The following is a 144,179-nucleotide window of genomic DNA, read 5'->3' on the forward strand; positions in this document are numbered from 1 at the left end:
CTTGAGCCAAGTAATCCTTCTGCCTCAGCCTCCTGGGTAGCTGAGTTTATAGGTGCACACCATTGCACTAGCTCCATTTTTAACTTTAGGAGAAATAGAGCTTTAAACCAATTTTAAAAGTTTAATGTTCTGTAATCCCAGCACTTTGGGAAGCTGGGGTGGGCAGATCACCTGAGGTTACGAGTTTGAGACCAGCCTGGTCAACATGGTGAAACCCTGTCTCTACTAAAAAATTAGAAAAATTAGCCAGGTGTGGTGGCCCATGCCTGTAATCCTGCTACTTGGGAGGATGAGGCAGGAGAATTGCTTGCACTTGAGAGGTGGAGGTTGCAGCAAGCCAAGATTGTGCCACTGCACTCCAGGCTGGGCATCAGAGCGAGTCTCTGTCCCCTCCACACCCCCTGCCAAAAAAAACGTTTAATATTTTAGAAAGGTGCATTTGTCAAGCTAGGAAGATAGAGCATGTTTTCTCTGACAGTTTAATTCGATTTGCAACTTAAATACCTGGATGTAGCATATTTGGGCCTTCTTTTGTATTCTTAGTCTGGGCCCTGCAAGTGTTAGGGGAAGTCTGAACTACTCTAATGGTTTGATTTTATTTAAAAATTTTTTTGAAATGGAGTCTTACTCTGTCACCCAGAGTATAGTGCAGTGATGTGATCTCAGCTCACTGCAACCTCCGCCTCCCAGGTTCAAGTGGTTCCCCTGCCTCAGCCTCCTAAGTAGCTGGGATTACAGGTGTGCACCACTACCTCTGGCTAATTTTTGTATTTTTAGTTTCACCATGTTGGCCAGGCTGGTCTTGAACTTCTGGCATGAAGTGATCCTCCCTCCTCAGCCTCCCAAAGTGCTGGGATTATAGGCGTGAGCCACCGTGCCTAGCCATAGTTTGATTTTAAACACCAATAACCTTGATATTTTTGAAAGCCTACTTGTTTATTACTTTTCTCTCTGGGACATTGCAGCTATTTTTTTTTTTTTAAGAACAACTCAGCAAAATGAAATTCCTGTTTATTGTCGGACAACATTGTTTCACACATACATCAAACAGGCCTCCCCCCAAAAAAATAGCAACTTCATAGACAAAAAAAGGAAAAAAAAAGGTCAGGCACAGTGGCTCACGCCTGTAACCCCAGCACATTGGGAGGCCGAGGCGGGCAGATCATGAGGGCAGGAGTTCGAGACCAGCCTGGCCAACATGGTGAAACCCCGTCTCTACTAAAAATACAAAAATTAGCTGGGCGTGATGGCATGCGCCTGTAATCCCAGCTACTCGGGAGGCTGAGGCAGGAGAATCACTTGAACCTGGGAGGTGGAGGTTACAGTGAGCCAAGATGGTGCCACTGCACTCTAGCCTGGGTGACACAGCAAGACTCCATCTTAAAAAAATAAAAATAAAAGGAAAGAAAAGAAACCTTTTATCTTTGGCCTTTTTGTTTTTGAGATGGAATCTCACTCTGTTGCCCAGGCTGGAGTGCAGTGGCACGATCTCAGCTCACTGCAACCTCCACCTCCTGAGTAGCTGGGATTACAGGCACCCACCACTACACCCAGTTAATTTTTTGTATTTTTAGTAAAGACCAGGTTTTGCCATGTTGGCCAGGATGGTCTCAAACTCCTGACCTCGTGACCTGCCCGCCTCGGCGACCCCCAAAGAAAGGCCTGGGATTACAGGTGTGAGCCACTGCACCTGGCCTGTTTTTTTTTTTTTTTTTTTTCAAAATGGAGTTTCATTCTTGTTGCCCAGACTGCAGTGCAATGGCAGATCTTGGCTCACCACAACCTCTGCCTCCCGGGTTCAAGTTGTTCTCCTGCCTCAGCCTCTCAAGTAGCTGGGATTACAGGCATGCGCCACCATGCCCGGCTAATCTTTTGTATTTTTAGTAGAGACGGGGGTTTCTCCATATTGGCCAGGCTGGTCTTGAACTCCCAACCTCAGGTGATCTGCCCGCCTTGGCCTCCCAAAGTGCTGGGATTACAGGCGTGAGCCGCCATGCCAGCCGGCCTTTTTAACCATCTCATACAAACTACTTATAGTACAGCTAAGTACATACACAAAAAAGTTACTGGAATGGTGGGAATCAGATTGCTTTTCTGTTGTTGTTTTTGCTTTCTTTTGCAAGTTTTTTTTTTTTTTTTCTCCTTTGAGATTATAATGAACGTGGTCACAGTCACACCACAAGTAAAGTCAGAAGTAGGACAGAGAACGGTCCGAAGGCTGCTTTGGTCATCCGAGATCATTAAAAGTGGCTGACCCTAACAATATGTACAAAAATATAAAATGTAAATAAAAAACACAAACAAATTTCTTTTCTTAAAGTACTTTTAAGAAAAAAATCAGGGCCTTGGAAATTTTGGTTCTTTTTCCTCCCTTGTTGCAAATTCTTACGGTTTGGGTTGGGTGGTGGAGAGTGTGTGTCATCTGTGGGTGGCACTGCCCATGGCGGGCGGGCCTCAATACTGCAAGGTGACCACCTTTAGATTCTGAAGCAGGAAATGGAGGGTGAATAGGTCACGGTGGCCTTTTTTTTTTTTCAGTTTAACTTTTCCTTTTTTGCTGTCTAGTCATCCTTGTCGGTCTTCTGCTTGTTGGTATGGACATCATCATCCTCATCATCTTCAGCTGCCGGCTTGCCTGTAGCAGACTCAGCTTCCTCGTCTTCATCTCCATCCTCTTCCTCACCATCACCTTCTTTTTCCTCCTCCTCTTCCTCCCCACCTTCTTCCTCTTCCTCATCTACCTCATTGTCAGCCTCCTGCTCTCTATTTTCCTCATTAGCATTCCTGTTAGCAGGGCGTCTCTTCCATTTTCCGCCTCTTCCACAACTTCCTTCTTCTTTAAGTCCTTGGTGATGATTTCAGAGCTGGTGTCTAGGGCTGCATCTGACACGGTGGGGCACGTTGGTGATCTGATGCAGGGGATTAAAAAGAAAGCGAGAGCTGGGCACCGTGGCTCACGCCTGTAATCCCAGCACTTGGGGAGGCCGAGGCGGGTGGATCACGAGGTCAGCAGATCGAGACCATCCTGGCTAACACGATGAAACCCCGTCTCTACTAAAAATACAAAAAAAAAAAAAAAAAAAAAATAGCCGGGTGGTACAAAAAAATTAGGCAAGCGTCTGTAGTCCCAGCTACTCGGGAGGCTGAGGCAGGGGAATGGCGGGAACCCGGGAGGCGGAGCTTGCAGTGAGCTGAGATCGAGCCACTGCACTCCAGCCTGGGCGACAGAGTGAGACTCCTTCTCAAAAAAAAAAAAAAAAAAAAAAAAACAAACACACACACACACACACAAACAAAACAAAACAAAAAACAAAAAGGAAGGAAGGAAGGAATGCAAACACGCACAGTTCAGGGACTCTGGCGATAAAGCTGCCGGAGTCCGTGGCAAGCAAGGAGCCCGAGGAGGAACAATGCAAAGATGGCTTTTGAGAACAGCCGGTCGGGATCTTGAAACTATTAAAGCCTAAAATCATTAGCACTGTTTTCTCCCTCTAAGACATATGTGGCTTTTCACTTTATTTTCTTTTTTTTTTTTTTTTTGAGACGGAGTCTCGCTCTGTCGCCCAGGCTGGAGTGCAGTGGCCGGATCTCAGCTCACTGCAAGCTCCGCCTCCCGGGTTCCCGCCATTCTCCTGCCTCAGCCTCCCGAGTAGCTGGGACCACAGGCGCCGCCACCTCGCCCGGCTAATTTTTTGTGTTTTTGGTAGAGACGGGGTTTCGCCGTGTTAGCCAGGATGGTCTCGATCTCCTGACCTTGTGATCCGCCCGTCTCGGCCTCCCCAAGTGCTGGGATTACAGGCTTGAGCCACCGCGCCCAGCCCACTTTATTTTCAACTGAATGCTTTCACTGTTCTGGGTTTAGCAAGCTTTTGGTCTTAAAAATATCCAACAATGCAGGTAAGAGGCCAAATGACTTTATGCATGAAATATTGTTAAGATGAGGCATTTTCCCATAGAAAGGTGACCAGATTTGAGGAAATTATTTAGTCAGTATCAACATTTCTCTGGATTTATATACAGTACAGATTTTACTTTCAGGCTTTCCTAGTAAAGTTTCTAACAGACCTGGAAAGGAGAAGGAAGAGTAACATCTGTTGCAAAACCCCAGTTACATGTAGGACAAATAAGAATCTGGGAGAGAGGTGACTTACTCAAATGACACACTGATTTGGGATATATTAGGGAGAACCATTAATTCTTGTCCATAAGGCTTGATTTAGAATTGTTTTTTATTTTAATGGAAGTTCTGTAGAAAGAAAGGAATACTTGGAAAAACTGAGCCACTTGTAAATACTTGGAAGATGAGAAAAGAGAGTGGTTTAAAATCTTCTTACCGTATTCCTATTCTCCTCCTCTTCCTCCTTCTCATCATCATCAGAATCACAATCAGTCAGTCAAAGTTGGCACTTTATTAGTGTTGAACAAGGTCAGTATGAAAACACAAAGTATAGGGAAGTTGTGACACCCAATGTGTACAATTTCTAAGTCACACCTCTCTGTTTCACATTTATATAGTTACTTCTCAGTTTCACTTGAATATGGTTATAGAACCATCAGGTTTGATTGCCTGTTGCATGGTAACAAACCAATGCACCAAAACAGTGGGGATTGCAGCAGAGAAAGAGTTGAATAATTGTAGGGCAGCTGAACAAGAAGACAAGATGAGAGGACTCTTCAAATCTGCCTCCCTGAGAGGTTTGGGGATGGGGATTTTAAGGGGTCTGGACAGATGATGGTCTAAAGTATGGGGATTGCTGATTGGTTGAGAAGTTTGGGGGTGAGGTCACGGGACCAGGAGATGCTGAATCGGTTTCTTGGTAGGGGTCTTCAGAACGGTTGGCATCAGCCATTCAGCTGGAATTCAGGATCTGAAAAACACCTTAAGCAATTCTTAGGTAAAAAGGTCTCGTGTCAGATTCTATCTATGGGAGCAGTGGGGGAGCAGGTGGTCAGTGTGCTGCATGACCCTCGATTGGTTAGCAGCTGCAGGGAGATGAGTCAGAGCACACCAGTGCCTGGTTGATGCCTGACCACAATTCAGCCTAAAGCCTGGCTTGTAATTCTCATTAACCCTGCGAGGGTGGTTTTTTCCTTGGGCTTTTACCCCATTCTAAACAACACTTCTATGGATATTTTTGACTACATGTTTTTTGTAGTGCACGCTGGAAAATATTCTGTGTGCTCAGATTATTTTTTTCCAAGACTGTTTCTCATTTATTGAGTGCTTACTCCATGGTAGTTAGGCACTGGCCTGGGCACTGGAAAACAAAGGAATATAACATGGCCCCATCTTTCTCAGCATAAAACTTATCAGACTGTGTCCATTGTGTTTATTTAAGAATATATTTACAATACTAGTGGTTCTGTTTATAGCTATCCATCTTACCTCACCCCCTTCCCCCAAATAAAAAATAAGCAATGTTCAATTTTAAGACACTATCAAGGCCAGGCACAGTGGCTTCCACCTGTAATTCCAGCACTTTGGGAGGCCAAGGTGGGCGGATCACCGGAGGTCAGGAGTTCGAGACAAGCTTGGCCAACATGGTGAAACCCCATCTCTACTAAAAATACAAAAATTAGCCGGACGTGGTGGCAGGCTCCTGTAATCCCAGCTAGTCAGGAGACTGAGACAGGAGAATCACTTGAACCCAGGAGACAGAGGTTGCAGGGAGCTGAGATCACGCCATTGCACTCCAGCCTGGGCGACAGAGCGAGACTCCGTCTCAAAAAAAAAAAAAAGAAAAAAAAGGCCAGGCATGGTGGCTCATGCTTGTAATCCCAGCACTTTGGGAGGCCCAGGCGGGTGGATCACAAAGTCAGGAGATCGAGACCATCCTGGCTAACACAGTGAAACCCCGTCTCTACTAAAAATACAAAAAAATTAGCCAGGGTGGTAGCGGGCGCCTGTAGTTCCAGCTACTCAGGAGGCTGAGGCAGGAGAATGGTGTGAACCGGGGAGGCGGAGCTTGCAGTGAGCCGAGATGGCGCCACTGCACTCCAGCCTGGGTGACAGAGCAAGACTCTGTCTCAAAAAAAAAAAAAAAAAAAAAAAGACACTATCAAGCTACAGAAATCAAGGCAGTGTGATATTGGAGAAGACTTAGACATATAGAATGGAACCCACACATAGATCCTCACAAATATGGCCAATTGATTGTTTTAAATTGTGGTAAAATACATGTAACATAAATTTACCATCATAACCATTTTTAAGTATACAGTTCAGTATGGTTTAATACATTCATATTGTTGTACAACTACTTTCCAGAACTTTTTTGTCCTGCAAAACAAACTCTATTTCCGTTAAACAACAACTGCCCTTTTCTCCTTTCCCCAACTCCTGGCAACCCCCATTCTACTTTGTCTTTCTATAAGCTTGACTATTTTAGGTGCCTCATATAAGTAATCATATAGTATTTGTGACTGGCTTATTTTACTTAATGTAATGTCCTCAAGGTTCATCCATATTGTAGCATTTGTCAGAATTTCTTTCCTTTTTAACACTGAATAATATTCTCTCGTATATGTATACTACATCTTGTATATCCATTCATTCATGGATGGACACCTGGGTTCCTTCTACCTTTTGGCTATTGTGAATAATGCTGCTATGAACATGGGTATACAAATATCTGTTCAATTCCCTGTTTTCAATTCTTTTGGGTATTGTTATACTGTGAAATATATATTTGGTCTTTGTTCCAATTTCCTGGCATACAACTCCTAAGATCCTTGGAATCTCCAAAGTGATGTCTTTTTGTACGCTAATGAGTTGACAGATGGCTGGTAGCTTCAGGATGGGGGCTGGTCACCAGAAATGATTAGAAGGTGGGGACTTTTGGCCCTAGCCCCATCCTTTAGAGAGGAAAAAGGGGCTCAAGGTTAAGTTGATCACCAGTGGCCAATGGTTTAATCAATTATGCCTACCCAACAAAGCTTCTATAAAAAACTGCAAATGACAGGGTGTGGGAAGTTTCTGGATAGTTGAACTTGTGAAAGTTCCTGGAGGGTGGCATGCCTGGGAGGCTATAAAAGCTCCACGTCCGTTTTCATCTTTTACCCTAGGCATCTTTTCATCAGCATCCTTTGTAATAGTCTTTATAAGAAACTGGGAAATGTAAGTTAAGAGTTAAGTGTCTTCCTGAGTTCTGTGAGCCACTCTAGCAAATTAATCGGACCAGAGGTGGGGATCCCCCATTTCTAGCCAGTCAGTCAGAAGTGCAGGTAAAGCAACCTGGGGCTTGCAATTGGCATAGGAAGTGAGGGGCAGTCTTGGGGAGAACCCCACACACTTCTGGTGTCTGAAGTACTCTGTGTTGGGAGAGTACAGTAGGATAAATCAAGTTTGGTTATTAGTAGTAGTATATATTATTTAGTATATATTATTATTAATATATACCCAGAAGTAGAATTGCTGGATCATAGTGTAATTCTCTCTTTAATTTTTTGAGGAGCCACCATACTCTTTACCTTAGTGGCTACACCATGTTACATTATCATGACAACAGTGCTCAAGAGTTTCAGTTTCTCCATATTCTTGCCAGTGTTACCAAAAAGGGGTCCTGACCCAGACCCCAAGAGAGGGTTCTTGGACACAAGTTCATAGAGTAAAGTGAAAGCAGGTTTATTAAGAAAGTAAAGGAATAGGCCAGGCTCCGTGGCTCATGCCTGTCATCCCAGCACTCTGGGAGGCTGAGGCGGGTGGATCACAAGGTCAGGAGTTGGAGACCAGCCTGGCCAATATGGTGAAACCCCATCTCTAATAAAAATACAAAAATTAGCTGAGCATAGTGGTGTGTGCCTGTAGTCCCAGCTGCTCGGGAGGCTGAGGCAGGAGAGTTGCTTGAACCCAGGAGGCAGAGGTTGTAGTGAGCCAAGATCGCACCACTGCACTCCAGCACTCCAGCCTGGGTGACAGAGCAGGACTCGGTCTCAAAAAAAAAAAAAAAAAAAAAGTAAGGGAATAAAGAATAAACAGTGGCTACTCCATAGGCAGAGCAGTGGCATGGGCTGCTTGACTTAGAGTTATTTCTTGATGATATGCTAAACAAGGGGTGGATTATTCATGAGTTTTCTGGGAAAGGGGTGGGCAATCCCCAGAACTGAGGGTTCCTCCCCTTTTTAGACCATATAGGGCAACTTCCTGACATTGCCATGGCATTTGTAAAAGGTCATGGTGCTAGTGGGAGTATCTCTTAGCATGCTAATGCATTATAATTAGTGTATAATGAGCAGCGAGGACCACCAGAGGTCACTGTCATCACCATGTTGGTTTTGGTGGGTTTTGTCTGGCTTCTTTACTGCAACCTGTTTTATCAGCAAGGTCTTTGTGACCTGTATCTTGTACCGACCTCCTATTTCATCCTGTGACTTAGAATGCCTAGCCTCCTGGGAATGCAGCCCAGCAGGTCTCAGCCTTATTTTACCCAGCTCCTATTCAAGATGGAGTTGCTCTGGTGCAAACGCCTCTGACACCAACACTCATTATTTTCTGTTTTTCGTTTTGTTTTACAGTAGTCATTCTGATGGGTATGAGGTGATGGCCAATTGATTTTTGGCAATGGTGCAAAAGTAATTCAAAGGAGAAAGGACAGTCTTTCCAAAACCAGTGTTGGAATAATTAGTCATCCGGCAAAAAACTGAACCTTGACCTAAATTTCACCTTATACACAGACTAACTAAAAATTGATTATACATGTAAATGTGAAAATTCAAAGCATATTTAAAAAAGAAAACAGAAGAAAATATTCATGAACTGAAGTTAGACAAAAAGTTCTTAGATATGATGTCAAAAGCCTAATCCACTAAAAACATGACAAATTGGATTTCATAAAAGTTAAAACCCCTGCTCTGCAAAATACACTGTGAAGAGAATAAAAATACACACCACAGACTTGGAGAAAATGTCAGATAAGTGAGAAATCACTTATCTGACAGACTGGTATTCAGAGAATATAAAGACCTCTCAAAACTCAACAGAAGGAAAATAGAGTTTAAGTAAAAAATGGGTAAAAGACTTGAGCAGATACTTCATCAAAGAAGTTATATCAATGGAAAATAAGCACAAGAAAATATTTTCAACATCATTAGCCATCAGGAAGTGCAAATTAAAACCATAGTGAGGCTGGGGGCAGTGGCTCATGCGTGTAATGCCAGCATTTTGGGAAGCCAAGGAGGATTGCTTGAGCTCAGGAGTTCCAGACCAGCCTGGTCAACATAGTGAGACCCTGTCTCTACTAAAAATAAAAAATAGCTGGGAATGGTGGCACACCCCTGTAGTCCCAGCTACTTGGGAGGCTGAAGTGAGAGGATTACTTGAGCCCTGGAGATTGAAGTTACAGTGGGCTATGATAGCGCCACTGCACCCCTGCCTGGGCGACAGAATGAGACCTTGCCTCCATAAAAACAAAACAAAAAAACCATAGTGATACACCACACCATTAGCTAAAATAAAAAAACTGACCTGACCAAGTGATGTCAAGAATGTGGAGTAACTGGAACTTGCACACATTGCTGGTGGGAATGCAGAATGATGCAGTCACTCTGGAAGAACGCTTGTCAGCCTTTTATAAAGTTAAACATATGCTTACTATATGACCCACCAGTCCCACTCCTAGTTATTTACCTTAGCAAATGAAAAGTTATGGCCGGGTGCGGTGGCTCACACCTGTAATCCCAGCACTTTGGGAGGCTGAGGCGGGCAGATCACAAGGTCAGCAGATTGAGACCATCCTGGCTAACATGGTGAAACCCTGTCTCTACTAAAAATACAAAAAAATTAGCCGGGCGTGGTGGTGGGTACCTGTAGTCCCAGCTACTCGGAAGACTGAGGCTGGAGAATGGCGTGAACCCGGGAGGCGGAGCTTGCAGTGAGGAGAGATCGCGCCACTGCACTCCAGCCTGGGCGATAGAGCTAGACTCTGTCTCAAAAACGAACAAACAAACAAGCAAGCAAACAAACAAAGAAAAGTTATGGTCACATGAAAACTTGTATAGCAGTGTTTCATAAAGCTTTGTTTGTAATACCCCCAAACTGGAAACAACTGAAAACTTCTCCCGCTGGTAAATGGGTTAGTAATCTTTAGTACATCCATACAGTGAATGGAACACTACCCCGCAAAAAAAGGGACCCAGCAAGTTGGTTGGATCTCAAAGGTAACATTCTGAGTGAAAGAAGCCCGTCTCAAAGGTTTACATATTGTATTATTTCATTTATATGACAACCTCAAAAAGATGCAACTATAAATATTAGAGAACAAATCGGTGGTTGCTAGGAGTTAGTGGGAGAATGTGGCCTTAAGGGAGCGGCACGAGGGAGTTTCTTAGGGTGATAGAGCTCTTTTGTATCTGCATTGAAGCAGTGGCTATATGAATCTGTATTTTTTAAACCTTCTGGAAATAGCCAGTCACGGTGGCTTATGCCTGTAATTCCAGGACTTTGGGAGGCCAAGGCTCGGGGATCATTTGAGCCAAGGTGTTTAAGACCAGCCTGGGCAACGTGGCAAAACCCCATCTCTACAAAAAATACAAAAATTAGCCCAGTGTGATGGTGCATGCCTGTAGTCCCAGCTACTCGGGAGCCTGAGGTGAGAGGATCGCTGGAGCCCAGGAGGTGGAGGCTGCAGTGAGCTGTGATTGTGCCAGTGTACTTCAGCCTGGGTGACAGTGAGACCCTGTTTCAAAAAAAAAAAAAAAAAAAAAAAACAAACTGATAGAACTGTACATAAGAAAAGTCAATTTTACCGTAGGCTAACTTAAAAATGAAATATCTAAAATAATATTGACATGAATACAATAAAAATGTTAACATAAATAACATAGTTATGCAAAAGAGAACTTCACAAAAGAATATCCAAAAGAAAAATGTTATAGTGAGAAGCATGGCATTGTTTTACAATTTTGCAAAATTTTTTTTCTGCCTTAAAGAAGACATTGGATTCAATTGTATATATATAATACTATGTATCTTACAGACTCAGCAAAGCTCTATTGTACACTCATGAGACAATGAAAGTAAATTAGACAAGTCATTCCCAGTATTTTTTTTTTGTGAGATGGAGTTTCACTCTTGCCCAGGCTGGAGTGCACTGGCGTGATCTTGGCTCACTGCAACCTCTGCCTCCTGGGTTCAAGCAATTCTCCTGCTTCAGCCTCCCAAGTAGCTGGGATTACAGGCAAGTGCCACCATACCCAGCTAATTTTTGTATTTTTAGTAGCGACAGGGTTTCACCATGTTGGCCAGGCTGGTCTGGAACTCCTGACCTGCAGTGATCTACCCGCCTTGGCCTCCCAAAGTGCTGGGATTACAGGCATGAGCCACCATGCTTGGCCCCAGTATTGTTTTGAGAATACTTTTGACCTCATAGACCGTTCTCCTAAAAAAAGATTTGGGGATTCTCCAGGGTTCCCTATGCCACACTTTGAGAACCACTGGCCTATGTTATAACTTTGTGCTAAAGGAAGTACTTTTCTTCTTATGATTAGTTTTAGGGAAAATATTACTTTATCCTTCACAGAAAAAAAATCATTTAATATATTTATTGATTGAATTATGATATACAGTCATAATTTTAAAAGTCTAATTCAGATGTTTCTTTTTTTTTTTTTTGAGACAGAGTTTGCCCAGGCTGGAGTGCAATGGCACGATCTGGGTCACTGCAACCCCCACCTCCCGGGTTCAAGCCATTCTCTTGCCTCAGCCTCCCAAGTAGCTGGGATTACAGGTGCATGTGCCACCATGCACCATGCCTGGCTAATTTCTGTATTTTTAGTAAAGACAGTGTTTTACCATGTTGGCCAGGCTAGATATTCAGATGATTCTTATACTTAAATGGTCATTTTGTTTATGATTTCCAGTAATAAGCAGCCCTAGGAACCTTAAAAAAACCTTCCTTAAAGGGTTTTTTTTCAGGCTGGGCGTGGCAGCTCATGCCTATAATCCCAGTGCTTTGGGAGGCTGAGGTGGGAGGATCACCTTAGGTCAGGAGTTTGAGACCAACCTGGCCAATATGGTGAAACCTCGTCTCTACTAAAAATAAAAAAAGTTAGCTGAGCGTGGTGATGCGCGTCTGTAGTCCCAGTTACTTGGGAGGCTGAGGCAGGAGAATTGCTTGAAACTGGGAGGCAGAGGCTGTAGCGAGCCGAGATTGTGCCACTGCACTCCAGCTTGGGCGACAGAGTCAGACTCTGTCTCAAAAAAAAAAAAAAAAAGTTTTTTTTTCATTATAGGAGAGTAGATATTGTTTTCACCATATAAGAGGAATGACTTACAAATTATTTACTGTCAAAACTTTAACATAGCCTTTTCTTTTTTTTTTTCCACCCCGAGACAGAGTCTTGCTCTGTTGCCCAGGCTGGAGTGCTATGGCCTAATCTCGGCTCACTGCAACCTCTGCCTCCCCGGTTCAAGCAGTTCTCCTGCTTCAGCCTCCTGAGTAGCTGGGATTACAGGCACGCACCACCATGCCCAGCTAATTTTTGTATTTTTAGTAGAGATGAGGTTTTACCAGGTTGGCCAGGCTGGTCTTGAACTCCTGACCTCATGACTCCTGACCTCATGATCCGCCCGCCTCGGCCTCCCAAAGTGCTGGGATTATAAGCATGAGCCACTGCACCCGGCCGCCATTTCTTTTTTAAAGTGAATAATGGGATTCCTTGTAAGGAGTGGCCTATCATGGGTGAAAAGATGCTTGTATACCCCATTTCAGGTTATACTGCACTGTTCTTTTGTTTGTTTGTTTTGTTTTGTTCAGACAGAGTTTCGCTCTTATTGCCTAGATTGGAGTGCAATGGTGCGATCTTGGCCCACTGCAATCTCTGCCTCCTAGGTTCAAGTGATTCTCCTGCCTCAGCCTCCCAAGTAGCTGAGATGACAGGCATGCACCATCATGCCCGGCTAACTTTTTGTATTTTTAGTAGAGATGGGGTTTCTCCATGTTGATCAGGCTGGTCTCAAACTCCTGACCTCAGGTGATCTGCCTGCCTCGGCCTTCCAAGGTGCTGGGATTACAGGCATGAGCCACTGTACCTGGCTCATACTGCACTGTTATGTGAGCAGTACTATTCTTCTTGGAAGCCATTTGCTGTCTATACATCAGAAAGTTTCACTTCCTAAGAAACTTCATGAAATCTGTAAGCAGCTTCTTTGAAGATGGCCTTTTGTAATCTGCATATGACCCCAAATTCTGAAACTGACTAGGACTGATTGCAGCATCAGGAAGGAGGAACTTCCTGCCTCTGCAAGGTTTGGGCAATGTGGAGGTTGGGGCAGGTGCCACCACCCCGGGGCTTAGACTCACTGAGTTTGCCTGGGACCCAGCTCTGTGAGCTTAACCAATATCTTAGAGTAAAGGCTATTAAGTAGGACAATCTGATCTGGTCTAAACTAATTTTGGCCTGGTGCAGTGGCTAACGCCTGTAATCCCATCATTTTGGGAGGTCAAGGCCAGAGGATTGCTTGAGCCCGGGAGTTTGAGACCAGCCTGGGCAACGTGGCAAAACATTGTTATTACTAAAAAATAAAAAATTAGCAGGATGTGGTGGCACACACCTATAGTCCCAGCTACTTAGGAGGCTGAGGTAGGAGGATCACGTCAGTGAACCAAGGTTTAGGTTTAGACCTGTGGACCAAGATGGCACCACTGCACCCCAGCCTGGGAGACAGAGGAAGACCCTGTCTCAAACAAACAAACAACACAAGAAAATCCCATTATATTTGGAGTTGGCTGTGTTTCCCTCAGTAGGCAGGTTCATTATTGAGAGTTGGAGGCTTACCATCTAGCTGATATTTGTGGATGGTTAGACTGCTTTTCCCTGCCAGTCTCTTGGAAGCAGTCAAGGCAACCAGGCCTTTAGTGGAAAAAGGAGAAGAGACAGGAATACCAGAGGCAGTCCCTCAACCTTGGATTTCTCAGCCTCCATAACTGTAAGAAATAAATTCGTTTTATTTATAAAATACCTAGTTTCAGGAATTCTGATATAGGTAACTGAAAATGAACCAATATAGTACCTATGGTCCAAGATCTTTAAAGGGAGCTCCTAGGTCCAATATCTGGAAGAAATGTTACAACTAAATAACAGAAAGATTAAAACATGGGTAAAGGACTTAGACATTTCTCTAAAGATACACAAATAGTCAACAAGCACATGAAAAGATATTCAGCATCATTACTTATTAGGGAAATGCAAATCAAGACCACAATGAGGTACCACATCATGCCTACAAGGATAACTATATATATATATTTTGAGACGGAGTCTTACTCTGTCACCCAGGCTGGAGTGCAGTGGCGTGATCTCAACTCACTTTAAAAAGAAGGAAATTTTGACACACTGATGAACCTTGAAAACATTATAGTAAGTTAAATAACTCAGTCACAAAAGGAAAAGCACTGTATGATTTGACTTATAGGAGGTACCTAGAATACTCACAATTGGGCAGACAGAAAGTAGAATGGTGGTTGTCAGGGATTTGGGGGACAGGGAGTGGAAAGTCTATAATGGACTTGGAGTTTCAGTTTGGGAAGGTGAAAAAGTTCTGGAGATGGACAGTGGTGTAGGTTGTCCCAAAATGAGAATGTACTTAAATGTTACAGAACCGTGTACACTTGGAAGTGGTTAAAATGGGCCAGGCATGGTGGCTCACGCCTGTAATCGCAGCACTTTGGGAGGCCCAGGTGGGTGGAACACTTTGGGAGGCCCAGATGGGTGGATCACCTGAGGTCAGGAGTTCGAGACCAGCCTGGCCAACATGGTAAAACTCCATCTCTACTAAAAATACAAAAATTAGCCAGGCATGGTGCTGCACACCTGTAATCCCAGCTACTCGGGAGGCTGAGGCATGAGAATCACTTGAGCCCGGGAGGCAGAGGTTGCAGTGAGCCAAGATTATGCCCCTGAACTCCAGCCTGGGCAATAGAGGGAGACTCTGTCTCAAAGAAAAAAAAAAAGGAAATGGTTAAAATGATAAATTTTTGTTATGTATATTTTACCACGATTTTTAAAAATAAATGAGGCATTGATACTTCATTGACAATGTAGATGAACCCAGAAAACATTATGACAAGTGAAAGAAGGCAGAAATTGAAGGTCATATGTTGTGGTATGATTCCAATTATATGGAACATCCAAGATAGGTAAATTCATAGAAACACAAAGCAGATTGGTGGGTACCAGGGGCTAGGGGGAGGAGGGAACAGCGAGTGACTGCTTGGTGGGTACAGGGGTTGGTCTCCTTTGGTGTGAAGAAAATATTTTAGAACTAGAGGTGATGTTTCTTACAACCTTGTGAATATACTAAGTGCCTCTGAAATGTGTGTTTTAAATTGGCTAATTTTATATTATGTGAATTTCACCTCAATTTTTTGCAACAGAGACTCCTTCAGGGTGAGCAAAGGCCTGGAAACAGTATGCAGATAAAGAAAAGGAGAGAAAGAGATAATCAGTGCATGCAGTTGTCAGCTGGCTGGGACCTGAGGAGAGTCACTTCTGGAGGCACCTGGTCTTTATCCCGGTCATCAGGTACAAGGCAGGCATTAATCCTGTGATCCTTATCTGAAGCTCAGGTTTGATTCGTTGTTTTCTTAAGTACCTAGTGTTATCCCCAAGCTTGTAATAATAGTTTCTTAATTGTTACAGCCAGTATCTCACCTTCAGAAGTAAGATGCTTAGGAAACCAAGACAAGGAACTGTGTGTTGCAAACACCATCACCCTGGAGAAGAGGTGGCAGGAGGTGACCTACAGAAAATGGAGCAATAGCCTAGAGCAAGAAACACAGAACAAAAGAGAAATGAGGGGTTAGGCAACCTCCTGGAAGCACCAACGGGACAAGCACATATTCAGGGGCCTCCTAACAGACTCAACTTCCAGCATCCTCAGATGCAGATAGACATGTGACATAGACATTCAAGACTGGAGAACTCAGGGACTTCTGATTTATATCAAGAAATGCAAAGGCTGGGCGTGGTGGCTCACACCTGTAATCCCAGCACTTTGGGAGGTCGAGGCGGGCAGACCATGAGGTCAGGAGATTGAGACCATCCTGGCTAACACGGTGAAACCCCGTCTCTACTAAAAATACAAAACATTAGCCAGGCATGGTGGTGGGTGCCTGTAGTCCCAGCTACTTTGGGAGGTTGAGCCAGAAGAATGGCGTGAACCCAGGAGGTGGAGCTTGCAGTGAGCCAAGATCGCACCACTGCACTCCAGCCTGGGTGACAGAGTGAGACTCTGTTTCAAAAAAAAAGAAAAAAGAAATGCATACACAGCAGACATGTGCCTGTGGAGTGGAATTCTGGAAAAGCTCACAGCGCAGAACATAATGCAGACTCCCCCAGCCACAGCACCTTCCAATCCTGAGAAGAATGCTGATTCCCCATCTGAGCACCCATTCTCCTGCAACATAAGGGAGAGAATTTCACCTGAGGTTCAGACCAGCATCTCTAAACCCAGCTCCCCACCTCGGCCTGTTGGTGGCACTTGTAGGAGAAGGGGAGATAGTATGAAAAGAGCCACAACTGGAGTCACCTGGACAGGGTGGAGCTTGATGGAAACTGACATTTGTGCCCGTTGGAGGCAAATGTAGAGTTTGGTATCTTCCCTAGTGTCAGACACATGAAACTCTTCAGTGCCCATGACTTTTGACGGTGACTTCAGAGCACATCTGGAAGACCCATGTGGCCCAGGCTTCACACAGGCAGGAGCTCAGCTTCACTCACAGCAGGATTCCTAGTGCCAAGAACACCACAGGTGCATAGCAGGTGATCAAAATAATTGTATGTGGCTGAATCAGTGAGGGGTGAGAGAGAGGACTTGATCCTAGCTGCAAACTAAGAGACCTCATTAAAACCTAACGTGGCTGGGCGCGGTGGCTCACGCCTGTAATCCCAGCACTTTGGGAGGCCGAGGCGGGTGGATCACCTGAGGTCAGGAGTTCGAGACAAGCCTGGCCAACATGGCGAAACCCTGTGTCTACTAAAAATACAAAAAATACAAAAAATTAGCTTGGCATGGTGGTGGGTGCCTGTAATCCCAGCTACTTGGGAGGCTGAGGCAGGAGAATCGCTTGAACCCAGGAGGCGGAGGTTGCAGTGAGCTGAGATTGCACCACTACACTCCAGCCTGGCGATAGGAGCAAAACTCCAACTCAAAGCAAAAAACAAACAAAAAACACCTAACATGTGAGGTCCGGCACGGTGGCTCAGACCTGTAAGCCCAGGATTTTGGGAGGCTGAGGCTGGAAGATTGCTTGAGCCTAGGAATTCAAGACCAACTTGGGCAACATAGTGAGACCCTGTTTCTGGGAAAAAAAAAATTACCTGGGCATGGTTACAGTCCTAGCTACTTGGGAGGCTGAGGCAGGAGGATTCCTAGAGCCCAGGAGTTTGAGGTTATGATTGCGCCACTGCACTCCAGCCTGGGCAATGGAGCGACACCCTGTCCCTCTACAAAAACTATATATATATATAGTGTATGTGTGTGTATGTAAGTGTGTGATACCAGAAAAAAAAAAAAAAAAACACCTATTCATTGTGGGGGAAAAAAGAGCCTGACTTTGGAGGTGTATAAGCATGGAGTCCGGTTCAAATCAGTCTCTGATCTTTCTGGCTCTGTGATATGGGGCAGGGCATATTACCAAGCTCAGCCTCAGCGTCTCTACCTGTGAAATGGGCTTGATTCGGTACCTACCACACAGGGCTATTGTAGAACTATATGAATTAATGTTTGTGAAATATTTAGCATGGTACCCAACACATGGTACTCAGGAAGAAACAACTCTTGCTATTAAGTGCTTTGCACTTTGGTTTCCACAGAGCTAACAATTTTTACTGTCTAGCTTTGTGTCTTTGAAAGATTTTTGAGCTCTGAGAATAACCTCTTAAGACCCCAACACTTCTGGAAGAGGTCACACTTTGAGCTTCAGTAGCTGGCATATTTGTCAATTAGTTAACAGTGTGCTGCAAGCAAGTCCCTGTAGAGACTGTTCACGGGCATGAGCCACAGGGAATACTGTGCGAGGTCTGTGCAGGTGGCAGCTGAGGATGTCAACAGGGAAATCATAGAGTACTAAAGACAAAAGTTGCCCAGGACAGTTCTGTGTTAGCTACCTGGTGGCAGTCTGGACACCCAAAGATAGAGCTGAAGACACCTCTAATGCAAGAGGCGGATGCCCCGGAGACGTGGCTGATTCCTTGGCTGATTCCTCAGCCCCGCCATCGTGCAGCTTTGTGACTTCCTGGAGTGCCTACATGCAAGCAGAAAAGTCCCAGGATAAAGAAATGTGGATATTCCACATATTTTAAAAAGAACTGGAGGGATGAAGAGGACGAGCTGTCCCAGTAGGCCCGGGACTGCCCTGGTTTTAACACTGAATGTTCCACATCCTGATAACCCTTAGTCCCAGGCAAATCAGGCCAGTTGGTCATCTACTTGGAGGTTATCAAAGGAGGTTGGTTTTAGCATCCTCTTCCCTTTCCTGTTACATTGAGACCATAAGGTGCAATTGAATAAACTTGATTCGATTTCTTCAAAAAAGCCAGAAATTGATCTAATAGGTTTTGCTCGTATTTGGTAATTGAATTGGACTGTATACAGTCTGCATGTTTACCTTATTTTCTATTACATAATGGTACCAAATATCACAATGATTTTTAAAAATTAATGTCTTTAGTAGTGGATTACTAGGTGTTGAAATGCTTTATAATATACTTATGAAAACATTTGTACAAATAATTTTATCCTCTACATGACATTTAGAAAAGTTTAGTCTGGCTGGGCGCGGAGGCTCACTCCTCTAATCCCAGCACTTTGGGAGGCCAAGGTGGGTGGATCACCTTAGGTTAGGAGTTCCAGACCAGCCTGGCCAACATGGTGAAACCCCGTCTCTACTAAAAATACAAAAATTAGCCCGGTGTGGTGGCGTGCACATGTAGTCCTAGCTACTTGGGAGGCTGAGGCAGCAGAATCACTTGAATCTGGGAGTTGGAGGTTGCAGTGAGCCAAGATCACACCACTGCACTCCAGCCCAGGAGTCGGGGTGAGACTCTGTTTCAAAAAGAAAGAAAAGAGAAGAGAAAAGATGAAAAGAAAAGGAAAGGTTTAGTTTGAAATTCTGTTACTGAAAGTTCTTGGTGTTGGAGGAGGTGGGAGGCAGTATCTTTCTGTTGTTATATTTCTTTTCTTTTTTTTTTTTTTTTTTTTTTTGAGACGGAGTTTCGCTCTGTCACCCAGGCTGGAGTACAGTGGCGCGATCTCGGCTCACTGCAAGCTCCGCCTCCCGGGTTCGCGCCATTCTCCTGCCTCAGCCTCCCGAGTAGCTGGGACTACAGGCGCCGCCACCTCGCCCGGCTAATTTTTTTGTATTTTAAGTAGAGACGGGGTTTCACCGTGTTAGCCAGGATGGTCTCGATCTCCCGACCTCGTGATCCGCCCGTCTCAGCCTCCCAAAGTGGTGGGATTACAGGCTTGAGCCACCGCGCCCGGCCTTTTTTTTTTTTTTTTTGAGATGGAGTCTTGCTCTGTCGCCCAGGCTGGAGTGCAGTGGTGCGATCTCGGCTCACTGCAAGCTCCGCCTCCCGGGTTCACGCCATTCTCCTGCCTCAGCCTCCCCAATAGCTGGGACTACAGGCGCCCGCCACCACTCCCAGCTAATTTTTTGTATTTTTAGTAGAGACGGGGTTTCACCGTGTCAGCCAGGATGGTCTCGATCTCCTGACCTCGTGATCCGCCCGTCTCGGCCTTCCAAAGTGCGAGGATTACAGGCGTGAGCCACCGCGCCCGGCCTGCTGTTATATTTCTTATACTCCAGTGTCAGTGAAACTATATCATCCTTTGTAAAATCAATAAAATCCCTGTCAATTTATCTGGCCATTTGATACTTTATCATCTATAATTTTTCAAGACATCTATTTGGTTGAAGTGCCTTCATCAATTGATGGACTGCACCTCAGTCTGGTGTGGCAATTTATATTGTATTTTCATCTGAGTTTATCTTCTCTATTTCATGAGCTTCACTAGGGTCCGTGGTTCTCAAGTTGGATGACAAGAAACCCCAATCTTCCATACAGGGTACAATTTGGCCATTGGTTTTAACTCAGGTCATGGCATAGCAGTTGCATTTCTTTCTTTTTTTTTTTTTTTGTGAGGCGGAGTCTCGCTCCGTCGCCCAGGCTGGAGTGCAGTGGCGCGATCTCGGCTCACTGCAAGCTCCGCCTCCCGGGTTTACGCCATTCTCCTGCCTCAGCCTCCCGAGTAGCTGGGACTACAGGCGCCGCCACCTCGCCCGGCTAATTTTTTTTTTTTTTTGTATTTTTAGTAGAGATGGGGTTTCACTGTGTTAGCCAGGATGGTCTCGATCTCCTGACCTCGTGATCCGCCCGTCTCGGCCTCCCAAAGTGCTGGGATTACAGGCTTGAGCCACCGCGCCCGGCCAGCAGTTGCATTTCTATGGAAACAAAGCTAACCTTGGAAATGGACTCTAATCAAAGACTCACTAACATCAAACAAGTCATAGCCACATTAAGTAATGACTTAAAGGCAAAAATCAATAGTAATTCACTTTGAGCATTTAAAGAGTTAGGCTCTCAGTCACTGTCTTTGAGATTTTGAAAGGATAGTAGAAAACAGCTCATTCAACTGCCTTATTTAATAGATGAGCTCACAGAAATGAAGTAACTCAGTCAAAGTGACATTGGTTTTCATGGCTAAGTGCAGGAACTGGAAAATAATGGAAGTATTGTTAGAAATTACAATAATATTGAAATTTGACTTCAAGCTAATGGGTCAAGTATGAAGATATTAGCTTCACAAACTCAATAGCAAACATGTCCTAAGAGAAAAGACAATTTTATTTAGCACTATCTTTTTTTTTTTGCAAAAGATTTATAATAAGATAAAGAAAATAAAGTTTGTCTGCTAAGAGAACAATGCCTTACTTCCATAATTTCTTGAACAACTGTAATGAAGCCAGAGTATCCCAAGCTTCCCTAGCCTAAAACAGTCTACCACATGAACGTGAGGCTGTAGCCTCACACATCTGAGCACCTCCTCACTATCCACATCTGCTCATGCCGGGGTTTAGTCCCTACCCAAGTGTCACCCTAGTCTTGCCCATGAGGACATGCCCAGTGGACTCAAGTGCAAGTCCATCTGTATTTTTGGGCCTTTCTCTCATGATGGTGGCTTTCACTGTGATGCTCCCATGCCCTTCAAGCCCTGAGTGCAAGGCCAGGGTGCCCCACAGCCCCCTAGCTGCTGCTGAGTTCCCCACCCCACAGATGGGAGGTATGTTCCTCCCATTCTGGGTCTCAGTAGGTCACCTGGGCCCTGGTCCTCTGAAAGCCTATTGAATGCAAGTCAGCAACACAAGGCTGTTTTATTCATTACCCATACAATTCAAGAAATCCAATTTGCGGCCAGGCGCGGTGGCTCAAGCCTGTAATCCCAGCACTTTGGGAGGCTGAGACGGGCGGATCATGAGGTCAGGAGATCGAGACCATCCTGGCTAACATGGTGAAACCCCATCTCTACTAAAAATACAAAAAAAAAAAACTAGCCGGGCGAGGTGGCGGGCGCCTGTAGTCCCAGCTACTCGGGAGGCTGAGGCAGGAGAATGGCATAAACCTGGGAGGCGGAGCTTGCAGTGAGCTGAGATCCGGCCACTGCACTCCAGCCTGGGCGACAGAGTGAGACTCCATCTCAAAAAAAAAAAAAAAAAAAAGAAAAAAAGAAATCTAATTTGTGAGCCAGTATTGACTTGAGGCCAAAACCTCCAGGGTCATTCTGCCCCAACTTGAATCCTGGCACCACTTATTGCTATGTGATCTCAGATGCCATAACCAATCTCTCTAATTCTGTTTCCCTGCATTTAAAATGCAGACAATGCCCATGGTTTGCCCTAATGACTCAATGACTATGTATTAAAGGGCTTACTATTGGCCTGTCATGTCTCAATAAATGTGCTACCGTTCTTTCTTTGTGTTGACCCTGGATGTACAATTGCAAATAAAACAAATACTTGTCTTCAGGATGCTTGCAGTCTACTGGGCCAGTTGGATTTATTTCAGTTCAACTATTGGCTAACAGATGAACAATAAAAAGTATTGTCAAAAAGATGAACATCCAGAAAGAGTCTATTTGGTATACAGATAATTGTGATAAATACAACAAAAATATGTGCACAGGGTAAAAAGTAACAGGGAAAGTGACCAGGAGACTTTATAATTACAGTAATGTGATCCAGGCTACATTGACTGGCACTTCCCAAACACTCTCCACAGGGGAACCAGGATGGGATCAATCCTAAGACCTTCTCACTCATTCAACTAAGGCAGTGAGGAATGGGAACAGACAGAAAGGGGTGGTTTAAGCCAGCACTCAAAGTGTTAAAATCAAACCAGTGGAAAAGGATCAGCTGACCAGGCTGAAGGGAAAGGCAAACTAACCAAAGGAGGTGACACAATGCTCAGCGAGTCAACAGCAAGAAGACGAGGGTCTTGGCTGTGGCTTCCACTGGAGTTCGGAGGTACGGAATTTTCCTCCTACACAGTGGCCTTCAGTGTTGTGCTTGTTGATCCTTAAAAGAATGTTGGTCAGGTGCAGTGGCTTGTGCCTTTAACCCCAGCACTTGGGGAGGCCAAGGCAGGAGAATCTTTGAGGCCAGGAGTTTGAGACCAGACCGAGCAACAAAGTGAAACCAACCTTGGCTCTACAACAGCAACAACAACAAACTAGCTGGGCATGGTGGTGCATGCCAGTAGTCTCAGCTACTCTGGAGGCTGAGGTGGGAAGATTGCTTGAGCACAGGAATTTGAGGCTGCAGTGAGCTATGATCATGTCACTGTACTCCAGCCTAGGTGATAGTGTGAGACCCTGTCTCCTAAGGAAAAAAAAAAAATGTTAACAAACTGTTTAACACCCCCTGTACACTTTTAAGTTGACATTTAAGTTTACCATTAGTTTGTAGATAAAGAATGTATTTTCCAGGATATTGTAGACTGGCTTTCAGTATATTTTTGTCAGACTTTTGAGGCCAATTTGGCTCTTTTGCTTAATGGAAAATGGGAGTGTTTAGGTCTCAGGGTGTGCTCATGAGCAGGCTGGGATGGGTGGGAGGCTTTGGTGAGGTGGCAGAAGGGTGATTGGACTGGGAGGAAAACAGGAACTTGGAGAACAGAGACACTTCAGGGAGCAGGTTAGCTGTAAGAAAAAGTACACACCTAGGACGAGGGCCTGGAAATTGGTGATCTAAAAGCTATCCATGGCCACGTAACCCCTGAAAAGTCTTTCCATATTACAAGGGGTGTACATACCCTAGTTTGAACACCAATGCTTACGTTCTCTCAAGTTCACAGTGTGTGCCAGGATTGAGTGAATTAAAAAGTATAGCATCAGGGTAGACAATGATAGTAGTGCTAGGCAAAATTACTCAAAACTTGGAAACAAAGTAAAGAGATTCCACTTCCATCAATGTCATGCTATAAGACGACTGTCTGACAAACCCACCCAAGGGTCTTCTGACTCAAAGGGTTTTGACTATTTATTTTTGATATTATGACTGATTAGGCTCAGATATTTTACAACCCTGTAAAGTTAGAAATTGTCTCCTAAGAAACTGATGAGTTGGTTTTCTTTTCCATGGTGGAAAAATGAGAACCCCAACTGCTACAGTTTGATTGCCCAATAGGACATTAACCGGGGCTACATCTAATGTACCGACATTAATTCATCCTTCCATTTTGTTCACGCTGACTATTATAATCCTAGTTTTTCAAATTCTCTTTTGAACCCACTTTATGGGTTCCCTTATTACTGAGATAAATAAAATGTGGGCATGTGCTCACTATCTCTTGGGTAAGATTTTTTGTTTGTTTGTTTATTTGTTTCTGTTTTTTGAGACGGAGTCTCACTGTGTTGCCAGGCTGGAGTGCAGTGGCGCAATCTTGGCTCATGCAACCTCTGTCTCCCAGTTTCAAGCGATTCTCCTGCCTCAGCCTCCCGAGTAGCTGGGATTACAGGCACCCACCACCACACCTGGCTAATTTTTGTATTTTAGTAGAGATGAGATTTCTCCATGTTGGCCAGGCTGGTCTCAAACCCCTGACCTCAAGTGATCTGCCTGCCTTGGCCTCCCAAAGTGCTGGGATTACAGGCGTGAGCCACCGTGCCCAACAAGATTATGTACTTTTTTTTTTTTTTAACATTCAGAGAACTATATGTTGACAGAAATCTAAACAAAGTGTACAGAAGGTGCAAGGAAATGTTTTGCAATATGGAAAGGGAAACTTGGAGAAGACCTGGTGGAGATCATACCTGAGCTGAGTCTTAACAGGAATTAGAATTCCTATAAACAGGAATTAGACAAATGGCTGGAGGAGAAGGAGAAAGAGGCTATTTCAGACTGAGGGAGCCTCACAGGTGATGGGAGCCCAATGACATGGGTGTAGAAAAATGCCAGGAGATAAGGCTGACAGGTAGGCAGAGGGCAGAGCCTGAGGCATTCATGTCATGCTAACGCGCCAGAGGCTTTTCCTTCATGAAAATGGGATATCTTGAAGAATTTTTAGCAAGAAAGTGACGTAGTAAGATAGATTTGTATTTCAGAAAGACCATTTTTTTCCAAACTTTTAGGTTTAGGGGTACGTGTGCAGGTTTGTTATATAGGTAACCTAGTGTCATGGGGGTTTGTTGTACAGATTGTTTTGTCACCCAGGTACTAAGCCTAATACCCAATAGTTATTTTTTTTCAAATCTTCTCCCTCCTCCCACCCTCCACCCTCAAGTAGTCCCCACTGTCTCTTGTTCCCCTATTTGTGTCATTGAGTTCTTATCAATTAGCTCCCACCTATAAGTGAGAACATGTGGTATTTGGTTTTCTGTTTGTGTGCTAGTTTGCTAAGGATAATAGCCTTCAGCTCCATGAGTGGTCAAGCAAAAGATATGATCTCATTATTTCCTATGGCTGCATACTATTCCATGGCATGTATGTACCACATTTTCTTTATCCAATCTGTCATTGATGGCCGTTTAGGTTGATTCCATGTCTTTGCTATTGTGAATAGTGCCACCATAAACATACATGTGCATGTGTCTTTATGATAGAATGATTTATATTCCTCTGGGTAATATACCCAGTGATGGGACTGCTACGTTGAATGATAGTTCTGTTTTTAGCTCTTCAAGGAATGGTCACAGTGCTTTCCACAATGGTTTGAACTAATTTACACTCCCGCCAACAGTGTAAAAGCATTCCCTTCTCTCTGCAACCTTGTCAGAATCTGTTAGTTTTTGACTTTTTAATAATGGCTATCCTGACTGGTGTGAGATGGTATCTCATTGTGGTTTTGATTTGCATTTCTCTAATGATAAGTGATATTGAGCTTTTTTTCATATGTTCATTGACCGCATGTATGTTTTCTTTTGAAAATTGTCTGCTCATGTCCTTTGCCTACTTTTTAATGGGGTTGGGTTTTTTTCTTGTTGATTTGTTTGAGTTCCTTATATTAATAGAGGCTGGATATTAGACTTTTGTCAGATGCATAGTTTGCAAAAATTTTCTCCTATTCTGTAGGCTGTTTACTCTATTGATAGTTTCTTAACTATGTAGAAGCTCTTACATTTAATTAGATCGCATTTGTCAATTTTTGCTTTTGTCACAATTGCTTTTGGTGAGAAAGACTAATTCTGTGTGAAGAGTACATGCATAAGTGGAAGTGAACCCAAAGATAGACAGCAAACTACTGTGAAATTGGAAGGGTATGAACTAAGGCAGTAAGCAGGCATAGAACAATCTGACATATAAAATAAAGAGGGCATAACAGTTGCTTTGATGTATGAGTGGTGAAAGAGATAGGAGGTGAGAAAGGGCATAAGCAAGATTTGATCATTGACTATGCGAGGGTGACAAGGAAAAAGAGGAGTTGACCTACATCAGCAATTCCTGCTTCTGGCATGGAGACAGTTGTGAAGACTACAGGGACAGCAGGCAGCATGCTGCATACATTTCCAGCATGTGAAACAGAAGTAGGGCAAGGAAAAATGTCCTTACATTCCTACTTTTTACATGATTCACACACATTGTAGAATAAACCCTTTGCCTGGGTCACTCAAAATTCCACCTTATTATTATTACACTTTAAGTTCTAGGGTACAAGTGCACAATGTGCAGGTTTGATACATAGGTATACATGTGCCATGTTGGTTTGCTGCATCCATTAACTCATCATTTACATTAGGTATTTCTCCTAATGCTATCCCTCCCCCTGCCCCCACTCCACAACAGGCCCCCGTGTGTGATGTTTCCTGCCGTGTGTCAAGATTTTCTGTCCTCGTGATAGTTTGCTCAGAATGATGGTTTCCAGCTTCATCCATGTCCCTACAAAGGACATGAACTCATCCTTTTTTATGGCTGCATAGTATTCCATGGTGTATAGGTGCCACATTTTCTTTTTTTTTTTTTTTTTTTTTTTGAGACGGAGTCTCGCTCTGTCGCCCAGGCTGGAGTGCAGTGGCCGGATCTCAGCTCACTGCAAGCTCCGCCTGCCGGGTTCACGCCATTCTCCTGCCTCAGCCTCCCGAGTAGCTGGGACTACAGGCGTCCGCCACATCGCCCGGCTAGTTTTTTGTATTTTTTAGTAGAGACGGGGTTTCACCGTGTTAGCCAGGATGGTCTCGATCTCCTGACCTCGTGATCCACCCTTCTCGGCCTCCCAAAGTGCTGGGATTACAGGCTTGAGCCACCGCGCCCGGCCAGGTGCCACATTTTCTTAATCCAGTCTATCATTGATGGACATTTGGGTTGGTTCCACGTTTTTGCTATTGTGAATAGTGCCACAATAAACATACATGTGCAGGTGTCTTTATAGCAGCATGATTTATAATCCCGCGGGTATATACCCAGTAATGGGGTCACTGGGTCAAATGATATTTCTAGTTCTAGATCCTTGAGGAATCACCACACTGTCTTCTACAATGGTTGAACTAGTTTACACTCCCACCAACAGTGTAAAAGCATTGCTATTTCTCCACATCCTCTCCAGCATCTGTTGTTTCCTGACTTTTTAATGATCACCATTCTAACTAAAATCCCACCCTTTTTATAAAACGTTTGCCTGGTCCATCTGACTCTGAATCATCTTGGTATGTATAATTGCCAAATATACTTTTTTTTCAGATGGCAATTCACATCTGCCTTTTAGGCTAGTGCTGAAAGGAAGGCAAATAATTGAGGAGGTTCAGTAAGGATAGTTCTCCATGGAAAAAACAAAAAAAAAGCACCAACCAAACTGAATACTCTCAAATAGGACTGACTATGCAATGCAAATACTGGAAACAAGTTTTGATTAGAATTTTATCTTAAACTAAAATCTGTTGCCAGGCGCAGTGGCTTACCCTTGTAATCCCAGCACTTTGGGAGACCAAGGCGGGCAGATCACCTGAGATCAGGAGTTTGAGACCAGCCTGGCCAACATGGTGAAGCCCCATCTCTACTAAAAATACAAAAGTTATCTGGGCGTCATGGTGATCCCAGCTACTCAGGAGGCTGAGGCCAGAGAATTGTTTGAACTCAGGAGGTGGAGGTTGCAGTGAACTGATATTGGGCCACTATACTCTAGCCTAGGTGACAGAGCGAGACACCGTCTGAAAAAACAAAAAAATTATCTGGGTCTGGTAGTATGCGCCTGTGGTCCCAAGCTATTGGGAGGCTGAGACAGGAGAATCGCTTGGGCCTGGGAGGCAGAGGTTGCAGTGAGCCAAAATCGCACCACTGCACTCCAGTCTGGGAGACAGAGCAAGAGTCCATCTCAAAAAAAAAAAAAAAAAAAAAAAAAAAAAATTATCTGGGTGTGGTAGTATGCACCTGTAATCCCAGCTACTTGGGAAGCTGAGATAGGAGAATTGCTTGAGCCTGAGAGGCGGAGGTTGCAGTGAGCCGAAATTGCACCACTGCACCCCACACTCCAGCCTGGGTGAGAGAGCGATATTCCATCTCAAAATAAAAAAAAAAAAATCTGTGAAAATAAGTTTATCTTAACACATTAGGTTATAATTGCAATTACAAAGTAGTGCTTGGAACAAACAAAATTAAGTGAAGTGTGTTTTAAACATTTAGACAATTATCATAGGACAGTCTGATATCCTTTCACACAGGAAACAGCAGACAGGTGGAGAAAGAGCAACAAAGATACCACGTGGAGGTATTGCTTTATACACCTTGGCTGGGATCTGGGCCATGCAGGTGCCAGCTCTGGATTTCCTTCCCAGCAGACAACTGCCAGTACAAGGAGACTCACATACGTTATTGAACAACTCAATTGCATCATACTTTTAAAAAGATTCAAATTATATATAAAAGTGATGAATTCAATACCATTTACCCCTTTCTGTTGATTACAAAGTGACCACACAAGGGAATATTTAGGGTTGTGTGGTGGTAAATGCCTAACTCTACCTATTTCTCTTGAACTCCTGGTCTCAAGTGATCCTCCCACCTCAACCTCCCAAAGGCCTTACAGGCCTGAGCCACTGCACCTGGCCCATCCATTTGTCAAAATCCACATTAACTATACACTGCAGAGAGTTAACTTTATGCAAAGTAAAGTGGGATCTTAGGATAGAATGGCCAGTAGGACAAATGAACTTAATTATATTACAAAGGTATTTTATAACCTCACCAAAGTGAATGGGAAAAAAATAAATTGATTTGAGTAAATAAATAAATCAAATTTTGATTGATTAGTCAATCAAAAAAGAATTGATTTGTGTAAATAAAATAGAAATTGAATTGATTTGGAAAAGTGTTTTGACTGGCTATCAGGCTAAAGACAAAAAAAACTGTACATAAACACTATAGTTGGAAAACTTGCTTCCACAGAGTTAGAAATTCTGAAACTGCATGTATTGTTAACACACACACACACTCACATAAGTAGAGAGAGAGAGAGAGAGCGCACAGCCCCCAGATCCATATCATTGCTGGGAGAATTAAGTGCTGCCCATAGACTCAGAAAGGATAACTGGAAGCTTGTGCGTGGTCTCTCGTGGACTCTGCTGCCTCTTACCTTTGCTGATTTTCATCTGCATCCTTTCACTATAATAAACTGTAACTATGAGTAAAATGGCTTTTTGGGGTTCTTCTAGTGAATCATTAAACCAGAGAATAGTCTTGGGGATTAAAGACTCTCAGTTATTAGATACCCTATTTTAGCATTAAGTTTAACCCAATCTTAGAATCCAGCTTCAAGACCAGATAATTAATTTATTTAAAGCTAAAAATCTCAACAAAAGTATTAAATAGAAATCAGCAAGGCTAGGCACAATGGCTCACACCTATAATCCCAGTACTTTGGGAGGCTGAGGTAGGAAGATTGCTTGAGCCCAGGAGTTGGAGACCAGCCTGGGCAACATAGTGAGACACTGTCTCTACCAAAAATGAAAAAGGTCCAGGCATGGTTTTATGCACCTGTGGTCCCAACTACCCAGGAGGCTGAGGTGGGAGGATCACTTGAGCCCAGGAGGTCAAGGCTGCAGTGAGCTGTGATCGCGCCACTGAACTCCAGCCTAGGCGACAGAGCAAGATTCTGTATCAAAAAAAAAAAAAAAAAAAAAGCAAATTGTTTGAATTTCTCCTCTTAGGAAAAAGAACTGTATTAGCATATATTACTCTGACATAGTTGATATGGCAATATCAACCATCAAAGATATAATGGTATACTTATCTGGTATAATTTATAAATTTGCCTCAGTAGAATCACAGCCTATTCTATAGTTAAATATATACACTGCTAGTATTATAGCAAACTTCAGTGGCTTTTGTGATAAAGAAAATAAACTTCAAAAACTTCATTATTCCCTCTAGAATAACTTTATTGTGAGTCTATTTAAGAAGACAGTCCAGGCTGGGCACAGTGGCTCACGCCCCTAATCCCAGCACTTTGGAATGTTGAGACAGGCAGATCACTTGAGGTCAGGAGTTGGAGGCCAGTTCAGCCAACATGGTGAAACCCTGTCTCTACTAAAAATACAAAAGTTGGCTGGGTGTGGTTGCAGGTGCCTGTAGTCCCAGCTACTCGGGAGGCTGAGGCACCACAATCATTTGAACCCAGGAAGCGGAGGTTGCAGTGAGCTGAGATCATGCCCTGTACTCCGAACTGGGCAACAGAGTGAGACTGTCTCAAAACAAAACAAAAAAAGTCTACAAAATTTTCTGTTTCATGGATACAGGAATCAGAAAATGATACCCAAGCTCATAAGTGGCATAAACGTAATACTCAAACAGCATGATATAATGCATATATTCCCTTTGTGTTTTGAAAACTGTTATTTAAAACAATCATTCAGAAAAGTAGACAAATCTGGGTGTAGTGGCTCACACCTGTAATCCCAGCACTTTGGGAGGCTGAGGAGGGTGGATCACCTGAGATCAGGAATTCAAGAACAGCCTGGCCAACATGGTGAACTTGTCTCTACTAAAAATATAAAAGTTAGTCATATCGTGGCATGCACCTGTAATCCCAGCTACTTGAAAGGCTGAGGCAGGAGAATTGCTTGAGCCCAGGAGGCAGAGGTTGCAGTGAGCTGAGATCGAGCCACTGATCTAGGCTGGGCGACAAGAGCGAAATTTTGTGGCGGGGGGGGGGGGAAAAAAAAAAAGGCCAGGCCAGCATGGTGAGTCCGAGGGGGGCGGATCACTTGAGGTCAGAAATTCAAGACCAGCCCAGTCAACATGGTTAAACCCTGTCTCTACTAAAAATACAAAAATTAGCCGGGTGTGGTGACGTGCACGTGTAATCCCAGCTACTCCACAGGCTCAGGCAGGAGAGTCGCTTGAATGCGGGAGACAGACGTTGCAGTGAGCCTAGATCACGCCACTGATCTAGGCTGGGTAACTGTAGCCTGGGTAACAGAGCGAGACTCTGTCTCAAATAAAAAGTAACAGTCAAAGACTTCTGCAAAGTGTGTGTGTGTGTTTGGGGGTGGTGGGTGGGAAGAGAAAGAGAGGCTTTTTTTTTTTTTTTTAGACGAAGTCTCACTCTGTCACCCAGGCTGGAGTGCAGTGGCACATCTCGGCTCACTGCAACCTCCGCCTCCTGGGTTCAAGCGATTCTCTTGCCTCAACCTCCCAAGTAGCTGGGATTACAGGCGCCCACCACCACGCCTGGCTAATTTTTGTATTTTTAGTAGAGATGTGGTTTCACCATGTTGGCCAGGCTGGTCTGGAACTCTTGACCTCAGGCAATCCGCCCATCTCTGCCTGCCAAAGTGCTGGGATTACAGGTGTGAGCCACCCCGCCCGGCCTGAAAAAATTCTTAAATGAAATAACTTTAATTCAATTAAAATTATTAATCCTGTTAATAGAAATAATTTTATTCTTTTTTCTATTGATGTTTGTAAAAAGATCAAAATATATTATTGTTTTGTAGTCTTTTTCTTTTTCTTTTTTTGAGACAGAGCCTCACTCTGTCACCCAGGCTGGAGTGCAGTGACGCCATCTCGGCTCACTGCAACCTCCGGCTCCCAGGTTCAAACTATTCTCCTGCCTCAGCCTCCAGAGTAGCTGGGATTACAGGCGTGGGCCACGTGGCCAGGCTGGTCTCTTAACTCCTGACCTCAGGTGATCCAGCCCCCTCGGCCTCCCAAAGTGCTGGGATTACAGGCGTGAGCCACTGCACCAGGCCTCTAGGCTTTTCAAGAAAAAGTGTTGTGTTCAAGTACGTTTGGGAAACATTGTTATTATATTATTTTCTTCTTGGAGAATCATAGAAAAACTTGAGAGGTTGGTGGGTTGGCGCAAACCAAGACCAAAAACTGAACTGCAATCACTACCAAACCCCCCCGAGTTTGCTCCTCCCTACTTGCTAGGCTCAGTCCACACTCTCCGGAAAAAGAAATCAGACGCAGGGGGTTCTCGAGATGACGTATTTCCCGCGCGCCGCGAAGTCCTGACGTTAAGGCGCCAGTCGCGAGGTGAAGGCGGGGTCTGAAGTGGGCGTGGCGTCGCTGGAGGCTAGTCAGGCGCGGGACCCGTTCTCGAGGCGGGAGCTGAGGTGCGGGGCGGGGCCTCCTGCCTGGCGCCGGCCTGTGGGGAGGCGGGGTGGGGCACAGTTTCTTGACCGTCCAGCCCGCCCCTGACGCCGCCGGCAACTGCGGGAGTCGCGGTCGGAGCGGTTTGTCAAGCGGTTGATTCTTAGAGCTCCGGTCCTTTGCTAACCTGACCCGCAGCTTCAGCCTCCGCCGCCTCCTCAGCCCTCGGCGCCGCCGCTGGCGCCGCCGCCCGACCCGCAGGCCGCCGCGGGCCGCAGAGCCCATGAGGGCGCGGGCACCGCCGCCGCTTCCGCGGCGTCGCCGTCGTCCCGGAGCGCCTCGAGCTGGCGCGGGCATGGCCGCGGCATGAGCGTGGAGCCGCCGCCGGAGCCAGAGGAGAAGGCGGCGTCGGAGCCTGAGGCGGGAGCCATGCCGGAGAAGCGCGCGGGCGCGCAGGCCGCGGGGAGCAGCTGGGTGAGCGCGGGCGCGGGGCCCGGCGGCCTGAATCCCGGGAAGGCTGGGTGGGGTCGTACGCGGGGCCCGCGAGTCCGTCGCTCCGGGCGGGGGCTTCGGCTCTCGGAAAGCCGGTCTTTTTCCGTGGGGTGGGGGGAGGCGAATTCATCCCGAATACAAGTTTTTCCTAGTGACTGCAGACAGAACTTTACAGGATTTGGTTGTTGTTTCAAAAGGCGCTAGACATGGGACAGTGAATATAAGTAGTCATTCGGTTATTTCAGAGTTCTCCATCCCTGTAACAGTGGATAACAGTTTTCCTGGCGCATTTCTGCCCAAGTCTACATGGAAAACGGGTAGGGAGCATTTGAATCAGACCGTCGACCGGGAAGTTGGCGGCAGATGCTGGGCAGCGCCTCGCTGCTTCTTCCGTGTCCTCCCGGCGTCGGAGGGGCGGTCGCAGCGATGGGGAGCAGAGTTTCAGGGGCGTTGCTGGGGACCAGCTGAGGAGCAAGTTAGGCCGGCCTCTTTCTCCAGTTTTACTTTTACTTGAGGTCGAGATGGCTTCTGACAATAATACAGAAGCAATTGAGCCCTGACTTAATTGGCCTGGTTTCGGCAGAACAGGCCTTGTCTGTGTCAGTGGTTTCATATGGTGGAATGTCCGAGAGGGTTTGTCGTTTCTTTAAGGCCTGAGTTTAAAAAGGATTTTTTGTTTTTTGGTCTTAGTACCTGAAATATAGAGAATGTTATAGTGAATAGAAACTCTGACACAATGGGAAAGTTTTCCCAAAGAAAAGTAGAAATTTAAATATATGCTTTTTGGTTTTAGATTTTTAGCGTACATACCTGATTTTGTTTTTAGTTGAAGAATGCTAAGTGTTTACATGAACGTATTTGGGGGATGTAAATCCCTATTAGTAGTTTGGGAGGGCAGGTGAAGCAGGAGGAGCAGTAGGTAGAACGGAGCCGGCAGAGCTGGTTTTTCGTCCTGATTTTGCCTGAACAGTGCGCACTCTGGACAGGGTATTGAAACAGCCTTGCTCCTCAGTGCCTAATCTGTAAGATGAGTACTTAGTTGAAGTCCCCTCCCAGCCCAAGTGACTCCCTATTTGTGAAAAGCATTTCAAAGTTAAGATCTGTAATATGAGAAGCTTATCTTGTCGGGGGAGAGGAATTCTGTAGAATTGCTTTCTCTCATTTTGATTCGAGTTAGGTAGACTTGTCCTCTTCCGGCTTGCTACACAAAACTAAAGCACCAGTTCCTCCTTCTATCTGCCATGAATTGATGGACAGTAATAACTAACCGGTGGCCCAGCTAGTAACCTGCGAGGTAGCTTCCTTCACCCCTTCCCATGCTTACAACAACCAGAAAGTCCAGTTTATTAGATACAGATTTTAGGTTTTTATCCTCTCCTATGCATTCTTGTGCTCATTTCCTCAGCATTTTTGACCCAGACTTGGACTATCTCTTTCAAGACCCTTGCTCACCCCAGCGTCAGTCCACCTTGCACATGGCTGAGTAGTGTGTTGTAGCATGTGAAGATGATCATTACTGCTGTCCTTAATTTTTTTCATTGGCTCCTTATGACTTACAGAATAAAAAATAGATTGGCAGGTTGAAGCATTATTAGCGTAGTGATTAGACGAGCATGCTTGGAATCCCAGTTTCCACAGTTTGGTAAGTTAACGTAACTTCTGATTAATAATGGCATTTACCTCATAGGGTTGTGAGGGTTGCCGCAACTTGGCATCTAGTAAGCCCTTAATACATATTAATGTTATTATTTTTTAATAATCTTCACATGTATGATTGAACGATCACAATCTATAGGTGATCTTCTGACTGTGATAAAAGGAGTAGTTGTCTCCCATTTCCTAATGTTGACAGGAACTAGACCCCAACCTAAAAATTAAAGTTGCTAAATTTATGTGCCTAAAAGCAGAAATTCGTGAGGGATATTTACTCAAAAAAACCTAGACTCAGTTTATTCCCCAATTCTTTCTCCGTTGAATCCTGATGGTAACCTGATTTTGGGCACGGGTAGGTTCCTGCCTGGTCTTTCCTCCTCTCTGAGAACGCATGGAGTTGATGTTAATAGACTGATGAATACTGAGTTTTCTTGGTGTTTGCTGTAGATAGAAGACTAGCGTGAGCAGGTAGCAGTGTTTTTCTGAGTGTGTGGACGTTGGGAGAACAGTGAATGCTTTTGATGATATGTGTTCGTGTCATATGCTAGTACCCCTGAATTATGCATTTTTCCTGTTTGCAGTTTCTAATGTCACCTCCGGGTGCTGTGTCCTATAGCCCCTGTATGAATTGATTTCATTTTAATGTGTTGGAATTTCCTTACAGCTTGGTTTCAGTGACACTCATGATTTCAGGTTCTTAGATGCTACTGGTAATCACAGGGAAGATTGTCCAGCTGATAACTTTTTTGTTTTTTGTTTTTTGTTTTTTGAGATAGGGTCTTGCTCTGTCATCCAGGCTGGGATTCAGTGGCCAGTCATGGCTCACTGCAAAGTTGAATTCTTGGGCTCAAGCAGTCCTCTCACCTCAGCCTCCTGAGTAGCTGGGACAACAGATATGTGCCACCATGCCTGGCTTTTTTTTTTTTTTTAATTTACTTTTGTAGAGATGGAGTCTTGCTCTGTTTCCCAGGCTGGTCTCAAACTCCTGGGCTCAAATGATCCTCCTGTCTCAGCCTCCCAGTGTTGGGCTTACAGGTTAGAACCACTGTGCCTGGCCCTTCAACTTTTTTCTACCTTGTTTGGCAAAAAGGTATATTGACCAGAAAAAGATACTGGCAAAGAGATGTCATAATCTGAAAAATAAAAGATAATCAAGTATTTGCTCCAAGAGATCATTTCCTTCTAGAAAAGGGAGGTATGCAGCTAGGCGCGGTGGCTCACACCTGTAATCCCAGCACTTTGGGAGGCTGATGTGGGCGGATCACGAGGTCAAGAGATCAAGACCATCGTGGCCAACATATTGAAATCCTGTCTCTATAAAAATACAAAAGTTAGCTGGGCACGGTGGCGTGTGCCTGTAGTCCCAGCTACTCAGGAGGCTGAGGCAGGAGAATCGCTTGAACCTGGGAGGCGGAGGCTGAGACTGGGGAATTTATCAAGAAAAGAGGTTCTTTAGTCTGTACAAGAAGTGTAGCACCAGCATCTACTTCTGGTGAGGGCCTCAGAAAGCTTGCAATCATGGCAGAAGGCGAAGGGGAAGCCGCTTATCATGTGTGGGGGAGGGAGCAAGAGAGAGGGGAGGAGGTGCCAGGCTCCTTTTAGCAATGAGATCTTGGCCGTGTTCAGTGGATCACTTAAGGTCAGCAGTTCGAGACCAGCGTGGCCAACATAGTGAAACCCTGTCTCTACTAAATATACAAAAATTAGCCGGATGTGATGGTGCATGCCTGTATTCCTAGCTTCCTGGGTGGCTGAGACGGGAGAATCGTTTGAAACTGGGAGGCGCCACTGCACTCCACCCTGGGTGACAGAGTGAGACTCTGTCTCAAAAACACAAAATAAACAAAACCAATCAGATCTTGTGGTAACTAATGGAGCTAGAACTTACTCATTACCGTGAGAAGGACACCACACAACTGAGCAGAGATCAGCCACCATGACCCAAACACCTGCCGCTAAGCCCCACCTCCAACATTGGGGGTCACATTTCAACATGAGATTTGGGGGAGACAGATATCCAAATGGTATCTGCCTTAAAAACAAGTTGGATAGTTTGGTTTTCTATTCTCTAGAAGAGTTTGTCTAAGATTGGTAATACAGTTCTAGAACTTTATAGTTCTTGGCCTTTTGGAGGTTAATTCTAGAACAGTGTAGGTTTTCTGTTTGATTTTTAGTTCGGTCAGTTTCAGTAAGTTGTGTTTTGTTGGGAATTTGCCCATTTTCTCTAAAATGTCAAATTAATTGGCATAAAGTTGTGAATAATGACCTCTTAGGCTCTTTTCACCTTCTGTAGGGATTCTTGGTGTACATTTTTTTTTTTTTTTTTTTTTGAGACGGAGTCTCACTCTGCCGCCCAGGCTGGAGTGCAATGGCCGGATCTCGGCTCACTGCAAGCTCCGCCTCCCGGGTTCACGCCATTCTCCTGCCTCAGCCTCCCGAGTAGCTGGGACTACAGGCGCCCGCCACCGCACCCGGCTAGTTTTTTTTTTGTATTTTTTAGTAGAGACGGGGTTTCACCGTGTTAGCCAGGATGGTCTCGATCTCCTGACCTCGTGATCCGCCCGTCTCAGCCTCCCAAAGTGCTGGGATTACAGGCTTGAGCCACCGCGCCCGGCCTTTTTTTTTTTTTTGAGACAGAGTTTTGCTTTTGTTGCCCATGCTGGAGTGCAATGGTGTAATCTCGGCTCACTGCAGCCTCTGCCTCCCGGGTTCAAGTGATTCTCGTGCCTCAGCCTCCCAAGTAGCTGGGATTGCAGGCAGGTACCACCATGCCTGGCTAATTTTGTATTTTTAGTAGAGACGGGGTTTCTCCATGTTGGTCAGGCTGGTCTTGAACTCCTGACCTCAGGTGATCCACCGTTCTTGGCCTCCCAAAGTGCTGGAATTACAGGCGTGAGCCACAGTGCCTGGCCCCCCGGCTTTTTTTTTTTTTTTTCCTTTAAAGAAGTGGGGCCTCACTCTGTCATCCAGGCTGGAGTTCTGTGGCGCACAATCATAGCTTGCTGTAACCTTGAACTCCTGGGTTCAAATGATCCTCCTGCCTTGGCCTCCCTAGTAGCAAGGACTATAGGCACGTGGCACTATGCCTGGCTAGTTTTTAAATTTTTTTGTAGAGATTGGGTCTCCTCACTATGTTGTCCAGGCTTGTCTTGAACTCCTGGCCTCACGTAATCCTCTAGCCTAAGCCTCTCGAAAGTGCTGGGATTATAGGCATGAGCCACCGTGCCTGGCTGGTACTCTGCATTGGTAACTTGTGCTTTTTCTTTCAAAAAATATTTAATTTTCTAGCATCTTCTGGATAAATATTCACAAATATTGCATGTGGTGATAATTTTGTATGTTATTTTGATTTTAAATAAACTAGAATATCCAGGAAAGTATTCAATGGTAATGGTAAAAGTGCATACAACCTCCTCTGCATAACAGGAATACATTAATTTTTTCTTACTGTTAGGTATCCTGTTGGCTGTATACATGTAAACATACTTTTACCCTATGGAAGCATTTTTGAAATTTCTCAGTTTCAGCTGGGTGAGGTGGCTCATGCCTGTAATCCCAGCACTCTGGGAGGCTGAGGCAGGTGGATCACGAGGTCAGGAGATTGAGACTGTCCTGGCTAACACGGTGAAACCCCATCTCTACTAAAAATGCAAAAAATTAGCTGGGCGTGGTGGCAGGCGCCTGTAGTCCCAGCTACTTGGGAGGCTGAGGCAGGAGAATGATGTGAACCCGGGAGGCGGAGCTTGCAGTGAGCCGAGATCTGGCCACTGCATTCCAGCCTGGGCGAGAGAGCGAGACTCCGTCTCAAAAAAAAAAAAAAAAAGAAATTTCTCGGTTTCTTACATGTGTTCTGTCTTCCCCTTTCCCTCTTCCCTTCCTCCAGTTCAGCATGTCGTAGAACTTTCACAAGTGGTTATGAAATCGTCAGATATGCTATGGAGAAAGAGATTATGGCATAGCAAGAGCAAGAGCATTGTTCTGTGAGAATCGGAGAGAAATCTATTCTTAATGTGTATTAATTTATTTTTTTACTTTTGAGACAAGAGTCTTGCTCTTTCATCCAGGCTGGAGTGCAGTGGTGTGATTATGGCTCAGTGTAGCTGGGAACTCCTGGGCTCAAGTGATCTTCCTGCCTCACCTTCCTGGTAGCTGGGACTACACGTACGTCCCACCATGACTGGCAAATTTTTAAATTTTTATTTGTAGAGATGTGATCTTGTTTTGTTGTCCAAGCTGGTCTTGAACTCCTGGCTTCAAATAATCCTCCTGCCTTGGCCTCCCAAAGCATTGGGATTGCAGGTGTGAGCCACTGTGCCCAGCCTTAGTCTGACTTTTTTATAGTTAGCTTTGTATTTGCTTGTCCTTTTTAAACAACCTTATTCAGTTTAATTGACATAAAATGAACTGTATGTGTTTGGAGTGCACAGTTTTGTGTTGCAACGTGTCTATACACTTGTGAAACCATTATCATAATCAAGATAGTAAACATATTCATCACCCTCAAATGTTTGTTTTTACGTCCCTCTGCACCTCCATTTCCAGGCAATAATTTATCTATTCTGTCACTATATATTGTCTTGAATTTTCTTCCCTTTTTTGTTTTTTTTTTGTTTTTTTTTGTTTTTTAGAGATGGAGTTTCATTCTTGTTGCCCAGGCTGGAGTGCAGTGGCGCGATAATGGTTCACCGCAACCTCTGCCTCCGGGGTTCAAGTGATTCTCCTGCCTCAGCCTCCCCAGTAGCGCAGATTACAGGCATGCACCACCATGCCTGGCTAATTTTGTATTTTTAGTAGAGACGGGGTTTCTCCATGTTGGTCAGGCTGGTCTCAGACTCCTGACCTCAGGCGATCCGCCCGCCTCGGCCTTCCAAAGTGCTGGAATTACAGGCGTGAGCCACCACGCCTGGCTGGTTTGAATTTTCTAGCATTTTTTTTTTGTTATTTTATAAATACAGCGTATTCTCCTCTTTGGCTTTTAAAAAGTTCAGCCTAAATTATTTTGAGATTTATCAATGTTATGTAAATCCACAGTTCATTCTTTTTAATTACTGAGTAGTATTCCATTTTGTGGATAAACCACATTTGTACATTCCCTTGTTGATGGACTTTCGGCTTCTCACCAGTTTTTGGCTATTACAAATAAAGCTGCTGTGAACATCTGTGTGCCAATCTTTGTACATAATACACTTTTTTAAAAGTAAATAGGAGTGGAATGGCTGGGTCATATGGTAGATGTATTTAACTTTTTAAGAATCGGCTGGCCGGGCATGGTGGCTCACGCTTGTAATCCCAGCACTTTGGGAGGCCGAGGCAGGAGGATTGCCTGAGCCTGGGAGTTTGAGACCAGCCTGGGCAACATGGTGAGACCTCCGTCTTTAAAAAAATAATAAAATAAATTGCCAAACTAATTATTTTAAAAGTAATTGTACAGTATTACATTGCAGCTAGCAGTGTATGATAATTCTAGTTCATCCATATCCTTACCAACACCTGGCCAATTTTAGCCCTTCCAATTGGTCTTTAGTGATGTCTCATTGTTCTTTTAATTTGTGCTTCCCTATGGCTAGTGGTATTCAATATCTTTACATCATTTTTTTTTTTCGAGACGGAGTCTCACTGTCTCGCCCAGGCTGGAGTGCAGTGACTTGATCTTGGCTCAGTGCAAGCTCTGCCTCCCGGGTTCACGCCATTCTTCTGCCTCAGCCTCCTGAGTAGCTGGGACTACAGGTGCCTGCCAGCATGCCTGGCTAATTTTTTGTATTTTTAGTAGAGACGGGGTTTCACTGTGTTAGCCAGGATAGTCTGGGTCTCCTGACCTCGTGATCTGCCCATCTCGGCTTCGCAAACCAAAGTGCTGGGATTACAGGCGTGAGCCACTGTGCCCGGCCAAGGTTTTTTTTTTTTTTTTTTTTTTTTTTTTTTTGCCTCTGGCAGAGTCTCACTTTGGTTGCCCAGGCTGGGGTGCAGTGGCATGATCTTGGCTCACTGCAGCCTTGACCTCCTGGGCGCAGGTAATTCTCCCACCTAAACCTCTCGAGTAACTGGGACTACAGGCATGTGCCACCATACCCAGCTAATTTTTTAGTTTTTTGTAGAGATGGGGTCTTGCTATGTTGCCCAGGCTGGTCTTGAACTCCTGGATTCAAGTAGTCCGCCTGCCTCAGCCTCCCAAAGTGCTGGGATTACAGGTGTGAGCCATGTGCCCATCTTCCCTAAGCTTATATGTCATCTGTATATCCCTTTTGGCAAAATGTCTTTTCTTGTCTTTTGCCTATTTTTTTTTTTTGTTGTTGTTGTTGGTTGGTTGTCTTCTTATAATTGAGTTCTGAGAGTTCTTTATATATTTGGGATGCAAGTCCCTTGTCAAATGATTTGCAAATACATTCTAGTCTGTAGTTGATCTTTTCATTCTCTCAGCAGTATCTTGAAGAACAGGAATTTTAAATTTTGATGAAATTTATCAATTTTTTCTTTTATAGATCAGGGTTTTGGTTTCATATTTAAGAAATTGTTGCCTAATCCCAAATCATAGGAATTTCCTTCTATTTTTTCTTTTTGTTAGATGGAGTCTCATGCTCTGTTGCCCAGGCTGGAGTGCAGTGGCACAATTTCGGCTCACTGCAATCTGCATCTCGGGTTCCAGCGATTCTCCTGCCTCAGCCTCCCAAGTAGCTGGGACTATAGGCACAGGTGCGTGCCACCACGCCTGGCTAATTTTTTTTTTTGTATTATTATTATTATTTTTTTGAGACACAGTCTCACTCTGTCACCCAGGCTCAAGTGCAGTGGTGCAATCTCAGCTCACTGCAAGCTCCGCCTCCCGGGTTCATGCCACTCTCCTGCCTCAGCCTCCTGAGTAGCTGGAACTATAGGCATCTGCTACCACGCCCAGCTAATTTTTTGTATTTTTAGTAGAGACGGGGTTTCACCGTGTTAGCCAGGATGGTCTCCATCTCCTGACCTTGTGATCTACTCACCTCAGCCTCCCAAAGTGCTGGGATTTCAGGCGTGAGCTCAATCTACTGACCTTAATATCCACCCGCCTCGGCCTCCAAAAGTGCTGGGATTACAGGCGTGAATCATTGTGCTTGGCCTTCCTTCTATGTTTATGGAAGCTTTATAGTTTTAGATTTTACAATTGGGTTTATGTTTCATTTTGATTACATTTTTATATGGTGCAAGATAAAAATGGAAATTATTTATGAATAATCAGTTGTTCATTTGCTGAAAAGTACGTTTTTATTTATTGAATAGCTTTTGCATCTTTTTTTTTTTTTTTTTTTTGGGAATGGCGTCTTGTCTTGTCGCCCAGGCTAGAGTGCAGTGGCGCAATCTTGGCTCACTGTAACCTCCACTTCCCAGGTTCAAGTGATTCTCCTGACTCAGCCTCCTGAGTAGCTGGGATTACAAGCACATGCCACCATGCTTGGCTAATTTTTGTTTGTTTTTTTTTTTTTGAGACGGAGTCTGGCTGTCACCCAGGCTGGAGTGCAGTGGTGCAATCTTGGCTCACTGCAAGCTCCGCCTCCTGGGTTCCCGCCATTCTCCTGCCTCAGCCTCCGAGTGAGTAGCTGGGACTACAGGCGCCCGCCACCACGCCTGGCTTATTTTTTGTATTTTTAGTAGAGATGGAGTTTCACTGTGTTAGCCAGGATGGTCTCGGTCTGACCTCGTGATCCGCCCATCTCAGCCTCCCAAAGTGCTGGGATTACAGGTGTGAGCCACTGCGCCTGGCCTAGTTTTTGTATTTTTAATAGAGACAGGGTTTTACCATGTTGGTCAGGCTAGTCTTGAACTCCTGACCTCGTGATCCGCCCATCTCAGCCTCCCAAAGTGTTGGGATTACAGGCGTGAGCCACCGCACCCGGCTTGCTTTTGCATCTTTGTCAAAAATCAATTGTCTGTGTATCAGTCAGTCTCTGAACTCTTTATTCTGTTCCTTTGATCTATTTGTTTTTACATCAATACCATGCAGTCTTGATTACTGGAGGTTCATAAGACTTGAAAATTAGGTTAGTCCCCTGATCTTGTTATTTTTTAAAGTCGTTTTAGTGATTCTGTGTCTTTGCATTTTAGAATTAGCCTGGCAATTTCCACAAGAAAACGTTTTGGGATTGTCATTGGTATTCTTTTGCCCTGAAGATCTGTTTGGGAAGAATTGATCAAGTCTTCTGATGCATGAATGTAGTATCTCCATTTATTTTAGATCTGTAATTTCTTTCAGCTGAGTTTTGTAGTTTTCAGTTGATATGTCTTTCCCCTCTTTTGTCAAATTATTCCGTTTCGTATTTCTTGACGTTATTGTAAATAGTATCATTACATAAATGTAAATTTTTTAAATTTAAATTCGCAATTGTTTTTTGCCATTATATAGAAATACAGTTGATGTAAAAAAATTGTTTAATTGTGGTAAAATACACATAGCAAAGAAGTTACCATCTTAACCATTCTTAAGTGTAGACTTCAGTAGTGTAAGTATATTCACATTGTTCTGCAGCCAATTTCCAGAACTTTTTCTTCTTTCAAAACAAATTCTATACCCATGAAACAACAACTTTCCATTTTTTGCCACCCTCCCATTCCCTGACAATCACCATTTCCTTTCTGTTTCTATGTGTTTGACTTGCTTTAGATACCTCATATATATGGAATCATACGGTATTCATCCATACCTTTTTATGATTGACTTATTTCACCTCGCATAATGTTCTCAAGGTTTGTCTGTGTGTGCCACGTGTCAGAATTTTCCTCTTTTTTTTTTTTTTTTTTGGAGACATGTTCTCTCTCTCTTGCTCAGGGCTGGAGTGCAGTGGCATGATCCTGGCTCGGGAGCCTCGACCTCCCCAGGCTCAGGCGATCCTCCCACCTCAGCCTCCCGGGTAGCTGAGAGTACAGGCGCGCACCAGCATGCTCAGCTAATTTTTGTATTTTTTGTAGAGTTGCAGTTTTGTCATGTTACCCAGGGTAGTCTAAAACTCCTGTGCTCAAGTGATCCACCCACCTGGGCCTCCCAAAGTGCAGGGATTACAGGCATGAGCCACCATGCCTGGCCTCTTTGCCCATTTTTAAATTGGGTTATTTAAGTAAAAATAAGTGTATCTATTTTTACTTTGTTGCCTGGGTTTTTGTTGTCATATCCAAGAAGTCATTGCCAAATTCATACCATGAAGTTTTTGCCCTATGTTTTCTTCTAAGTTTTATAGTTTTAAGTCTAATGATAGGTCTTTGGTTCATTTTAAAAGTTTGTGGTTTAAGAAAGCCCAACTTCTTTCTCTCTCTCTTCTTGTATTTTTAGTGTCATATATAAGAATCTATTACCAAATCCAATATTTATCTGTTTTATGTTTTTAGCTCTTATGTGTAGGCCATTAATCCCTTTGAGTTGATTTTCATATATAATGTGAAGTAGGGGTCCAACTTTATTCTTTTACATGTGAAAAATTAGTTGCTCTAACAGCATTTGTTCAAGAGACCTTTCTTTTATGGCACCCTTAAAATCTGTTGGCATTCACGGCTTATTTCTGGAGTTTCCATTCTACTCCATTGGTGTATGTCTATCCTTATGCAAGTACCACGCTATTTTGATCTCTGAAGCTTTGTAGTTTTGAAATCAGGAAGTGTGCGTTTTCCAATTTTGTAATTTTTCAAGATTGTTTTGGCTGTTTGGTGTCCTTTGCAATTCCATATGAATTTGAGGTGACCCTTAATTCTTAATAATGACCTCCTTTTTATTCTTTACTTATTTTTTTGAGAGAAGGTCTTGCTGTGTAGGGATTGTATTGAATCTGTAAATCACATTGAATAGTATAGCTTAGTAATAGTAAGTCTTCCTTCCTGTGCACATGAATGTCTTTATTTAGGTGAAATTTGTTTTTGGTAACGATTTGCAGTTTTCAGTGTGTAAGTCTTTCACCTCCTTGGTTAAATTTATTTTTAGGTTTTTTTTTTTTCTTTTAGATGCTATTGTAAATGAAATTACTTTCTTAATTTCATGTATGTATAGAACATATCGTGTGTTTATATAGTTTTTCTGCATTGTCTAATCTGCAGTTATCTTATTAGGCACATTTGGAGCAGTACTACTCATTGTAGGACTAATTATTCTCCACTACCCAGGCAAGGTTTTCCTGATTTTGTACTCAGCACTATGTGAGTGAAATAAGTTTTTTAAGGTTAGTTGGTGGAAACATGCATAGGCTCAGAGTGACATCTGGCCAGATCTGTATACTGGTCAGATGTTTTTTCCCTGGTTTTTGGTAATTATGTCCCATGCATGTGCTTATCAGTATCCTGCTGAATTCTTGAAGTGCATCTTCCGCAGATCTCTGGGCTTCTATCTCTCTTCTCTCCATTACTCTGTTCTGCCTTGATCTCCATTAGCTCTCATTTTCATGTCAACTCAGGAAGTTGTCCTCCAGGCCTTTGTCTGGTTTCTTCCTACTAGAGCAGCTCATCTTTTCTTTCCTGATTTTCAGGGATCTCTGTCATTCATTGCCTGGCATCCAGTTTGTCTTGGTTGTCTAAAGCAGTAGGGTAATTTTGATTACTATTAACTATTTCTTTTCCACTTTGTTAAAGATGGATTTTGTGGCTCTTTCTTGAGATGGATGAAAAACTCAGCTTTTCAGATTTTTTTCTGTCCATTTATATTAATTTTAAATTAACAGTTGTCTTCTCTCTGGCTTAAAAGTTTCTTCCTCTTATAAAATCAGTATTTCAATATGCATATTACTATTTTGCCCCGGTGGTTTTCTACCTTTTCTTAACTTTCGCATCAGCTCTGGGCCATCCTCTCAATATTTTTATGGAGAACACTCTCGTGTCTACTGTGACATTCATTAAGGTGGGTGGGAAGGGACACTTCCTAGGAAAGGCACTATGTATAGTGTAAAAAAGTTTTTTCCCTCACCATCTTCATTTTCCTATGCTTCCCACATCCCTTTCTGTACTTACTTTTTTTTTGAAATCTATTGTTCTACTAGAAATCATATTAATATTATTTATATACAGTATTAGACCTTTCCACTGAGGCAGAATAACTAAGCACCTAAAAACCTGGATGTTTTCTTGCCTTTTAAATTTAATCTTAATTGCGTGAGTGTATCTCACCTGGTTTTGCTATAATTTTTTTTAGAATTCATGAATATTCTAATTAATGTTCTAAGGAATGTGATATGTTTTTATTGACTATGACTCATCAATTCTCATGATAGCTTTGAAGTAGATGGTAGAGCAGTGCATGATTTAATGGTGAGAAACATCAGTGCATGGAGATAAATTGACTTGCTGAAAGTGATCAGGCTGACTGAACAATGGAGCTGGGACTTTCCTCATCTCTGTTCTCAAATCTAATTTTTATTTGACAGCTCAGTTCCTTATGTTGCCTAGATAGGCAATTTTGTTTTTCATATTCAACAGTAGAGGTAGGAAAAAGACTCCTGAGTTATCTGAGCATTGTTTTTTGTTGTCATTTGTGTGCTATCACAGAGTTAGGCATTGTAGTCCTGCCTAAATAGCTCCTCTGCTCTACATTGTCTATTGTTAAATTAGGTCAAGCCAGGAGGAGATCTGAAGAAAAATTTAAAATTCTGTGGTTAGTCTGCTTCTTGTTAATTACTATTCATCTGACTAATTGCTTCAATTTAAAAATAGCAAAAGAGTATGAATTTTATGTATTAGTAGTTCTTTGTGCATAGATCTTTGAAATAAGTAATTAAATGAAAGTGTCTTTTGCACGTAATGTAGAAGAATCTCTCTTTATACTGTGATACAGTAGAAGTACAGAAACTTCATTTAAGATCTGTAACATGGTAATGTGTTCCCTGAAGAAAAATAGTGGCTTTATATTTTAAACTATTAGCCAGCCAGAAACATGTGAGTATCATGGGTCATGAAAAAAGAGTCATAAGATGGTGTGTAGTGAAATGTGGAGTTTTTTTTAGCTTTAGGCATCTTGAATACTGCTTTAGAGAAATTCTTAAGTTACCATTCTTTTGTGATATACTGCTTGGGTGGAAAACTTATGGAGGCCAGTTAATGTACACTAAAAAAAAGCCCATACCGATTGACCTGACAGTCACTCTTCAAGGAACTTACTGTAAGGCACTATTGGGACAAGACCACGGAGGTTTATTTGTAAGATATGTGTGTATTAATTATATATATTCATGAAAGATTGTAATTTAAAAGAGACTTGGTGAAACAGTTTTGGCACATACATTAGGTGGAGTACTAAGCTGCCGTTAAAAGTGATGAAATGATTATATGCCTATTGATATGAATATGGTGAATATATTTTTATGTCAATTGGTTACACAGCTTTTATCACATTAAAAATGCGTTTATATATTTGCATGGAAAAATGTCTGGAAGGGTTTATACCAAACTTTAAAACACTAGTGATCATTGCTGGTATTGAGATTTTTGTTGATTTTAATATAATTTCTTGCCTGTTTCTTTATTTTCATTTATATGTTTTCCGGTAAACATGTATATCAGTTACAAAGCCAAATGAAAAAAATAAAAAGACCAATGGAAAGGATACATGAATGCTGGAAGTTAGACACACCGTTACCTCACAGACTTCCTGGTCCTGATTGTTTGGGTTGCCTCAAGCTCTTTCTTGTTTTCTGACCTATCTTCCCTCCTTCCTCATTGCCTGTCTAAGGATCCCCCTTTTGTGTGAGTTGATCCTGCTTTCAGATATGTATGCACTAGAGGCTATAAGGGGCCTTAGACGCCAGTCCTAGTTTTCTCAGTATATGTATGAAAGCACTAAAGGCCAGAAAATTGGTTAAAGACAGGAAGCTATTAATAGTTAGCAGCAGAGCCAGAAATAGAACTCAGGTTTCCTTGCTTCTACTTGATAATTTTTTCCATATTATGTGTGCTTTTCATAAGTAGGGTGATCAGACATCTCAGTTTATGCCTTTTGTCTACACTTAATTCTGTTTTTTTTGTTGTTGTTGAGACAGAGTCTCACTGTTGCCCAGGCTGGAGTGCGGTGGTGGAATCTCGGCTTGCTGCAACCTCCGCCTCCCACGTTCAAGTGATTCTCTTGCCTCAGCCTCCCAAATTGCTGGGACTACAAGCATACACTGTCACGTCCAGCTAATTTTTGTATTTTTTTTTTTTTCCCAGTAGGGACGAAGCTTCACCATGTTGGCCAGGCTGGTCTCAAACTCCTGACCTCAAGTGATCTGCCCGCCTTGGCCTCCCAAATTGCTGGGATTACAGGTGTGAGCCTCTGCGCCCAGCCTATGCTTAATTCTTAACAAGGACCCCCTTTTATTCCTTATTTATTTGAGACAAGATCTTGCCCTGTTGCCCAGGCTGGAGTGCAGTGGTATGATAATGGCTCACTTTAGCCTCAAACTCCTGGGCTTAAGTGATTCTCTCACCTGAGCCTCTGGAGTAGCTAGGACTATAGGTGTGCTACCACCATGCCTGGCTAATTTGTTAATTTTTTTTGCAGAGATGGGGTCTCACTATGTTGCCCAGGATAGTCTCAAACTCTTGGCCTTAGGCAGTGCTCCCACGTCGGCCTCCCAAAGTGCTGGGATTACAGGCATTAGCCCCATGCTTGACCCCTCTTTTACTCTTAAAAGTGTCTCGGCTGGGTGCAGTGGCTCACACCTGTAATCCCAGCACTTTGGGAGGCCAAGGCGGGTGGATCACGAGGTCAGGAGATCGAGACCATCCTGGCTAACACAATGAAACTCCATCTCTACTAAAAATACAAAAAATTAGCCGGGCGTGGTGTCAGGCGCCTGTAGTCCCAGCTACTCAGGAGGCTGAGGCAGGAGAGTGGCGTGAACCCGGGAGGCAGAGCTTGCAGTGATAGGAGATCGTGCCACTGCACTCTAGCCTGGGAAACAGAGCGAGACTCCGTCAAAAAAAAAAAAAAAAAAAAAAAAGTCTCATTTGTGTGATAAATGTTTACCCCACTCATAAGGGAAACAGGCATAATGGATAGTGTCATACAGACTAACCCTGTAACCAGGATCCGTTAATAGAAATTGGAATGATTGGAAGGAAAGGCAGTTTGTAGAGTAAGATGCTTTTCATATGTTGAATTGAAGGTGTTGCCAGGACATCTAAGTCATTATTTTCTAGTCAGTAAAAGTAGCTGGGACGTCATTTTGAGAGAGATATGTTTGTGAGCTTTTTTTGTTTGGAGATGATAGTTGAAGCTGCATCAAGACAGTCCATTCATTTTTAATCGTATCGGGGGAGGATTAGTGAGCTCAGCTTATGAAGATGAAAGAATGGGTTACCCAGTATAATATACATGCCTGAGGACACATGTTGATCCCGCATGTGGATATGCACATGTGACTGCTTTGATTTTTGTCTAGTGTAGACATGCTTGAACATTTATGTTTTGAAATATGTAATACTTCATTAAATTTCTTTTCTTTCCTTCTCCTTTATGTCACAGAGCATGAAACAATATTTTCTGATAGTGGCTGGAAAGAGTTGGGTAGTACTGATACATGCAAGGCTGGTTGATGAAGAGCACAGTCTCTAGGAATTAGGAGCACCTCAATTCAAATGCTGCCTATGTAACTATACATAGCTTATTACTTCCTTTCTTCAAAGTTTAGACAAGTTTGATCATGGGAACAATGAGAAACTATGCTCATGATTGTTCTTCAGGAAGATTTATCTGATGCAATGCCTGAGTGTGGAGAGACACAAGAGTTAAGTGATTGATAAGGAGGCAAAACCTTGGGAGAAAAGAGCTTCTGGACCAGGGTCTTGACCTAGTAGAAAAAGATTGGCTGGGTATGGTAGCTCACACCTGTAATTCCATTACTTTGGGAGGCAGATGCAGGAGGATTGCTGGAGCCCCAGAATTTGATACCAGCCTAGTGTCTCTACCAAAAACGAAACAAAACAAAACAAAATGCTGAGCTTGGTGGTGTGTGTCTGTAGTCCCAGCTACCTGGGAGGCAGAAGGATCACTTGAACCTGGGAGATTGTGGCTACAGTGAGCTGTGATCAGGCCACTGCACTCCAGCCTGTGCAACAGAGTGAGACTCTGTCTTTGAAACAAAAAAAAAAAAAAAAAAAAGGAAAAAGAAAGGTGATTAATGTGAGAGATGTTAAGGAACTAGTAGAGGAGCTAGAAGCAGATTGAATTTTGGGGAATGAGATAATCTAATCAGGTAAAAAAATCAGTACAGTACTATCACTAGAGAAGTCAGGAGGAGAAATTAATTACTATGATTAGTTTTCTTTTGGTATTGTTGACTTTGAAAGTGCTGACTACCCTTGGATGTGAACTCTTTAAAAAATATTTTGGCCAGGTATGGGGGCTTAGGCCTGTAATCCCAGCACTTTGGGAGGCTGAGGCAGACGGATCGCCTGATGTCAGGAGTTTGAGACCAGCCTGGCCAACATAGTGAAACCCCGTCTCTACTAAATATACAAAAAATTAGTCAGGTATGGTAGTGGGGACCTGTAGTCCCAGCTACTCCGGAGGCTGAGGCAGGAGAATCCCTTGAACCTAAGAGGCGGAGGTTGCAGTAAGCCAAGATCATGCCACTGCAATCCAGCCTGGGCAACACCCCATGTCAAAAAAAATTTTTTTTTTTTTTTTTTAGTAGAGACAAGATCTCACTAAATTGCCCAGGCTGGTCTTGAACCCCTGGGCTCCAGTGATCCTTCTGCCTTGGCTTCCCAATGTGTTGGGATTACAGGCATGAACCATTGCGTCTCCCCACAACCCCCTTTCTTTTTTCCAGATATGTGTTTTTGAGGCTGGATGGTGAGAAAATCTAGAGATAGGAATCAGGGAGAGATGTTGGAGGTAGAGACACTGGTTATTTGTATCAAAGTTGTAGTGTCAACTGAGCCCATAAGATTGAAAGAGAGCAGGAGATTGAGGGGTGGGAGAAGGGACACTCTGAAGAAACCCTTGGGAATGCTGACATTTCTGTTATTTTGCTCTCCTGATACACACTGTTCATCCTTATTATTGATACTTGTTCTTGATCCTTCCCAGTGCTGGGCTTCCTATTTTCAGCATTCAGACTATACATGCCTTGTACCTTCTCTTAACTGTAGCTCCACCCTGACTTCTCAAGACTCCTTAGACTGCCTTCGAGGAATATTATAGCTGTTGTTAAATGTGTGATATCTGTCTCAAGATCTTCAATTGAACTGAAAGATTGCAGTATAGTGGGAGTATTTTCTTTGTATTTAAAAGCAATGTGTGGTTTTTTTTTTTTTTTTTTTTTGAGACGTAGTCTCACTCTATTGCCAGGCTGGAGTGCAGTGGTGTGATCTTGGCTTACTGCAACTTCCGCCTCCTAGGTTCAAGTGATTCTCCTGCCTCAGCCTCCCGAGTAGCTGGGACTACAGGCTTGTGCCACCACACCTGGCTAATTTTTGTATTTTTAGTAGAAACGGGGTTTCACCATATTGGCCAGGCTGGTCTTGAATTCCTGACCTTAAGTCATCCGCCCGCCTCGGCCTCCCAAAGTGCTGGGATTACAGGAATGAACCACCGTGCTGGCCTTGTGGCAGTATGTTCAAATTAGGGAAGCACCAGTTTTCAATTTGAATATATTTTAGAATAATATATATTTTTTTGTTTAGAAGTACAGTAGAGTCAACAGTTTAGACAGTTATATTCTTGATTTCTTAACTTGCTCATAAAAATAAAAAGAATATTTCATTTTAAATAAGTTAGCATTGTGCAAAATGCCTATACCTGATGTATTTGATAATAAGGGGATTTATTATTGCACATAAGAACTCCAGGAATAGAGCGCTTAGCACAGCAGCTTAATGATATTGCCAAGGACCTAGACTCATTATATTCTTATTTGCTCTTCCCAGTGTGCTGGCTTTTGATCTTCAGGATTGACCCCTTGTGGTCTCAAGATGACTGAGCAACTCTAGCATATCATTACATAGCAATGTCCCCAAACTGGAAGTAATACTGTTTTGTCATGCATCCCTTAGAGAGTGAGAAACTGTCCATAAGCCCTCCCACATGTTTTCCCTTATATCTCATTGACCACAGTTGGACCATGTAGCTCATTCCTGTCTTAAATCATGGAATTACTATGGTTGAATTAGATTCAGCTTCAGGACCTAGTGAGCTCTCTAGCCTGCAGTGTCAAGATGGTGACCATGGTAAGCTTAAGCATGCAGTTAATGAAACATGAACAAAACTGAGAAGATGTTAGCAAGCGATCCTCCTCAGCCTCCTGAGTAGCTGAGGAGTGGGCAGTGTAGGAAGCCAGTCTTTTCTGCCACAACAAATGTCTGTTATCTCTGAGTTCAGGATGCATTTAGGGAAATACTATTAGAGCATGTCTTTGAGAGAGTTGTGTATTATAGGAGGAGGATGTGTGCTAAATGGAAAAGAAGCTGCAGGGGTATGGTAGTGAAGTACCTGCCTCTGCTCAGGAAAGTCATGGGATGTCAGCAGCTTCTCAGATAATAAATTATATGGGTATATTTGTAATATACCCATATAATTGGTATTTGTGAACTCCGCATTGGGTTGTGTTTATTCAAAGTGGGGTTGGCACCAGGTGCAGTGGCTCACACCTGTAATCCTGGCACTTTGGGAGGCTGAGGCAGACGGATTGCCTGAGCTCAGAAGTTTGAGACCACATACTGAGTCTCAGGCAACATACTGAAAATCCATCTCTACTAAAATACAAAAATTAGCCAGGTGTGGTGGCACACGCCTATAGTTTCAGCTACTGAGAAGGCTGAGGCATGAAAATTTCTTGAACCCGGGAGGCGAAGGTTGCAGTGAGGTGAGATTGCACCATTGCACTCCAGCCTGGGCAACAGAGGGATTATCCCCAAATCCAATATTGCTTTATTTTCTTGTTCAAATTGTTCTAGCTTTGGCCAGTGGGAGTGCTTTGACATATATACCCCATCTTCTTTTTTTTTTTTTTTAAACACTTATGTTCCCGGACCAAACTGAGGGTGGGGCTGCTGTTTCTTGTGGCCCAATAACGAGATGCAGATGAACTGGGGAGGAAGAGAGTTTTTATTTCTGCGATGGGTTACAGGGAGAATACCTGAAAGTTATCACCAGGCCAACTCAATATCACAAAGTTTACATACCTTATATACCTTCTAAGTTATATATCTATCTGTAAGTGTGCATTCATCTAAAGACATAAATGATTAACTTCTTTTAGTCCGTAACTAAGGTCTGAGTCTTGAACACCTTCCTCTGGAACCTCAGTAAATTTACTTAATCTAAATGGGTCCAGGTGCTGGGGTGATTACCCTTATCTTGTCTCCTGCTAAATCACGGAGGTTTGGGGAGTTCCTTTATACGCCAATACACTTGTTTGTGGAGGCCTGAGAAGTTTCTTTAGACCCACAGTAAAACTTGTTTAATCCTAAATGGGCCTTAAGAATTCCTTCATTGTTTTGTCGTGCTTTAAGGCCCAGGAAAGGCCTAGGCAAAACTCTTGGTGGGCTTTTGTTAAATTCCAGCCTTTGCGTAAGGGTACTGGCTTTTCCCCGCCCACGCCCCTCGAGATGGAGGCTCGCTCTGTCACTGAGGCTGGAGTGCAGTGGCGCAATCTTGGCTTACTACAGCCTCCGCCTCCTGGGTTCAAACGATTTTCCTGCCTCAGTCTCCAAAGTAACTGGGATTACAGGCACCTACCACCACGCCCAGTTAATTTTTTGGATTTTTAGTAGAGATGGGGTTTCACCATTTTGGCCAGGCTGATTTCAAAGTCCTGACTTCAGGTGATCCGCCCACCTTGGTCTCCCAGAGTGGCTAGGATTACAGATGTGAGCCACCGTGCCTGGCTGGCTCTTTCAGCTTTTAAAATTTAACTTAACTACTCAGTCTGTACAGAAACAGTTGTTTTGGAGGCCTGAGTTAGTGAGACCTGGCCTGCCATGCTTATATTCTGGAATTACAAGATACTCCACGCTCCTCTTACATATTTCCCACTCTAGTCTCAGAATTAGCTGTTTCTCCAAGGAGCCTTGGTTTCTTTTATTTGAGAATGGCATTTGAAACCGAGATGTCACGCTAGATGTGCTTATTGCTGTTGAGTTTCTAGGGTGTCATTTCTTTTAGGCTCTTTCAGCTGATAGAGTGAGGAAACACATGTATATAATACACACATTTGTAAGTATTTCCATTTGTGACCATGTGTATCTATATGAAATTAAAAATGAGTTTATAATGATGTGTCCAACTCTAATTCATGATTACATGGATCATTCGTGCTTCCTTCTCTTGTTTATTTGTAACCTTCCACTCCAGCAGTGAGAAACCTGGCTTCCACCATCTGCCATCCAGTTTATTTAATTGGTCAATCACAGTATACATGGTTTCAGAATTGTTAACCTTTATTTCCGTGGAGTACAACTTTCAACTATAGCTTAACAGTTGTTTAAGTTACAGAAATGCCAGGTGGTAGATCTAGGTCCTGTTTCTTGCCACATGGAAAGCCAGTCACTGAGCTGAGTATTGCCAGAGAAAAAGCCTTTTTTTTTTTTTTTTGGAGACAGAGTTTCGTTCGTTGCCCAGGCTGGAGTGCAATCTCGGCTCACTGCAGCCCCTGCCTCCCAGGTTCATGCTATTCTCCTGCCTCAGCCTCCCGAGTAGCTGGGACTACAGGCGCCCGCCACCTCGCCTGGCTAGTTTTTTGTACTTTTTTAGTAGAGACGGGGTTTCACCGTGTTAGCCAGGATGGTCTCGATCTCCTGACCTCGTGATCCGCCCGTCTCGGCCTCCCAAAGTGCTGGGATTACAGGCTTGAGCCACCGCGCCCGGCCAAGAATGAGTTTCTATGTTTATTCAAAGACCTGTAAATATAATTTCTATGGGGAAATTGAGCCAGTTTCATTTATGCGCAGCTTTTTTGCCTCTGGTCTTTAAAACAAAAAAAGAAAACAACTAATATGTTTGTTACCTATGATAAAATTCCAGCTTCCAGCTTCCAAGTGGGAAAAAAAAAAAAAAAAGACTCCACTATTTCCTAAAGTTACTTGGATCACTGCCTTCCCCCATACCCCCTTTAGTGAAGGTTGTTTCATGTGTTTGTACTACAATTAAATTCTTTTGCTACATTCTGCATTCCATCCTGGGATTCCCCACCTCTGAAATGTTTTCTAAAAGTTACCATGTACTGAGGCTCACTCTTGTTCTCTGAAGTTCTGCTGGTTTTGAAAAATGTGTGATGCCGTTTACCTATCATTAAAATGTCATGCAGAACAATTTTACTACCTGAAAGTGTCCTGTGCTTCATCCATTTAACCCTACCCTCCAACTCCAGCTACCACTGATCTGGTACTATCTATAGTTTTGCTTTTTCCAGAATGTCCTTTAAATGGTATCTTACACTTTGTAGCCTTTCAGACTTGCTTCTTTCATTTATGCATTTCAGGTCCATCCTTCTCACAATTTCATTTTAGTTTGTATTTTAAAATGACAGTGACACATAATGAACATCTTTTCTACCTTTTTTTTTTTTTGAGATGGAATTTCGCTCTTTCGTGCGGGGTCAACTGCAATAGAAAAGAGGACCCTCAAACACAGGCTGATTTTTTTGTTGTTGTTTTTGAGACAGAATCTTGCTCTGTCACCCAGGCTGGAGTGCAGTGGCACGATCTTGGCTCACTGCAACCTCCGCCTTCCAGGTTTCAAGCGATTCTCCTGCCTCAGCCTCCTGAATAGCTGGGATTACAGGCGCCAGCCACCATGTACAGCAAATTTTTTTGTATTTTTAGTAGAGATGGGGTTTCACTGTGTTGGCAAGACTGGTCTCGAACTCCTGACCTCAGGTGATCCGCCTGCCTCGGCCTCCCAAAGTCCTGGGATTATAGGCATGAGCCACTGCGCCTGGCAGTGAACATCTTTTTATAGGCGTATTTGCCATCTGTGTATCATCTATGAGGAGACTGTTGCGATCCTGTTACCCCTCCTCCTTTTTCTTGTTTATGATTGGGATTTATTACCTCATTTAACAAGAAATCTGATGGAAAGACAGTTCCAGGAGTGGTCCTTGATTTTGCGTCAAGGACCAGGTTCTTTCCATCTTCAGTGTGTTGATTTGTCTGGCTCTCATGGTCTCAAGGTGGCTGCCGTAGTTGTGTTACAGGAAAGGGGTCCCAATCCCGACCCCAAGAGAGGATTTCTGGATAGACCTCGCACAAGAAAGAATTCAGGGCAAGTCCCTAAAGTGAAAGCAAGTTTATTAGGAAAGTAGAGGAATAAAAGAATGACTACTCCATAGAGCAGCCCTGAGGGCTGCTGGTTGCGCATTTTTATGGCTTTTTCTTGATTGTATGCTAAACAAAGAGTGGATTATTCATGCCTCTCCATTTTAGACCTATAGGGTAACTTCCTGATGTTGCCATGGCATTTGTAAACTGTCATGGCACTGGTGGGAGTATAGCAGTGAGGATGACCAGAGGTCACTCTTGTTTCTGTCTTGTTTTTGGTGGGTGTTAGCCAGCTTCTTTACTGCAACCTGCTTTATCAGCAAGGTCTTTATGACCTGTGTCTTGTGCTCCTATCTTCATCCTGTGAGTTAGAATTCCTTAACTGTCTGGGAATACAGCCCAGTAGGTTTCAGTCTCATTTACCCAGCTCCTATTCAAGATGGAGTTGCTCTGGTTCACATGCCTCTGTCAGTTCTAGGCTTCACATACAATTAAAGTATTCCAGAGGCAGAAAAGGAATCTCTCCTTTCTTTTTTCTCTATGGTATTTTAAAAATTGAGATATATATTCACGTACCATATAGTTCATCATTTTAAAAGTATACAGTTCAGTTTTTTTATATATATATATTCACAGTGTTGTAGAACTATCACTATCTAATTCTAGAACATTTTCATCTCCCCTAAAAGAGTCTGTGTCTCTATCCATTAACTGTCACTCTCCGTCTCTGTCTTTTCTCAGATCATTTGCCCATTTTTAAATTTGGTTGTTGTGGTATTAGTGACTTGTAAGAGTGCTTTCTGTGTTCTTGGTTGAAGTTCTTTATCAGATAAGATTGTTGCAGATACTTTCTTCCAATCTGTGGCTTATCTTTTCTTTAACTTACCGGTGTCTTTTGCAGAGCAGAGGTTTTTAATTTTAGTGAAGTCCAATATATCAACTTTTTCTTGCATGTGGCATGACTTTAATCTTGTGTCTACAGACTCATCTTGAAACCATGTGACCAAGGTCACTTATATTTTCACCTGATAATCCTCTAGAAGCTAATAGTTTTGCATTTTATTTTTAGGTCCATGATGTATTTTGAGTTACTTATTTTTATTTTAGTATATATACATAACATAGTTCAGTAGCATTAAGTACATTCACATTGTTGTGTACTCATTACCACAGTCTGTCTCTAGAATTTTTTCATCATCCCAAACTGAACTCTGTGCCCATTAAGCAGTAACTCTCTAGTCCCTGGTAGTCACTATTCTACTTACTATGAATTTAATTACTGTAGGTACCTCATATAAGTGAAATTATGCCACACTTGATTTTTTGTGACTGGCCTCTCCTCTCCTCTTCTTTCTTTCCTTTCTTTCCTTTCCTTCCTTTCTTTTCTTTCCCCTCCCTCCCTCCCTCCCTCCCTTCCTCCCTTCCTTCCTTCCTCCCTCCCTTCCTCTCTTCCTCCCTCCCTCCCTGCCTTCCTTCCTTTTTTGCAATGGCACAATCTTGGCTCAGTGCAACCTCTGCCTCCCAGGTTCAAGCAATTCTTTTGCCTCAGCCTCCCGAGTAGCTGGGATTACAGGTGCCTGCCACCACGCCTGGCTGATTTTTTTGTATTTTAGTAGAGACGGGGTTGCACCATGTTGGCCAGGCTGGTCTCGAACTCCTGACCTCAGGTGATCCACCCGCCTCGACCCCCCAAAATGCTGGGATTACAGGCGTGAGCCACCATGCCCGGCCATGACTGGCTTATTTCACTTACTACAATGTCCTTAAGGTTCATCCATGTTGTGACAGTTTCCTTTTTTTTTTTTTTTTTTTTGAGGTTGAATGATATTCCATTGTATACATTACCATATTTTGTGTAAACATTCATAAGTTGATGAACACTTGGGTTGCTTCTACTCTTTGGCTATTGTGAAGAATTCTGCTGTGAATATGGGTGTATAAAAATCTGTTGAAGTCCCTGCTATTGTTTCTTTTGAATATGTACCCAAAAGTGGAATTGCTGGGTCATGAAGTAATTCTATTTTTAATTTTTTGAGTACCTGCCAAACTTTTTCCATAGGAGCTGCACCATTTTACATTCCTACCAACAGTGTGCAAGGCTTCTAATTTCTTCACATCCTTGCCAGCACTTATTTTCTTATTGAAGAAAAAAAAAATCACAGCTGCTGTAGTCTGAATGTGTCTCCCAAAATTCATGTGTTGGGAACTTAATTTCCAATGCAGGAGTATTGGGAGATGGCGCCTGTTGGGAAGGATTTATCATGAGGGCTACACCATTATCAATGGAATAATGCTGCTATTAAAAAGGGCTTGTGGGAGAGGGCTCACCCTCTTTTACCCTTCCACCTTCTGCTTTGTGAGGATGCTGTAAGAATGTCCACCCCAGATGCTAACACCTTGTTTTGGACTTCTCTGCCTTCAAAACTGTGAGAAAATAAATTTCTGTGCTTTATAAACTGCCCAGTCTCAAGTATCCTGTTATAGCAGCACAAAACAGATTAAGACAGTAGCCATCCTAATGAGTATGTGGTGATATCTCATTATGGTTTTGATTTGCATTCCCCTAATGATTAGTGATGTGTATCTTTTCTTTTTCTTTCTTTTTTTTGGGGGGTGGGACAGAGTTTTGCTCTGTCTCTTAGGCAGGAGTGCAGTGGTGCAGTCTCGGCTCACTGCAACCTCTGCCTCACGGGTTCAAGCAATTCTCCTGCTTCAGCCTCCAGAGTAGCTAGGAACACAGGCATGCGCCACCATGCCTGGCTAATTTTTGTATTTTTACTAGAGACAGGGTTTCACCATGTTGGCCAAGCTGGTTTCAAACTCCTCATCTCAAGTGATCCGTCTGCCTCGGCCTCCCAAAGTGCTGGGATTACATACGTACATGAGCCCCTGCGCCTGGCCTATGTGTATCTCTTTTAGAGAAGTCTGTTCAGTTTCCTTGCCTGTTTTTAATTGGGTTGCCTTTTCACTGTCTTGATAGTATCCTTTGATATACGAAGGTTTTTCGCTTTGATGAAGTTTGATTTATGTGTCTTTTCTTTCGTTGGCTGTTCTTTTGGTGCCATATCCAAGAAGTTATTGTCAAATCCAATACCATGAAGCTTTCCTCCATGTTTTCTTCTAAGAGTTTCATAGGTTTTACTTTTATGTTTAGATTTTTGGTCCATTTTGAGTTAACTTTTATATGTGGTTTAGGGTAGCGATCCAACTTCATTCGTTTTAATGTGGATATCCAGTTTTTCCATCACCATTTGCTGAGAGAGTGTCCTTCCTTTCTCATTAAATGGTCTTGGTACCCTTGTTGCATATCATTTGTTACATATATGTATTTACTTCCGGGCTTTTTATTTCCAAGCTTTTAATTTATTTTTTGCCATGTTGCCCAGGCTGGACTTGAACTCCTGGGCTCAAGTGATTCTCTTGTCTCAGCTTCCTCAGTAGGTAGAAATACAAGGACACACTGCCAGGCCCACTCGGGGTTTTTTTTTTTTTTTTTTTTTTTGCGACAGAGTCTTGCTCTGTCGCCCAGGCTGGAGTGCAGTGGCGCGATCTTGGCTCACTGCAAGCTCCGCCTCCCAGATTCATGCCATTCTCCTGCCTCAGCCTCCCGAGTAGCTGGGACTACAGGTGCTCGCCACCATGCCCAGCTAATTTTTTGCATTTTTAGTAGAGACGGGGTTTCACCATATTGGTCTGGCTGGTCTCGATCTCCTGACCTCGTGATATGCCCATCTTGGCCTCCCAAATTGTTGGGATTACAGGCATGAGCCACTACGCCCGGCCCTGCTTGGGCTTTTAATTCCGTTGGTCTGTATGTCTGTTTTTATGCCAGAACCACACTGTTTTGATTGCCATATGTTTATAGTAAGTTCTGAATTCAGAAAGTGTGAGATAACTTTTTTTTCTTTTTCAAGATTATTTTGGCTATTGGGGGTCCCTTCAGATTCTATAAGTTTTAGGATGGAGTTTTCTCTTCTTGCAAAAAAAAAATCGTTGGGATTTTGATAGGACTGGCATTGAATCTACAGATCACTTTTGGTAACAATGATACCCTGACTATGTTAAGTCTTTAAATCCATGAACATGGGATGTCTTTATGTTTATACCTTCTTTAATTTCTTTCAGCAGTGTCTTAAAGTTTTAAGCGTAGAAATCATTTACTTTCTTGGTTAAATTTATTCCTGAGTAACTTATTCTTTATGATGCTATTGCAACTTGAATTTTTTTTTTTTTGAGGCTGGGTGTCACTCTTGCCCAGGCTGTAGTGCAGTGGGGTGATCATAGCTCACTGCAACCTTGAACTCCCAGTTTCAAGTGATCCTCCCACCTCAGCCTCCTGAGTTGCTGGGACCACAGATGTGTGCCAGCACGTCTGGCTAAGTTTTTTGATGATTTTATTTTTTTGAGACACAGTTTCACTCTTGTTGCCCAGGCTGGAGAGCGATGGTGTGATCTTGGCTCACCACAACCTCCGCCTCCTGGCTTCAAGTGATTCTCCTGCCTCAGACTCCCATGTAGCTAGGATTACAGGCACGTGCCACCACACCCAGCTAATTTTGTATTTTTAGTAGCGACAGGGTTTCACCATGTTGATCAGGCTGGCCTTGAACTCCCAACTTCACGTGATCTGCCTGCCTCGGCTTCCCAAAATGCTGGGATTACAGGCATGAGCCACCATGCCCAGCCGTTTTTTGATTATTAGTAGAGACAAGGTCTCACTGTGTAGCCTGGGAGGGCCTCAAATTCCTGAGCTCAAGCTGTCTTCCTGCCTTGGTCTCCCAAAATGTTAGGATTACAGGTGTGAGCCACTGCACTCAGCCCAATTTGAATTTTTTAAGTTTCATTTTAAAATTGGTAGTCTTTAGTGTATAGAAATGCAGCTGATTTTTAATGTTGATTTTTGTATCCTGTAACTTTGTTAAATTCATGTATTATTTGTAACAGGTTTTTTTGTGTGTGGAATTTTTAGGGTCTTCTACTTACAAGATCTTGTCATCTGTGAACAGAGATAATTTTACTTCTTCATTTCCAGTTTGGACGCCATTTCTTTTTCTTGCCATATTACTCTGGCTAGAATTTCTAGTGTTGTATTATACTGAATAGAAGTGGTGAAAGTGGGCATCCTTGTCTTGTTTCTGTTCTTAGAGGAAAAGTTTCCAGCCTTTCCCCATTGAATATGATGTGAAGTGTGGGTTTTTCATATTTGGCCTTTATTATTTGAGATAATTTTATTCTTTTCTTAGTTTTCTAAGTGTTTTTATTATGAAAGCGTGTTGGATTTTGTCAGATGCTTTTACTTCGTCAATTAAGATGAGTTTGTGGGTTTTTCCTCTGTATTTTAATGTGATGTATTACATTGATTGGTTTTCTTTTCTTTTCTTTTTTTTTTTTTGAGACGGAGTCTCGCTCAGCGCCCAGGCTGGAGTGCAGTGGCGCGATCTCGGCTCACTGCAAGCTCTGCCTCCCGGGTTCACGCCATTCTCCTGCTTCAGCCTCCCAAGTAGCTGGGACTACAGGCGCCCACCGCCACGCCCGGCTAATTTTTTGCATTTTTAGTAGAGATGGGGTTTCACCGTGTTAGCCAGGATGATCTCGATCTCCTGACCTCGTGATCCGCCCACCTCGGCCTCCCAAAGTGCTGGGATTACAGGCGTGAGCCACTGCGCCCGGCCACGTTGATTGGTTTTCATAGGTGAACTGTTATTACAGTCTTAGAATAAGTCCTTGGTTATGGTGTATAACCATAATAAACTGCTTAATAAACTGTTGAATTTGGTTTGCTGATATTTTGTTGAGGATTTTTGCATCAATGTGCATAAGGAAATTGTTCTGTAGTTTTCTTTTTTTTTTTTTTTTTTTTGAGATGGAGTCTTGCTCTGTCACCCAGGCTGGAGTGCAGGGATGTGATCTCAGCTCACTGCAACCTCCGCCTCCCAGGTTCAAGCAATTTTCTTGCCTCAGTCTCCTGAGTAGCTAGGATTACAGGCACGCACTACTACGCCTGGCTAATTTTTGTATTCTTAGTAGAGGCGTGGTTTCACCGTGTTGGCCAGGCTGGTGTCAAACTCTTGACCTTGTGATCCACTTGCCTCGGCCTCCCAAAGTGCTGGGATTACAGGTGTGAGCCACTGTGCCTGGCCCTATAGTTTTCTTGTAGTGTCTTTGTCTGGCTTTTTTAGAGTATGGCAGTACTCCCTGATCTGTGATTTTGCTTTCTGTGGTTTTGCTTTCTGAGGTTTCAGTTACCCGAAGTGGGCTGAGGTTTGATAATCCTAAATGGAAAATTCCAGAAATAAAAATTCGTAAGTTTTAAGTTGCACATCACATTCTGAGTAGTGTGATGAAATACTGTGCCATCTTGCTCTATCCTTTCGTCCAGCATTTACACTGTATATGCTGCCCATCTGTTAGTTAGCCATCAGTTATCAGATGGACTGCAGTATCACAATACTTGTGTTCAAGTAGCCCTTATTTTATTTAATAATGACCGAAAGCACATGAGGACTGTGCCTAATTAAAAATTAAACTTAATCATAGATGTATGTAGGAAAAAAACAGTATATATAGATGGTCCCAAATTTGATGGTTGAACTTAGATTTTTCACCTTTACCTTGATGCAAAAGCAGTATGCGTTCAGTATGCACCTCTACTTATGATTGTGTTGTCTGGATAAGCCCATCATAGGTTGAATATGTCATAAGTCTAAAGCGTCAACTTAGTGTATTTTCAACTTATAGTCGGTTTATTGAGACGTAACCCCTTTGTAAGTGGAGGAACAGCTGTATAGGATTTGGTACTTTTCAAGGCATCCACTACAGTTCTTGGAATGTGTCTCCCTTGGATAAGGGGGCAACTACTGTAATACTGGCTTCAGAGAGTGAGTTAGAAAGTGCTCCTTCCTCTTCATATCTTAGGAAGAGGTTTAATTCTTTAACTCTTTGCTGGAATTCTGGGAGGTTTTTGATTACTGAATGAGTCTCCTTACTGGTTATAGGTCTATTTTTATTTTCTGTTTATTCATGATTCATTTTTAGTAGGTTATGTGTTTCTAGGAGTTTGTCCGTTTTATTTCATTTATCCAGTTTGTTGGCTAATTGTCTATAAGACGACCTTATAATCCTTGCTATTTCTGTAAGGTTGACCTTTGTTATCTTCTCTTTCATTTCTGGTGTTAGTAATTCAGGTCTCCTCTTTTCTTGGTTTGTCCATTAGTTTGATATTTGATTTTTTTTTGTTGATTTTTCTTTTCCCTTTCCTTTTTCCGTTTTTTTTTTTTTTTTGAGACGGAGTCTCGCTCTGTTGCCCAGGCTGGATTGCAGTGGCACAATCTCTGCTCACTGCATGCTCCGCCGCCTCCTGGGTTCAAGCGATTCTCCTGCCTCAGCCTCCCGAGTAGCTGGCACTACAGGTGTCCGCCACTATGCCTGGCTAATTTATTTTTTATTTTTTATTTTTAGTAGAGATGGGGTTTCACCATGTTAGCCAGGATGGTCTCGATCTCCTGACTTCGTGATCCGCCTGCCTCAGCCTCCCAAAGTGCTGGGATTACAGGCCACTGCGCCCGGCCTCCTTTTTTTTTTTTTTCTTTCTTTCTTTTTTAGGCAAGATTTCACTCCCTTATCCCAGACTGGAGTACAGTGGTATGATTGTGGCTCATTGCAGCCTCAACTTCTCGGATTCAGGCAATTCGTCCACTGCAGCCTCCCAAGTAGCTGGGACTATAGGTGTGTGTGCCACCATCCTTGGGTAAACTTTCTTTTTTTTTTTGTATTTTTAGTAGAGACAAGATTTCACCATGTTACCCAAGCTGGTCTTTAACTCCTGGGTTCAAGTGTTCTGCCCGCCTTGACCTCGCAAAGTGCTAGGCTCACACTGCACCCGACCTGATTTTGTTGATTTTTCTGTATTGCTTTTCTATTCTGTATCACGTTTGTATCTGCTCTGATCTTACTTTCTTTTCTTGCTTTGAGTTTAGCTTGCTCTTTTCTAGTTTCTTAGGGTGGAAGGTTAAATTATTGATTCGATATCTTTTATAACCACGTATCTACGGCTGTACACTTCCTGTTAAGCGCTGCTTTAAGCTGCATTCAACTGGTGTGTCGTGTTTTCATTTTTGTTCAAATGAAAGTTTTGTAACATTCCTTGTGATTTCTTTTATCTATTATTTAGGAGTATGTTTTAATATTTTAATATTCATGAATTTTCCAAATTTTGTTATGTTAATGTTGTCTAATTTCATTCTGTGTGGTCAAGAACATAGTTTATATAAATTATATAAATTAACTCCTTTTAAATTCATTCAAACTTGTTTTACAGTTTTCTCATGTGCACATGAGAATTTCTATCTTGTTGGGAAGAGTGTTCAATAAATAAATGTCTGTTGGGTTTAGTGCACTGTGTTACCAAAGTCTTCTGTTTCTCACTGATCTTCTAATTGTTCTATCAGTTACTGAAAATGGGTATTGAAGTCTCTAGCTATTGTTGATTTGTGTATTTGTGCTTTTATTTTTAGAGAGTATTGATGCTGGTTGGCGAGGATGATGACTTTTTTTCTTAAACGAGACTGGCGTCTCACTTTGTGGCCTAGGCTAGAGTGCAGTGGCGCAGTCATAGCTCATTGCAGCCTTAAACTCCCGAGCTCCAGCGATCCTCCTGCCTCAGCCTCCTGAGGAGGTGGTACTACAGACACATGTCACCATCCCTGGTTAATTTTTAAATTTTTGGGAGAGATCGAGTCTTACTATGTTGTCTATACTGCTGTTGAACTCCTAGCCTCAAGTAAATCTCCCACCTGCCACCTGAGCCTCACAAAGTGCTAGGATTACTGGCATGAGCTACTGCACTGGGCCTGTTTTCTTTTGTTTTTTCCCCTCTAAGAGATGGGGTTCTTGCTGTGTTGCCCAGGCTGGACTTGAACTCCTAGGCTCATGTGATCCTTCCAAGTAGCTGGGACTACAGGTGTACACCACCACTCCTGGCTGAGAATGATAATTTGATGTTGCATTGTATAAATCTTTTTAATATTGATTCTAAAAGGGTCCTATAAATCAATATGAAAGATTAAGGTCACCAATAAAAAATTGACAGAAGATGAATAGGCAATTCACAGAAAAAGAAATGCAAATTCCTAATCATAGGAAAGAAGCTCAGCCTCATTGGGAGTAAGGGAAATACAAAATAAAATTAGATAACCATTAAAAAAATCAAATTAGGAAAAATTTAAAAATTATTATTATTTGAGACGGAGTCTCGTTCTGTCCCCCCAGGCTGGAGTGCAGTGATACGATCTCGGCCTACTGTAGCCTCCGCCTCCTGGGTTCCAGTGATTCTCCTGCCTCAGCCTCCTGAGCAGCTAGGATTACAGTTGCTCGCCATCATGCCCGGCTAATTTTTATGTTTTTAGTAGAGATGGGGTTTCGCCATGTTGGCTAGGCTGGTCCCGAACTGCCTGCCTTGCCTCCCAAAGTGCTGGGATTACAGGCATGAGCCACTGCACCTGTCAAAAAATTTAAAAATTATTATGTAGTCTTAGGATATGGCGGGACAGGTATTCCCCAAAAAATTGTTAATGAGACTGTAAGTTGTTCTTTTTTTAAATTGTTAATGACACTGTAGAGTGCAATGGCGTGATCTCGACTCACTGCAACCTCCTCCTTCCAGGTTCAAGCCATTCTTCTGCCTCAGCCTCCCTAGTAGCTGGGATTACAGGCACCCGCCACCATGCCCTGCTAGTTTTTGCATTTCTAGTTTCACTTTGATGGCCAGGCTTGTCATGAACTCCTGACCTCAAGTGATTGGTCTGCCTCAGCCTCCCAAAGTGCTGTGAGTATAGGTGTGAGCCACTTCCCCTGGCCCAGAGTTAATTTTTGCTGTTACAGTGTTTTAGCTTTGCATATGGCATCTCATAGTTTAGGGATAAAGAGAATTGTTGCTTCAAAGGATAAATATGTAGTTTGTCTAGATGTTGCCGCATTTTCTTCCATAGTGGTGTACCATTTTTAGTTTCTATTTGCAGTTTTTGTTTCTTTTCAATTGCATCATCAATAGAAGTTTATAAATGTTTGAATTTTTAATGTCTGATACTGAGAACTTGTGTTTGAATTTAGCTTAATTTTGTATTTTTCTTACTACAAATGAGACTACTGAAGGGACATTTGATTTCTTCAGTGAACTGATTCATATTTCTTGCCTATCTTTTTATTGGGCTGTTAGTCTTTTGCTTAACATTTTTAGAAGCTTTTTATATGTTAGAGATATTAGTTGATTAGGTGACATAAGATAAAGTATTTTTTTGACTTATAATTAGTGAAACTTTTAAATTATAATTGGATTCTAAATTAAAATGTATATATTCTTTGACCCTGCAACTTCACTTCTAGAAATTTATCCTAGAATGCTAATAAAAGGATATTAACAGTCCCAGCATTTTCACCCTTATGTGTATGGCCAAGGGAATTGGAAACATGTTCATACAAAAACTTCTATATCCATGTTTATAGCAGCATTATTCATAATAGCCAAAGATGGAAACAGCCTGAGTGTCTATGAACTGATGCATGGATAAACAAAATGCAGTATCTTGATGCAGCGGAATATTATTTAGCTATAAAATTGAATGAAATACTGATACATGCTACAACATGGATGAACCTTGAAAAAATGCTGATTGGAAGAAGCTAGACACAAAAGGCTACATGTTATGTGATTCCATTTATGAATTCTATTTATGTATAATCCCAGAATAGGCAAATCCATAGAAACAGAAAGTAGATTAGTGGTTCTGAGGGGGAGTAGGGGGAGAAGGAAATAAATAATGTCTCCTAATGGGTGTAGGGCTTCTTTTGGGGGGTGATAAACATGTTCTGGAGTTAGATAGTGGTGATGGTTGTACAACCTTGTGAATATTCTAAAAACCACTGACTTGTGCACTTGAAAATGGTGAATTTTATGAGATGTGACATATTTTTTTAAAATAAAATGTATAACCTCAATCTAATCATGAGAGAATATTAGATTAATTCAAATTGAGGAACACTATGTAAAATTATTGGTAAAGAGTATACTAGTATTCCTTGAAAGTATCAAGATCATGAAAGTAAAAAAATAAAAGTCTTGGGAGCTGACTTAGATTGGAAGAGCCTAAAGAAATGTGAGAACTAAATGCGGTGTTAAATCTTTGATTAGATTCTGAACCAGAAAAAGAAAATGGGAAAAATGGCAAAATTCAAATAAGGTATGTAGATTAAAGTTTTGTAGCAATGCTAATTTCCTGTTTTAGATAATTATACCATGGTTATAGAAGATTTTAACATTTGGGGAAGCTGGGTGAAGGGGATATACAGGAACTCTTGGTTTTTGCAACTTTTCTGTAGGTTTAATATTATTTCAAAATTTAAAAAAATTAATTGCAGCAGTTTTAAATAAGTGAAAATTCCATGTACTCTTATCAATATTGGAATGGTTAAAATTATGGCACATTCATACAGTGAGATGCTGAGTAGTTAGCTATTAAAAAGAGTGTGGGCCAGGTATGGGGGCTCATGCCTGTAATCCCAGCACTTTGCAGTAAGCTGAGATTATACCACTGCACTCCAGCCTGGGCAACAAAGCGAGACTTCATCTCAGAAAAAAAAAAAAAAAAGCTACATAAGAAACAACCCTAATACTTAATGGCTTAAAACAACAAGCATTTATTGCAATTCTTTGGGTTAGTGGTGTGAGTGAAACTCAGCAAGAGTTCTTCACTGATTTCTCTCGATGTGTCTCATGCTTCTGTAGTCACCTGTAGGCTTGATTATAATTGGGTCGTCTAAGATGGCCTTGCTCCTATGTCTGACAGTTGGTGATGGCTGTTAACTGGTTTGTCTGTGAGGCCTTGATAGGGAGAGTTTCTTATGCTCTCATACTCCTGTGGCAGGAAGAGATTTCTCCTTGTGGTAGTCTTGAAGATCTTTGGCAATCTAGGTTCAGAAATCCATGTTTTCACTTCACCTGACTGTTGGTTACAGGAAGTTGTCAAACCAGCTTTGATCTAGGGACGTGGAGAAATAGACTGAACCTTTTGATGGAATTGGCAGCAAAGTCATATTGTGAAAATGTGTGTGTACAGGGATGAGAGCAATTTGTAGCTCTTTGTTTTTGCAGTTTTCCATAGGAGTGATGGAATAAGATTTGTATTTTTAAAAAGTTCACTCTGAGTGTAATGTTACCACAAGTTTGGAGGGGACAGGGAAAACGAGTCACGGCAGGGTTAACAGGTCGTTGCAGTAATCTGTGGGAGAGATGGTAAATAAGAGCGTGCACAGACATTGCACACTTTTCATCCTCTGCTTCTAAACATCTCTGGAATTGGGATATCTCAAGATATTCCATACTGATTTAAAGGGGTCCGAGCTGTCCCTCAGGCCTTTGAGCATGTGATACCCATACCCATCTCTCTTATTATGTAGGTAAAGAAACTTCAGCCCTAGGGAAGTTAAGTTGCTAAGGAACACATAATTTGCAAGGGACAGAGCAGTCAGATCCTGAAACCTCAGTCTCTTGAAGACCCAGTTGATTTTCTACTAAAGCTCCAGTGATTTGCATTGATGGGACAGATCAAAAGTCTATAATCTTTTTCTCTTTTCTTTCTTTCTTTTTTTTTTTTTCCCGAGATATAGAGTCTTGCTGTGTCACCCAGGTGGGAGTACAGTGGTAGGATTTCAGCTCACTGCAACCTCTGGCGCCCGGGTTCAAGCAATTCTTCTGTCTCAGCCTCCCAAGTAACTGGCACCAAGTAGCCCGCCACCATGCCTGGTTAATTTTTGTATTTTTTAGTAGAGGTGGGGTTTCACTATGTTGACCATGCTGGTCTTGAACTCCTGACATTGTGATCTGCCTGCCTCGGCCCCCCAGAGTGCTGAGATTACAGGCTTCAGCCTGTGCTATAATCTTAGCACCTTCCCTTATTAGGGGGAAGTGAAAGCATCAGGGATAACACCAAATGAAGTTTTATTTTAAATGACCGAGGTAGGCCCTAACTTTATTTTACACCTTTTTTCTGTACCATTTAAAGATAATAGATTTCTGATATTTCTTTGCTAATTTTCATAATAACTTTATTTTTTAGCTACAAGGCTTTGGCCGACCAAGTGTGTACCATGCTGCTATTGTCATCTTCCTTGAATTCTTTGCGTGGGGCCTGTTGACAACTCCAATGTTGACTGTAAGTATTGCTGAACTGGGTTTTTGTTTTGTAAGAGAAAGAGGTAAGTTCTTAGGCATGTATCACTGTGTATGTCTAGATACGTGTTTGGGAGTAGCTCTTGATAGTGATTTAAAACAGCTTGTTTCATTTTTTTTTTTTTTCCTTTGTAGTTTCTGAACAACGTGTAACACAAACACCTCTTTAAATATTCCTGGGTAGCACTGCACTCCTATTGAACCAGACTTGGGGGTGCTGTTACACAAATGAACTGTATATGTTTAGGAAGATCTTTAAGATGCTTTAAAGCAGCAATTCCCAACCTTTTTAGTACCAGGGACTGGTTTCGTGGAAGACAATTTTTCCACAGAACTGGGTTGGTTGGGGGAGGGTTTCAGGGTGAATCTGTTCCACCTCAGATCATCAGGCATTAGATTCTCATAATGAGCGCAACTTAGGTCCCTCACATGCATAGTTCAGAGTAGGGTTCCCACCCCTATGAGAATCTAATGCCACTGCTAATCTGACAGGAGGCAGAGTTCAGGTGGTAATGCTCACTCACCTGCTGCTCTGTGTGACTGGGTTCATAACAGGCCACCGACTCATAGGGTCCTGTCCTACAGGAAATTGCAAAGCATTGTTGAAGTCTGTAACTTCTTTATGGGGATGTTAATGGTCTTTGACTTAAGAACATAGTAAATAGCAGATTGGTGAGTACTTTGTAACAATGAGTAATAATTGTAGGAATGTCTAAATTTCTGTTTTTCGTAGCTTATCGATAGCCATTTTCTTCAGAGGTGGTATTGAATATCTTAGCAAGAACTTGTATGTTTGATCTATGATGTGGTTAGAAGGAAGGGAGATGCCAAAGAAAAGATGATGGGGCAGATCTTAGGTGGCTTACAACTATTTAATGCTTAATTTTAATAAAGTATTTTAAATTGGAGTTAAGTTTCAGTTGTTTTAATTATTCTTTAAAAATTATTGATGGGCTGGGGACAGTAGCATATGCCTTTAGGCCAGCTATTTAGCAGGCTGAGGTAGGAGGGTTGCTTGAGCTCAGGAGTTCAAGTCTAGCCTGGGCAACATAGCAAGACCCCATCTCTAAAAAAACAAAATTAAAAAAATAAAACATTGGAGCTCAACTCTTCCTAATCATTTTGCCTTACTGAAGAATCCCTCTGGGTACAGATAATCATTGTTCTTAAATAAGGTTTAGACAGCAGAGAACTTTAGAGGGTGGCTGTTAGCCCGTTAGCCTTACGTAAGACTTTGCTATGAACCTTTTAAAGTTTTTAATTCTTCTGGCACATTTCAAATACAGTTTGAGGCCTGATGCAGTGGCTCACACCTGTAATCCCAGCACTTTGGAAGGCCAAGGCTGGTGGATCACCTGAGGTTGGGAGTTCAAGACCAGCCTGACCAACATCGAGAAACCCCGTCCCTACTAAAAATACAAAATTAGCCAGGCATGGTGGCGCATGCCTGTAATCCCAGCTACTCAGGCGTCTGAGGCAGGAGAATTGCTTGAACCCGGAAGGTGGAGGTTGTGGTGAGCTGAGATGGTGCCATTGCACTCCACCTGGACAAAAAGAGCAAAACTCCATCTCAAAAAAAAAAAAAAAATACAGTTTGATTAATTAAAATTATAATTTGGGTGGAACAGAGGACTTAAACATTGCCTGCTTCCTTAATACTTCTTTTATTGCAGTTTTTCCTTCATAGTAGGAAACCTATAGTAGGTTATTTGTTATTAGTTAATGAGGATAATTAGTCCCATTTTGAGTTTCATGAGATTCTAATTTTCTTCACTGTTTGCGTAGTGCTGCCTGGGATATGGTTGGTGCTTAATAAATATATTCCTTGAACAAATACATGTGTTTGTTCAGGACACATTTTTAGTATGAATATAGACAAACCAGATCACTCTTTTTTTTTTCCATTTAAAAAAATTATGGTAAAATACACATAACAAACTTACCATTTTCACTCTTTTGAAGGATACAGCTCAGTAGTATTAGATACATTTCATAATGTTGGGTATCTGTCACCACCATCCATCTCTAAAACTCATTTCATGTTTTAAAAATGGGTGGCTTGAGTGTGTTCCAGTCTCTTATATGCATGTATATAGTCTAGAGTCAACCGATTTGGGGAGAGCTTTTCAAGCCTCTTGTGGCTGTCTCACCTCCTACAACTACCTGTTGTATCTATCCCGGGCCTAGTCCACCAGTCTTCCGTGTTTGCCCTGTTAACTTGACAACACTCCAAATCCAATGAGTCCTCTCAGGCAGCAGCATGTCATGTTTAAACTAACATACCCCACACAGCTGGGGTTGGGGGAGGGGCAGGAGTCTGGTAGCAGCTCAAAACTAAAACCACCGTTACTGCCTGAAGTTCAGGAACTTAATAAATAAATGCTCCCAGTTTGTTTTATGCCTTTGGTTGAATTCCAGAGCACGGAAATAGGTTCATACAGCTGTATTGAAAGATAATTTGTTAATCTTTTTATACTGTCACGTCAAATGTGAGAAGTCTGACAATCTTTTTTTTCTTGTAGAGGTTGGGTTTGTAATACATTAAAAAAAAAATTCAAGGCCGGGTGCAATGGCTCACGCCTGTAATGTCAGCGCTTTGGGAGGCTGAGATGGGCGGATCACGAGGTCAAGGAGTTCAAGATTAGCCTGGCCAACTTGGTGAATCCCCGTCTCTACTAAAGATACAAAAAGTAGCCAGGCATGGTGGCATGCACCTGTAGTCCCAGCTGCTCGGGAGGCTGAGGCAGGAGACTCGCTTGAACTCGGGAGGCAGAGATTGTGGTGAGCCGGGATCACACCAGTGTACTCCAGCCTGGGCAACAGAGTGAGACTCCTTCTCAAAAAAATTAAAATTAAAATAAAAAAAATAAGAAAGAGAGAGAGAGAGAAAGAAATTCAAATCAAACCATTAGAGGGTTCCTATAATATTTCTGAGTAATATAGTTAGAAAAACCACTGGATTAGCTGATATCTCAGTACTTTATGCACTTTTCAATTTCTGTATTTCCCTGATTGTCCTAAAAACCAGAAAATAGGAAAGATGTTCTTCTACCCTCACAATATAAAATTATAGGATTTTGAGCTGTGTTAGGAGTTTGAACTGAGGAAAATATTCTATAGAATGATATATTTTCCTAAAGTTTCCTCATGGCTAAAATAGGAACCAGATACCTTTTTGTGTAAGCTTTTAATTTGAAGTATAATGTGTACAGGAAGATGTACAAATTATAAATACACAGCTTGATGAATTTTTTTATACAGTAAGTACACTTACATATCCAGCATTGTACCACACTCTCAGAAACAATCCTAAGTAATTTCTGTCCTTGACACATTTCTAATATGACAGTTTGGCCTTTGTGTTTGTGTGTTTAATATTATATGAGTGGAATCATACAATGTATACTCTTTGTTGTCTGGCTTTTTTGGCTGAGTACGTTTATGAGATTAATCCATGTTGTATGTAGCAACATTTCATTGTTGTAGAGTGTGTTGTTATATAACCACATACAATTTTCTGTTATCTTGGGCAGGAAAAGATTAACTGAGCAGGCCCGAGTTGCTCAAATCTTTCATGTTCCCAAGAGGACCATTTTCTGTGACTAGTCCTTGACAGGCCCCAATTGAGGTCTTAGAATATTCTGCATTCAATAAGATTGAATCTTTGAACTTCACTGTTCCAGTTTGTGCAAACAGCATTATTTATGATGCACACCTCCTTTCCTTCTCATGAACTAGAGCTTTGGTAACTGGTCATTCATTGTGTGCCTTCAAGATCACCCGCCAAGAAAAACCCTGAACTCCTAGGCTTTTGTGAGCTTCCATGGTAGACAACACTTCACATAATGTTGTTACAGTTTCTCTTTTTCTTTTTCTTTTCTTTTTTTTTCCCCCAAGACAGAGCCTGGCTCTGTTGCCCAGGCTAGAGTGCAGTTGCGCTATCTCGGCTCACAGCAGCTCTGCCTCCTGGGTTCAGGTGATTCCCCTGCGTCAGCCTCCCGAGTCCTGGCTAGTTTTTGTGTTTTTAGTAGAGATGGGGTTTTGTCATGTTGGCCAGACTGGTCTCAAACTCCTGGCCTCAAGTGATTCACCTGCTTCGGACTCCCAAAGTGCTGGGATTATAGGCTTGAACCACTGTGCCTGGCCATTGTTGCAGTTTATTGCTGGAGGAATTAAATGCTTTATGTGTTACTCCACCGGGAGAGGACTCTTAGAAGCATGCACCTGGTTTCCTCCAGACTTTACCTGATGTCCCTTTTCCCTTTGCTGATTTTACTTTGTGTCCTTTTGCTGTAATAAACTGTAAGTGTAACAGTTTCAGAGTCCTGGAATCCTCTTAGCAAACTGCTGAACTTAGAGATGGTCCTGGAGTCTATTGACACAAATCCATTTGGGTGTTGGACATTTGCGTTTCCAGTTTTTGCCGATTACATATATTGCTGTTGCAATATTTCTTGTATATATCTTTTGGTGAACATGTATACGTGTTTCTTGGAGTATATATCTGGGAGTAAAATTGCATGGTTGTGTTCAACGTCACTATGTAGTGCTAAAAGTTTTCCAGAGTGGGTGAACAGTTTACTCTTCAGCCAGGCAGACTCCATATCTTCACCGGCAATTTGAATTTCATTCTGGTGGGTACATTATGGTCTTAATTTGCATATTTCTAATGACCAATGAAGTTAACTCCCTTTATATATAACATATATCTATTGGCCATGTGACTATCTTTTTGTTAAGTGTCAGTTCAAGCGACATCAGTTTTTTAAAAATTGGGTTGTATGCCTTTTTCTTATTTGTAGGAGTTCTTTATATATTCTGGGTACAATTTTTTTTCATGTGTACATTTGTCTCTATACACACATATATACTTATTGTTGATATCTTTTCCTTATTCTTGGATTGCCTTTCTTCCTTTTTTTTTTTTTTTTGAGATGGAATCTTGTTCTGTTGCCTAGGCTGGAGTGCAGTGGTGTAGTATCGGTTCACTGCAACCTCCACCTCCCGGGTTCAAGCAATTCTCCTGCCTCAGCCTCCCAAATAGCTTGGAATACAGGCGTGTGCCACCATGCCCGGCTAATTTATGTATTTTTAGTAGAAATGGGGTTTTACCATGTTGGGTATGCTGATCTTGAACTCCTGACCTCAAGTGATCTGCCCGCCTTGACTTCCCAAAGTGCTGGGATTACAGATGTGAGCCAGAATGCCCAGCCTGGGATTGCCTTTCTGCTCTCTTAATGCCTTTGGGATGACACTAATTTTAATTGAATTTAAGTTTTTATGTAGTTCAATTTATTTTTCCTTATGGTTAGTGCTTTTAAAAAATCCTGTTTAAGAAAACTTTTTCTACCATAAGCCTTTATTGGTTTACTGTTCTCATGTAGTCCTATCATCTAAAAAGATCATCGTGTTTGGTAGGGGGTTAGTATTCACGTTGGTTGCAAAAGAATATATAGTTGAACCAGCATAATTTACTGAAAAAATTCTTCTTTCCCCACTGTACTGTGTCACCTTTGTCATAAATGAGACAGTCATCCACATATGGGTTTGTTTCTAATTTTTTTAGTATTCTGTTGAGCTCTCTCTCTCTATATATATATATATTTTTTTTTTCTAATTTTTTTAGTATTCTGTTGAGCTATATATATATATATATATATTTTTTTTTTTTTTTTTTTTTTTGAGACGGAGTCTTGCTCTGTCGCCCAGGCTGGAGTGCAGTGGTGCAGTCTTTGCTCACTGCAGGCATTTTTTTTTTATTTTTATTTTTTGGGCAATGGAGTCTTACTCTTATCACCCAGGCTGGAGTGCAGTGGTGCGATCTCGGCTCACTGCTACCTCCGTCTTCTGGGTTCAAGTGATTCTCCTGCTTCAGCCTCCTGAGTAGCTGGAATTACAGGCAGGCGTGCACCACCATGCCTGGCTAATTTTTATATTTTTAGTAGAGACCGGGTTTCACCATGTTGGCCAGGCTGGTCTCGAACTCCTGACCTCAGGTGATCTGCCTGCCTCAGTCTCCCAAAGTGCTGGGATTGCAGGTGTGAGCCACTGTGCACAGCCATAATATCTTGTATAAATTCTTTAGTGTGGTTCATTTTCCTAAAGATTGCCTTGGTCTAAGGCTTTTTTATGTCTCTGTATATTTTATAATCAGCTCTTCAATATCCACAAAATAATTTGCCAAGAATTTTGATTATGATTGCATCGACTATAGATTGATTGTGGAAGAATGGACATATTGTTGTCTTCTTTTTTTGTTTTTCTTTTTTATTAATTCTTTGGTTGAGAGTCTCTCTGTCGCCCAGGCTGGGGTGCAGTGGCGTGATCTCGGCTCACTGCAACCTCTGCCTCCCGGGTTCAAGTGATTCTCCTGCCCCAACCTCCTGAGTAGCTGGGACTACAGGCGTGTGCCACCACACTCGGCTAATTTTTTTTTTTAGTGGATACGGGGTTTCAGCGAGGCTGGTCTCGAACTCCTGGTCTCGAGTGTGTTGTGGAGAAATACTTTGAGACTATCCAGATATCTTGTTCGTTTTCTGTTGGCCTACTAATTTTAGTATCCATAAATGCTTGTCTGCAACAGTTTTTACTGTGGTATTTGTCGAATGACATCTGTTTCCCTCAAGATCAACCTCGGCAAAACCCCATCTCTACTAAATTAGCCAGGCGTGGTGGCACACTCCTGTAATCCCAGCTACTCAGGAGACTGAGGCAGGAGAATCGCTTGAACTCGGGAGGTGAGGTTGTGGTGAGCGGAGATCGTGCCACTGCACCCAAGCCTGGGTGACAGAGTGAGACTTTGAATCAGACAACAACAAAGAAAGACAATATGTCTGTTCTTCCCCAATTAATCTGTAGTCAATGCAATCATAATCAAAATTCTTAACAGGTTATTTTGTGGCTATTGAAGAGCTGATTATAAAATATATGGAGACACAAAGGCAGATCTTAGACCAAGGCAATCTTGAGGAAGATGAACCACACTACAGAATTGGTCATGGATGAAATCATAGGGGGTCGAAGCTGTCTTCTTGAGTTGAGTCAGTTCCTGAGTGGGGGCCACAAGATCAGATGAGCCAGTTTATCAATCTGGGTGGTGCCAGCTGATCCATTAAATGTAGGGTCTGCAGAATATCGCAAGCAGTGATACTAGGAGCAGTTTAGGGAGGGTCTGAATCCTGTAGCCTCCAGCTGCCTAATTCATACCCATAATTTCTAATCTTGTGGCTAATGTTGGTCCTGCAAAGGCAGTCTAGTCCCCAGGCAAGAAGGAAGTCTGCTTTGGGAAAGGGCTATTGTCTTTATTTTAAAAACTATAAACTAAGTTTCTCCCAAAGTTAGTTCATGCTATGCCCAGGAATGAACAAGGACAGCTTGGAGGTCAGAAGTAAGATGGAGTCAGTTAAGTTAGATCTTTAACTGTCTCAGTCATAATTTTGCAAAGTCTATTTCAAGTTTACAGTCAAGTTGTAGCCAGTTTTCCACCTGTAGTCTGGATACCTGTGGTTACTAGAGTGTAGTTCTTCAGCCCAGGTGGAAAGCCTTATTCCCTGACATTTAATGCAGGGACTGGTTATAGGCACTCTTGCTCTGTGAAAGTGTGGATATTCTACTGTACTGAAGTACTCTGTGGAATTATGTGGTCATAGGGCTTTGTGCACTTTTGGCAGCTTAAGAGATCTGGGGCACCGTCCTTTTTGAATCTCATCCCATTCAGTTCTACAAGTATCCCACTTAGAAGTCCCACAGTTTTCAGAGAACTATGCTTGTGATTGTTATCACAATAACAATCCCTGGAGAGGAAGACAGCAGGGAGCTTACTTTGTGACCTTTTAGTACTCTTTCATTTATGGCTATTTTTTCCTACTCCTCTGGTTTGGGAGGTTTCTTTCTGGGTTCTGGAAAATGAACTTCTTCAGGGTCTTCTCTTTCACCTTCAAGTGCTACTTTTCTTCAACTCTTTCAGGTTTCGTTGTCAGCCTTTTCTCATCTGTTTTGTATCATCCAGAAGCGCCTTATGATTCTTGGCTTTCCAGGAATGCTGTAAATTTGATTTCATATTTTTTTCTGTTTTATCTGTGGAAGTGGAGAAACACGGCTCTGTGTATGTTTATTACATGTAGATATTTCTAAGCTTTGTCATACTAGAAGACAGTTCATTTCTTAAAACTTTATAGTTAGTTTTAAAGGTGAGAAGCAAATGTCATTTTTTTTTCTTTTAAAATGTTTCCTTTTTTTTTTTTTTCAAGCAAATGCCATTTTATTTTATGTTTACTGTAGTCCATCTCAAGAATACTTACAGGGGATATTTTCCTTGAGTTATTTATTTATTTATTTAGATAGATAGATCGATAGATAAATTGATCGATCGATAGATACAAGGTCTTGCTCTGTTGTCCAGGATAGAGTGCAGTGGCGCAATCATAACTCACTGCAGTCTTGATCTTCTGGGCTCAAGCCAATCCTCCCACTTCAGCTTCCTCAGTAGCTAGGATTACAGGTGTATGCCACTGTGCCTGGCTAAGCTTGAGATTTTTTAAATATAGAGATGTTAACAATGAAAGCTTTGATCTCTGAGATATGTAATACACCTTTTATTATTAGGCTTACTTTATTCTGATAACATTTGTTGCCTTTGTAGCTAAATTATTTACATACTTTATTTTGGTTTTTAAACTTTATCAAAAGCCTGAGTAGAATATAGCTATTTTATTTACAACTTCTTTATTTTATGAAGGTTAGCCTTTTTAAATTATTGACTTGTTTTACTTTTTTCTCTAGTAAGGTTTCACTGTTTCCTTTTGCTGGGGAGGGTGGGTAGAAAACGGTAGAAGAGTTTCTAAAAGCATGGATTGAAAATTTTTAGAGGAATTGCCTGCATGGTAGCTTGATTGCTTGAAATGGGCCCATACTGTCCAAAATTACGTGAGATCTATTTAGTTTAGTGTGTAGCTCAGTGAGTATATATTCTGTCATTCATCCATAGGTACGGTTTTGCCAAATTAAAATGATGTTCTCTTATTCCTAAACTGCATCACCTGTACAAAGGGAATGCAAGTTTGCATCATTTTCCATGTAGAATTATAGCAGTGGTCTGAGGTTGAGAGGGTAAGGTTTGAGGTGGGATTAGGGAAGGACCAACACTGCTGCTCCTTTGACAGCATGAGAGAACCCTGGAGGTGTTGGTGCAGTGTTGACCAGCACTCACTCCACCCTCTATTTCCCACTGCAAAAAACTTAAGAGGAAGCTTGTGGGGAAGGGGAGTCAGAGAAATGTCCATAGTCTCTTAGCTCTGATCTGACAGAGTATAGAAGGGAGAATGTGGGACTGAGAGATAATGGGTTAATAATGAACATGATCAGGCCGGGAGTAGTGGCTCACGCCTGTAATCCCAACACTTTGGGAGGCCGAGGTGAGTGGATCACAAGGTCAGGAGTTCAAGACCAGCCTGGCCAATATGGTGAAACTCCATCTCTACTAAAAATACAAAAATTAGCTGGGCGTGGTGGTGGGCGCCTGTAGTCCCAGCTACTCGGGAGGATGAGGCAGGAGAATCGCTTGAACCTGAGAGGCAGAGGTTGCAGTGAGCTGAGATTGCACCGCTGCACTCCAGCCTGGGCGACTGTGAGACTCCATCTCCAAAAAAAAAATTGACATGATCCGATAAGCATTTTTTTTAAATACACTTTTTTTGTTTTGCATTTTACCATATTTTTGTGATGTGTGTGACAAATCAAGTTATTCAACAGTTCTAGTCTTTATATTATTCTTTAAAGAAAATTTCTATATCTCTGTGACTTAAATTTATTATTTTTGGAAGATTTTTCTGAGAACTTTGATATTTTCACTTGAAATATTTGGTGTCCTTCATTTGCTTTTCTTTTTCTTCAGTACATCCAAGTAGAGTTCAAATGTCAGTAGTTGAGATGACAAACTTTTTCTAAACCTTAAAAATAATGTTGTTAGAGAAAAGGTTGGAAATAATTTGTGAGTAGATTTTAATTTCCTTTTTTTAAAGAGTCATTTAAGGTTCACAGCAAAATTGAGAGGAAGGTACAGAGATTTCCCCTGTATCCCTTCCCCTACATACACATAGCCTTTTTTTTTTTTTTTTTTTTTTTTTTTACTATGGACATTCCTTTCTAAAGGGATACATTTGTTTTATTTGATGAACTTACATTGACATACTGTTATCACCCAAATTCTATAGTTTAGGGTTCACTCTTGGTATTCTATACTCTGAGTTTTGATAATGCATATATCCACCATCATAGTATCATACAAAGCATTTTCATTGCCCTAAAAATGCCCTGTGCTCTGACTATTCATCCCTCCTTCCTTCACAATCCCTGACCACCACTGATCTTTTTATTGTTTCCATAGTTTCACCTCTTCCAGAATGTCATATACTTGGAATTATACAATACGATATGTAGCCTTTCAGGTTGGTTTCACTTAGCTATGTGCATTTGAGATTCCTCCATGTTTTTTAGTGACTTGGTAGCTCATTTCTTTTTAGTGATAGTCTGGATGTACCACAGTTTGTTTATTTATTTTTTTGGATTTTATTGATATTTTATAATTTTTCATTGCAGGGCTCATTTATGTAGCATGCCATTAAGAGAGACAGAAAATTTTTCCTTTAACTTAAATTTGAATTTGTCTTGATGTTTGTTTGCTTTTGTAGGTTCTACATGAAACATTTTCTCAACACACATTCCTCATGAATGGTCTCATTCAAGGTGTTAAGGTAAGAAAAAAATTTTATGTAGTTTGTAATGAACCAAAGCCAGGAATCCTTGGTAGTTTAATTCTGGACGTTTTAGTGGGACTTTGGGAAGCAAATACTATTTGTTCTGGGGACTGAAATCTAAATTTTTAGCTGGGTTATTAAAAGTCACTTTAAAATACAACACAAATACATAAGGCATAGAATGGTTTACTGGCAAATAGCAGTGTGAATACTCTATAGGCCTAACTTCATTTTTATTATTGTGTACACAACAGGTCATAAAGGGTTTAATTATGTAACTTTTAACTTCTGTGCCTGTCAACAGAATAAAGTGGGCAATTGCTACCGTCTTCTTTTTAGGTATATTAAAAAGAAGTGTATCTGAGGAAGAAGGAAGCCCAGCTGATACATTGGCCATAGCTTTATAATAACCACTTGATATAATTAGTCTTAATTCATTATGTCGATTTTAATATGATATATATAAAAACGGCTTTTAACCGTTTTCCTGTTTGCACCGAGAATACTCACTAGTGGTGCTGCATTTACTCCAAGATAACTTTGCCACAAAATATGTTGCTTTTATTATTATTTTTGCATTGCTTTAGTATATAGACTTTGGAAACAAAAGACATCATTCTACTGATAACATTCTTTTTCCTCATTTTTTTTTTTTTTTTTTTTGAGACGGCGTCTCGCTCTGTCACCAGGCTGGAGTACAGTGGTGTCATCTCGGCTCACTGCAGCCTCCGCCTCCTGGGTTTAAGGAGTTCTCCTGCCTCAGCCTCCCGAGTAGGTGGGGCTACAGGCATGTGCTACCACGCCCAGCTGATTTTTGTATTTTTAGTAGAGACAGGATTTCACCATGTTGGTCAGGATGGTCTTGATCTCTTGACCTTGTGATCCACCTGCCTTGGCCTCCCAAAGTGCTGGGATTACAGGCGTGAGCCACCGCACCTGACCTTTCCTCATTCTTTTAAATAATTTTATTTTTGAGATGGAGTCTCGCTCTGTTGCCCAGGCTGGAGTGCAGTGGTATGATCTCAGCTCACTGCAACCTCCACCTCCTGGGTTCAAGAGATTCTCCTGCCTCAGCCTTCTGAGTAGCTGGGATTTCAGATGCCCACCACTATGCTCAGCTAATTTTTTGTATTTTTAGTAGAGATGGGGTTTCACCATGTTGGCCAGGCTGGTCTTGAACTGCTGACCTCAAGTGATCTGCTCGCCTTGGTCTCCCACAGTCCTGCAATCACAGACATGAGCCACTGCGCCTGGCCTTCCTTCTGTTTTCAGTAGTGGTGTTTCCAGTTACAAACTATAGTAACATTCTGTCACTGAAAATGTCAAATCCTAGAAAACGCAGCACTTCTACCTGTGGTGTTAACATTGTTCTTGAACAGTTATCAGCTTAAAGTTCATATGATGAATCCAGTTTTTTGAAATAGACAGTTCTGATGATTCAGGTTATTCTGATGTTCTGTTTAGAAATAACTCTAAGAACACTTTTTATATTTTACTTTCGCATTGAAAAATCAGCCAGCTTTGCTTCAGCCTCAAAGAGTGTGTGTATGTAAAATTAAATGAATGCTGGCGGTGAACTGCACTTGTTTTTTCTAAGTAGGAAAAGGGTTAAATAGGGGTTTAAAGTATAATAGTATTTTTTAGTCTGTTATAGTAAAGCATATGAGTATAGGGTCTAATTTGTGCTTTCCAGTTTAGATAATGTCAATCTATGCATAATTATACTTTGTACTGAACAACATACTTAAAATTATTCCCAAGGCCGCACGTGGTGGCTCACACCTGTAATCCCAGCACTTTGGGAGGCCGAGGCGGACAGATCACGAGATCAGGAGATCGAACCATCCTGGCTTAACACAGTGAAATCCTGTCTCTACCAAAAATACAAAGAATTAGCCGGGCATGGTGGTGGGTGCCTGTAGTCCCAGCTGCTGGGGAGGCTGAGGAAGGAGAATCGCTTGAACCTGGGGGATGGAGGTTGCAGTGAGCCAAGATCACGCCACTGTACTCCAGCCTGGGCAACAGAGGGAGACTCTGTCTCCCCCCAAAAAAAAAAATTATGCCCTAGTAATGTGCCGAATTTAGCCATTGTAACTCGCTGTTTTCATAGCTCTTACAAAACACTCATATAATAAATAATATTAAATACTAATAAATTAATAAATATTATTTGCCTGTTTTCAGAAAGAAGTTGAGGATATTTATATGTAAAACAGCATTTTATTTATTTTTTATCATTTGGGTACTTTTTTTTTTATAGCGTCTGTCTTTTTACTAAAGAAAAGCAAAGTTCAAATGCCCAACAGTAATTATGTTGAACACTTAGTACATATAAATAGACAAAAGGCTACTGAGAACACTGGACTTAGATAAAAGTGTTATAGGTATAACTACAACTTAATTTATAAATAAATAAGAAAAAAGTCCCTGACTGAAAGGATAGTGAAGATTTATTTCTCAATATTCTTTAATTTGGACAACCCCCACCAACTGAGCAGACGTCCCAGTGTTAGACGAAAATGACTGCTCTCCTCACCAGCAGTTACAGTACTCGACACCACTGGCCCCACTGGTTCAGAGGAGAGAGTGTTTGGCCCGTGGCTCTATGTGGTTCCAGCTTCAGGAGGCCAACCCATGCCTTTGGTCACCTGAGACTTTTTAAACAGCATTGGCACTTTTAGCTGGTCTGAACCATTTTGAATGCTACCACCCAGCAGAGAGGAGGCTCTCATTAGATTCTAAATCTGCTATTTCAATTACTTTTCACTTAAAAAAAATAAACTTATTAGAATAAGGCCACCTAGGAATGTTGTTAACCTCTTCAGCCTTTGGCTGATATTACATGAGACTACAAATAATAAATACAGCTTTTCCCACAGGTGCAGCTTCTGGGGCTTGGTCTACAGTGTTCAGAAAGACACATTGTGGAAAAAAAAAGTCAGGCTAGGTCAGGTACGGTGGCTCACGCCTGCAATTCCAGCACTTTGAGAAGCTGAGGTGGGTGGATCACCTGAGGTTGGGAGTTTGAGACCAGCCTGACCAACATGGAGAAACCCTGTCTCTACTAAAAATGCAAAATTAGCCAGGCGTGGTGGCAAATGCCTATAACCCCAGCTACTCGGGAGGCTGAGGCAGGAGAATTGCTTGAACCTGGGAGTCGGAGGTTGCAGTGAACCAAGATCGTGCCATTGCACTCCAGCCTGGGCAACAAGAACGAAACTCCGTCTCAAAAAAAAAAAAAAGTCGGACTAGTGCAGGAGCTCCAGTGGCCTCTGCAAATGAGGGCTTGGCAATTATCAGTGGACGGACACATGGTATCCAGCACCAGGCCATGGGCCTTCCTGCTTCCTGAGTTTCACAAGTAGGATGCATGTGAGGGGAGCAGCCCATACCTCTGTTGAAGGAAGGCTAGAGTACTTTCCAGGGCACAGCCTGGACGAATGATGCCTAACTTTCTATGCACAGATAAGTCAACCACGGTTGAGCCAAGGCAACACTCAGGGGTCTGGCTGTCCCTAGTTAGTCCCCCATCAATGACCAAGGACAACTGAGGCCAGAGGTCTTATAACTCCATGACATTCAGAGAACTGTCCTGGGAGCTGAGGTTGGCGCTAGTGAGAGCAAGAGGTTGGCGCTAGTGAGAGCTCATACATCTTGGCCAAGTCTTGCATAAAGGCATAATCAGGAATCTGGATGCCTTATAAGAGGAGTTAAAGGTGTTTGGGTCCTTGTTGAGCTCCTCTGAACGTTCCATCTCTGGGGGCACTGGTCCTGGTAGTAGATCTTTCAGGAGCTCCTGGGGTACTCTCATACAGCCAGTAACTTGGCCTTCCTGCAGCCCTTGAGACGGTACACAGTGCGCAGGGCAGCTTGCTGCGCAGGCCAGGCCATGTGGCATATTGGTGGGGATGGCTACCATGGTGCTGGTGTGCAGCTCAGCCATGGCTGAACGCTCTGGGCTTGCCCCCTCACTCAGTCGCATACTGGCAGCCACTGTGGTCCTCGGATCTCCCTGGACTGACTACAAATAACAAATAATGGCCTTTCCCACAGGTGCAGCTTCTGGGGCTTGGTCTACAGTGTTCAGAAAGACACATTGCATAAAAAAAAGTCAGGCTGGGTCAGGCACGGTGGCTCACACCTGTAATCCCAGCACTTTGGGAGGCCGAGGTGGGTGGATCACCTGAGGTTGGGAGTTTGAGACCAGCCTGACCAACATGGAGAAACCCTGTCTCTACTAAAAATACAAAATTAGCCGGGCCAACCAGAGACATCCTCCCATTTGGGTACTTTTATTATTTAACAAACATTGTGGACACATAAACAAGTGAAACACAACCTAGAAATAGTTTACAGACTTTCTGTTACCAGTTAAACAGAGAACTATGACTAAAGTGTTAATAACATATAGAGTTTATGCATAAGTACATTTCTAAATAAAATTCCCAATTTACCACTTTTTTGTTTGGAATAATCCTCACAAAACCATTAGAATCCTAAAGTAAAAATACATTTAACTTACATCAGAAACAATGAATTCAAAATGGAAAGTAGTTAAAAATCTGAAATGTTTTTTCTCATAAACTTGGAAAGAAACAATTCAAAATGGGAAGTAGTTAAAAATCTGAAATTTTTTTTTTCATAAACTTGGAAAGAACTACCTTCTACTTCCATAAATACATTATGCTTTATAACAATGTATTGTGTTGCCACATACAATAGACCTTTATGAACTGCTAATATAACTTTTCATACTCACTCTGAACAATTCTAGATTGTTGAGAAACCTTTTGTTGCTGTTATTGAAGTAGGTGGCGGGCGTCTGTAGTCCCAGCTACTCGGGAGGCTGAGGCAGGAGAATGGCGTGAACCCGGGAGGCGGTGCTTGCAGTGAGCTGAGATCCGGGGGCGACAGAGCGAGACTCCGTCTCAAAAAAACAAAAAAAGAAGTATATTCTACAAATATAAAAGAAAAAATTGTGAAATAACAATTTGGGTAAATTTTTAAATTTACTAAAAAATATTCTACGTTAAACTTAGTTTTAAAATCAATACTTTAAAAATTTTGTTTTTAACAACTATTATGACCAAATTTAGGTAATTTGTGTTTACCACTAATGTGGGACAATATAATCTTACCAGTAGCTGAATAGGAAATTTTAGCAATATTCAAGACCTGTCTTTTTTTTTTTTTTGAGACGGAGTCCCACCCTGTCGCCTAGGCTGGAGTGCAGCGGTGTCATCTCAGCTCACTGCAACTCCCCACTGTCCAGGTTCAAGTGATTCTCCTGCCTCAGCCTCCTGAGTAGCTGGGATTATAGGCACACACCACCACACCTGGCTAATTTTTGTGTTTTTAGTAGAGACGGGGTTTCACCATGTTGGCCAGGCTGGTCTCAAACTCTTGACCTCATGATACACCCGCCTCGCCTTCCAAAGTGCTGGGATTACAGGCGTGAGCCACCGCGCCCGGCCAAGACCTGTCTTATTTCTTGGTTGTTTCAATATCCACACAGATTATCCTTCCAATAATAGTGGTCTTTCAGTTCCTTGATCTATTTCCCTCCACCCTAAGTTAGCCATTCACTTATAATAACTCTAACCATTACGTAGTATTAATAATGGCAGACTTTCTAAGAGAGAGGTACTCATTATTCCCTTTCATAGATAAGTGAATTGAGACATAAAGATAAATACTTTGCCTGTTGTTTCACAGATGCAATTGCTCAAACCAGAATTTTATCCCAAAAAGTATTGCTTCCAGCATCCAGACTCTAACCATTATACATACTGTTTCTCTATATACCCTAGTATTCAACCACTACCTCCTTACCATTCTAGCTTACTGTATGTTGTACTACAGCTCAATATATCAGCACTGAAAACCCATCCTACCTGCCTTTCACTGTCACCCCTAACCCTGTATCTTCACTTTCATCTTTCTTGGCTTTAATTCTGTGGTCAATCATTATGATCACTGCTTTGCATATAAAGCTTGCTCTCTTTTTACTCTGTCACACTTGGTTGGCTAAACCCCAACCCTTGAAAACTTAATTCTCTAGCTACTCTGTCTGGAGGCAATACCTTTTCCACCATCTGATGACCTTAACTATGTCACTAAATAAATAGAAGTAATCCAAAGAGAAATTTCAATCTCCCATCACCACATCTACCATCCACCTACATGTATCTGTTCTCATATACTCTACTCCCTCTCCTGTTTCTAAGGATGAACTGTCCTTGTTCCTTGCTAAAGCCAGCTTCTTCACATATCTCATCCATTCTCAGGAATTCAGCAATTATGCCTTTTTTCCCCAGTATTTTAAATTTTCCCTCTAAATTGTTCCTTCCAGCATACAAGCATTCTATTTCTCCAGTCTTAAAAACAAAACCTCTTTTCCTTTTCTCCTCAGTCTGCTACCGCATTTCTTTCTTTCCCATACTGTCTTACATTCATTACAAGTAGACTTCCACACTCACTTTTCTACCAGAATTATTCTGATCCTTTTTCCTTTTTTTTTTTTTTTGAGACAGAGTTTCGCTCTTGTTGCCCAGGCTGGAGTGCAATGGCGCGATCTCAGCTCACTGCAACCTCTGCCTCCTGGGTTCAAGCGACTCTCCTGCCTCAGCCTCCCGAGTAGCTGGGACTACAGGCGCACACCAGCATGCCCGGCAAATTTTTTGTATTTTTAGTAGAGACAGGGTTTCACCATGGCCAGGCTGGTCTTGAACTCCTGGCCAGGTGATCCGCCCACCTCGACCTCCCAGAGTGCTGGGATTACAGGTGTGAGCCACTGCGCCCAGCCCCTTTTTCATTCTTAAAAGGCTTTCTTTACTTGCTTTCTTCACTTGGCCTAGCATAGTTTTCTTTCTACCTGTTAGGCCACTCATTCTCAGTCTTCTTATACTATAATTCATCTCTAGATCACTTATAATACCTAATACTATGTAAATAGTTGTTACACTGTATTTTTTAAATTTGTATTTTTTATTGTTGTATTCTTATTTTTAATTGTTTTCTTCCAAATATTTTTCATCCATGATTGGATGAATCTACAGATATGGAGCCTGCATATACAGAGGGTTGGCTGTGTAGTGATTTAAACTAGATACATGGACAATGGGCAAATGATCCGGACTAGATCAGTGATATTTCTCCAGAGGAATTTCCTGCTAGAGCTATTGAGATTTTCTCAGTCTACTGGGGTTACTTAACTTGTAGTAAGCCTAGGATTGCAAAAACTGTCCTGCTTACTGTGTTGAGACACCTTACTAAGAATTGGCGAGAGAACCCAGATGACACCACATGAACAACTCCTTCCCTGTGTCCATCTAGCTGTGCCTGAAGCTCAACTTACCCACAGCTGCTTTTATATAAAGTATTAATAATAATCCTTCTTTTGTATGAGGAAGCTCTCTTCTTTCATTTGCCTATTAAACTTTCCCCTCCTTCACCCACCCATGTGTGCCCATGTCCTTATTCTTCTTGGTGCAAGATGATGAACCTTGGGTATTTCCCCAGACAGCGAAGCTGCTTCACTTTGAGTCGTTCCGCTTATCAGTTTGTCTGCTGTCCTGGGTTAATCAGTTGGTGGCTGATAGGGTATTGGAATCTGTTCCTCTTTCTTTTGAGCTATGTGAACTTGGAGACTTCTGTGAGTTGATTTTCTCCGAAAAGTTCTATTCAATTCACCAAATGTATTTGAAAACCGGTGTTTACCAGGCCCTGTGATGGGCACCCCGGGTACAGAGATAAGAAGAAACCTCATCCTTCTGACCTTAATCTCAATTTTGAGTCCAGTAGAGAAGATAGACAAATAACAAGTGATTTAATGGAGTGTTGAAATCATAATAGAAGAACTAAGAGACTAGATAGAGGAGAGGAGGTGCTTCTCTCCCAGGGTTGGGAAGAATCACTAGCAGTTTCTAGGCTCCAAGTGTGGGATGGACATGCATGCCAAGGCCCATGCAAAGGCCCATTGGCACACAGGAACATTGTATGTCCAGAAAACTGGAAGTATTGCATGCAGCCACAGCATAGGATGTGTGTCAGGAGCCAGGTTTTGGAGTGTCCTATTTATGTGATGTGCTGAGGAATTTTTAAAATGTATCATGGAAATTCAGATACACAAAAGAATCGTGTAATGAATATCTGTGTACTCATCACCTATTTCATTATTCATCAGCATTTTTCTACTCTTGTCCATCCCTGCTCTCCCTACTCTGCTGCTTATCTGTAGCATTGAAATGAAGGTGGCCAGCCAACAGAGTGACTGGCAAATAGTGGGCAAGCAGTGAATGTGAGTTCCTTGACTTCCTTTGCTTCTGTGTGGTGTTACCTGTGTCTCACACTCTTCCCCTTAGTTTCAACTGTAGTTGTTATTCAAGTTGGATTATCTCCTTCTTCCTAAACTCATCAGGCAGAGAGAACTTTACTTTGATTGACAAAGTTGACAAAGAATCTTGTTTTCTTTTGAGCATTAAGCGTATGTACACTCCTCTTTATCCCTGTGAGGCCCTGGGGATAGTATATGGTGTACATTCATTTGGGTGTCATTGTACCAGTTAATGCAGAGTTTTGTGCAGAATTGATATGCCATATATATTTATTAAAGTGATTTAAATTTCTAGCTTCTTCCCATATGCTTGGTGTGTGTTCATCTTAAGGGCCAAATGTGGGGGTGTGTGTGTGTATATATATATCATATCATCTCTCTTTTCTGATTCCTTCTGGAAAACAAGCTTTTTTACTTCTTCCTTCCCTTTCTGATAGAACATTTACATTTTTGTTTTTACATTATTTTATTTTATATTTTATTTTAATTAGACAAGAGTTTTGCTCTTGTTGCCCAGCCTAGAGTGCAAAGGTGTGATCTTGGTTCACTGCAACCTCTGCCTCTCGGGTTCAAGTGATTCTCCTGCCTCAACCTCCTGAGTAGCTGGGATTACAGGCGCCTGCCACCAAGACCAGCTAATTTTTTGTAATTTTGTATTTTTAGTAGAGATGGGGTTTCACCATGTTGGCCAGACTGGTCTTGAACTCCTGACCTCAGGTGATCCACTTGCCTTGGCCTTCCAAAGTGCTGGGATTACAGGCGTGAGCCATCATGCCAGGCCTAATTTTATTTTTTAAATATTAGTTTGTATTTAATGTTTCAAATTATTATTCTGTTTTGGGGCCAGTACAATGAATTAGAGCTAATGCATTTAGAAAATATGAATTACAGGTAGTTGAGGGATCAAATTACAAAACTAACCTTTTCTTCTGTTTCTTCTCCAGGGTCTGCTCTCTTTTTTGAGTGCCCCACTCATAGGTGCCCTGTCTGATGTGTGGGGGAGAAAACCCTTTCTTCTCGGCACTGTATTCTTCACCTGCTTCCCAATCCCGCTGATGAGGATCAGCCCATGGTGAGTGACTTGGCCCTTCACCTCCCGACTGCCTGTTTTGAGTCACATGTAAATTATACTTACATTTGCAGAGCACTTCTTAACTATTAACAAAGCAGTTGTACTTGTGTTTTCATTTGATTTCTCTGGTAATACTGAAAGCCAGTTTGGACAGTTGTCATTATATACATTTTATAAATGGGGAAGTGAAGACATTCTAGAATTAAGTCTGAGATAAGTTATTTAGGTGAAGAAATAGAAATAAAAGATGCCTCTTCAGGCAGCTGATGTTGCTATGATGTCAGGTATGGGAGTTTCACCCTGGAAATGGGCTAACAATCTCCTGTCTTCATCACTGTGGCTTTTAGTTGACTTTGTAAATATGTTGTATTTGTCAGCTCATCGCTATGGGGCACTGACACAAACATAGTTTATATCATAATAGGCGGGAGTCACTTTAAAATATACTATAGTAAGGCTGATAGCCTATTTTAAATCATAATGTGAATTTGAGTTCGTTTTTTTTCCTTCTTTTTTTTGAGATGGAGTGTCTTCCCCTGTCGACCAGGCTGGAGTGCAGTAGCATGATCTTGGCTCACTGCAACCTCTTCCTCCCAGGTTCAAGCAATTCTCCTGCCTCAGCCTCCTGAGCAGCTGGGACTACAGATGGCTAATTTTTGTATTTTTAGTAGGGACGGGGTCTCACTATATTGGTGAGACTTCCCTTGAACTCCTGACTCCTGGTTACCTGCCTCGGCCTTCCAAAGTGCTGGGATTACAGGCATGAGCCACTGTGCCCAGCCCTTTTTTTTTTTTTTCCTTTGTATAAATCAGGAGAGTATTTAGCATGTGACCAAAGCCCATTTAGTTACCAAAGGTGGGTCGGAATTTGCATGTGAGCTGTAACTTAGTTGGTTTTTTTTGGATAACAGAAGATGGTATTTTGGTGTGTATTCCTATTGCAGAGATGCTCTTATGTGAAGAACACACTTACATATGGAAGTTTTGTTTTGGTTTTTAATCCTATTAATATATTTTTTTGGGGGGGCTCGTGTGAAAATATTTTCGTTTGATTATTTGGTAGGAATTTCATGCTAACATCTATCACATTCTAAATTTATTGGGTACCCATAATCATTTTATTTTCTGAGTTGATGAATTTTTTGGTATTGAGTCTTTATGTCCAAGATGTCATGCTTTTCCAATGAGTTGGGACTTTTTAATGTCCTTTTTTTAGCTTAAAATTTTTTCTTTAGATCTTGTACATTTCTTGTTAAGTTTTGTTCCTATAAATTTTATCCTTTTTGTTCTGCTGCAGCATGAGCTCTTCTAATTGCTTGGTTTTCTAGGTATGTTAATATCATCTGTAATTTTATCTCTTTCCTTCCTGTTTTCATACTGCTCACTGCTTTTGCTAATTGCTTTCACTAATGAATATTAGTAAATCAAAGTGATGATTTTGGTCTTATTTTTCTTTATATATATAAAAAGGGAGTATTGTAGTGTTTCGTCATTAGGTGTTAAGCTAGTTTTTAGACTGAAAAATATTCCTATTGTATACACAGATTTTTAAAAAACATTAAGAGTACATGTCAGATTTTGATGACTTTATAGCATTAATGGATATTATTTGCCTTTTCTCTTGTTTTTTTTTTGAGATGGAGTCTCGCTCTGTTGCCCAGGCTGGAGTGCAGTGGTGCAATCTTGGCTCACTGGCAAGCTCTGCCTCCTGGGTTCACGCCATTCTCCTGCCTCAGCCTCCTGAGTAGCTGGGACTTCAGGCGCCCGCCACCACTCCTGGCTAATTTTTTGTATTTTTAGTAGAGATGGGGTTTCACCGTGTTAGCCAGGATGGTCTCGATCTCCTGACCTCGTGATCTGTGATCCCCTTTTCTCGTTAGAGCTACTAAAATGAATAATTATATTATAGATTTTTAAATATTAAATATTTGTCTATCCTGAAGTAAACCCCACTTTTTGTTCTATAAGATTTTTCTTTGTTAATTTTAAACTAGGTTTTTAAAAAAGCATCTATCACATGATAGAAATTTTTGGTCTTAATTACACTAATATAATATTTTTCATTATGATTTCTGCTTTTATGTAGATCTTCAAATCATTTGTTGTATGTCTTTTTCTTACTTATAGCTAGGATATTTGAGAAGGTTTTTTTTCTGTCGGCTACCTTTAAAAATAAAACTTTTACCTAATCCCTTTATTCTTTCCGTTTTTCCTCTTCTTTTGTTTTTTTAGGGGGCATGTACTGACCCCCTTTGAACAATGATGAAATTAGTGTTTCTACTTCTTCCTGTCTTAAATTTTTTTTGGTATATTTAAGTATATATACATATACAAGTATACTTATTTCTTTATGTGTAATCTTGACATGATGTCTTTGGCTCAGGTAATAAAGGTGTACATATACTCCCTTTCTCTTGGGTCATTAAAATAATCTTTTTATAGGTGGTATTTTGCGATGATTTCTGTGTCTGGAGTCTTCTCGGTCACGTTCTCTGTTATATTTGCCTATGTAGCTGATGTCACTCAAGAGCACGAGCGAAGTACAGCTTATGGATGGGTAAGATAATAGACTATATATTTTTTTAACCAGAATAGTAATTAACATTGTATTAGAAATTTACTGGAAAGTGAGTTTATTGGTCCTTTCCTGCACTGCTATAAAGAAATATCTGAGACTGGGTAATTTATAAAGAAAAGAGGTTTAATTGTCTCACAGTTCTGCAGGCTATAAAGGAAGCATAGAGGCTTCTGCTTCTGGGGAGGCCTCAGGAAGCTTTTACTCATGATGGAAGGCAGAGCCGGAGCAGGCATCTTCACATGACTGGAGCAGGAGGAAGAGAGAGCGAAGACGGAGGTGCTACACACTTTTAAACGACCAGATCTCAAAGAATTCACTCACTATTACAACCAAGGAAGGTGGTGCTAAACCATTCCTGAGAAACTGCCCCCGTGATCCAGTCACCTCCTACCAGGCCCCATCTTCAACAATGGGGATTACAATTGAACATTTGAATTTTTAAAAAAAGTATTCTGATTTGTTTCTTGTTATCTGATCCTGAGGAGTGTTAAGCAGTCAAGGTGCATGAGTCTTTGTGCACCTAATTTTAATTGGAGAGGTGCTGAACCTCAGCATTGTTAATCCATTGTTAACTCTGTTGGTGGTTGTGTGTTTTGGACATACATTTGGGACATGGTATGTAGAAAAGGACTACGTTCACTCATTCATCAAATACATAGTTGCTGAATAACGAAAGTTATAGGAGACCGTTTTTCTGGTAATTTCACACCAGACAGTGTTTCTAATTTTCTCAGGCATGGTAATGGCATTATGGTTATGTAGAAGAAAGACTTGTTAGAAGATAGCTGAAGTGTTTTACATCAGTGTCAGGACTCTGCCAGTTATTTTCAGATAGTTCGGGGAAAAGATAGCATAGCATGTGGATGTGCATGGGTGGGTATGTGTTCCAAGCCTGAACCTGTGAGACATGGAAGTATGCTTTGTACGATTCTCCCATCTTCCTCTGTATTTGAAAACATTCAGAATAAGAAAGTGGAAGAAGAAAGATGATCTGGCTAGGTTGTGGGGAATAGGCTGGAGAGAGATTGAATGCCAGAAACTTAGGTTATTTATCTCCTTTTCCTGGGTGTTTTAAATCTGCTTCCTGGAGTAGAGTAAGTTCTCATTCATTGCTGACTGAATAAATAACTTCCTGAATCAATGATGGGCATATAAATGAGTTACTACCGTTTCACAGAACACAACAGTTTTTACTTTGTTGACTTTAGACATCAGTAGTTTGAAAACTACTCTTTCAACCCCACTTCCCTCTGACTATTCTACCTTCCCTCTCTCTCCTTGCTTCTTCCCTCCACTCCTGAATGTCCCTCTCATGCCACGCCCCAAAAAGGGGCTTCTCCAGAGTCGTGATGGAGGAGGACAGAGATAGAAGCTGATAGGAAAGCTTCAAATAAGGCAAGATTTGGAGCTCACTCAGGAACACCCAAAACATAAATAGGCCGGGTGCGGTGGCTCACGCCTGTAATCTCAGGACTTTAGGAGGCTGAGGCGGGGGCAGATCACAAGGTCAAGAAATCAAGACCATCCTGGCCAACATGGTGAAACCCTGTTTCTACTAAAAATACAAAAATTAGCCGAGCGTGGTGGTGTGCACCTGTAATCCCAGCTGCTTGGGAGGCTGAGGCAGGAGGATTGCATGAACCCGGGAGGCGGAGGTTGCAGTAAGCCAAGATTGCGCCACTGCCCTCCAGGCTGGCAATAGTCAGACCCGCCTCAAAAAAAAAAAAAAAAAAAAATTTCCCCCCCCCCCCCCCCAAAAATTGCCCCCCCCCCCCCCCCCCCCCCCCAAAAAAAAAAAAGAAAAAAAAAGGCAGGTTGTTCATGTTCAACATGTGCCCATAAGGCTTGGCCAACAGAGTGGTGAGGGACAGCATTCTTCTACAGCATGGGAAATACTGTTGAGATACTCATTTTTCTGCAATATTATTAGGTTTTTGTTCCTCCCTTTCAGCTGAGAAACCATTCACACAGCTGTTGTGCTGAGCAGTAGTGCTTTCAGGAAAGATTTAAGAGAGTTCTAACCAGAAGTGCCTGTGACTTCATTACCCTCTCCAGCTCAGCTCCTCATTGTATAATGGCAGTTAGGATTAATGTCTACTCATAGGGGCACTGAGAGAAATCAGTGAGCGTGCAAATCCGGACTGAGACAGCACTCAGCTGAAGTGTGCTCCCAGCCAGCATAAGCAACTCAGCATGCAAGGCTGCCTGGATTGCAGTCTACCTATCTTACAGATATAGGAGAATTTATTGCCAATTAATTACAGAATGTGTCAATCAAGTTCTAAGGAGCATTTTGAGACCCATTAAAGAACAATATAAAAATATGTGCAACTTCCTTACTCAAACTTCATTAAACCAAGAAAGCAGTAATTCTTTCAGGGCTACAGCAATGATTAGTGAAATTAATAAGTGAGTTAACACTAAGAGTTTGTTGTGGTGAAATCATTCTTTAGATTTATTCATCAGAGTTGTATTGAATGTAAATGAAAGAGGAGTTTAGATAAAAAAACAAACTAAGCAAGTAGGCTACTTTAGGCTTTAAGATAGACACATTTTGCAGAGTTTCATGAGGCCATAGACCCTTTAACACCTGAAGATGCTGCAGCAGTGCTGCCCTAACACCTGAGAAGAGTGTAGGAATGTTCCCATAACTTTGCATGTCGTTGCAGTTTATAATGCAGTTATTTGGTTGCCCTGATATTCTTGAATAAAGCGGGAAAAACTGAGGGCAAGAGCTTTGTCGTCTTTGTCTGGTACATAGTAGATACTCAGTAAATATTGAATGAAGGATTCCTATTCCCCAAATTGGAATTTTCCACATTCTTTTTTTTCCCTTCAAAAATACTTATTTTTAGCTTTTATAGTACTTTTAGTATAATACTAATTTCAGATATAGTGTTTTTTTATTCAGTTGGGAGATGATGGATAAAAAATTTTTTTATTGCCAGAATTTTTGTGATTTTTAATAAAATCCATTAGAAGTTTAAAAAGCTTACTTAGAGATATACATTTGACATTTAGTGTGGTTATAATTTGGAGTTTGCCCAATAAGCATCTGACCATTCAGATTGTGTTCTAAATAAAGTGGACATTCCACATGCTTATAGAAATGCAGTGTGAAGGGCTTCACTGTGGCTTTAGGTTGTGGGTGTGCTTAGCTGGTTCTGTGGTCAGGTGGTGACAGAGAGACAAATCTACAGCTGTCTAGTCAAAAAGCTTCAACTTCCACCTCAACGAATTCTTTGTTGTTAATAGTTTTTTTTCTAAGAATAGCAGATGGTTCCCCCTGACCCCCAGCAGTGCTAATGAAATGACCACCACATGATAAAATGTTCAAACGGTGCAGTGTTTTTAGAAGATTAAATCAAGCACAGTCCCTGAGTAGTTCATAGGTTTTGTCATCAGCCCTACAGGAATTCTTTTCATACCGTCTCACATCCCCAGTCCCCAGTTAAAGAAGACCAAAGAGCTAATGTTTTATTTGTGGGGAAGGTTTTTACAGTTTTTATTTCTAATAAGATAATTGTTTTTTACTCTTGTAGCTCTGCAGGATATCTCCAGTTAGTTAATAGTTTGTGAACACATTCTTAAATCCCTTTAATTCTTTTTCATTCTTAAAATTTATATGCAACACATTTCTTTTGTCTTACTTAAAGCCAGGGAGGCATGGCTGCAGGTATGCACCTGTGGGAGCCTGGTTGAGTGTGCTTTCCTGAAGGTGTGCACCTGCAGCAGGCAGGACCTGGGTGAGGAGATGCTTTCCCCACAGGTGTTCAGCTGTGGGACCCTGGGTGAGAGTGTGCTTTCCCACAGGTCTCAGCCACCTTTGCGGCTAGTCTTGTCAGCAGCCCGGCCATTGGAGCATATCTTTCTGCCAGTTATGGAGACAGCCTCGTTGTGCTGGTGGCTACAGTGGTGGCTCTTCTGGACATCTGCTTCATCTTAGTGGCCGTTCCAGAATCTCTGCCTGAGAAAATGAGACCGGTTTCCTGGGGAGCTCAGATTTCTTGGAAACAAGCGGACCCTTTTGCGGTAAATAAAAATATGGAAATATTTACTTTCCTAAATGTCTTTCTAAGCCAAGCAAATGAAAGTATGTATGTGCAGTCTCAAAGATCCTAGCAGTTGTTGAGTTATTTCTTTAGTAAAAATAGAAAAACAAAATTAATTGCAAGTAAGGGATTTAGTCTTTGTATTAAGAAACATATAGAATTGGTACTTAAGCATGTCTTAAGGGAAGAGAGAGAAAATGTCTAGTTAATTCTTGATGAGAATTTGGGAAGAAAGTTTCTTTTTGCATGGTTGTTTTCATCCTTTTTAAACAAAATAAGTGAAAGTGATCATTTGAAGTGGTCATTTTCACTAATTTTAACTCAAAAAGGATAAATGCCTTTGGTTTGAATGAGTTATTTTAATTTTGACCAGAGATGTTTAATTTGTATGTTACAGATTATTGTTTTCTATAATATGTCTGTCCCTCCCTGTCTCCCTCCCTCTCTCCCTCTCTCCCTCTCTCCCTCCCTCCCTCCCTCCTTCCCTCCCTCTCCTCTCCTCCACCCCCTTCTTTTTTTTTGGCATGGGAAGATGATGTGTCACACAGCTGGAAAAAGTATCTTATGTCTCACCTTCTCTCTACCCTACCTGGTTTGAAATTGTTCTTGGGGGAAAAAAAAATTTGTACACAAAGAAAAGAACCAGCGGTTTGGTTTTCACTTTTTGTCCCCCAAGTTTACCTTTCAGAAAAATTCATTTAATTAGTTAAAAATTACTTTTTCTAAAATACCACGAGCGCATGACCTAGGGATCCTGCCTGTTCTATTATTGTCACAATGTCAGACACCAAAAGAAATATTTAGAGAAGGAAGCCAGTAGTGGGGTTGGGAGCCAGCCAGTTAGGCTTCCCACCTTCTTTTGTAGTGATCAAGTTACACATCAAAGCTCCTCTGTGAAGTAGAGCTACTGTGGCTTACTTTTCAGGGCAATTGTGAGGATTATTGTTAATGTGTATAAATTAACTAGCGTAGTGTCTGTTGCCCAGCAAAGTCTCAACAAACATTAGCTGCTTTTGCTATTAATTACATAAAAGCTATGGTCTGATGACCTAGAAACTCTGCAGCACTTTCCATTCCTTTGGTATTAACTTACCATTTGGTTCTATTCAGTAATCCTATGTATGTAAGAAGGATTTTTCAACAAGGTTGTAACATTCAACAAGTTCTTACCAGTTTGACCCTATGGCTGGAGCATACTTATCTGTCTACCAGATATACAGATAAATTGAATATGAACACTTTGAAGAATAGAGTGAATTTACATATATGGAAACCTCTGTACTGAATATGACTTTAAAGAAGTTACATTATGAATCGAGAGAAGTGATTTTCTTAAAAGGTTCTGTAGGAATGTATTTCCAGGTTTTGTTTATAGGAAGTTCAGGATCTGTTCAGGAATTTTAATCAGTGTGTTAACAAAGATGAATAAGTGTGTTTTGTGGGGGTTTTTTTCTCCTTTTTAGCTATATGATTTGAAATATATACCTCTGAAATTAAGACTTACAACTTTCTCAGAAAGATGGTGATAGAACTTCCTTTTATTACCATTTGACTTTTGTTATTCATCTTAATAGATCAAAATAATGAAGCTAATGTCCCAGAACATTGCCAACATAAATGGGTATTGGCATTTTAAGTGTGTTCTTTCTGCTTATTCTCAGTCGTTGAAGAAAGTTGGAAAAGATTCTACTGTCTTACTAATCTGCATCACCGTGTTTCTTTCATACCTTCCTGAAGCTGGACAGTATTCAAGTTTTTTTCTCTATCTTAGGCAGGTGAGTAGTGAGTGGCTAGTAGCCTTTCAATACCAGGAAAATCAAAGATGGAGATTTGTCTAAAGATATTTTGAGGAAACCACTGCAGAGGAAAAAACATGTGAACTTGCTTCTAGTTATAAATGTAGGTGCTGGCATATAATTACTAAACAGGGCACCTTTAATGCAATGATTTATAGTAAGATAATTACTGTGGAAAATTTTTTTTCTTGAGAATCAGAATTAGCAGAAACATAATTTTTTTTTTTTGAGACAGAGTTTTGCTCTTGTCCCCTAGGCTGGAGTCCAATGGCATGATCTTGGCTCACTGCAACCTCCACCTTCCAAGTTCAAACGATTCTCCTGTCTCAACCTCCTGAGTAGCTGGGATTATAGGCATGCACCACCATGCCCAGCTAATTTTTGTATTTTTAGTAGAGACAGGGTTTCACCATGTTGGCCAGGCTGGTCTCAAACTCCTGACCTCAAGTGATCCACCCGCCTCAGCCTCCCAAAGTGCTACGATTACAGGCATGAGCCACCATGCCCGGCCGGTTTTGTTTTTGTTTTTTTTTTTAATAAACTATTTTTCTACAACAGTTTTAGGTTCACAGCAAAATTGAGAGTAAAATATGGAGATTTCCCATATATCCCCTATCCCCACACATGCATAGCCTCCTCCACTATCAACATCTGCCACCAGGGTGGGGAAATTTTTACAGCTGATGAACCTACATTGACAAATTATCTTAACATAAAGTCCACAGTTTACATTAGGGTTCATGCTTAGTGTTGTACATTCTATGGGTTTGGACAAATGTATGATGACATGATAACATGTATCCACCCTTACAGTATCAACACAGTGAATTTTCACTGCAAAAATCCCTTGTGCTATGCCTGTTCATCTCTCCCTCCACCACCAACTCCTGGCAACCACTGATCTCTTTATTGTCTCCATAGTTTTGCCTTTTTCATTCAGTATGTAGCCTTTTTAGATTGGTTTCTTTCAATTAATAATATGCATTTAATGTTCTTTCATGGCTTGATAGCTCATTTTGTTTTTGGCATTTGTTTGGATTTGCCACTGAATGACACCTTACTTGCTTCCAAGTTTTGACAGTTGTGCATAAAGCTGCTGTAACATTCATATACTGTAATGTTTTAAATCTTTAATAATATTAAATTTAACAGATGAAACTTATTTCAGACATGCCCTTGTTCCAAGTCTGACTGAAGCCAGCTTGCTGAGGCATCTTCAGTAGGTCATGGCTCAACTGCTGCTGTGGACTTCAGAGGGGCTCAAAAGCATTAATCAAAATCTTCCCTCTCTAGAGTCTTTTACACTTTAAAAAAATTTATACCCCATTTTGTCCCTCAAAACAGATAATTGACTTAAGGCAATTAAAAAAAAGAAAACCAAAAACTTCCCCTTTCCGACCGTTCTTCAGCTCTCTGGGATTGCTCAGACCTAAACTGCCTTCCATTGCATCCTGTGCTCTTTTACTGATTTCACTGCAAGGCAGGCCTTTTCCTAATGGTTTACTTTGACAGAGCAAGCTTCCTCCTAAGATAAATTCCTCTTTTTCTGGTGATATTTAAAAATGAAATATATTAAATTCTTCATTCTGATAGTTTTCCTAGGTCTTTTTCATTAGCCAGTTGTGTGCCTGGAAGCAAGACACTCATTTATGAAATGAGAACAATGTATATAATTTAATCCCATAATTTTTAAGGTCCTTTTCCTGAATTTTAATATAGGGCAAAATAATGTAACTTTTTTTTTTCTTGAGACGAAGTCTCGCTTTGTTGCCCAGGCTGGAATACAATGGCGTAATCTTGGCTCACTGCAACCTCTGCCTCCCGGGTTCAAGCTGTTCTCCTGCCTCAGCCTTCTGAGTAGCTGGGATTACAGGCGTGCGCCACCACGTCTGGCTAATTTTTTGTATTTTTAGCAGAGATGGGGTTTCACCATGTTGGTCAGGCTGGTCTCGAACTCCTGACCTGATGATCCGCCCACCTCGGCCTCCCAAAGTGCTGGGATTACAGGCATGAGCCACCGCGCCCAGCCCCAAAATAAGCTAACTTTTTAAAAACTTGATATTTAAGACTTAAAAGTTGTAGACATTTCAGAGATACTGTTATGGTCAGAGGCTTAGAAATCATTGCCTGGTTACTTTGGCTGCTTGTTAGAATCACCATGGGAGCTTTTAAAACATACCAGTGCCTGTGTCATACCCTCAGACAGCCTGATTTAATTGGTCTCCAGTGGTCTTCCAGCATCTCACTGCTCTCCTTCCCTTGCTCTCCTTATCCCTTGTCTTTTGCTCACATCATGATTTTAATGTGCAGGCAAAGTTGAAAGCCACTAGCTTTGCTAATGAGCAGTGCTGTATTGGTAGCATCAAAAGTCAGTCATTTTCTTTCATTTTTTATTACTTGATACCATATTTATCAATTTGTGGTTTGGGGATGGAGAGGATATATAAAACAACAGGTAGACATATAATAGAAAATGTCTGAAAATAAGTTGTTCCTGCTTATAACTATTTCTTATATCAGTTTTAGATATAAATTAGTGGTTACACAGGCTCAGCTTTCAGCACTGTCTTAATTTGCCACTGGTTTTATGAATTTTCCTCAACTTACTGTAATAGAACATAATATTCCTTATTATTTTATAGTATCTATATTACTAAAGTGTTTTCATTCCATTCCCTTAGGTCATAGGTTTTGGATCTGTTAAAATTGCAGCATTCATAGCTATGGTAGGAATTCTGTCTATTGTGGCTCAGGTGAGTATCATTTTATCTATACTTTAAAAATTAAAAAAAATCCTGATAACCATAGTTTCACAGGAAGCCACATACAAAAATACAGGGAGATATTCCCTGAACTGCTACCTCAGTCCCTCACCCCCTGCTATGGTAAGGTCTTGCACAGCTATAGTATACTACCAGATCAAGAAAACTGATGTGAATGTGGTCCACAAAACTATTCCTTCTTATATAATGTGTTGAGGTTATTTTCTTTTTTGAGGGTGTAATTTAGGGGAAATTTTTTATGTTTTTATTTAAAACAATGTTTTAAAAATTATGTCCTTGACCAGGCAGCCCAGCTTGGTGACTGGCATCCACTCCTTGTCTTCAGCCTTGCCTCTCTCAGCTCAGGGGCCCTGGCCCGATGCCACTGCCTAAGCTTTCTCACCACAGTGGTTCCCCGTCCCAGGCCCCTGGGGGCCTCTGGCGCTCCCCTTGCACCGGTGTCATCTACCATTTAGTGTTTTCTCGGAGAAGATGATTTAGGAGAACTTTGATACAACTTTCCCTACTTTTTAGAATATTTGTCATAACCTCTGCTGGGTCAATTATTTTATTTGCTTTTACACCATCCAAAATAGTAAATAATTATAATCTATCTCTGGATTGCAAAATCAACTAAGAAAATGTTTCAGTGTTATTTTAATCTTGAAATGTAAGTAGAAGTGAAAAGCAGAAATGAAAATTGGTAACTGCTTCAACTCCTACTGTTCCCAGGACTGAAGAAATATGAATCAGAGCATTAAAATATATTCAGTGAGGGCCGGACATGGTGGCTCACACCTGTAATCCCAGCACTTTGGGAGGCCGAGGCAGGTGGATCACCTGAGATCAGGAGTTCCAGACCAGCCTGGCCAATATGGTGAAACCCTGTCTGTACTAAAAGTACAAAAATCAGCTGGGTGTGGTGGCATGTTCTTGTAATCCCAGCTACTCAGGAGGCTGATGCAGGAGAATCGCTTGAACCTGGCAAGTGGAGGTTGCAGGGAGCCGAGATGGTGCCACTGCACTCTAGCCTGGGTGACAGAGTACGACTGTCTCAAAAGAGAGGGGGGGAAAATATATACATATATAAAATTTTCAGTGAGTAAAGAGCATTAACCATTTCCCCATCTATTGTAAATACAGTACCGGAAAAGGTGAAGCATATTGTCCTCAAATTAATTCACTGTTGTGCTGAGGCACATTCACTGTATTGTGTGGTACTGCCTACAGGTTGTTTCCCTGAAATGGCTACCAGGGAAGCAGAGCATTCTTCTGTGGTAACCCTCTCTCAGGGAGAAATGAGAAGGCTGCAAAACTGCTTTACGAAAATACTCCATTTGACAAGGCTTATGGGAATGCATCAAGGCAAAGGCCATTTTTGTTTTTGTTGAAATGTGTTGCAAATGTAAATTATGTTAACCTTTCAAGTTGATCATTTTGGTTTTTTACAAAATCAAACATTAACTCTAGTTAGTTAGCCCAGCCATCTTTTTTTTTTTTTTGAGATGGAGTCTCCCTCTGTCACCCAGGCTGGAGTTGGAGTGCAGTTGTGTGATTTTGGCTCACTGCAACCTCCACCTCTCGAGTTCAAGTGATTCTACTGCCTCAGCCTCCCAAGTAGCTGGGACTACAGGTATGCGCCACCATGCCTGGCTAATTTTTGTATTTTTAGTAGAGACAGGGTTTCACTGTGCTGGTCAGGCTGGTCTCGAACTCCTGACCTCGTGATCTGCCTGCCTCGGCCTTCCAAAGTGCTGGGATTACAGGCGTGAGCCACTGCACCCGGCCAGCCCAATCATCTTTTATCCAATCCCTTTTCAGACTGTCTCACTCTAGTTATATTTAGCAGAGTATATATTTGTTAAAATCAAACTTACATCAGTTCCAACTTCATAACCTTCCAGCAGAAGCTCTTATGTTCTGTAAATGTTCAGCAGGAGTTTGCTATTCACAGATATTTAAGTGATTAGCATTTCTCCAAAGAGACTGAGGCTGTCCCTGTCAATCATGGTAACTGGTGAACAGTTGTGGTATTCTTTCGGGAAGTGCCAGCAGAGCACCAGGTAGACAGGCTTCTTAGGGAGGGGGCTGAAAGCGTTGAGCCCCAGGTCAGGCTGGGAGCCCCCAACACTCCACCCCTGTAGAGAGTCATCAGTTCTGTCCAGACTCTGAAGTCGCAGGTCAGGCAGTGTGCCCTTAGAGGTCCCTGGTCATCAGGGAAAGGTCTTCACACACAGAGCTTGTATTTTAATTCTGTGTGTTGATGTGGTTTTTCAGAGTTGTCTCCTTTAATTTGCAGACGGCCTTTCTTAGCATCTTGATGAGATCATTAGGAAATAAGAATACTGTCCTCCTTGGCTTGGGCTTCCAGATGCTCCAGTTAGCCTGGTACGGTTTCGGATCTCAGGCCTGGTAAGCCTCACTCTTAGATTCTCATAAACTGCCAGACAGATGCCTCTTAGGGAGCTTGGGGTGGACGGGTATGATGAGAAGGAAGCAAGGGTTATTTTACTGGTTTGGTGTATTCAACGTTGCAGAAACCATTAGGCTTTAATTTGGGGAAATGTGTAGCTAGATAACAGGATTATTTATAAAGACTGCCTTCATGTCATTGGACTTTCACAGAATTGTTCCTTAATTGAATGTATCTGTCTCTTCCCTCCAGCCCCCAAATAAAGTTTTATGTCTACTTTTTTTTTTTTTTTTTTTTTTCCTTCCCTGAGACGGAGTCTCACTCTGTTGCCCAGGCTGGAGTGCAGTGGCACGATCTCAGCTCACTGCAACCTCTGCCACCTGAGTTCGAGCAATTCTTCTGCCTCAGGTTCCTGAGTAGCTAGGATTACAGGCGTGTACCACCACGCCCAGCTAATTTTTGTGTTTTTAGTAGAGACGGGGTTTCACCATGTTGGCCAGGCTGATCTCGAACTCATGACCTTGCGATCTGCCCGCCTCAGCCTCCCAAAGTGCTGGGATTATAGGCATGAGCCACCTCACCTGGCCACATACGCCAATTTTGAGACACTGAATATAGTCAAAAGCAAAACAAAAAGATACAAAAAAATGACTGATTATGGCAAGCTTCACTATCATTGACTATCATTAGCTATCATTAATTGAGTGACCTTGGGGCAATAACATAACCTTAATAAATCATTTGAGTTTGAACACAAAGATTTCTTCCAAAACCATGTGCATTCTGCCGCAGTTATTACTACCATATTAGATTCCCATAAACAGCAAGGAAGGTCAAAATAAGCTCAGTGGAATAAGAAAAAATAGAAGGAATTGTGAGTTTTGTTTTGTTAATGTGGCAGGTTTCTCCATGTGCCTGGTGGGCAAATGCAGAAATGCCATCTCCATTTTAGATTGTAGAGCTGGTCCTTACTTTGGACACATAAACAGACAACATAATTTAGAGAAACTAGAATTGCCTTAGTTATCAGTGTTTAGTTTGGGGAGTAAGTACATGTGCCCATTCGGAATTTCGGAATTTCATTTGATCCGCTTGCTCTTTTGTTTTTTTTTTTTTTTTTTGAGAGAGAGGGTCTGGTTCTGTTGCGTAGGCCAGAGTACAGTGGCACAATCATGGCTTACTGCAGCCTCAAGCTCCCAGGCTCAAGAGATCCTCCCACCTCAGCCTCCTGAGTAGCTGGGAGTATGTACATGCACCACCACGCCTGGCTAATATTTTGGTTTTTTTTTTTTTTTTTTTTTTTTGTACAGACAAGGTCTCATGTTGCCCATGCTAGTCTTGAACTCCTGGGCTCAAGCAATCCTCCTGGCTTGGCCTCCCGAAGTGCTGGGATTACAGTCATGAGCCACTGCCCGTAGCTGTCTGTGACTTTTTACCAGATTAACTTGTTTGATTCTCCTTGTTCTTTTTGATTTTGCTCCTGTGAACTTTGGTTCAGCGGGTGATTTAGTCACATCCATGCAGTGTTAAAAAGACTGTCATCATGTAAGGTTTTTCTTTTTCAGTAATGACCATCCCAAAGTTGGGGCCTCACTTTACTCACTCACACTTCATACTGTTAAAACTCTTTTATTGAGAGAAGGACAAAGGTCTAAAGAGGAAAGCAGGGTCTGTTTTTGCAGTTGGAGGCACACCATGCTGTTGAGGGGTAGCAAACTGTGTAGCTCAAGGGCAGTGTGAAGGTGAGCCTTTGCGAGGTACAAAGAAAAAATGAGAAGTCAGTGGAGAAAATGTGATATTTATAGAAACAAAAATCTCCTTGCGAACTTCATTGAGGTTATGTCTAAAGACGGCAATAGGGAGACCAGGGAGAAGAAAAGTTTGTAAAAGAAGTAAAATCAATAAACAAAGGTTTCCTGGCCCTTCTGTCCGCATCCTAGGCCATTAGTTTTCTACAATGTGATGTGTAACCTTGTAGGTTTAAAAAAGAATGCATTTTTAGAGACAAAAAAATAAATAAAATGTAACAGGAGAAAACAGAAGGCATTTGTACTTTTGCCACTGATTGCATTCTGAATAGTGAGCTCTTTGAGGCTGGCCTGCTGCCTGACTGTGCCTGTCCTGTCATTGCAGGATGATGTGGGCAGCAGGGACCGTGGCCGCCATGTCCAGCATCACATTTCCAGCAATCAGTGCCCTCGTCTCTCGGAATGCAGAGTCAGATCAGCAAGGTGAGGTCACTGCCCGCCCTTGTTTTTCTCCTTCAGTGGGAGACCTCCCTGCTAGAAGCCGGAGAAGCTCTGAGTTCTCCCCATCGACAGCAGGAGCTGACAGCCATGTGGCCCCTTCTCAAGGATCATACCTATTTTCTTTGTCAGATAGAAACATTCTGTTTTCCTCTCTGCTTTAATCTTACACTTACATTTTTTAAAGCTAGACTTAGCAGTTCAGATTACTAACAATTAGAACTATTAATATTCCCTTTTCAGTTTTGATACCTCTTTTCTTCTTTAATGTCACAATTAAGCAGACTATAGTCACATTTTAACAGATGTCTATTAAATAATGAAAAACCAGTTAACCACGAGTTACTTAATTACTTTATTCACTAAAATGTATTTGGAATAACTCATAGTCTGTGAGCATAATTTAGAAAATAGTACTTGAGAGTAGTAAGAAAAAGTCTGTGTGGTTGTTGATAGTTAGACGTTGAGTGAGAGATTAAATTAAAATTAAGACTGCTATGTGGAAAATAGCTTTCCACCATCTAGATCCATATCTCATCCTTCCCGTGCTTCTGCTTCCCTTCCTGTCCTGTCTTGTCCTGTCCTCCCTTCCTCCCTCTTTTTCCACCCTTCCTACCCCCACCCCCCATCCTCTACCCCCACCTCCCACAGGGTCTCACTCTGTCACCCAGGCTGGAGTGTAGTGGTGCAATCTTGGCTCCCTGCAGCCTCCGCCTCCTGGGCTCAAGTGATCTCCCAGTCAGCCTCCCAAGTACCAGGGACTAGAGATGCACACTACCATGCCCAGCTAATTTTTTTGTATTTTTAGTAGAGATGGGGTTTCACCATGTTGCCCAGGCTGGTCTCAAACTCCTGGGCTCAGTTTACCTGCCTTGGACTCTCAAAGTGCTGAGATTACAGGCGTGAGCCCCCGTGCCTGGCCTGCTTTCCTTTCAAGCAGTTCCCATGGCTAGATTTAATCCCTTTCCTTCTCTATCTGCTAATGGCTCACCTCATTGTATTCAGGAAGAAGTAGTAGAGAATTTTAGAGGGAGAAAAAATTTTAATGCCTAAGAGCCCTTTAAAAAGTTTTAGTAAAAAACTATATTGGAAAGGATAGTTTATTCATTGCTTTTTTTTTTTTCTATATCAGAAGTTAGGTATCTTACTCATATTCATTGTTAAATATTGTCCCTTGAAGACCACACATTCTGTATGTCGTCACTCCTGACTACAGTAACTCACTTGGCTTGCATCCTCAGGGAGGTGCTGTGTCTGAAGTGAAGATGTGACCCATCCGTGGAGGACTGTCACTGCCTTGGCATCTGACAGACACCATCCTGTCATTTGGGGCATGGATTTTCTTTTGACTGTTTTTATACTTACTCATGTCAATATACATGTTTCTGAATGTCAGCATATAAAAGTTTTGGAACACATTGTATTAGGCTGAATTATATACTACCATTTTTGATTTACAGAAACATTCATTTCATACAGTTCAAGCTCACTTTTTACTTGCTATGTTAGAAAGCATTTGGCACTTCTGGGTTTTTCAGTGTAGGTCTCTAGGGAGACAGGCCTGGAATACACCTGGGAAGATGAAGTCTGCCTAGTGGGGACTGATCTGTATTCCTGAGACCAGGGCTGCCAGAGGTGAAGAGCAGGTTTTTGTTGTGAAAGCACCAGAAATGACCAGAGCAGGGAAATCTCAGTTGACAGAAAAGTGGAAATTGCCTGAAATGGGAGGATATTAAAGTTTTGGATTTTATTTTATAATGGATGAAGTCTTCCTAATCTACTTTCATTAGCATGCTTTCTCCTCAGTCTTGCCAAATTAGTATATCTTGGTTGTGAGAAAGTACTGTTCAGCTCCAAATCTTGTGATGCCTTTCCGAGAAGACTGGCATTCTTTTCTTTGTTCTGATTTAGGAGTTGCCCAGGGGATCATAACTGGAATAAGAGGACTATGCAATGGCCTGGGGCCAGCACTGTATGGCTTCATATTCTACATGTTCCATGTGGAACTCACTGAGTTGGGCCCGAAATTGAATTCTAACAACGTTCCCCTGCAGGTAATTTGGTCGTAAGTCTAGTTTTGTAACAACAGTTATGTATGATTATAGCAAAATCCTGTGACCTTAAATTTGGAGAGCATTCTTACTTGTATGTTACTATATTTTATTTGACAGCAATAAGTATTGTGTTCATTGCTTCTCAGGATCAGGGAGGGGTCATTTTAGTGATTTAATTAATATCTTATGTAAAAGATACGTCTTAACTTTGTTCAGATTCTGTTTTCACCTACACAATCACTATGCTATTCTCTGGCTAAGCCCAGACCAGTTAAAATTTGAAATGACCTAAAAATCCAGCTAAAAATTGAGCTAAGGTACTTTTTGTGCTATTTATTTGAAATTTCTTCCCTTGTTCCCTCTAAGCCATATTTAGTATAGATATCTATATAAAGCTGGAATTAATGTTAACGTACAAAGGTGCATGATCTGAAGTCATAGGATGGGATTATAGGTTAACAGCTGTTGCTTAAAAGCTTACAGTTTTGCTGAAGCTATTTAGAAGTGGTACAGAAAGCAGTTAATTAGTTGCCCTTTTTCATATTCCAAACACCAAGCTCTAGTGGAGTTTGCCTTGACATTTAATGAAACATTTGCTTATGAGAATATGATTCACTTTCTGGTGGTGTGTTTTTTTGGGTAATCTAGGAATAATTTCGAGTTAAAAGACTAACTGTATTCTTGGTCTCCATTTGTTTTCCACATCCATCAGGGAGCTGTCATCCCAGGCCCACCATTTTTATTTGGGGCATGTATAGTCCTTGTGTCTTTTCTGGTTGCCTTATTCATTCCTGAATACAGTAAAGCCAGTGGAGTTCAAAAACACAGTAACAGCAGCAGCGGCAGCCTGACTAACACCCCAGAACGGGGCAGTGATGAGGACATTGAACCACTGCTGCAAGATAGCAGCATTTGGGAGCTCTCTTCATTTGAGGAGCCTGGGAATCAGTGCACTGAGTTGTAAACTCGGCAGAAGGTGGGATTCTGCATACGCCATCTCTGAGAGCCATGGAGGGAGCCACACCCCTGGTGACTTCATGGTGCTGGATGGGAGATGCTAGCGGCATCCTTCAGGGCCAAGTTTGATAAATACCACCACCATCGTTCTGCTCTTCCTCCTCCTGTTTTTTTTTTTTTTCCTCTTACATTTTTTTTTCCTGTTTATACATTAGAATAAGATAAGATTTGAAATACTTCCCTGCAAATAATGTGCAACTCTCAAGGTGAAACTCAAATAGAAAAAGTGATCTCTCTGGTAGAAAGGATGGCTTTCCTGTAAGACTGTAGACTAAGTGACAGCAGTCTTTCCATGCCCTTTTCAGCAAAAGGTACAGAACTATAGTGGGACTGCCATCTCTGGCAAGATTTCAGGTAAAGAATGTCTTCTTAATTTCTACCTTGCTGTTTCTCTGAATCAGCCCATAGGTGTTGATGAGTGGCCACTCTTAAGAGTCACTCAGTATCAGGGATCTGTTGTCTTTGTTCAAAGGTCAAATAAAAACCTAGTCTCCTTTTATTCTACTTCCTATTCTTGGCTAGAATGAAACTCAGCATATATACACTTCTGGACATAAATAATATTGAATAGTGATTACCTTTACTAGATGAAAGAAATTTTTATTACAAACTTAAATCATGTAAAACTCACAACGCAGATTCCTGGACCTAGTGTCCTGGTTTGGTCCGAGGTGATTTTACAGAAGAAAAAAACAACTCAAGCATTCTGGTGACAACACAGAAATTGTAGGCTGCTTCTAAGAAAGTTAGTAACAATTTGGAAATTCCTAAGTAGGATGAGAGTTAATAACTGGATACAAGTGAAGTTTATATCCAAGTTCAGATTCATAGGCATCATTATGATTTGCTTCTTCCTATGTCTCCCATGTCCTACTTCTCATCCATTACACTCCTGCCTTAACTGCTCTGTTGTAGTATGCATTTGTTTTTAATTCATCTTTATTTCAATCTGTTTGACTTTCGAATCGCATGGGAATATGCACATTAAGTTGCTTTCTAAAATAAGGTTTTATGCAGCTGAGTTTCATGATAAGTGTCTTGCTGTTTTTTGAGATGTTTTATGGACAAAGAAAACTTTACAGATTTATATGTATTTTGCTGCACCGGTAAATGGACCATTAACTAGGGCCCACCTTTAACAGAGCACTCCTTTGAAAGTTTTATAGGTATGAAATATATGTAGATATTTGTAAAGGGTTTTAATTTTTTTCTGATGGGGTGCTGTGTAAATCTTGTATTTATAAATGTAATGAAGGTATTGACAGAAAAAATATATACAACTTTTATAAAGGATTGTGTACTGACTGAATACATTTAAAAGAAAATATATTTTGAAACCTGTTCTGCTATGAACAGAGATAACATATCTTTTTACTATGCTATTGGTTTTTAGGTTAAGCTTCTTAATGCATAATAAATTTACAGTGGATACTTTTATGTCTTTTGTGTCTTTTTTTTAAAGCAAATAGTATCATTGCTCTTTTGTGTTCTCTGTTGGCTGGGTTTCAGTTAAACTGAGTTGTAATCTTTCAGCTGATGCAAAAAGTTTGTATTTTCAAAAAAATTTTATTTTTAACAAAATTCCTTCAAAGTCTCCCTTCAAAAACATCATAACTACAGATGCTCCTTGACTTACCGATGGGGTTCCAATCCTGATAAGCCCATTGTAAGTTGAAAATATCATATGTTGCAAATGCATTTGATACAGCTTAGAAGCTTCAGCACTTTCATTATCAGCATGGTAGAGTATTGGTTGGTTACCCTCCTGATTGCATAGTAATTGGGAGCTGCAGCTCACTTGCCACTGCTTAGTGTCATGAGAGAGTATCATACCACATATTGCTAGCCTGGGAAAAAAATAAAAATTTGAAGTATGGTTTCTACTGAATGTGTATCACTTTTATACTGTCATGAAGTTGGAGACCATCTGTATTTTTATTTTTAAAAAACAGGGACAGAACAGAAATGCGTATATCCATGTTCACAGCATTCATAACAGCCAAAAGATGGAAAAAAGAACCTAAGTGCCCATTGACTGATGATGAATGGATAAACAAAATAGGTATATCCATACAACAAACTATTATTCAGCCTTGAAAAGGAAGGAAATTCTGACATATGGTGCAAAATGGATGAGCATTTAACAGATTATGCTAAGTGAAACAAGACAATCACAAAAAGACAAATACTGTATTGTGTCACTTAATGATATGCCTAGAGTAGTTACATTCAGAAAGCAGAGTAGTGCTCATCATGGGGAGGGAGAAGTAGGAAGCTGTTATTTAATGGGTACAAAGTTTCATTTTGCAAGGTAAGAAAAGTTCTGAGATGGTAATGGTAGGCTGTACAAAAGTGTGAAAGTGTACTTAATGCCACTGGACTGTATCCTTAAAAATGATTAAAAGGATAACTTTATATGTATATTTTACCACCATTTGAAATAAATGCTCTCATGGCATCTTTTTTATCATTGCTTATCACAATTGCAGTTACTTTACCCATTTTAACAAATATCCCAGCATGACAAACATCATTTTTTAAAATTAGTTTTAAGTTTCGAAAAGATTTACCATTTCAACCATTCTAAAGTGTACAATTCTATGTTTTAAATATATTCACAAGGTTATGCCTGAACTTTACTTTTCCCAAAAAGAAATCCTGTGCCCTTTAGCATTCACTCTCAATCCTCCCTTTCCCCTCCCCTGGCAACCGTTAATCTACTTTGTCTCTCGAAATTTGCCTGTTTCGAACATTTCATATGAATGGAGTCGTGCAGTATATGACCTTTTGTGTCTGGCTTCTTTCACATGTTTTCAAGGTTCATTCATGTTATAGTATGTCCAAATTTTATTCCTTTTTAAGGCTGAATAATACTCCATTGTATATATATACACGTTTTAAAAATTCATTTATCAGGTGATGGGCATTTGAACTTTCTCCCTCCTTTTGGCTATTATGAATAATCCTGTGGTGAACATTTGTGTACAAGTTTTTGTGCAAACATGTTTTGAATTCATCATAGGTATATAGTTGGGAGTTAGATTGCTGGGTTCTGTAGTAACTTTACTGTTTGAAAAACCAGCGAACTGTTCCGTGCAGCAGTTGCACACTTCAGTTTCCATCAGCAGTGTAGGAAGGCTCCAATCTCTATATCCTTATTAACACTTGTTATTTTCTGTTTTGTTGGTTATAGCCATCTAGTGGGTTTGAAATGATCTCTGTGTGTGTGTGTGTGTGTTTTGAGACGGAGTCTTGCTCTGTCACCCAGGCTGGAGTGACTGCCACTTCCACCTCCTGGGTTCAAGCAATTCTCCTGCCTCAGCCTCTTGACTAGCTGGGATTAGGCACTCACCACCACGCCTGGCTAATTTTTGTATTTTTAGTAGAGACAGGGTTTCACCATGTTGGCTGGGCTGGTTTCAAACTCCTGACCAGGTGATCCGCCCACCTTGGCCTCCCAAAGTGCTGGGATTACAGGCGTGTGCCACCCCACCCGGCCCCTCATTGTGGTTTTGATTTGCATTTCTCTTAATGCCTAACCAAGTTGGGCATCTTTTCATGTGTGTGTTTGCCATTTGTATATTGTCTTTGGATAAATTTATTTGAGTCCTTTTCTCTGTTTTCCAATTCTGTTGTTGCATTATAAACATAGTTCATGTATTCTGGATATTATTTCTATCAGATACATGATTATCAGATACATGGTTTGCAGTATTTTTTCACATTATGTGGGTTGTCTTTTCACTTTGTTGATGGTACCCTTTCATGTACAAGGTTGTAGTTTTTGATGCAATCAAGTTTAGCAATTTTTTTCTGTTGTTGCTTGTGCTTTTGGTGTCATGGCTAAGAATAAATACATTACCAAATCCAGGGTCATGAAGATTGTGTGTTCCTCCTATAGTTTTACGTTTTAGTTCTTATGTATTTAGTTCTTTAACTCATCATGAGTGGGTTTTTGTATAAGATGTCAGGTAGGAGTCTGGCTTCATTCTTCTGTGTCTGGGTATTTGTAATCTCAGTACCGCGTTGAAGAGACTATACTTTCTCCATTGAATGGTCTTAGCACCTCGTCTAAAAAGGTGACCATAGATAGATATATGGATTTGTTTCTGGATTTTTTATTCTATCCCATTGGTCAATATGCCTATCCTTATGCCCAGCACCACGACTTTAATTACCATAGCTTTTATGTGGTAATTGTTGAAATTAGGAGGTATGAGTCTTCCACCTTTGTTTTCAGTATTGTTTTGGCTATTCAGTATCCCTTGTGATTCCTTATGAATTTTAGTTTTGGCTTTTCCATTCTTCCCTGCGTGCTGTCCTCCTCCCCCACCACCAAAAAAAGAAGAAAAAAAAAAAAGGGATTTTGATAGGGATTGTATTGACTATAGATCACTTTGGGTAGTACGATCGTCTTAACAGTATTAAGCCTTCCTGCACATGAACGTGAGATGTCTTTCCATTTATGCCTCTAATTTCTTTCAGTAATGAGTTGTAGTTTTTAGTGTACAAGTCTTGTTCCTCCTAGCTTAAATTTATTCCTGAGTATTTTTTCCTTTTTGATGCTATTGAAAATTGAATTATTTTCTAGATTTCATTTTCAGGTTGTTCATTGCTAGTGTATAGAAATATAACTGATTCTTGTGTGTTGATCTTGTTTCCTACCATTTTGTTGAATTTCTTTACTCCAGTTGTGTGTGTGTGTGTGTGTGTATTCTTGAGGACTTTCTATGCATTAGGTCACGTCATCTGCAAATAGAGATAATTTTACTGCTTCTATTCTAATTTGAATGTCTTTGGATTTATTTTTCTTGCCTAATTTTCTGGTTAGAACTTCCAGTACATTGTTGTATAGCAGTGTCAAAAGCAAGCATCCTTGTCTTATTCATGATCATAGAGGGAAAGCTTTCAGTTATTCACCAATGAGTGTATTAGTTGTGAAGTTTTCGTAGACACATTTTATCATGTGGGAAGTTCCCCTCTAGTACTAGTTTGAAATAGGAAGTTCAGTGTTTCTATCATGAAAGAGTGTTGAATTTTGTCAAACGCTTTTTTTTTTTTTTTTTTTTTGGCAGCAGATGTGTGTTCATGTGATTTCCCCCCCCATTCTATTAATGTAGTGTATTACATTGATTTTCATATGTTGACTCACCCTTACATTATTGAGATAGACCCCACTTGTTCATAGTGAATAATAACTTTAATATGCTGCTGGATTCAGTGTACTAGAATTTTTTGATGTTTGCATCTATATTCATAAAGGATATTAGCTGGTAGTTTTCATTCTTAGAAAGTCTGTCTGGCTTTGATATCAGGGTAGTGTTTGCCTCAAAATGAGTTAGGAAATGTTTCCATTTGTTTTGTGGAAGAGCTTGAGAAATATTTAATACTTTTTAAAGCATTTGATAGAATTCACTGAAGCCATCTGATCTCTTTACTCCAGTAGCAACTATGTTAGAGTGTTACACATGTTATTGAAACCGGTAACATAGAATTGTCAACTGTAAATGTTAAGGAGGCAGCTGAGTGAGTGAAATAAGAACTCCAAGTCAGTGGGCAGTGGTTCTCAAACTTCAGCATGCGTCAGGGCTCATTAAACACAGATTCCTGGTGACACCATCAGAGTTACTTACTCAATAGGCTGGGATGCTTAAGAACCTGAATGTCTTAACAAGTTCCCAGGAAATGCCAGTGTTGCTGGTCCTAGGATCACAGTTTGAGAACTACTCTAAGGTATTGTAAGGGTGACAACAGCAGTTTCCCCAGGGCTGAAGGAACAAAGGGTGTAAGTTTGAATTATTGCAACTTACAGAAGGGTCCCTATGTAATTGAGTCAGACGTCTGAGGAGGGGCCACCTGCTGGTTGGTGGTGGTATTTCTAGGTTTAGAGAAAAGGTCCATGAGGGGTAGTGGCTGGGGCTGGCACAGTGTACCTAATTTGCATATGTTGGAAAAACTGCAAAACTGCTAACTCAGTTCAGCTGCAGCTATGGGAGGGAACTGCCTTTGCCAGGGTGAAGGAGCATTGTTGGAATTAAGCTGTGAGAAGCAGACGGGAAGCAGTCAGTGCCTCCTCCTCTTCAGTTTGCAGTCTCCCTCTAGTGTCCTCTGTTGGTAGAACTAACAGCCAGTTGACAAAGAAATGGGTATGCCGAGCAGAGGACGACAGAAGAATTGAGGGACTGAATCATTGGTACCATCAACATACCTGCTACGTGTGTGTGCGTGCTTCTGTGCAGCCATCAACTGGCTCCATTTTCCGTCAAACGAGGTACCAGATAGTGGGGGACTGCTGTCAAGATACCCGAAAATGTGGACGTGACTTTGGAACTGAGTAACAGGCAGAGATTGGAACAGTTTGGAGGGCTCAGAAGAAGAAAGGAAGATGTGGGAAAGTTTGGAGCTTCTTAAGAGACTTGTTGAATGGCTTTGACCAACATGCTGATAGAGATATGGACAACGAAGTCCAGGCTGAGGTGGTCTCAGATGGAGAGGAGCAATGTGTTGGAAACCGAATGTGACTCTTCCTATGTTTTAGCAAAGAGACTGGCAGCATTTTGCCATGGCTCTAGAGATCTGTGGAACGTTGAATTTTAGAGAGATGATTTAGGGTATATGGTATAAGAAATCTCCAAGCAGCAAAGGGTTCAAGAGGTGATTTAGGTGCTGTTAAAAGCATTCAGTTTTATGTATTCACAAAAATATGGTTTGGAATTGGCACTTTACGTTTAAAAGAGAAGCAGAGCGTAAAAGTTCAGAAAATTTGAAGCCTGACAGTGCAATAGAAAAGAAAAAACCAATTTTCTAAGGAGAAAATCCAGCTGGTTGCAGAAATTTGCGTAAGGAGGAGCCAAATGATAATCACCAAGGCAATGGGGAAAATGTCTCCAGGCATGTCAGAAGTCTTCATGGCAGCCCCCCCTATCATAGGCCCAGGGGCCTAGGAGGAAAAAATTGTTTCCTCAGCCAGGCCTAGGACCTTGCTGCTTTGTGCAGTCTCGGGACTTGGTGCCCTGCGTCCCATCTGTGGCTAAAAGGGGCCAATGTACAGTTGAGGCCGTTGCTTCAGAGGGTGCAAGCCCCAGGCCTTGCTGGCTTACACGTGGTGTTGGGCTTGCGGGTACACAGAAGTCAAGAATTGAAGTTTGGGAACCTCCACCTAGATTTCAGAGGATGTATGGAAATACACGGATGTCCAGGCATACGTTTTCTACAGGGGTGGTGCTCTCATGGAGAATCTTTGCTTGGGCAGTGCGAGAGGGAAATGTGTGGTTACAGCCCCCAGAGTCCCCACTGGGGCACTGCCTAGTGGAACTGGGAGAAGAGGGCCACCGTCCTCCAGACCCCAGAATGGTAGATCCACCTATGGCTTGCACTGTGTGCCTGGAGAAGCTGCAGACAACCCCTGCAAAGCCACAGGGGTGGAGCTGCCCAAAGCTGTGGGAGCCCACCTCTTGCATCAGAATGCCCTGGAGGTGAGACATGGAGTCAAAGGAGATCATTCGGAGCTTTAAGATTTGGCTGCCTTGCTGGATTTTGGACTTGCATCAGTCCTGTAGCCCATTTGTTTTGGCCAGTTTCTCCCATTTGCAACAGGTGTATTTACCCAATGCCTTTACCCACATTGTATATAGGAAGTAACTAACTTGCCTTTGACTTTACAGGCTCATAGGTAGAAGGGTCTTGCTGCCTTGTGTCAGATGAGACTTTGGACTCAGACTTCTGAGTTAATGCTGGAGTTGGTTAAGGCTTAAGGGGACTGTTGGAAGGGCCTGATTGTATTTTGAAATGTGAGGACATGAGATTTGGGAGGGGCCAGGGGCAGAACAATACGATTTGGCTGTGTACCCACCCAAATCTCATCTTGAATTGGGGTTCCCGTAATCCTGTGTCATGGGAGGGACCTGGTGGGAGGTAAATGAATCATGGGCGCGGTTATACCCATGCTGCTCTTCTCGTGACAGTTCTCACAAGATCTGATGGTTTTATAAGGGGCTTTCCCCCCTTTTGCTTGGCACTTCTTCCTGTCAGCATGTGAAGGACTTGTTTGCTTTCCCTCCATCATGATTTTAAGTTTCCTGAGGCCTCCCCAGCCCTGTGGAACTGTGGTGTGAAATGAACTTTATAAATTACCCTGTATTGGGCAGTTCTTTATAGAAGCATGAGAATGGACTAATATACCTTTCTCTCAATGTAGAAAAGACAGCCACCACACTGCACACATATCTAGCAATGAAGACGGAGCAGGCATGAACCAAGTATACTCTTTATTCAACTATAATCCTTTGCAAATTGGATTGTTGAATTGGAATGTTTAAAAACCTTCATCATAGAATTTGTGTGTTTTCCGAGCATTATACATCCAAAGGAGCTGCTCTTTTATGTTGGAGAGGCAAGATGTTGCTAGGTCTTTTCTCCCCTGTTCTGTTAACATGTGTATGTTCATGTCATTACTGTATTCAGTGTTTCACCAAGGCATCCATGTCATTCCACTGCTAGGTGATAGAGTCTGAAGGCAGTGGCTGTTTCCTCCACCTAGGCTTGTTTTGTTTGTTTTGAGACAGAATCTCGCTCTCACCCAGGCCGGGGTGCAGTGGCACCATCTTGCATCTTCGCTCACTGCAACCTCCACCTCCCAGGTTCAAGTGATTCTTGTGCTTCACCCTCCCAAGTAGCTGGGATTACTAGATGTGCACCATCCCTGGCTAATTTTTTTTTTTTTTTTTTTTTTTTTTGGTATTTTAGTAGAGACAGGTTTTGCCCTGTTGGTCAGGCTGGTCTCGAACTCCTCACCTAAGGTGATCCGCCTGCCTGGGCATCCCAAAGTGTTGGGATTACAGGCGTGAGCCACCGCGCCCGGCCTCCATCTAGGTTGCTAACAGGAAGTTTGGCTTGTCTTTATTGAATGAGCTAAGGAACCTCTTTTATCCTTGATCTCCCTATTGTATTCTGGGATTGTCCCTCTGGACAGTCCCAGGTGTGTAGGGAGGCTAGACCAGCTTGCATTTGAGGCAGCACTCCTCTCTGAAGTGGGAAAGGCCCTTATTATTGAAAAAACAACATACAGGCACCAAGGTACAGAAAATAATGTGGAGAAAAGAGAGAAATCAGTGGGAATGAGGGTCAAGAAGGTGAAATGCTAATGGGTAGAGATTCATTTGGGATAAGAAAAATAAAAAACCTCGCATTTTCTAAAATTTATAAAAAGGAACATAACCTGAAAAGTTAGGAAAAAACCCATGAATGGGAATAGTAATGTGGAGGTTATTAGTCCCTTTATATTTCAGCATGAATTTTTTTTTCAGTCCCATCTGAGATTAGCTTGATTAAACTGAATCATTTAGAATACTCAAGAATGCAGAACATGTAAAGATAAGTGGACTGTCAAATATTTTAATAAGGTGTATTAGAATATCTAGGTCTTTTATTTATTGTGGTTTTGTTAATGGGGCATATATTTTACATTGTTTTTCATGGGCATTGTTAGAAAGCTGTTTTTAACTTTTTTTTTTCTTTTTTTTTGAGACCGAGTCTCACTCTGTTGCCCAGGCTGGAGTGCAGTGGTGTGATCTTGGCTCACTGCAAACTCTGCCTTTCAGCCTTCCAAGTAGCTGGGACTGCAGGCGTGAACCACCACGTCTGGCTAATGTTTGTATTTTTAGTAGAGACAGTTTCACCATGTTGGTCAGACTGGTCTTGAGCTCCTGACATGAGGTGATCCACCTGCCTTGGCCTCCCAAAGTGCTGAGATTATAGGCATAAGCCACCGCACCGGGCCAACAATGTCATTTTTATAAAGCCACTTTTGCTTGTCTTGGAAGTGGAGTGATTATTTTGTCATTGTGTTTTAAACTGCAGTGACCACTAGGTGGCAGTGTTAGGTGGCCATTTTTAAAGTTAGACCCAGTGCAACAAACTTCAAGTACCTATATTAACAATATGCATCATGTTGTACATTAGATGTCTAGAACTTCAACTTAGAACTCAAAGTTTGCACCCTTTGCCAACACTGCCCTTTTTCTTCCCACACCCAAGCACTTGGTGACCATTGTTATTTTTCTGGGTTTGGCTTTTATAGATTCTGTATATAAGTGAGATCATGTAGTATTTGTCTTCCTGCATCTGGCATATTTCACTTATCATAATGTCCTCCAGGCATATCCACGTTGTCACGGATGGCAAGATTTTCTTAAGGGTGAATAATATCAAATTGTATACACACACAGACGTCACATTTTCTTTATCTGTTTGTGAATGGAAATTTAGATTTTTTTTCCATATCTCAGCTGTTGTGAATACTGAATTGAACATGGAAGTGCAGATACGTCTTTGAGATGCCGGTTTTATTTCCTTCGGATATATACCCAGAAGAAGGAATTACTGAATCATAAGATAATTCTACTTTCAGGTTTTTGAGGAACCTCCATGTGTCTTCCATATTGATTGTAGCAATTTACATTCCCACCAACAGAGTATAAAGTTTCCCCTTTTCTCCACATCTTCATCAGCACTTGTTATTTTTTGACTTTTTGATAATAGCCATTCTAACAGGTGTGAGGTGATATCTCTTTATGACTTTGATCTCCCCTGCCCCCCCTCTTCCCCCCCGTCCCTCCCCCTCGTCCCCCCTTCCCTCTCCTCTCCTCCTTTGTCATCCAGGCTGGAGTGCAGTGGCACAATCTTGGCTCACTGCAACCTTGGCCTCCCAGGTTCAAGTGATTCTTGTGCCTCAGCCTCCCCAGTAGCTGGTATTACAGGCACATAGCACTATGCCCGGCTAATTTTTGCTGTTTTTAGTAGAGACGGGTTTCCCCATGTTTGGCTGGGCTGGTCTTCAATTCCTGACCTCAAGTGATCCGCCTGCCTTGGCCTCCCAAAGTGCTAGGATTACAGGCATGAGCCACCGTGCCAGGCCTGGTTTTGATTTTCATTTTCCTGATAATTAGTGATGTTGGGTAGTTTCTCATATACCTGTTGGCCATTTGTATGTCTTCCTTGGAAAAATGCCTATTCAGGTCCTTTTCCATTTTAAAATCAGGTTAGTTGTCTCTTTGCTATTGAATTGTATGAGTTCATTATACATTTTGGATATTAGCCTCCTATCATATGGTTTGCAGATATTTCCTCCTGTTCTGTAGGTTGCCGTTTCATTTTATGGATTGCTTCCTTTGCTGTGCAAAACTGTTTCAGTTTGATGTGGTCCCACTTATTTTTGTTTTTGTTACCTATGTTTTTGGTGTCACAGGCAAAAAATCATTGCCAAGACCAGTGTCAAGGGGCTTTTCCTTTGTGTTTCCTTTTACAATTTTTATGGTTTCATATCTTACATTGAAGTCTTTAATCCATTTTGAATAGATTTTTGTCTATAGAGTAAGGTAAGGGTCCAATTTCATTCTCTTTGCAAGTGAAAATTCAAGTTTTATAGGGATTGCATTGAATCTGTTGGTTACTTTTGGTAGTATGGACATATTAACCATCATAGTCCTTTCAATCCAGACATGCGGTATCTATTTCTTGTGTCTTTTTCAATTTATTTTTATCAGTGTTTTATAGTTGCCAGATTACAGATATTTCACTTCCTTGGTCAATTTTATTCCTAAGTATTTTATTCTTTTTGATGCTGTTTCAAATGGGATATTTTTCCCCTTAAATTCTTTTTCAGGTAATTCATTATTACTATATAGAAACACAACTGATTTTTGTATGTTGGGTTTATGTTCTGCAACTTTGCCAATTTTTAAAAACACAAAAATTAGCCGGGTGTGGTGGTGGGAGCCTGTAGTCCCAGCTACTCAGGAGGCTGAGGCAGGAGAATGGTGTGAACCTGGGAGGTGGAGCTTGCAGTGAGCTGAGACTGCACCACTACACTCAAGCCTGGGCAACAGAACAAAGACTCCGTCTCAAAAAAAAAAAAAAAAATTGCAACTTTACCCAAAAAAAGTATTATTATTTTTTTTTTTTGGTTGGTATGGGTTTACTACATATAAGATCATCTGCAAACAGAAACATTTTTAAATTTCTTCCTTTCCAATTTGGGTGACTTATTTTCTAATTGCTCTATTTAGGATTCAGTACCAAGTTGATTAGAAGTATTAAGAGTGGGCATTCTTGTCTTCCTTGTGATCTTAAAGGAAAATATTTCAGCTTTTCACCACTGAGTATGATGTTTGCTGTAGGCTTGTCATGTATGGCTTTTATTATGTTGATAGTGTTTATTATATTTATTACATGCCTTCTCTGCCTAATTTGTTGAAAGTTTTTAACATGAAATGTTGATTTTGTCAAATGCTCTTTCTGTATCTATTGAGATGATGTGATTTTTTTAAACTTCATTCAGTGAATGTGGTGTATCACAATTATTGATTTGCATATGTTTAACCACCCTTGCATCCTACAGTTAAATCCCACTTAATCATGGGGGAAGATTCTTTTAACATGCTCTTGAATTCAGTTTGCAAGTTAGTATTTTGTCAAGGAATTTTTGCATCTATGCTCATCAAGAATATTGGTCTGTAATTGTCTTTTCTTGTGGTGTCCTTTTCTGGCTTTGTATCAGGGTAATGCTGGCCTCATAAAATAAGTTTGGAATCATTCCCTCTTAAATTTTTGGGAGATCTGAAAAGAATTGGTATTGATTCTTTAAATGTTTGGTAAAATTGACCAGTGAAACCTTCTGGTCCTAGGCTTTTGTTTGCTGGAGATTTTGATTATTGATCCAATTTCCTTGCTTATTATTGGTCTGTTCAGAATTCCTATTTCTGCATGATTCAGTCTTGGTAGGATTGTATGTTTCTTGAAATCAGTCAATTTTTCTTGCTTATTCAATTTAAGTGTGTTTGTGTCTTATGATCGTCTGATCTTTTTTTTTTTTGAGATGGAGTCTCACTTTGCCACCTAGGCTGGAGTGCGGTGGCCTGATCTTGGCTCACTGCAACCTCCGCCTCCTGGGTTCAAGCGATTCTCCTGCCTCAGACTCCTGAGTAGTTGGAATTACAGGTGGCCACCACCACACCAAGCTAATTTTTGTATTTTTAGTAGATAGGGGTTTCACCATGTGACCAGGCTGGTCTCGAACTCCTGACCTCAAATTATCTGCTTGCCTCGGCCTCCCAAAGTGCTGGGATTACAGGCATGAGCCACTGCGCCTGGCCGATCCTTTGAATTTTTGTGTTATCAGTTGTAATGTGTCCTCTTTCATTTCTGATTTTGAGTCTTTTTTTTTCCCTTAACCAGCTGAAGATTTTTTTTCATGTTGTTTTTCTTTTCAAAAAACCATCTCTTAGTTTGTCCATGTTCTAGTTTCGTGAGGCATAATGTTAGGTTGTTCATTTGAGATTTTTTCTTAACGTAAGCATTTATTGCTACAAAATTCCCTCTTAGAACTGCTGTCTCCCTTAAGTTTTGATATACGGTGTTGTGCTTCCCTTAGGTTTTGATATGTTGCATTTTTGTTTCTCAATTTTTTTTTTATTTCCCATTTGCTTTTCTCTTTGGCCCAGTGGTCATTCAGGAATGTGTTAATTTCCATGTATTTGTGAATTTTCCAGTTGTACTCCTGTTAGGATTTCTAGTTTCACTGTTAGAAAAGATACTTGATATGGTTTCAATCTTGTTAAGGCTTGTTTTGTGGCTTAATATATGACCTATCCTGGAGAATGTTCCTTATGTGCTTAAGAATGTATATCCTGGCCAGGCGTGGTGACTCAGTCTGTAATCCCAGCACTTTGGGAGGCCGAGGTGGGTGGATCACCTGAGGTCAGGAGTTCGAGACCAGCATAACCAACAGGGTGAAACCCCATCTCTACTAAAAGTACAATACAAAATTAGCTGGGCATGGTGGCGCATGCCTGTAATTCCAGCAACTTGGGAGGCTGAGGCAGGAGAATCACTTGAACTGGGGAGGCGGAGGTTCCAGTGAGTCAAGATTGCGCCATTGCACTCCAGCCTGGGCAACAAGAGCGAAACTCCCCCCACCCCCCCAAAAAAAAGAGAATGTATATCCTGCTCCTGCTGTGTAGAATGTTCAGTATATGTCTATTAGGTTTATCTAATCTAAAGTGTAATTCAGGTCCGGTGATTTGTTATTGATTTTCTGTTTGGATATCTATCCACTGTTAAAAGTTACTAAGAAAATAAAAAACACTTAAAAAAAACCAAAAGAATTAAAATGGTACACTATAAAGGTGGTAAAAAAGTAATAGAGGAACAACAACAAAAAGACATGCGGCATATAGAATATAAATACCACAGCTGGGTGTGGTGGCTCATGCCTATAATCGCAGCACTTTGGGAGGGCAAGGTGGGTGGATCACTTGAAGCCAAGAGTTAGAGACCAGCCTGGCTAACACACAAAACCCATCTGTATTAAAAATTCAGAAATTAGTCAGGCATGGTGGCATGCACCTGTAGTCCCAGCTACTTGGGAGGCTGAGATGGGAGGATTGCTTGAGCCTGAGAAGTCAAGGCTTCAGTGAGTTCTGATCATACCACTGCACTCCCACGTGGGCAACAGAGTGAGACTCTGTCTCTCAAAAAAAAAAAAAAAAAAAAAGAAATGAAAATGGCAAACAGAAATCTCACCATATCAATAATTACATGAGATGAGAGTGGATTAAACACTCCATTCATAAGTTCAAAAGGTAAAGATGGTTGGGTGTGATGGTTCACACCCGTAATGCCAACAGTTTGAGCAGCCAAGGTGGGAGGAGCACTTGAGCCCAGGAGTTCCAGACCAGCCTGGGCAACACAGTGAGACCCTGCCTCTATTTTTTAAAAAAAGGTAGAGATTACAGCTACTCTGGAAAATGATTTGCCACTTTCTTACAAAGCTAAATGCAATTTCCATATGACCCAGTAATTGTACACTGGGCATTTATCCCCAAGAAATGAAAATTTATGTTCACACAAAACTCTGTACAAGAGTGTTCACAGCAGTTTTATTTGTAACAGACAAAAACTGGAATCCATCCAGATGTCTTTCACCTTGGGAATTGTTAAATTGTGGCACATCCGTACCATGGAATACCACTCAGAAATAAAAAGGAACAAATTATTGGTATATGCAACAACTTGGATCAAACTTGAGGGAATTATACTGAATGAAAATTATACTGAGTTAACCCTGCAAAGTTCTAATCTTTACAATTCCATTTATATAACTTTTTTTTTTTTCATTTTTGAGACAGAGTCTCACTCTGTCACCCAGAGTGGAGTGCAGTGGCACAGTCTTGGCTCACTGTAACCTCCGTCTCCTAGGTTCAAACAATTATCGTGCCTCAGCCTCCCAAGTAGCTGGGATTACAGGTGCGTTCCACCACACCCAGCTAATTTTTGTATTTTTGGTAGAGACAGGATTTCACCATGTTGGCCAGGCTGGTGTGGAGCTCCTGACTTCAGGTGATCCACCTGCCTCGGCCTTCCAAAATGCTAGGATTACAGGCGTGAGCCATTGTGCCTGGCCATGTGTTATCGATGTTTTAAAAAATCTGCAATAGGGCCAGGCGCAGTGGCTCACACCTGTAATCCCAGCACTTTGGGAGGCTGAGACGGGCGGATCACAAGGTCAGGAGCTCGAGACCAGTCTAGCCAACATAGTGAAACCCCGTCTCTACTAAAAAAATACACAAAAGCCAGGCGTGGTGGTGTGTGCCTCTAATCCCAGCTACTCGGGAGGCTGAGGAGAATCGTGTGAACCCAGGAGGCAGAGGTTGCAGTGAGCCGAGTTTGCACCACTGCACTCCAGCCTGGGCAACAGAACGAGACTCCGTCTCATCAAAAAAAAAGAAAAAAATCTGCAGTAGGATTTTGTATTTTTTCTTTAAGAGATTTTGAGGGTCTTAAAATACCAAGCATAGTAAGATAGATGTTCAGCACAGGATTATGCTGTCTATCCATTTGTTTAAAGTTTACTTTTAATATACAGTGTTCTGACTTTTTCTCAAACAGGAATTGTATATTTCATGTTGTTTATTAGTGTCTACTGTGAAATGGAGGGGCGTGCCTTCCATCCCATCCTTAAACTATTTAGTTTATTTTTTTAAATTTATTTATGTTTTTTTTTTTTTTTGAGATGGAGTCTTGCTCTGTTGTCCAGGCTGGAGTGCAGTGGCGCAATCTTGGCTCACTGCAACCTCTGCCTCCTGGGTTCCAGCGATTCTCCTGCTTCAGCCTCCCAAGTAGCTGGGGTTACAGGCATGTGCCACCACACCCGGCTTTTTTTTTGTAGAGATGGGCTTCACCACGTGGGCCAGGCTGGTCTTGAATGCCTGACCTCAAGTGATCCACCAGCCTTGGCTTCCCAAAATGCTGGGATTACAGGTGTGAGCTTCGGCGCCCAGCCAACAATTCTTTATCTAAGGTCATCCTCTATGGACCAGAGAACTCTGGGAATTTCTTGCCTCTCGGGACCCAGAAGCAGAGAAACAGCAGAGCACAGGGTGACTTGTGGGTTCCCACAATCAGAAGGCCACTCAGACCTGCTGTTTCCCACCCCTGACAGGCAACAGAAGGCCTCCAGGTAAGCCCATTCCTTCTCCAGATGCAACGGGGACTCTTCAGACTACCAGACAGGCTGCACCACCAGCAAAGGGGACGGATACAGGCGCCACACCAACAATAAGCAACCAGGGAAGGCTCCATATTCCTTCTGGGCCTGGGGCTGCCTTTTCAAAGGGAAAATATCTAAAAAGGCAGAACCTGCAAGAGAGGTGCAGCTACGTCAGTGACCTGACCAAGGAAGGCCCTTTGTCCCTGCAGGTTTGAGATGGAGACACAGAGGCAGAGGTGGTGGAATAGGTGAGGGAATACTGCGAAGAGGGATCCTTCCAACCCCACCTCACCAACGTCTCCCCCACCCCACCCCACACACCCCACACACTACCACAAGCCTGCTAAACCCTTCTGCACCCTCAGCCAGCACCAGCAGAGAGCAGTGGCACTAAATCCACTGAGGAAGTAAAAGCAAAACCTTAAAGGCTCCAATAATCAAACGATCATTGAAGCCTCCTCCCCAGTCCACAAAATAGTCTAAGGCCCACATGCCAAGCCCAAACAAAGTGCTTCCTTGCTAAAATTAAAGATGTAAATAGCACCTTGCATTACATAACATGACAGACAAAAGGGCCAGGATACAATCATCACACCAAGAGCCAAGAAAATTATGACTTGAATGAGGAAAGACAATCAACTGACCCCAACTGAAATGAATCAGAGGTTGGACCCACCTGAAAAGGATTTTAGAGCAGACATCTTTTTTAAATGCTTCAGTGATCATTTACAAATTTTCTGCAATCAAATGAAAACAAAATTTAAAATTTCAGCAAAGAAATAAAGGTTACAAAAAATGAACAAATGAAATTATGGAACTAAAAATACAATAATAGAAGTGAAAACTCAAATGGGCACAGTGGCTCCCGCCTGTAATCCCAGCAATTTGGGAGGCCCAGGCAGGTGGATCATGAGGTCAGGAGAGCAAGGTCATCCTGGCCAACATGGTGAACCCCCATCTCTACTAAAAATACAAAAAAAATTAGCTAGGTGTGGTGGCGGGCGCCTGTAGTCTCAGCTACTTGAGAGGCTGAGGCAGGAGAATTGCTTGAACCCAGGAGGTGGAGGATGTAGTGAGCCAAGATTGTGCCACTGCACTCCAGCCTGGTGAAAGACTGAGACTCCATCTCCAAAAAAAAAAAAAAGTGAAAACCAAACATTGCTAGATTTTCTTAATATTAGAATTAATATTAGAATTGAAATGAGCAAGATCATTCTAGTGCTTTCCTTTTCATCCTATTATATTGTGTTGTTTTTAATTACAAGTTAAAAATTTTTTATACAGCCATATTAATCTGTCTTGTTTTTTCTATTGCTTAATTCAAAATGTATTCTGCAGACATAGTGGCTGAATAAATTTAGAAAGAAAAACAAGATCCAACCATATGCTGCCTACAAGAGACTCCCTTCAACTGTAAGAACACACAGACTCAAAGAAAAGTGGTGGGAAAAGGTATTCTATGCAAACAAAAACAAAAAGGGCAAGAGTAGCTACACTAATACAAAATACTTAGACTTTAAGGCAAAAACTGTAAAAAGAGAAAAAGAAGACCATTATGTAAAAGGCCATATCAAATAATCAATACAGCAGGAAGATGTAACAGTTATATATATTCATCCAACATTGCAGCACCTAAATATATAAAGCAATTATTAATAGACCTAAAGGGAGCAATGAAGTCTATACGAATTTTAAAAGTCAAAAATTGTATCAATTATCTTTTCTAACCACAATGGAATAAAACTAGAAATCAGTAACAGGAAGAATTTGGAAACTGTACAAATATGTGAACATTAATATGTTCCTGAATAACCAATGGGTCAATGAAGAAATTTAAAAAGAAATTTAAAACTTTCTTGAGAAAATGTAAAAAGAAATTTAAAACTAAAAATGTTGTTTCCATATGAAAATGGAAACACAACATTCCAAAACCTATGTGATACAGCAAAAGTAGTTAAAAAGCAAGGGGACAAAGTTAAAGTGTAGAGCCTTAATTAGTCTTCTATTTGCTTGTCAGTTTATGCAAGCAGTGTTAAGTTGCTATCAGTTTAAAATTAAGTTATAAAATAGTATCACAAGCCTCATGATAACCTCAAATAACACAACACATAAAAAGGATACACAAAAAGTAAGAAGCAAAAAAAAAAAAAAAAAAAAAAAAAAAAAAAAAAAAAACCATATCAGAGAAAATCAATTTCACTAAAAAGAAGACAGGAATAAAAACAAAACAAAAGACAGAAAAAAAAGGGAAGAGAAGACCACAAAACAACTGAAAATAACAAGATAGCAAGAGTAAGCCTTTACTTATGAGTAATAACAATGACTGTAAATGGACAGAACTCTCCAATCAAAAGACATACATGGCAGAATGGATTAAAAAATAAGACCCATTTATCTGTTGCCTACAAGAAACACACTTCACCTATAAAGGCACACATAGGCTGAAAATAAGGGGATGGAAAATATATTCCCTGCCAATGGAAACCAAAAAAAGAACAGAAATAGCTGTACTTATATCAGACAAAATAGACTTTAAAACAACAACTATAAGAAGAGACAAAGAAGGCCACTATTCAATGATAAAGTGGTCAATTTAGCAAGAGGACGTAACGATTGTAAATATTTAAGCACTCAATACCGAAGCACCCAGATATATAAAGGAAATATTATTACAGTCAGAGAGCTAGAACTCAATACATTTATAGCTACAGACTATAAAAAAGCTATATAAAAAGACTACAAAAAGTACTATTAAAGCTGGAGACACCCCACTTTCAGTATTGAACAGATCTTCCAAACAGAAAATTAAGAAGCACTTAACTTAATCTGCATTATAGACCAAATGGACCTAATAGATATTTACAGAATATTTCATCCAAGAGCTGCAGAATACACATTATTCTGCACATGGCTCATTCTTAAGCACATACGATACGTTAGGTCACAAAAGAAGTCTTAAAACATTAAAAAATTTAAATAATATCAAGCATCTTCTCTGACTAGAAAGGAATAAAACTAGATACCAACAAGAAGAGAAATTTTGGAGACCATACAAGCACATGGAAGTTAAACAATATGCTCCTGAATGACCAGTGAGTCAATGAAGATATTAAGATGAAAATTGAAAACTTTCTTGCAACAAATGGTAATGGAAACACAACATACCAAAACTTACAATACACAGAAAGCACTGCAAAGGCAGAAATTTATAGCTATAAGTGCCTACCCTCAAAAAAGAAGAAAATCTTCAAATAAACAACTTAAAAACTAGAAAAGTAAGAGCAAACTAAATTCAAAATTATGAGAAAAGAAAGATCATAACAGAAATAAACAAAATTGAAATAAAAAATACCCAAGATCAACAAAACAAAAAGTTGGTTTTCTACAAAGTTAAACAAAATCAAAACACCTTTAGCCAGGCTAGCTAAAAAGAAAGAGAAAATTCAAATAAAATCAGAGATAAAAAGGAGGCATTACAACGGATACTGCAGAAATTCAAAGGATCATAACTTACTACTACATGCCAATAAATTGGAAAACCTAGAGAAACTGATAAATTCTTAGACATATACAACCTATCAAGATTAAACCATGAAAACATCCAAGACCAGAACAGATCAGTAGCAATAACATTGAAGCCATCATAAAAAGTCTCCCACTAAAATAAAAGCCCAGGAACTGATGGCTTCACTACTGAATTCTACCAAACATTTAAAGAACTAGTACCAATCCTACTCAAGCTATTTTGAAAAACAGATGAGGGAATACTTCCAAACTTATTCTATGAGGCCATTATTACCCTGATACCAAAATCAGACAAAGACATCAAAAAAGTAGACCAGTATCTCTAATTAATATTGGTGCAGAAATCCTCAACCAAATACCAGCAAAGCAAATTAAACAATACATTGAAAAGATAATTCATCATGATCAAGTGGGATTTATCCCTGGGATGCAAGAACGGTTCAACACACAATCAGTGTGATACATCACATCAACTGAATAAAGGACAAAACCATATGATTACTTCCACTGAAGCTGAAAAAGCATTTGATAACATTCAACATCTCTTCATGCTATAAATTCTCAAAACACTGGGTACAGAAGAAACATACCTCAACATAAAAGCCCATATATGAGAGACCAACAGCTAGAATCATAGGGAATGGGGAAAAACGGAAAACCTTTTCTCCAACATCTGGAACATGATAAGGATGTCCACTGTCACCACTGTTACCTATCATAGTACTGGAAATCCTAGCTAGAGCAATCAGTGCAGCCCCCTATACCATCCCCAACCCACCCCCAGCCTCAGGCAATGCAGCACCCGATAGCATCCCTAACCTGCCTCTGGCTGCAGGCATTGTAGCCCCCCCCCAACCATGGCTCACCAAACCCGCCCCCGCTATGGGCTGTGCCAGCAGCTGATAGTGTCCCCAACCCGCCCCCTGCTGCAGGCAGAGTAGCTGCGGATATGCACCTACCCCGCTGCTTTTCTACCACTCTAGCCAAGCTGCAGTCTTCCTCGTGGCCACCAACTTCAGTGAAGCTCAAGCTCCAGCCTCCAGCCTGTGGCAGGGGCTCCCTCTTCTCCTGTAGCAGGGCACAGAGAAACTTCCGCTGCAGGCAGCCCTCCTACTGCTCAGGCAGCGCTGCAGTTTCCATCTTCCCCACCCACCACAGTGAGGTGAACTGTGGAACAGCAAGCTCCAGCCTCCACCTACCACAGTGAGGAGAGCTGGGGAGCCGAAGCCGCAAGCTCCAGCCTCCAGCATGCCGCAGGTCGGGCTTCCAAGCCCGATATGGACCAGCAGAACCGACTAACTCAGAAGAGCCTGGAATGGCCTAACGCCGCCTTAGCGTGCTTTATATACCAAGGTTCCTGGACTACATGTTCTGATTGGATGAGAGCAGATCTTAGGCTAACCAATCAGAACATGATAATAAAGTCCAATCAGAATAGGCTTAGAGGTTTTCTCTCATCCAATCAGAACATGGGTGGCCACGACAGAGACGGAAGTGTCGCCAAAGTGGTAAGACCGGGGCAAGGCAGCCAGAGCTGCTCCCTGCCCTTCTACAGGAGGAGAAAAGGGAGCACCGCTGCCACAGGCTGGAGGCTGGAGCCTGCAACACCATGGCTCGCCTCGCTGAGGTTGGTGGTGGTGATGGAGACCGCATTGCGCCAGCTGGGAGTGGTAGAAAGGTGAAGACAGGGTAAGTGCGTATCTGCCGCTGCACTGCCTGGCGGTGGAGAGCGGGTTGGGGGCACTATTTGGGGCATCACTGCCTGCAGCGGGGAGTGGGTTGGGGTGCTATCCAGGGCTGTGCTGCCTGCGGTGGGGGGCGGGTTGGGGTGCTATGCTGGGCATTGCTTCCCGCGGCCAGCAGCAGGTTGGGGGCACTACTGGGTGCTGCAGTGTCTGAGGCGGACAGGGATTAGGGGTGCTATCGGGGGATACACTGCTGGTGAGTGGGGGGTGGTGTTTAGGGCACTATTGGGGGATACACTGCCGGTGGGGGTTAGGGAAATATCAGGCTGCACTGCAGATAGCAGAGGTGGCTGCCACAGTGGTGGTTTCCAGGGAAGGAGCCAGACTCGAGACTCCTGGTTGTGCTGTAGTGCGGCGGGTGCACAGCATTTCCATGGGAATCTAGAACACTGCAGGACCTCCACACCCGCTGTAGTGTCTGGATCTGCGTCCTCTCATTCTGTGTGGCAGAGACAACCTGGGACCCCCAGGCATGGAGTAGCGGGGACCATGGGCAGACAGGGCCCAGTGGGTGGAGGCATCAGGAATGGAAACCGGCACTTGAGTGTGGGGGGAGGTGGCTGGATCTGAGTTTCTGCTGTTCCTGGTCCTGAGGACCGCAGCCCCGTTGCCCAGCAATTCCTGTGGAGTGGGTAGCCAGCCACTATGGAGTCTCCAGTCCCCACCCTGGGCCCCAGTTCCTGGCCCCTTGGGCCAGGGGAGAGGCTGGACTTTGGAGGGTGTGAGTGCCTTCCGTGAACCAGCACCTCCCACCCAGTGGCCAGCCTGACAAGGTGAGGCTTTGCTACCTCTCTCTCCATCCTGTTCTAGGCTTTTCTGGCTTTGCAAGCCAAGCTGCTCTGTGCCAGGAGAAGGAGCCCCTGCTGCACTCTGGAGGCTGGGGCATGCCACACTGTGGCTCACCTCGCTGCCACCACCTGCTGCAGTGGGTGGCCGTGACAGAGACTGCAGCGCACTGGAGCAGTAGCAGTGTGGCTGGTTATGGCCAGGGTCGGGGCAGGGATGTGGCAGTGGCCAGGGGGTAGGAACCTTGTAGGGTGGGCCGGTGCATTGAGGGTGACAGCAGCAGTGGTTGTATTGGCATTGGCGCTAGTGGTGGCAGCCGCAACAAGTCTGCGGTCAGGGAAGTGGGAGTGGGAGAGCAGTGGTGGCCTACCTGGCCTGGCGTGGGTAGGAAGCTGTGGGTGCTGTATCATGGGCCTCAGTGGCAGCAGTGGAGGCACAGCCAGGGTAAGGAGGAGTCCTTCCCGTTTTCCTGCAGAATCTGAAGTCTCTTCCTCCTGCTGACACCTGAGCCAGGTGTGAGTGGAGCCTTATTTCACTCTTTAACAAAATTGATGGGGTGACTAAAATTGGTGTATCTTTTTGCTTGTTTTTGTTGTTGTTATGACAAAGTCTTAAACTTTTTCAAATTTCTTGAATCAAGGAGGGGAATCAAGGTATCGTAATAGGCCTTCCGCTTCCCTCACCTGTTCTTTTTCCTTTCTTCCAGTCTGTTTTTTTTCTTTTTCTCATCATCATCTTCTTGTTCCTCTTTATTTGCTTATGCCGCTACTTCTATTTTTTGTTTCTATTCCATGGATTCACAAGGATCTAAGTGGGTAACAGTCATGTATGCATGTATGTGTATGTACATATGCACTGTGTTGGTGTTGGAGTGTGGTGTGTGTGTGTGCGCGCGCGCGCGTTGGAGTCACTGAGTGACTGAAACTCTCCACACCAGGCTGTGTTCCTGCTCACTGCTGGAGGCACTGTCAGGGGCCCTGCCCTCAATCCCAGATCTGACCCTTGCAGCACAGGCAGGACATTCTGGAGGAATCATGCCCTTGAAAGGAACCCCAAGGAGTGACTGGTGGGTACTGGTGGATAAACACCCCAGCTCCTTTTCTCTGGCTGGAATGACGCTGAGGCACATGTTCTATGCTGTCTCTTGGAGGAAACCGGCCGGGCTGAGTCCTGGCTGCCACAGTGGATACGTTCTTGATGAAGTTTCCTTTAACTGCTGCATTCCTTTCCTGTCTCTGTTCCCCACTCCTCTACTGATGTTTCCTGGCATTAGCACCCTAAGGAAGAACTGGCAGTAGAATTACTGTCCTAGAGTCATCTTCAAATAAAATTTTCTATTCTTGTTTCTGCTCCTCCTCCTTTTGTTTGCTTTTCCCCAAGCAATGGCATTAACAAACAAAAATGGAGTTAAAAATAATCTACTTGTCAGTGTGTTGTATTTTAGAAATAATAGCTATGCTTTCTTGATCCGGTTAATGCGTTCTAAGTAGTTACTCAAGGAATTTAAAAAAAGAAGCATCAAGTAAAATATTGTTAGCAAACAGCCGTTTCACCTCTCTCACATGTTAGTCTGGAGATAGGCAAGAGGCACAGGGAAGAATTAAGTTCCAATTTATGAGATCATTAAGTGAACTGTATTTCCCTTTATGTTATTTCTCTGCCACTATTTTCAAGAGCATTATCTGCATGAGCAAACCTTGTTTGTCACCACATCTTTGCAACAAAAAAAGGAAGGGGGGATCCTGTGTCTGTTGTAAGGCCAGGATTCACAACCAAAAACAATGCTTTATTAATTTTTGCCGTTAAGAACCTGCAGTATTGAGCTTTATTTTATTCCTAGTATTACAACCTTTAGTATGAGCTCTTTTTCTTTTATCTAGAAGTTTATGCATTTTATTGACTACTTTAAAGAAACAAATCTATATTGTATCATTTTTTCAATTCCTTTTTTAAAATTCCTTGAGTAACTACTTAGAATGCATTAACTGGATCAGGAAAGCATAGCTATTCAAGTAACTACAGAATTATACAAATCTCCAAAACATATTAATGGGACCGATTATTTCTAAAATACAACACACTGACAAGTAGATTACTTTTAACTCCATTTTTGTTTGTTAATGCCATTGCTTGGGAAAAAGCAAACAAAAGGAGGAGGAGCAGAAACAAGAATAGAAACAAAAAATAGAAGCAGTGGCATAAGCAAATAAAGAGGAACAAGAAGATGATGATGAGAAAAAGAAAAAAAACAGACTGGAAGAAAGGAAAAAGAACAGGTGAGGGAATCGGAAGGCCTATTACGATACCTTGATTCCCCTCCTTGATTCAAGAAATTTGAAAAAGTTTAAGACTTTGTCATAACAACAACAAAACAAGCAAAAAGATACACCAATTTTAGTCACCCCATCAATTTTGTTAAAGAGTGAAATAAGGCTCCACTCACACCTGGCTCAGGTGTCAGCAGGAGGAAGAGACTTCAGATTCTGCAGGAAAACGGGAAGGACTCCTCCTTACCCTGGCTGTGCCTCCACTGCTGCCACTGAGGCCCATGATACAGCACCCACAGCTTCCTACCCACGCCAGGCCAGGTAGGCCACCACTGCTCTCCCACTCCCACTTCCCTGACCGCAGACTTGTTGCGGCTGCCACCACTAGTGCCAATGCCAATACAACCACTGCTGCTGTCGCCCTCAATGCACCGTGGGATAGATGATAAGGCGGGAATCAGAGGGAAGAGCATAATTAAGGGGAGTGAAGGTCTTGGGAACAGAATGCAAATTTGGGCAGAAAATGAAGGGGGAAGTGGAGTGGTCTGGACACCAAATGCCTGCTGGGTGGCATCTGCTCTACACAAACTGTCACTAATTCTCCAAGCAGCCTTGTGGGGTAGAAGAAATTTCCCTCAATTTACATACGCAGAAATGTAGTTCAGAAAAGAAAACTGATTTTACTAATGTCTCATATCAAGTTAGTGGGTGATAGATATGGACTCCCAGATCTGTCCACAAAGCCTACAAATTCTCCCTTGTTAGGCAGGCTGGGCACCAGGCCCTGCTTCTGGGCTCCGCTCCTTTTCCTGCTAGGCAATAATGGCAGAATTGACAGAAACGTTATCCCCCTTCACCACCTGAAGCAGAGCCAATGAGAGGAGCTGGGGAATATCCATGAGGCCCTGCACCCACCATTCAATGTCTTCAGGATTGTGGTCCCTCACGACTCTTGCAGCACGTGCTGGCAGCACTCGCAGTGTCTGGGTGTCTTGTGAAGTTGTACAGGATCTAGTAGAGGCCACTGGCTGTGCAGTCATATCCTAAGAGGCAGCCAGGTAGGTTTGGGCCGCTTGGCTGCTTCAGCACCAGAGGATGGACAGCGCCCATGCATTGAGGCCCTGGGGAGACTGGGAAGAGGGAAAGGAAGGGCAGAATGGAGTGATATAGGGCCCATCTACCATGTCCCTGAATGGAGAGACCCCTGTTCTTACAGTAGTCCACACTGGGACCACCACTGCCACTAATGAAGATGCCAGTCTCCATATATGTCCTTGTCTGACAACTCCTTCCCACTTTCGTCCTGGAGACAAGACCTCTGAACACACTAGTTTTGAGGGTACCTGAGTGTAACCTGAGATAGTTCCTGAAGACTTTTCATCCAAGCAGAATCCCTCCCTTGCCATCTCCAAACCTGCCCCACAAGCTCCCTCCCTGGTCTCTTGGCTCTTGTTTGCCGCTTCCACTCAGCCTTCTACAGTCATCTCTAAAACGTGGCTGACTGTCCCTCCTTTATCCAGCACCTTCCATGGCTCCCCAGAGCCCTCCAGATCAAGTTCAAGTTCTTTGATCAGACACTTGATCTCAAGCTGCATTCCACCTCCTGAACTAAGATCCCGGAGACGCCCACCTTGCCCAGCACAAGTGCATCACTGAAGTCCGAAGTCTTGAACATGGCCTTGGCCTTGAGGGTGTCACCAACACCCTGGCTAGTGAGGGTGCCGTGCTGCTCCACGATGATGGTGTCTAAAGTTGTGCACCAGGTCATAGGCCCTGCAGAAGCATCACCCCTCAGGAGTGAGGTAGGACAGGAAGTCTGTGCACAGGCAGATCTGCTGATGCCATTAAACTTTGAGGGCATGGAACTCCAAGATGGTGGCAACATAATCACTAGAATTCTTGCAGAGTGAGGCTGGGGAGAGGAAGCAGCTGCACAACACATATGAAACCCTAGAAGCACTTCCCAGCCAGAATCTCAGGACCACATTATATCCAGATACGGGTGCCCTCTGAGAACACTTCTCTCTCTGCCTCCTACTCTGACCTGCCTCCTGGCCCCACATGCCCCAGCCTGGCCCAGGGCTTGGAGCCCAGCAGATGTTCCTTCAGTCCATGGTGTTGACTGCTCCCTGGGCCAGGAGTGCCCTTGGTGACTCTGTGACTCCTCCTGTGGAACCCCTGACTGTGCCTTGGGACCTCCCAATTCCCATGGGAAGCCCCCACAGCTCTGGATTGCCCCACCAGCCCCATAGGCCTTACTTGGTGCCTTAGCCCTCCCAGAACATGACATGTTTCTCAGAATGTGGCTGATGTCCAGGGCCATCTGTGGATGTTTGCTGGGGGCCTCTTGTTGTTCTCCTTTATGGTCTGTAGGGCAAGCAGGGCCAAAAGGAGAAACCAAGCCAACCTCAGAATGGACAAAAGGCTCACTGCCACAAATGGTAACCACCAAACAGTCAGCAGTGCTTCTGGAAAGAAAGGTTTCATTCTGCAAAATGCTCCTTGTTTGGCTTCTTTCTGAAGCCAGGGAAGGGTACCAAGCCCAGTTTACCTCCGGTGCCTACATTACCATCTGTGCCTAGGATGTGCGATGGGCCCCTGTTCCCACTGCAGGGTTGACGTTCCCTCCAGCTGGAGACCTGGGCTCCTGACCCCACCTGACCTGTTTGTCCTGCTCTGGATGAGGGTGGAAAAGCTGTACCTGGTATTTTCCTAGGTCCTTGGTTTCCGCCGTCCAGACATCCAGCAGCAGTGACCATGCCCAGCCGCACACCTGAAAGTGGACTCCCCTGTAGAGCAGCTAAGACGTCTACAGACAGAGGAGTGCCTGGTGAGACAGGCCGCGGGGTCTCCTGGGAGGACCGGGGGCCAGAAGATTCTGGAGGTTTCCAGTCTTGGGCTCTGTGGTTCCTCAAAGAGGTTAGGTTTACCTAAAACCAGGCCTCCCCTCCCACGATTCAAAGAGTGGATGCATGCTCTGCATCAGGAACTCTGATCTGGACCTATTTTTTCATTTAGGCCTCCAAGAGACAACCCTTAATCTCTGAGCTAGGGATGGCCCAAGCTCTGGCATGAGATTCTCTTCTAGAAACGTGATGCTTGCAGGGACAGGTGGAAAAGCTGGTGATCAGGCCTCCTGCCCTCCAGGTAAGGACAGTGTGCCACCTACCCTCTGAGAGGCAGGTGGTGCCAGACCACAGCACTGGGTGCCTGTACACCTGGCTCTGCAGACACCGGTCATGGAGGTCCTCCCCTCTTCACATTATTACCTTCTTGCTGTTCCTAGACTTCTTCTAGTCATTAAGCACTTTGGGCCATTTTTCTGTGCATCTGATCTGACATTTTTGCTCTCAGATGGAATGCGATAAAGTAAGCCAAGCCACCAGGATTCCTGGAGGGGACCTGGGATGCTGGGTCTTGGGCTCCAGGGCCCTGATGGGACTGAACTAGAAGGAGCCAGGGAAGGAAAAACACTGGGAGTGAGACCCTATGACCCAATGGCCATTGGTGGCCTGGGTCCCAAGACACCCTGTCCTCAGGCCACAGACACCATGGGCTTTGGTCAGGACCCAGTCTCCCAGTAGTGTCCTGGCACTAGCGGGTGCTGACCCCTGAGCCACAGCCGCAGTTCTGGGTTTTGGGTTTGGTAAAACCAACTCAGGGACAGAGTTCTGGGGTTGGGTTTGGCAGAAACCATGCTGTCTCCCAGGGATGGTGTGTCACTCCTACTTGCCACGAAATGGCACACAGGCTGTCCCCCTGCCCATCCCATCCTGCTGGACAGGATGAAAGAAGTCAGGGAACAGACAGGGTGGACATCTGGGGTGCAGCGAGAGGCACGTGCATGCTGGGAGGTCAGACCCTGCAAGGACTGTGGAGGCATCAGGTAGAGTGGGCTCCAGGTGTACCCTCAATGCACTGGGCAGGTCTCAGGCCAGGTTCCCTGGACCCCGCCTGGGTGATGTGGTCCTTCCCTGGGGGACTGCTGTCAGGCCCCAACCACCCACCCTGGGCAGCACTGTCCCAACTCAGGACTAAACTTTCTGAGTCCTGAGACAGGAAAGTGCTGCCCAGGCCTGACAGACTGGGAGGACCTGTTAAGTCCTCCATCCCTAGACCAGCCTTCCACACACAGCATGGACAGTCTCTTACCTTTACCTTCAGGGCACTGACTGACCCATCTCACTCTAAGGCAACCAAGGCAAAGCTGAGGATCTGTGCCAGGCTGGGAGCCAGTCCCCTCTCTAAATGGGCCTGAGGGAAGCACCATCCCTGTCCCAGTCCACTGCAAGTTTCAGCCCAGGAGACACGTAGGGAGGGGAGGATGGAATCTCCCTCCTAGTTGACCCTGGAAAAGCGGGACCTGGGAGAAGAGGACCAGGAGGAAGGGCCAGAGTGGCTGGTGAGATGGTCACAGTCTATGGGCTGCACAGGATGAAGGAAGCCAGGGAACAGGCAGGGTGGGCACCTGGGGTGCAGGGAGAGGCAGGTGCATGCTGGGAGGTCAGACCCTGTGAGGACTGTGGGGGTGTCAGGTGGGGTGGGCTCCAGGTGCACCGGGCAGGTCTCAGCCCAGGCTCCCTGGACCCCAGCCAGGTGATGTGGTCACTCCCTGGGGGACTGCTGTCGGGCCCCAGCCACCCACCATGGGCAGCACTGTCCCATCTCAGGTCTGGACTTTCTCAGATCCTGCAGAGGGCACAGCCTCCAGCCCAGGAGGGTCAACCCCATGGTGCAACCCGAGCTCTCTATGGGCCTGGAGCATCCCCTGGCATTCCTGCGCTCCCTCTTCTCCCAGGTCCAGCTTTTCCAGTGTCAGCCAGCAGGGAGGCTCCGTCCTCCCTTACCTGTGTGTCTCCTGGGCTGAAACTTGTGGAGGATTGAGACAGGAATGGTGCTTCCCTCAGGCCCATTTATGGTGGGGGACTGGCTCCTAGCCTGGCACAGGTCCTCAGCTCTGCCTTGGTTGCCTTAGAGTGAGATGGGTCAGTCAGTGCCCTGAAGGTAAAGGTAAGAGACTGTCCATGCTGTGTGGGAGGTTGGTCTAGGAATGGAGAACTTAACAGGTCCTCCCAGTCTGTCAGGCCTGGACAGCAATGTCCTGTCAAAATCTCTGAGCAGGATCTCCCAGGTCCATCCAAACACCTGCTTTGTCCACTTTTGACTGGGCCTATGGGCACCACTGGGCCATCCCAGCTGTCCACAGGGCCCTTGATAATGTGCATTGCACCTGACATGTCCCAGCAGTGCTCAGTAGCCCCTGCTGACCAGGTCCCTGCTGACCAGATCCTGCACATCAGGTCCTCCCTGACCACATCCTCACTGATTAGAATCCCATGACCAGCCCCACTAACCAGGCCCCCAGTGACCAGGACCTTACTGACCAGGGGCTCACTGACAAAGCCTCACTGACCAGGTCCCAGTGATCAGGTCCTTACTGACGAGGCCTCACTGACCAGGTTCTTACTGACCAAGTCCTTACTGACAAGGCCTCACTGACCAGGTCCTCACTGACAAGGCCTCACTAATCAGGTTCCACCGATCGTGGCCCCATTGCCTGGCCCCACAGATGAGGCCCCACTGACCAGGCCTCCAGGGAACAGGCTGCCACTGACCAGACCCCTACTAACCAGGCCTGAGGTGACCAGATGCCCCTGACCGTGACCCTAGTGCGTAGGACTCACTGAATAGGCAACCACTGCTCAGATCCCCGCTGACCAGGTCACCCCATAAACCAGTGCTACAAAAGCCACCACTGACCACGCACGCTCTGAACAGGTCCCCACTGATTAGGTTCCACTGACCAGGCTGCCCTGACCAGGGCCCCACTAACAAGAACCTCACTGATGAGGACATGCCCTGCTGACTAGGTCCCATGTGACCAGCCTCCACGGAATAGCACCCCTTGACCTGGTCACCAGTGACCCAGCCCATGCTGACCAGGTCTCCACTGACAAAGTCCCACAGCCCAGTTTTACACTGAGCAGACACCAAACAAGTGGCTGCCACTAGGTCCCTACTCACCAAGACCCCATTACTAGATCCCCCTAATGAGACCCTCTCTAAGCAGACCCCTGCTGACCACGCCCCCAATAAATAGGCCTCACTGACCAAGTCCCAACTGACTAGTCCACTGACCAGGCCCACACTGATCAGGGGCCTTCTAACCACACCAGAAGGCCAAGCGGCAATGAGATAGTTCATCCGGCAGGAGTAGGAGCAAGACAGAGAGAGGAAGGAGGTGCCACATCCTGGTGTACAACCAGATCTCATGAGAACTCACTATCAGGAGATCAGCATCAAGGAGGTTAACCACTGGTGAAGGAACCGCCACCCACACCACCGCCCACTGTTTCCAGGCAGAAGCCTCCTGCAGAGGCAGAGCCTCTTGGGAAACTTCCACTATGGCAGTGCAGAAGGAAAATATGGGCTTGGAGCCCCCACACAGGAGGCCACCATCCTCCAGACCCCAGATTCATAAGCCCACCAACAGCTCACACCCTCAGTATGGAAAAGCTACAGGCACTCAATTCCAGCCCAGCCCATGAGAGCAGACATGGGGGCTAAAGCCTGAAAAGCCACAGTGCACTGCCCTAGCAGAGGTTTTCCATGAGCCTCTGCCTCTGCAGCAGGCTACTCCCCCTTCCTACTACCCACCATCCTCCCACCACCCTACTGCCAACCTACTCCCCACCCTACCCACCCCTTTTCCTTCCAACCCCAACCCCCTCCTGCCATGATTAAATCACCTCCCACCAGGTCCCACGTCAACATTAAGGATTACAATTCACATGAGTTTTGGTAAAGAAACACAGTCAAACCATATTATTCTGACCCTGATACCCCAGAATCTCATGTCCTTCTCACAGAGCAAAATACATTCATGCCTTTTCAAAAGTTCCAAAAGTCTTAACTCATTCCAGCATTAACTTAAATGCAAAAAGTTCAACATCTCAACTGAGACAAGTTCCTTTTGCTTATGAGTCCCTGAATTAAAAAGGATGTTCTTTTCTTTCAGGGTGTAATGATGGTACAGGCATTCGGTAAGCTTTCTCAATCCAAAGGGAAGAAATTTCCCAGGAAAAAAACACAAATAGGACCACAGGCCCAATGCAAGTCCAAAACCCAGGAGGCCAGTATCCATTTAATCTCACAGCTCCAAAATCATGAAGAGAACTCACTGTCATAAGCACAGCAACAAGGAGGTTGTGTTTAATCATTTGTGAAGGATCCATCCCCCACCACCACTTTTCACCCCTCACCCCCACCATAATCCCCTCATTCTCCCTACTCCCCACCTTCAAACACCCACTCTCCACCATGATTAAATCACCCTCCTCCAGGCCCCACCTTTAACATTCCCCATTACACTTCCACATGAGTTTTGGTAGAGACACAGAGCTAAATTTTATTATTCTGTCTCTGGCTCCCAAATCTCATGTCCTTCTCACATTGCAAAATACAACGATGCCTTCCCTACAGCCCCCTCAAATCTTATATCATTCCAGCATTTATACCAAGGTCCAAAGCTTAAAGTCTTATCTGACACAAGGCTATAGTCCCTTAGGCCCATGAGCCTCTGAACTATAAAGCAAATTAACTACTTCCAAGGTACAGTGCTTGTGCAGGCAATGGGTAAGCTTTCTCAGCTGAAAGGAAGAATTTTGCCAGAAAGAACAAAACATAGGACTTACAGGACCCAGGAAATTCCAAACCCAGAAGGCCAGCCATTCAATCCTACAGCTCCCAAATCATCCTTTTTGAAACCTTGTCCCACATCCAGGGCACAGGGATGTGAGGGCTGGGCTCTGAAGGCCTTGGGCAGCTCTGCCCCTGTGGCTTTCCAGGGTTTATGCCCCATGGCTGCCCTCACGGGCTGGGTGGGTGTTGAGTGCCTATAGCTTTTCCTGACTGATGGTACAAGCTACTGGTGGGTCTATGAATCTGGGGTCTGCAAGATGGTGGCCTCCAGTGTGGGGGCTCCAACCCTATTTTTCCTTCTGCACTGCCCTAGTAGAGATTTCTTATGAGGTTCTGCCTTTTTGGGATGCTTTTGTCTGGTCACCCAAGCATTTCCATACATCTTCCAAAATCTATGAGAGGCTCCCAAGCCTCTAGTCTCATAAACCGTCCACCCAGTGACTTAACACTATGAGGAAGTTACCAAGGCTTCTAGCCTGCACCCTCTGAAGCAGTGACCCAAGATGCATCTGTGCATTTTCAGCCGTGGCTGGAGCTGGAGCTGCAGGGCTGCAGGCAGCAGTGTCCTGAGGCTGCACATAGAGGGGAGTCACAGGACTGGCCCAGTAAACCATTCTTCTCTCCTAGGCCCCAGGGCCTGTGACAGCAAGGGCTGCTGCAAAGGTCTCTGAAATGCCTTAAAAGGCTTTTCCTGTTGTCTTGGCTATTAGCACTGGGCTTCTTTTTATGCAAATTTCTGAAGCCTTCCTGAATTTTCTCCCTGAAAATCAGCTTTTCTTTTTGACCACTTGACCAGGCTGCAAATTTTCCAAACTTTTGAGTTCTGTTTTTCATTTAATATAAGAGTTGGGACTCGTTTAATGTAAGTCCCATCCAGAGGTCATTTGCTGAGTCACACATTAGAGCACAGGCTATTTGATGCAGACAGGACACCTCTTAAGCTTTGCTTCCTAGAAGTTCATTCCACCAGATACGCACTGTCAAAACCCTCAAGGTTAAAGTTTCACAGATCTCCAGGGCAGGGTCACCATGCAGTCACATTCTTTGCTACAGCAAAAGGAAAGTAACCTTGGTTTCTGTTCCCAGTAAGTTCCTCATTTTTATCTGAGACCTTCTAAGTTTGGCTTTCACTCACCATTTTCTTGTCAGCCTTCTGATCACAAGTATTTAACAATTCTTTACAGAGATCCAAACTTTTCCTCATTTTCCTGTCTTCAAAGCCCTTCGACCTCTCCGGATCTCTGCCTGCTACCCCCTTCTGAACTACTACATTATCAGCTATCTTTATCACAGCCTGGCAATGTGACAAAGGAAGACAAGTCCATTTTCAGGGTGAAAATTCAAGAAGGCTTCAGATACTTGAATGAAAAGAAGCTGAGTGCTGATTGCCAAGACATTAAGGAGAAGGCCTTGAAGACATTTCATACATCCACTTCCCAGTACTAATTTTCTCTATGATCATAAAGAAAAGAGGTTTAATGGCTCACAATTCTTCAGGCTGTAAGGAGACATAGTGGCTTCTGAATCTGGGAGGACCCAGGAAGCCGCCCAATCTTACCAGAATGTCAAGGGGCAATGAGATGATTCATGTGGCAGGAGTAGGAGCAAGACAGAGAGAGGAAAGATGCCCTATTATACAAGCAGATCTCATGAGAACTCAGTCTCACAAGGTCAGCATCAAAAAGATGGTGCTTAACCACTTGTGAAGGATTCGCCCCCAACCCCAACTCCTACTGTTTCCAGGCAGAAGCCTGATGCAGAGGCAGAGCCTCTTGGAAAACCTCTACTAGGGAAGTGTGGAAGGAAAATATGGGCTTGGAGTCCCCACACAGATGGCCACCAACCTCCAGACCACAGATTCATAGACCCACCAACAGCTCACATCCTCAGTGTGGAAAAGCTGTAGGTAGTCAGCACCAGTCCACCCATGAGAGCAGCCACAGGGGCTAAACCCTGTGAAGCCACAGGTGTACTGCCCTAGTAGAGGTTTTCCATGAGCCACTGCCTCTGCAGCAGGTTACTCCCCCTTCCTATTACCCGCCACCCTCCCACCACCCTACTGCCAACCCATTCCTCCCCACCTTACCCAGCCTTTTTCCTTCCACTCCAACCCCCTCCCATCCGTGATTAAATCACCCCCCCAGGCCCCACCTTCAACATTTGGGATTACAATTCCACACAAGTTTCACAGGGACGCACAGCCAAACCATATTATTCTGACCCTGATACCCCAGAATCTCATGTTTTTCTCACAGAGCAAAATAGAATCATGCCTTTTCAAAATTTTCAAAAAGTCTTAACTCATTCCAAATGTAAGAAGTTCAAAGTCTCATCTGAGACAAGGCTACATTCTCTTCTGCCTATGAGTCCCTGAATTCAAAAGGGATTTCTTTTCTTTCAAGATACAGTGATGGTACAGGCATTGGGTAAGCTTTCTCAATCCAAAGGGAAGAAATTTCCCAGAAAAATCACACAAATGCAAGTCCAAAACCCAGCAGGACAGTATTCACTCAATATTAAAGCTCCATAATCATCAAGAGAACTCATTATCATGTGGACAGCATTAAGGAGATAGTGTTTAACCTTTTGGAAAGGATGCATCCCCTATCCTCATCTTTCAACCCCACCCCCAAAATAATCTCCACCCACACCCTTACCTCCAAAATCCATGCTTCACCATGATTAAATCACCTTCCACCAGGTCCCCACTTTCACATTCCGCATTACAATTCCACATGAGTATCAGTAGGGACACAGAACCAAATCATATTATTCTGACCCTGGTTCCCCCAAATTTCGTATCCTTGTCACACTGCAAAATACAATGATGCCTTCTTTACAGTCTCCCAAAGTCTTAACTCATTCCAGCATTTACTGAAGTGTCCAAAGCCCAAAGTCTCATCTGAGACAAGGCTGCAATCCCTTCTGCCCCTGAGCCTCTGAAATACAAAGTTAGTTAACTACTTTTAAGGTACAATGACTGCACAGGCATTGGGTAAGAAAAAACTTTTTCTAGCCAAAAGAAAAAACTTTGCCAGAAAGACGCATAAAACACAGATCGGACTTACAGACCCCATGCAAGTCAAAATCCCAGCAGGCCAGTCATTCCATTGTACAGCTCAAATCATCTCTTTTCAATCTAAATCCCACATCCAGAGCACAGGGGTGTGATGGCTGGGCTCCCAAGACCTTGGGCAGCTCTGCACTTGCGGCTTTGCAGCGTCTTTACCCACAGCTGCCCTCATCGGCTGGGCTAGTGTTGAGTACCTGTAGCTTTTCCACACCAAGGGTGCAAGGTGTTCGTGGGTCTATGAATCTGGGGTTTGCAGAATGATGCCTCCATGTGTGAAGGTTCCAACCCTGTATGTTCCTTCTGTACTGCCCTAGTAAAGGTGTCCCATGAGGGTCTGTCTCTTGGAAAAGCTTCTGCCTTGAAACCCAGGTTTTTCTGTACATGCTCTGCAGTCTAGATGAAGGCTCCCAAGGTTCTAGTCTTTTGCTCTGTGCACCTGTTGGCTTAACACTATGTAGAAGCCACCAAGGCTTGCAGCTCGCACCCCTGAAGCAGTGACCCAAGCCGTACCTGTATATCTTTCAGTTATGGCTGGAGTGGGAGCTGCAGGGATGCAGGCAGCAGTGTGCTGTGGCTGAGACCAGCAGTGGGGCCTTGCAGCTGACCCAGGAAAACATTTTGCTGTCCTAGGCTTCAGGGCCTGTGACAGCAAGGGCTGCTGCAAAGGTCTCTGAAATGCCTTCAAGGCCTTTTTCCCATTGTCTTGCCTATTAGCACTGGACTCCATTTTATACAAGTTTCTGAAGCTTTCTTGAATTTTCCCACTGAAAATCAGCTTTTCTTTTTGACCACTGGGCCAGGCTGCAAATTTTCCAAACTTTTAAGCTCTGCTTCTCTTTTAAATATAAGTTTCTACTTGAGGTTATTTATTTGGTCACACAGAAGACCATGGGCT

At 42.5% G+C, this 144,179-nt stretch overlaps 2 protein-coding genes and 1 pseudogene across 4 annotated transcripts; 1 reads left to right on the forward strand and 2 right to left on the reverse strand.

Annotated features, from left to right (window-relative positions):
- Positions 1 to 2,502: 2,502 nt before the first annotated feature.
- LOC112607772 (prothymosin alpha) lies at positions 2,503 to 3,473 on the reverse strand. Its single transcript, XM_025358892.1, is given in 3 exon segments — positions 2,503 to 2,797; positions 2,800 to 2,909; positions 3,346 to 3,473. Coding segments are annotated over 3 exon segments (474 nt in total). The 3' UTR covers positions 2,503 to 2,561.
- A 28,606-nt stretch (positions 3,474 to 32,079) lies between these two features.
- Positions 32,080 to 109,078, forward strand: MFSD14B (major facilitator superfamily domain containing 14B). Of its 3 annotated transcripts, XM_025359825.1 has the most exons (12): positions 32,080 to 32,492; positions 68,450 to 68,545; positions 79,251 to 79,313; positions 88,596 to 88,723; positions 91,166 to 91,280; positions 95,115 to 95,333; positions 97,015 to 97,128; positions 99,831 to 99,902; positions 102,211 to 102,323; positions 104,458 to 104,555; positions 106,482 to 106,624; positions 107,337 to 109,078. In XM_025359825.1, exons 1-12 carry the CDS (start codon positions 32,385 to 32,387, stop codon positions 107,586 to 107,588), a joined length of 1,521 nt encoding a protein of 506 aa, XP_025215610.1. In that variant the 5' UTR covers positions 32,080 to 32,384; the 3' UTR covers positions 107,589 to 109,078. The 3 variants fall into 3 exon arrangements, with proteins under 3 accessions (XP_025215610.1, XP_025215611.1, XP_025215612.1); XM_025359826.1 differs by lacking the exon at positions 102,211 to 102,323; XM_025359827.1 differs by lacking the exons at positions 91,166 to 91,280; positions 95,115 to 95,333; positions 97,015 to 97,128; ... (3 more) ...; positions 106,482 to 106,624; positions 107,337 to 109,078 and adding an exon at positions 92,876 to 92,974.
- On the reverse strand, positions 82,672 to 83,298 carry LOC112608532 (annotated as a pseudogene).
- Positions 109,079 to 144,179: the final 35,101 nt, after the last annotated feature.

Source organism: Theropithecus gelada, chromosome 15, assembly GCF_003255815.1.
Source record: "Theropithecus gelada isolate Dixy chromosome 15, Tgel_1.0, whole genome shotgun sequence".
Lineage (NCBI taxonomy): Eukaryota > Metazoa > Chordata > Mammalia > Primates > Cercopithecidae > Theropithecus > Theropithecus gelada.

Bases quoted from the DNA above. Each gene is read 5' to 3' on its own strand.
- MFSD14B (XM_025359825.1), top strand. From the start codon at position 32,385: ATGAGCGTGGAGCCGCCGCCGGAGCCAGAGGAGAAGGCGGCGTCGGAG. The intron at 95,334-97,014 runs GTAAATAAAAAT...GCTTATTCTCAG, and splicing joins AACAAGCGGACCCTTTTGCG to TCGTTGAAGAAAGTTGGAAA. The intron at 97,129-99,830 runs GTGAGTAGTGAG...CCATTCCCTTAG, and splicing joins TTTTTCTCTATCTTAGGCAG to GTCATAGGTTTTGGATCTGT.